General features: G+C 40.3%; 6 protein-coding genes across 10 annotated transcripts in view; 3 read left to right on the top strand and 3 right to left on the bottom strand.

Moving 5' to 3' along the window:
- sfmbt2 (Scm like with four mbt domains 2) overlaps positions 1–3,753 on the bottom strand; it is a 67,855-nt gene extending 64,102 nt beyond the window's left edge. For 2 of the 3 annotated variants that reach the window (XM_072674155.1, XM_072674156.1), the window contains exon 1: positions 3,693–3,753. The gene's annotated coding sequence lies outside the window, so the exon portion shown is untranslated. The remainder of the gene's footprint in view (positions 1–3,692) is intronic. The other variant, XM_072674157.1, reaches the window with a different exon arrangement.
- Positions 3,754–29,728: 25,975 nt separating this feature from the next.
- itih5 (inter-alpha-trypsin inhibitor heavy chain 5) lies at positions 29,729–51,445 on the bottom strand. The gene is made up of 14 exons (XM_072673518.1): positions 51,208–51,445; positions 51,076–51,120; positions 48,671–48,834; positions 46,748–46,855; positions 45,813–46,093; positions 42,372–42,541; positions 41,521–41,637; positions 40,076–40,247; positions 38,968–39,280; positions 35,857–36,485; positions 35,217–35,267; positions 33,542–33,658; positions 32,030–32,407; positions 29,729–30,493 (listed from the first exon to the last, which is right to left on the bottom strand). The coding sequence occupies exons 1-14, from the start codon at positions 51,331–51,333 to the stop codon at positions 30,183–30,185; spliced, it is 2,982 nt and encodes a 993-aa protein (XP_072529619.1). The 5' UTR covers positions 51,334–51,445; the 3' UTR covers positions 29,729–30,182.
- A 5,601-nt stretch (positions 51,446–57,046) lies between these two features.
- Positions 57,047–76,219, top strand: itih2 (inter-alpha-trypsin inhibitor heavy chain 2). The gene is made up of 20 exons (XM_072674151.1): positions 57,047–57,139; positions 57,477–57,515; positions 59,339–59,377; positions 60,531–60,703; positions 61,145–61,249; positions 62,056–62,218; positions 62,328–62,564; positions 62,732–62,848; positions 64,426–64,594; positions 64,714–64,839; positions 65,547–65,728; positions 65,853–66,038; positions 66,490–66,629; positions 68,852–69,024; positions 70,483–70,605; positions 71,168–71,281; positions 71,386–71,584; positions 73,798–73,970; positions 75,039–75,150; positions 76,005–76,219. The coding sequence occupies exons 1-20, from the start codon at positions 57,047–57,049 to the stop codon at positions 76,150–76,152; spliced, it is 2,811 nt and encodes a 936-aa protein (XP_072530252.1). The 3' UTR covers positions 76,153–76,219.
- On the bottom strand, positions 75,863–85,472 carry kin (Kin17 DNA and RNA binding protein). Of its 2 annotated transcripts, none has more exons than XM_072674152.1 (11): positions 85,242–85,472; positions 82,862–82,956; positions 82,731–82,774; positions 82,516–82,638; positions 81,889–82,073; positions 81,697–81,794; positions 79,917–80,037; positions 79,674–79,793; positions 79,282–79,381; positions 79,061–79,161; positions 75,863–76,685 (listed from the first exon to the last, which is right to left on the bottom strand). In XM_072674152.1, exons 1-11 carry the CDS (start codon positions 85,353–85,355, stop codon positions 76,626–76,628), a joined length of 1,161 nt encoding a protein of 386 aa, XP_072530253.1. In that variant the 5' UTR covers positions 85,356–85,472; the 3' UTR covers positions 75,863–76,625. The 2 variants fall into 2 exon arrangements, with proteins under 2 accessions (XP_072530253.1, XP_072530254.1); XM_072674153.1 differs by having other exon boundaries at positions 85,393–85,451.
- A 708-nt stretch (positions 85,473–86,180) lies between these two features.
- atp5f1c (ATP synthase F1 subunit gamma) lies at positions 86,181–93,371 on the top strand. Of its 2 annotated transcripts, XM_072673516.1 has the most exons (9): positions 86,181–86,282; positions 86,782–86,816; positions 86,936–87,067; positions 88,520–88,724; positions 90,223–90,366; positions 91,656–91,720; positions 91,880–92,035; positions 92,170–92,266; positions 93,231–93,371. In XM_072673516.1, the coding sequence occupies exons 1-9, from the start codon at positions 86,242–86,244 to the stop codon at positions 93,232–93,234; spliced, it is 879 nt and encodes a 292-aa protein (XP_072529617.1). In that variant the 5' UTR covers positions 86,181–86,241; the 3' UTR covers positions 93,235–93,371. The 2 variants fall into 2 exon arrangements, with proteins under 2 accessions (XP_072529617.1, XP_072529618.1); XM_072673517.1 differs by lacking the exon at positions 93,231–93,371 and having other exon boundaries at positions 92,170–92,270.
- A 4,910-nt stretch (positions 93,372–98,281) lies between these two features.
- taf3 (TAF3 RNA polymerase II, TATA box binding protein (TBP)-associated facto) lies at positions 98,282–107,140 on the top strand. The gene is made up of 3 exons (XM_072673515.1): positions 98,282–98,628; positions 101,242–101,502; positions 107,106–107,140. The coding sequence occupies exons 1-3, from the start codon at positions 98,463–98,465 to the stop codon at positions 107,123–107,125; spliced, it is 447 nt and encodes a 148-aa protein (XP_072529616.1). The 5' UTR covers positions 98,282–98,462; the 3' UTR covers positions 107,126–107,140.
- Positions 107,141–117,500: the final 10,360 nt, after the last annotated feature.

Raw genomic sequence — 117,500 nt, 5'->3', positions numbered from 1 at the left:
CTCCTCATTACTCCTCACTACATTAAGGCTCAGATTTAGGAACCATCACCGAAGGATGATCACAAAGCTATCAACTCCAGGCTCTAATCAGTCGATACAGTGGACTGGCAAGTCAACATTACCCGACAGAAGGAAATGTGTAAAGAAGGAAATCAGCAAAAAACAACTGCCTGAATACGTTAGAAAGAGAACAGCCCAGTCAATAAAGAAAGAAAAAAAGTAACTAAGTCAGAAAAAAGTTAGTAAATCAGTTACCAGGACGGCAGATAAATAAATAATTTCATTAATAAATCATTAAATACCCAATAAGGCCGGTTATCAATAAATAAGGTCAATCAATCTGTACACAAATCAGTAATTAAGTGAACATTAAAAATGGTCAGAAACAAGCAAGTAATAAGCTAACAACAAATATGAAAGTAAACACACGAGACAATAAACACGCCAGTGCAGCAGTAAATAGCAGGCGGGGTAAAACGTCAGTAGATGAGTAAAACTTAATACGTCAGTAAAAAATGTAAATAGAAATGTTAGTATTTAAGGAAGTAAATCACTGAGAGTGAACATCTAACAACCTCCATAAATGCATCAGTGAAGATGTGAGGTAAACAAAACAAGCCAGTAAATGCATTCATCAGTCAATACATAAACAAATAACGCAGGCCATAAGTCAATAAAGAGGTTAAGCTTGAGTAAACAAGTCAGTCAACAGGTCAGTAAACAGGTCAGTTGTTAGGCTTTAGTAAATAAGTCAGTAAACAGAGTTACAGTTAAAGAATAAGTAAAGCAACTAAAACCTGCACTAAATAATTAAAGCAAGTCATTGCACATGGTAAACACACCAATATACAGAGCAATAAAAAGCAATCAAATCAGTAAATAAGCAAAATGTCTGTAATCAAGACTGTAAATAAGCCAGAAAATAAGTCTCAAAATAAGGTCTGTAAATAAGTCTCAAAATAAGTCTGTAAATAAGCCAGTAAATGATACTATAAATAAGAAAGAAAACAAGACTGTAAACAACAATGTAAATAAGCCTGTAAATAAGACTTTAAATAATTTAGTAAATAAGCCTGTAAATAAGACTTTAAATAATTTAGTAAATAAGCCTGTAAATAAGACTTTAAATAATTTAGTAAAAAAGCCTGCAAATAATTCAGCATATAAGTCAGTAAATAAGCCTGTACATGCGTCTTTAAATAAGTCAGTAAATGAGCCAAATAAGCCTGTAAATAAGCCTCCTAAATAAGCCTGTAAATAATACTACAAATAAGACAGTCAACAGGCTAGTAAATAAGTCAGTAAATAGGTCTGTAAATGTGTCAGTAAATAAGACAGTAAAGAAGTCAGTAAATAAGTCAGTAAATATGTCAGTAAATAAGTCAGTGAATAAGTCAGTGAATAAGTCAGTGAATAAGTCAGTAAATGTGACCGTAAATAAGTCTGTAAATAAGTCTGTAAATAAGTCAGTGAATAAGTCTGTAAATAAGTCTGTAAATAAGTCAGTAAATAAGTCTCAAAATAAGTCTGTAAATAAGTCTCAAAATAAGTCTGTAAATAAGCCAGTAAATGATACTATAAATAAGAAAGAAAACAAGACTGTAAACAACACTGTAAATAAGCCTGTAAATAAGACTTTAAATAATTTAGTAAATAAGCCTGTAAATAAGACTTTAAATAATTTAGTAAATAAGCCTGTAAATAAGACTTTAAATAATTTAGTAAAAAAGCCTGCAAATAATTCAGCATATAAGTCAGTAAATAAGCCTGTACATGCGTCTTTAAATAAGTCAGTAAATGAGCCAAATAAGCCTGTAAATAAGCCTCCTAAATAAGCCTGTAAATAATACTACAAATAAGACAGTCAACAGGCTAGTAAATAAGTCTGTAAATAAGTCAGTAAATAGGTCTGTAAATGTGTCAGTAAATAAGTCAGTAAATAAGTCAGTGAATAAGTCAGTGAATAAGTCAGTGAATAAGTCAGTAAATGTGACCGTAAATAAGTCTGTAAATAAGTCTGCAAATAAGTCTGCGAATAAGTCAGTGAATAAGTCAGTGAATAAGTCAGTAAATAAGTCTGTAAATAAGTCTCAAAATAAGTCAGTAAATAAGTCAGTAAATAAGTCAGTAAAAAAGTCTGTAAATAAGTCTGTAAATAAGTCAGTAAATAAGTCAGTAAATAAGTCAGTGAATAAGTCAGTAAATAAGTCAGTAAATAAGTCTGTAAATAAGTCAGTGAATAAGTCAGTAAATAAGTCTGTAAATAAGTCAGTAAATAAGTCTGTAAATAAGTCAGTAAATAAGTCAGTAAATAAGTCAGTGCATAAGTCAGTAAATAAGTCTGTAAATAAGTCAGTAAATAAGTCAGTGCATAAGTCAGTGCATAAGTCAGTAAATAAGTCAGTAAATAAGTCTGTAAATAAGTCAGTAAAAAAGTCTGTAAATAAGTCTGTAAATAAGTCTGTAAATAAGTCAGTAAATAAGTCAGTGCATAAGTCAGTGCATAAGTCAGTAAATAAGTCAGTAAATAAGTCTGTAAATAAGTCAGTAAAAAAGTCTGTAAATAAGTCAGTAAATAAGTCAGTAAATAAGTCAGTGCATAAGTCAGTAAATAAGTCTGTAAATAAGTCAGTAAATAAGTCAGTGCATAAGTCAGTGCATAAGTCAGTAAATAAGTCAGTAAATAAGTCTGTAAATAAGTCAGTAAATAAGTCAGTGCATAAGTCAGTGCATAAGTCAGTAAATAAGTCAGTAAAAAAGTCTGTAAATAAGTCTGTAAATAAGTCTGTAAATAAGTCTTGGTGATTCGGCTTGGTGGTGGTTTTATATCAGAGTTCAAAACGAAACAGGAAACAGGAGTGTTTGTGTGAATGTGAGTGTGTGTGTGTGTGTGAATGTGTGTGTGTGTGTGTGTGTCCGTGTGTGTATGTGCGTATAGTATTAGGAGAATCGACCGGACACACACACACACACACACACACGGGCGCGCGCGCACGCGCAGGTCTGGATGTTCAGCAGTGTCTCTATTAGCTGGTTCTCTACTTTGCTTCTGTGTGAAAGTGAAACGAGTCGCGCGCAGAAAAAAATAATAAAACAAATAAACGCGAAACGAAAAGCTCGCGCAGAGTCCGGCCGACGAGCTACTGCTGCACTTATTATTATTATTATTATTATTATTATTATTATTAGTGTTGTTGTTGTTTAGTGACGTTTCCCGCATGGCCGCTCTGTTTCTGCCGCTCGTGACCCGAAAGGCACATTTTTCTTACTCTCGCGGAAAAACAAACAAACAAACAAACAAACAAACAAACAAACAAACAAACAAACAAACAAACAAACAAATAAACAAACAAACAGGTGATTAGTCAGTAAAGTGCGGCTGTGGTGCGGCGCGTGCGCTCGCCGCTTATTCCCATTCCGGCGAAACGCTGCAGTTCAAACCAACATCAAATAATAACGAAATAATCATAAACCGAACCGCCTACAGTCAGTGTGTGTGTGTGTGTGTGTGTGTGTAGTGTGTGTGTAAGTCCACGGCGAGCGGGCGAGCGCGTGTGTGTGTGTGTGCAGCGTAAGGCTGTGTGTAGAGTGTTTGTGTGTAATGTATGTATGCATGTATAGTGAGTGTGTGCGTGTCTCTGTGTGTGTGTGTGTGTGTGTGTGTGCGTGTGTGTGTGCGTGTGTGTGTGTACCTGCCCGGGTCTCCCGCTCCCTCCGGGCCGCTCGCGCAGCTCCTCCGTCCAATATGGCATCCCGCGCGTGCGCATGTGCCGCGCCGCTGCGCTTTAACAGCACTCCGAGAAAAAGAGAGCGAGCGAGAGAGAGAGAGAGGAGCTGGAGCAGCCAATTAGAGAGAGAGAGCAGAGAAGCCTCCTCCTCTTCCTCCACCTCCTCCACCACCTCCTCCTCCTCCCATCATGCGGGAAACTCGTCTTTTCCTGCTGAGTGTAAACAGCAATCTGCTGCCTGTCGCTATAATACACACACTCTCACACACACTCACTGCAGCAGTGCTTCACAGGGGGTCCCCTCACTAACCCAGTCTTTATTCCCTTCATTATTCATTACTTTATCATTATTATTATTATCATTATCATTATCATTATTATCATTATTATCATTATCATTATCATTATCATTATCATAATCATTATTATTATCATTATCATAATCATTATTATCATTATTATTATTATTATTATTATCATAATCATTATTATTATTATTATTATTATTATCATTATCATTATCATTATCATTATTATCATCATTATTATTATTATTATTATCATTATCATTATCATTATTATTATTATTATTATTAGTAGTAGTAGTAGTAGTAGTATTACTAGTATTGTTATTATTATTATTATTATTATTATCATTATTATTACTAGTATTGTTAGTATTATTGTTGTTGTTGTTGTTGTTGTCTGTCTCTCTAAATAGATGGAATACATACATATAATATATTATATATATTTAATATATATAATAAATAAAATTAATACATAAATACATATATATATATTATAATTAATCATGTATAATAATATCTTAAATATATATTAATAAAATATATTGTTATAATATATATAATTCTATTATAATTAGTATAAATAATATACACATAATATATATATGTGTGTGTATATAATATATATAGTGTGTATATATATATATAAAACATATATTATGTGTGTATAATATAAATATACATACATAAATATATATATAATGTGTGTATATGACTGATGAGAGACTGATATATATATATATATATATATATATATATATATATATATATAATGTGTATATATAGACTAAGAGACTGATGTATATATATATATATATCAGTATATATACATTTTTTTTTGTTTTGAATGACTAAGCAATCCACCCTCATCAGTGGAAACATGACAGAGGCTAGAGATTTGACTCTCTGTGACTATGTGTACATATATACACATTAGTCTATCTGTGTCTATATATATATATATAATCACTCTAACTGTCTCCTAACTATTTATAGATGGATAGACTGCGGGAGAGAGAGACACAGAGTCACGGACGGAGAGACACGGGGTAAAATTCCAAGCCTCTGTCATGTTTCCACTGATGAGGGCGGATTGTTTAGTCACTCAAAACAAAACACAAAGTGTTTCCTGTCGGCTCGTTCTCATGAAACAGACAGAAAGACTTTATGAAATGACATTCCTGAGGTGAATCCTTTCTTCTGTGTGGCATCACTGTGTCCCTCTGGAGCAGAAAAACATGAAACGATTGGCACCTTTCATTAAGCATTGAGCTGTGGAGCAGTGGAGGAACTGTGTTGTCTGGGATGATGGATGGTGCTCCTCCAGTAGTTTTAGGAAGAGTTGGGGAGTTGGGGATAGTGAAGTGGGGTGGTGATCATCCTGACAGCGTTCTGACCTCCTCCAGAAGTCTTCTTCCAACAGAAGCAGGATAAACTCTTTTTTTTAGTAAACGTAGAATTTGGAAACATGTTTGAATGAGCAGGTGTCCCAATACTTTTGTCCATATAGTGTGTATACTATATACTTTTTATCGCAGGGCAGAATAGGATGCATGTCAGTCCAGACAGACACAGTAATGCCCCTTTTTCCATGCTACTGAAGCTCCCGGGTTACGTCATAGTGTTGAGTTTCTGTTTTTTTAGTTTTACAGCTTAAAGGTCGCCTGTTCACCCCAGAAAAAATGATGGCATGCTGTTCCTGTTTTCACTCAACTCAAACTAACACTTAGAGTAAAGGTCTGTTTCACCCTGTTTAATTCCTTGTTACCATGTGAAGTCATTTTTAGTTTTTTTTATTATTATTTATTGATTGATTAATTGATTGATTGATTTTTTGCTGTGTTTCAGGCTCAGTTCCTTATATAGAACAGGCCTACTGTATTTATATATTTTATATTATATTCAAGTAAAAGCAAAGCAGTAGAGTAATTAAACTATTTTACATTATTACATTATACATTTACTTTTAGACAGATTATACAGTGCTAAGTACTTTTTACAGATTATATAGTACTAAGAACCATATATTTTTATTTATTATATATATTATCAGTTAGTAGTTTATATAGTATGAATTAGTAAATACCATATACCTACATACTTCCCATACACCTTTTTTGTGTTATATAGTATTATCAGTTCATATGATGTAGTATATACTAGTAAATACTATATACCTATATAATGTAATATAATATAATATATACAAATGTGGGAATTATATACTTATTATATCATTACATACAGAATTAAATACTGTATCATTTAATTTTATGTAGTATATAATGGTAAATACCAAAAACATGTGTACTTCCCATAAAATTTTATTTATATATATATATATATATATATATATATATATATTATCATTTAATTTTATATAGTATATACAAGTAAATACCATATACCCACATACTTCCCTTACACCTTTTTGTATTATATAGTATTACCACTTAATCTGATATAGTACATACTAGTAAATACTATATACCTGTATATTTCCCATACACATATTTGAATTCTATACTTTATCATTTAATTTTATGTAGTATATACTGGTAAATACCAAAAGCAGGTATGCTTCCCATACATTTCTATTTATTATATATATTATCAGTTCATTTTATATAGTATATACAAGTAAATACCATATACCTGTATACTTCCCATGCACTTCCATGTATTATTCAGTGCTAAGTGTCATATTGTTGCTGTTGTACAGAAACCACGTATCTCCATTTCTCTTTATTTAGTTTTTCACATTTTGACATGCTTTGAAATTGGTCCGCTCATCTTTAAATTGTTTCACAATCTCACAATAAATGGACAGAAAGGCTTCAAAATGACTTGGAATCAAATCTTTTTACATTGCCTTCCATTGAAAGTTAAGACAGTTTTTAGCCCTAATCCTAGTCCTCCTTCTGAAACGTTGCTGTTTTGGAGAGATATGATGCATGACAGCAAAAAATATATATTTGTAAACATCATGTGGAAATGATGTTCAAGAGCACTGTCAAATGAATTGGCCTTAGTGGGTTTAGTTTGATCTTCAGATGTTCTGGGTTCTACAGCCGTGAGAGGCAGTGGCACAGCAAGTCAGATGTCAAGTGTTTGACGGGTTAATGCAACCTTATTACGGGGTAACCTCGTATATGTGGTATCTGAGCACCTTTAGACCTCAGCAGCAGATGCTTTAGGTCCTGGTAGTTGTAAGATGGAACATCCATGAGCATCAGTGAGCCCTAGGTTCCCACGACCCTGACGCCGGTTGTCCTTCTTTGGAGCACTTTTGGTAGGTACTGACCACTGCATACCCGGGAACACCCCACAAGACCTGCCTGATGTTCTGGAGATGTTCTGATGACCCAGTCATCTAGAACATCTCGGTTTGGTTCTTGTCAAAGTGTCTCAGATTCTTAGGCTTGCCCATTTGTTCAGCTTCAACACCTCCATCACCTTCAAGAACTGACTGGCTGTTCCCTCATACATCCACCCCTTGACAGATAGACGCCACTGTAGATGAAGATCAATAATGCTCTTTACTTCACCTGTCCGTGGTACTAATGTTATGGCTACAAGTGTTGGAAAAGCACATTAAAAAGTTTGATTTGCTTGAAATTGAGTTTTCAAGTATCTTCAAATTCCAATAAATTGAATTTGCTGAATATCGTGTTGTCACTTGAATTCTGAGACAATTGGCTTATTGGTTTTTATTATTTATGTATTATTATTTTAGATTTTAGCCAATTACCCAGCCCACTCTGTAGTTCTCTCCCCCTACACCTGCAATACTCCCAGCCCTGGTGGGTAAGGACTGATGAAGTGATGTGGGGACAGAGAGAGAGAGAGAGAGACATCTACACACCTGGAGAGAGCGAGGCCAACTGTGCTCCCTCAGGCTCTGGCTACTGATGGCAGGCAGCATGAGCCAGGATTTAGAACCAGTGACCCTCTGGTCATACAGGCCACGCCTTACTCCTCTGAACCACTCAGAACTTGGAGAATTTTGGCCTATTTTATGGAGTTCTTTGGCACTGATTGTATGATTGAGATGGCACACTAGGCACGATATAAACTGATGTAGTGATGGCACTTAAAGCCTAAACCACGTCAGTATTTCATATTGAATAATTATAGTATTATTAATTATTAATTCATTATAACTATTAATAATAGTACTGTAATTCAATTTAATGTGTTAAAGAACTCAATCATTTTCCATATTTATTATCACAGCTATTACCAATATGCAACTTTATTATATTCATATAATTTTTATATATATATATGTACATTTTTCAAGTTTTTCTCATTATTTTCGTTTTAAATTTTATTTTATTTTATTTTATTTCATAGAGTGTTTATTTATATAGTGTTTTATGGAGTGTTTATTCTTACACAAATGCTTACATCTGTAACAGCTGTAATTTAAGTATTTCTGATTCTGATTAATAAAAAGTTCCTGTGAATTTACACTTTTAAAATGAGACATAAGTTTAATAACTGATCACAACTGAACTAATTGTAATTTTGATAACATATTTTGATTGAAACATATTTGATATGATTTTATTCCTTAAACCCAAAGCTCCTTTCATTTCCAGTGCATGTTCCAGCTGGGTTGTTTGGTGATGCCCTCTAGTGGTCAGAACTATGCACTGCATTCGAACAGGTTACTCAGTAATGTGCTCAGTAATGATTTGCACACCACAGCCTAAATGTATGATGCTTTTCAGTGTAAAACACACACACACACACACACACACACACACACACAGGAGTGTGTATAGTGATGCTCACCCTCACCTGTCAGCCAAAACACAGTACACTTAACATGGGCTGACCTCGCAGGCACCTTGCATCCGGCTAATAACAGGACGTCCCAATGATACTGCAGTAACAGATGGCGCAGGCCTTGTGCTTAATCTATGAGACGAGGCTGTGGGTCGAGCGCGTGCAGGAGACGGATTACACCACTGGTGGTGACCTTAGTGGGTGCCGGTCTTCCAGCCAAGGCTGGCCTGGCCATTTTACTGCAGGGGAACAACCCAGCACCTAAGTACAGTAGACAGTAGGCCTGTGGTGATCAGTATTTAATGGTAAATCCTGATTTCCACACATAAGAATAACATGCTTTGTGATTTTATAGTATAAAATATAAATAATTTATTAAAAAAATATTTATTTAAAAGCTCAAACAGATCAAAAGATGAACCTGTGGAGCTGGAAAAATCAGAACAGTTGTAGCACAGTTGTAAAGGTGGGTGAAAATCGTGTGTGGTCCCTTGCAGTGGCAGATACACAATATGTACACAATCAAATACAGAATATACATTAGCATACGCTATACAAACACTACTGCACTGCTATTAATATATAATCTATGAAACATGCAGATGTTAAACGTTGCTTTACATGAAAATTCTTAAAAACTTTTCTGAATATACAATAAGTTAAAGCTACATTTCCATTTAAATTTAAATGAAGTTAAAAGTAATTTTAAAGTTAAAATAATGAGCTTTTCGAAATATGCCTAGTTAATGTGAAACGTCAATGTGAATGTCAATGGAATGTAATATATATATATATATATATATATATATATATATATATATATATATATATATATATATATATAATAAAACATTCGGAATGAATTTTATTCAGAATTCATTTGAAATGTGAATGTCCTGAATGTCAATTGAATGTAAAATAATAATAATAATAATAATAATAATAATAAAAGCATATATATATATATATATATATGTTAGAAATGTTACATATTTTGATTACTTTCTTCAAGGTCAAACGTTTAAATACACTAAGATTACTATGCCTTTAAACAATTTTGGCAGAGCCCATATGATGATGTCATATCTTTGGAAGCTTCTGATAGGTTTATTGGCAACATCTGAGTTATTTAGAGACACACCTGTGGATGTATTTTAAGGCACACCTGATACATGCTGCTTCTTTCTGAATAATGTGTCTCTTTATTCTGGCATTTAGCAAATAATAATAATAATAATAATAATAATAATAATAATAAAGTTTCTTCTAAATTCATGTCAGACAGTGAGAAAAAATGCATGTGTTGTTTTATACAGTGTAAATGAACTTCTGGTTTCAGCTGTATATATATATATATATATATATATATATATATATATATATATATATATATATATATATATATAAAATAAAAAAACAATAACTTTTTAAGAACTGAAGTGCAGAACACTTGTCAGGTTGAAAGCTCTTAAAACCAAAGATCAGAAAGTTCTACCAAAATGCTCAGCTGGGGTTTCAGTCTACCCCAGATCCCAGTCTGTATTCAGTCTATATCACAATTCCAAAGACTGGTCAAAAGGTTTAAAAACATCACATGACTCCCAACACCACACCAAAAATACCCCCCCCACACACACACACACCCTCCCACCCTCCCCCCCTCCCTCTCCAGGCTTTTCTCAGCATTAAACCACTTCATACTTCCCTGTAGATCTTTCCTGTCCCACACGTGTTTTTCCTGCCTTGATGCACTTGATTCAGTTCCAGAAGGACCTACGGCTACACATACAGGGAAGCAGGAACCTGAGTTGGGTCACAGGATTGGGAACTCTCACTCAGCTGTTTACTATTGTTTGTTTTCTGCTTATTTTAATGTAAAAACATGTAAATGTCATTTAAAAAAAGGTAAAAGTAGTTTCAGGTGCATTGTTAAGTTGGTAGCTGTGTTGTATTGTATTGTAGCTGTAGCAGAACCAGAGAAATGAACAGATGAGTTATTAACAGATGAAAATGATGCAGTCTGAAGTTGGTGTGAGTGCAGATGTGGATCCAGCAGTTGAACTTCTCTAGTTTTAGCCTCAGTATTTTTTTAGTGTCGAGCTGGATCACACAGCCCGATCTGCTGCATTTCTGCTGCCTTTACACCAGTCCTGCTTTTGTGCAACAGGCCAGTGTAAACAGCCCTAATTCAGCAGTAGTGTATCAGTACTGTTTGCACTCATTTCACAACCCGTGCTTTCCAAAATTTCACACTCTGCAAAAATGCAACCTCTGTACTGACAGCGTTACTCATTCGAGTCCCTCAAAGCAGCAGAGACAGGCTGCATCTGGAGCCCACCGCTAACCCTACAAACCCCCTTTTTCTCCAGAGCACTACCTGCAGTACTTCAATCATGTGATTGCTTACAAATAACTAAGGACGGCAACATGACCCCAAACAGGAAATGTCAGGGATGGCACTGACAGATCTGAGAGGATTATTTTTATCTGATATATTTTTATAAAATTGAAAATGTGATTCTAAAAAATCACGATTTAAAGTTATTGAACAAGATACTTTCTTTAATATCACACTTATAAACTGTATAACGTTATGCTATATAGTTATACCGTATATAAATGCATACATATCTGATACTGTATACCTAAAAGTATGTTACTTAATACTAAATAAATATATTTAAAAAAACTGTATGGCACCCAATACTAAATATTTATTAATTTATTTATATCTTTATTTATTTATTACAGTATATTCTATAAATCCTGCTTTATACTATATCACACATACATGTATATGGTTTGTTATGCTACATAAATTGAAAAAAATGAATAAATAATAATGTACTAAATAAAATGTCACCTAATATTAAACAATTATTTATTTTGTTGTTTATTTGTTTGTTTGTTTAAATATAAATGGACGCAGTACTTAGTACTGTGTGTAATACAAATCCTGTTTTATATTATATATATTATATATAACGGAAATGTATATGGTTTGTAATACTATATAATTGTTGGGGAAAAAACTTGCAATCTATGATATGTACGGTACTTACTTACTTATGTATCAAACAATACATAAAACTGTATGTCACCTGATACTGAATATTTATTTAAACAAAGGTAAAGGTATAGAAAATTCACTTAATATTACTTAATAATAATTAATATTGTGACACATAAAAGCGCATAGTTCTTAATACTATTTCATACGTAAAAAAAGGCAATAGTACTGTATAGTATGCATAAATCTAAAAAGATGTAAAGATATATGGTAGTTTGTACTGTATAATATATCGATTCTATTTATCATGTAACGAAATTACATATTAAAGTATATAATGCTTCACACTTTGTAATCAGTAAAAGGTACTGTATAATATGAAGAAAAGTAAATGCATGTGATGTATATAAAGTAAATGTATCATGTTAAAATACTTCTACACAGTTTGTTATTTAGTTCATTTTTCTTAGAAAAAAACATAGAAAAAACTTTCTCAGAATGACCTTGACTCTGTGCTTCATTGCAGTGGTGACCTCAGTAAAGGACAACCCTTGTGATCAATTATTTTACCCTCAGGGCCTCTCTCTCCATTTTCCGTGGATTACATAATTGTCTTCTTCATTTGTAGCTATAAGGCAAACTGCAGGACCATTAAAAGAGTTTTAAAAGAGCTTTAGGAGGATCTACCACTGTAATATTACTTAACAATACAGATGAAATATTTATGTAGGTTTTTTTCTGCTTTCAGGATTGTATTATACATTTTTCACTTATTGGCATTATGTGAATCTGGCAGTTGTTCTTTACATTGTATCAGAATTTCATAATGAATGAAATGACCAATAGAAATGCTCCAAAATGACTTACAAATCTAATATTTTTACATTGACTTCCATTGAACGTTAAGAAGGTTTTTTTCCTTTCTTATATAAAGTTGTAATTCTGTATATCACTACTGTCCAATGAAAAACATGTATCTCCATTTTCATTTGTTTTAAGTTTTCCCCATAGTCTGAACCCTGAAGCTGCTCTGAAGACTGTGTGAATAAATCTGGATGAATGGACTAATAGAAATGCTCTAAATTACAAATGTGATATGTATATGATATATATATATATATATATATATATATATATATATATATATATATATATATATATATATATTTATTTATTTAAAAATACATTACTTGTCATTATCACACACACACACATTGTTTCAATGTGAAAATGACGAGTAATGTATTTTTTTAATATAATATATAATGTTCTTGTATTAAATAACAGATTTCCGTGCAGTGAAAGGTGCGTAAGCTAAAGGACTGTAAGTCAAAGTGAGCTCTGACCTTTCTGTAGTTGTGCATTCACATGAATGTGCCTTGAACCTGTCAATCATTAAGCCTTTAACAGCGGCCAGTGAAAAAGAACCTGAGTCATCATTCCTCCAGCTCTTTTCTCTGTTACATTATTCATGGAGAAATCTCATAAAACACAGTCCTCGTTTTAAAAAACATAAAAGGTGAATTTGCTTTCATTTGTTTTCATGTTTAATGTTTCAGTTTGTTTTTTTATTTTAGTTCTGTACTTCTGAAGTCCACATTGTTTACTTCTGAGACCTTCTAAACATTATATTTACATATTTCCGATAAAGAGAATGGTAATAATAAAATGATTTAGCTGAATGTTTTTAGCGTGTACAGTACAGAGAGTGAGAGTGTAACAGGCCCAGCTTGCCACTTTATTATTTTCGAGATCATTTCCTGCCTCCACCCAAAACATACTGGCGCTTTCACAGAAGTGACTTCCTCATTGCTCTTCCGGACATTTCCCGCCTCCACTTCATCACATCACATCAGCACTCTCACAGAAATACAGCATAATGTAGTACACTCGTGTGCAAAAGTTTGATCACCCCTGAAACCCCATGAAATCCCTGAACACAGTTAAATATATTCACTGTCAGTGTAGTAACTCAGTCTGGACCTTAATTACCCAGCCTTCCTGCACACATTTGCTGTACATGCACAGATTTGTATATTTTGGTGTTTATTGTACTTGGTATTTACTGTCTGTGCCCCCTGTCTCGTGTTTTATCTATCAAACCTGCACTACTGTATTCTGCACTGGAAACTGCTGAACAACCCTGTATTAGTATAATGGCAATAGAGTTGAACTGAATTGTATTAAATATGACATCATTCTGCACATTTTACACACAATTTAGGATCTATTAATTTAGTCATTTAAAAAATAATATAAAAAATAACATGCCATGTTTTTGATGCTATATTTTATGGCTTAGGATTTTCCTCAGTGTGTTAAATACAGTATAAATAAACTGCTGTTGTGTATTAAATGCATTAGTGTGCTCTTTGTACGGGATTAGAAAGTCAACAACACATGCAATTGTACTAAGAGTTTCCAAATATCTGTATAAGACTGTCATTAAAATGCACTTAATTTAAAAATGAAGTAAATAAGATATTGTATTAAAATATATATTTAATGTTGCTCAGCATTGTCCTAAAGCTTCAGGAATCTGAGAAATTGTTCGGTATAGTTGTTCATTTGAGCAGTAAGGCTGTTTACAATCATTTTTTTTATTATTATTATTTAACCCATAACACTTTCTGACGATTACTAACGTGTGTTTATGTGTGTTTATACTTATTCTGAAGCATTTCTATTAGTCCGTCCATCAAGAAATGTGTATGGGACATACACATTGGGAAATACAGTATCTACTGTACTGTATTTCTTACACTACTTACAGAATAGCCAGATGGACAGATAGACATACTATATGGACACAAATATTGGGACACCTGCTTCAAAAGAGCTTATCCTGCTTTTGTTGGAGTAACTGTCTCTACTGCCCAGGGAAGAACAAAGCTTTCTACTAGATTTTGGAGCTGGAGCATTGCTGTGAGGATTTGATTGCATTCAGCGACAAGAGTGTTAGTGAGGTCCAGTTGTTGGATGATCACCACCCCACCTCATCATCCTCAACTCCTCCCAAACTCATCCCAAAAGTACTGGATGGAGCTCTACCATCCATCTTTCCAGAGAATACAGTTCCTCCAATGCTGGGGGGCTTTATACCCCTCTAGCCCATGCCTGGCATTAGGCAGCATGGTGCTGACAGGGTTTATGTATCTGCTCCAGAGAGTCCTATTCTACTGGCAGGACTTCTTTACATGGACTAGGCAAGCTGTGTGTGTGCATTTGCACATCTGTGTTAGCAATAGGTGCAAGCTGACTGCATTTATTAGAAGGGGTGTCCACAAAAATATGGACATTATAGTGTAACTAGACCGACAGATGTTAGTGTCAGTATTAGTGTTGATCATCAGGCGGCAGCAGAAGGGGGTCTGTTCTTCCCCCGGCTGGGAGGTGGGTCGGTATCATTATCTGGGCAGCAGGACAGTATCATTTGAATATATACAAACAGGGCCCTGAGTCCTATAGGGTCCAGCAGAATAAGGCTTGACCATGCTGCTAGCCATCGGCAGCTGGAGCCTGAGAGAGCACAATTGGCCTTGCTCTCTCCAGGGTGGGTAGATGGAGCTTTCTCCCCACATCACTTCAGAGGAATGCTGGCTGGCACTGCCATCTGTTGGCCGGGTACATGGCCAGAGCTAACCATTGGTTGTCCGGCGGGTGCTGCACTGGGGGCAATTCGGGAAAAGAACCAACAGGTGACAGTCTTCACCCTCCCACTCTGTTAAAAGTAGAAGTTTTGAGGAACCTTCAGAGAGCCTTTTCCTTTTAAAAAGGTTCCTCAAAGCTTTCCCTCAAAAGTGTCGAGAGCTCAGCATGTGGTGCAGGAGGATAAGCAGGGGTTGGGTGTGTGGCGACACACATTGGAGAGAAAATGGGTAAAAATCAGAACTAAAAAAATAAATAAACACAAATAAACAAATGTAAGTTGAGGAATCCCAGTTTTTCTATTTTTTTTTATCCAGACCTTAGTTTAACTAATCAATTCCTTATGAAATTAAACATCTGTGTCCTCATAACCAAACATCTCAATGTCATTTGACATATGTTGACCTCAAATTTACATTTGAGGCCAACATATGTCAAATGACATTGAGATGTTTGGATGTTAGAATAACCAACCACAGTTATGAGGACACAGATGTTTAATTTCATAAGGCAACAGTGTTACTGATTTTGATATTTTACATAGTATTCCAGATGTTGCAGATGTTGTACCTTCAGCATATCATCTCTGTCAAAAAAACTCATATCTTTAAAAAATGACAAATTACGCCCCGCCCCCCTTGTAATGACCAGCACCTGTGTTGGAGTGATGTTTGTCCGCTAGAGGGCACTGTGCTCCATTGTTTTTGCTGCAGAGGAGGGGCTGGAATTGTTTGTATGTCTCTGTCTAGTCCACACACACAAACACACACACACACACACACACACACACATATATATATATATAAATATATATATATATATATATATATATATATATATATATATACACACAAAACACGTATCTACTGGATAAACCCTGACCTGACCTGTTCAGATTAAGATCAGATGTTTTTAAACAGAGCCTTTACCTTCCCTCTCTCTCTCTCTCTCTCTCTCTCTCTCTATATATATATATATATATATATATATATATATATATATATATATATATATTCAGTTTTAAACCTCCCTTTATCTGTAATATCACTCCCGCCCTAACTAATCATACACTGTGTGTTCGTGTATATGTGGTCAGGTGTGTGTGTGGTTGGGGAAAGGTATGGGTGTGTGTGTTCTGGAGCTAGATCAAAGCTACACATTCCTGAACTAAGAACAATAGAAAGCAGTCCGGGCTGGCCGTGCAACTGCATTTGCACATCTGTGTCAGCAATGGGGGCAACTTCCAGTAGATGAATGCGTTCGTTAGAAGGGGTGTCCACAAATATGTGCATATATGATGTATGTAGACTGGATTTAAGAGGATTGCTACCCTTTTTTATGAAAATATCATGTTTGCCAACTTTTGCAACTATAAAAGCTCACAAAAGCATCTTATAAGATTATTAAATTGTGAATAATACAATTGTATGTTGTTCATTTAGGCCCAAATTCATTATGAAACAATTGCATTAAAATTGTAGCCATGTGGTAAAATACGAAACATCTGCCCTGGATTCTTCTAACAAATGTGGGATCAGTGAGAATGCATTAGGGACGGTTAATTGGGCACGGATAAGTCTAGTCTTGGCCCAAACTGCAGTGCCAATGATGATTCACCATTGCAATGTCTTTTTAGTCTGGGTGTAGGCTTAGTGATCCTAGCAGTCTGGGCCTGGGAAAGGCAGTGTTTTGCAGACGGTGCTACACTCATGGATGTCAATAAGCTTCTTTAAACACTTGGATATGGTTTACTTTTGTCTTTTGACCTAAAGCTGACCTATAGTGTATACTGGGCACATACCACCCGAGCAATTTGAGATTTTTTAACAAATAGATCAGCCAACCTTGGTACAAAACCATATATTCTCCATAAAAAAATACTGACAAGTTGAAAGGGATGTTCTGGACCAGCCACGGATGAACCTAGAGTCACCATACCCAGTGCTAAGCTTGCTAAGGATGTTGGGCTGTAGAGTAGTGGAGTTGCATTCTCTGGAGTGATGGAGCTTCATTCGGTGTCTTTGGGCCTTCAGACCTATAGTGTTCAATGGGTTAAGGGACTGGGGGGTATTGCTTGAACATATGGTGTACTGCATACACATACCTAACCATCTTAGATCTAAATAAGAAGATCTGCTGAACTACTACTAGAGGCCCAGTGCTACGCTTTGGATACAGGAGCGCACAGCTGTGTAGCAGTGCAATGGTGGAGCTCCATCCAGCACCTTTGGGATGTGTTGGAGTGCCAGAACTAATCATCCAACATCAGTATCAGACCTTGTTAATGCTCAGATGACTGAATGCAGTCAAAAACTCACAGCTAGTGTGAAACCTGCCCAGAAGAGTAGATGTTGCTACTGTAGCCAAATGGGTAAAACTGTCCCTGTTGACAACCTCAATTTCAGAGGGCACGCTGGACAAGCAGATGTTTACGAGCATGTGTCCTATAGTTTACACTGGGCTACGGTGGGCTATGGTGGGCTATTGCTTGAACTCCTGGTGTAGAACATATACATACCCATTAGCCTCAGACAGAGGGGTATGAAGCCCCCCAGCAGTGTGGAGCAGTGGACTTGTATTCTTTGGACTGATGAAACCCCATGCAATATATTGAACAAGTTGGAGTGTCAGAACTCAACTGACTGAGCAATCAGGCAATCAAATCCTCACAGCAAATCCAACATCTAGCATCCAGAATGAGCTGGAGTGCCATAACAGATCATCTAACTTCAGTATCTGACCTCATTCTGCTGAGCTATCACTAAAGGCCCAATGCTAAACGTTGGATACAGGGGGATGCAATAGAGGTACTGCGATCTCCGTAGTGGTGGAGCTCCACTGGGTTAGGGTGCTAACGAGGGCTGTTGCTGGAACTCATGGTGTAAAACGTATCGATCCATCATGTCTGAGGAAGAAGATCTGCTGAACGTCCATTAGCAGCTGTGTGTTAACAGAGGTTGAAAATCTTCCGGGACTGGCCGTGTAGGACTTTGTAGGCCATTGCTCTCACTCAGTGAGAGCTCCATCTGATGTCTCAAGCACTGGCTGCAAGCTTATAAGGACTTGGTTCACTTTAAGTGATTAGGCCTGTCTTCAAACTACTTCAAATCTAGATTTCTACTCCAGTCATTTGTTCAGAGTAAAGTAAATTTACATTTACATTTACATTTTAGACATTTAGCAGATGTTCTTATCCAGAGCGACTTACAAAAGTGCTTTAATATTTACCCAAGAAAAACCTCAGCTAGTTTGAATAGACTAATAATTCAAAGATCCTCTAATCTTAGACTCTACTAAACACAAGTCAGTAAGGTGACCACTCTGCTATTCACCCAAGTCCTCTCAGAAGAGGAGGGTCTTCAGTCTGGGTTTGAAGACAGCGAGTGTTGGACTCTGCAGTTCGGACACCCAGGAGAATCAGAATCAGAATCTCTTTATTTCACCAAGTATGTTACCCATACAAGGAATTTGTCTTGGTGAGAGCAACACGTATGACAAGTAACAAAAAACACAGAACACCGTCTTAAACTAAAGGAAAATGACACTAAACAATAAATAGGGTAGGGGATAAATTAAAAAAGTAAAAAGTACTAAAGGTAATAAGAGCTGAAAATATATTTACAGAAAAGAAAAGAAAAGAACAGAAGTTCGTTCCACCACTTCGGTGCAGGACAGAAGACGGAAGACGCTCGTCTTCCGTGGATTTTGAAGGATGGTGGGTCGAGCCGAGCCGTACTTGAAGCTGGAAGGGCTCTTGGTGCAGATCGGCTTTTGCCCATTGCCATCAAGTATGGAGGGGCTGACTGATCCATTCTGGGCTTTGTAGGCCAGCGTCATGGTTCATATATTAACCCAGATGAGATTGGTGACAGTCTAAATGCAGCGTTTGTTAGCAACATTAGCCTAGTAGGTCCTGTTGTAAAGCAAAGAAAGGCACATCAGGTATTTAACATGTCTTGGCAGATTGACTGCATCTGGGGGAGTAATACATCACGTTCATTTGGATATTCACCAGACTGGTCCTTTAACCCTTTACCACACCTATGGCTTGCCGGTGGGCCGAAAAGGGTTATGACAAACCTCTGTTAGCAGAGAATAGACCCACCAGTTTGTACAGAAGTCCCTGTAGTTACTGAGTAATACTCCTCAGTGTGTAATAAGGCTTTCTAAAAAAAAAAAATAATAAAATAAAAAAACAACGTATCTCCAAATTTTACATTTTTCACTTTCTGATAGAATGTGAATCTGGACGTTGTTGTTTATATTCTGACCAAATTTCATGATGAACAAACCAATAGAAATGCTCCAAAATGACTTGGAGAAAAGTATTTTTACATTGACGTCCATTGAAAGCTAAGAAGGTTTTTTCCTTCTCCTGTAAAGCTGCCGTTTTGGAGATGTGGAGTGTAGCACGCTGTCAGTAGAAAACTGGACATCGGATAGAGGGCAGTAGACAAAAGGGAAAGTTTGTGTTATTTTGATCAGTGTGGGAACAATGTGTGGAAACACATGGGTGACTACGCTCAGCTGTGTGTGTGTGTGTGTGTGTGTGTGTGTGTGTGTGTGTGTGTGTGTGTGTGTGTGCGCTTTTTCCTCACAGTTGTTGTGTATGCTCATATTTCCCTGCAGTACATGCTGTATTTTGTGCTAAAACACAGTGGGGGAAATCTTGCACCCCCCCCCCCCCCCACCCACCCACACCACCCCCATCTGAGAGCTCATGAGTAATTCCCCTGTAATCATGAGGGAAAAGGGCAGGCAGAAACGCACAGAGTGAAATAGAGCTTCGCTTGTGCTGTTCTTCATATTTATGGAGTTCCTTTATTTATGGCTTCTGCATTGTTCTGGAAAACTGGGGTCACATTTTTCTGGACAGGGCTGCTACACCTGTTCGTGTCTATGCATGCATACATCCCACCTGTTCCGGACGTCACAGGACTCTCCAGTGAATTGGTAGCGTCTCTCCGACACCTGCAAATAATACAGTTTTTAGGGTGAGAGAGAGAGAGAGAGAGAGATGGTCTGTGACAGACATAGCAAGGGAGTAAGGCAAAGACCACCCTGACCACAAAGAGCCCTAGTCCTAAGTCAGAGAGAAGTCCTGGAGGTCGAGAAGCTCTGTGAAGGATAGCTTTCCTTTGAAGAAAAAGTATCGGCATGGCTTCCAGGTGACGCAACTGTCTAAGTGTCACCAGGCCAATCCATGGTAATGCCACAGCCTATCACAGTCAGGAGTCCCCGAGAACAGAGTCGGCCTTGCTCTCTCTGGGAGGGTCAGCCCAATGATGTTCTAGATGACTGGGTCAGAACATCCCCACCAAAACATCAGGCATCAGTTCTTGTGGGGTGTTCCGGGTTATGCAGCAGTCAGTACCTACCGAAAGTGCTGGAAGGAAGGACAACAGTGAACCAGGCGACAGGGTCATGGGCACCTAAGGCTCATTGATGCTCACGGAGGTTCCACCTCATGAGCATCTGATGCTAATGTTAGTCTTGCTGCCAGATACCACTGGACACCTTCAGGCCTCGAATGGTCAGATCTGTTTTAGCAGCACCTGCAGGTGGGCCTGCTCAATATTACACAGGTGTGAAATCTGTGAAAATGAGCATTACAAAGCTGCTTCTCTGGGCAGTAAGTGTTGATTTCCTTATTAAAACACTAATATTAGAACAAGTACATTAAAATGTGTTGGTTCTCCATCACTGTGTTCATCATTAGAACATCTCCAAAGTTCTCCTCATGGAGTCTAGTGTTATTTAGAGTTCTCCTCAGATCAACACCTGGTTTGGTGGTAAATCAGGGCTTAATGATGGTGAATCAGGTGAGCTGCTGCTGCTGCTGCTGATGGAGTTGAACACATCCTCCATGCTGTGCTGGCTGGACTGGGGGGCGTCCAGGAGAACCCTGGAGGAACCGAGCTCTGTTCTTCAGACTAGCTCACCGACAAGATCTCACTACTTTCTTTCTTCAGAATGAGAAGCTCTTGTTTCTCCTTTTTACTGGATTTATCTTCACCTGCATCTGTTGTGATGAGATCTGGAGCTTCTACAGTAATAACTGTCTCACAGCTGAGAGGAATGACTGATTGCAGTCAGAAACTCACAGCTAGTGTGAAACCCGCCCAGAAGAGTAGATGTTGCTACTGTAGCCAAATGGGTAAAACTGTCCCTGTTGACAACCTCAATTTCAGAGAAAATACTGGACAAGCAGATGTTTACAAGTATGTGTCCTATAGTTTACACTGGGCTACGGTGGGCTATGGTGGGCTATTGCTTGAACTCCTGGTGTAGAACATATACATACCCATTAGCCTCAGACAGAGGAGTGGTGGAGCAGTGGTGGAGCCCCCAGTGGTGGAGCAGTGGACTTGTATTCTTTGGACTGATGAAACCCCATGCAATATATTGAACAAGTTGGAGTGTCAGAACTCAACTGACTGAGCAATCAGGCAATCAAATCCTCACAGCAAAGTTCCAACATCTTGCATCCAGAATGAGCTGGAGTGCCATAACAGATCATCTAACTTCAGTATCTGACCTCATTCTGCTGAGCTATCACTAAAGGCCCAATGCTAAACGTTGGATACAGGGGGATGCAATAGAGGTACTGCGATCTCCGTAGTGGTGGAGCTCCACTGGGTTAGGGGGCTAACGGACTGTTGCTGGAACTCATGGTGTATAACGTATCGATCCATCATGTCTGAGGAAGAAGATCTGCTGAAAACACTAGGATTCTCTGCACAGTAGACTGTATATTAGCCTCAAAGCTTCTGAACAAAACTAAATAAACAACCTTCAGGCACCAACCATGTCTTGGCTGACCCACTAGGACTGCATTTCCCCCAGAAAACCCTCTTAACACAAAGATCGCTGTGAAAGGTCGAGCTAGCATGACTTTAAACACTCTCTCTACTAGGTAAGATAAGCTTAGGCCTACCGTTAAGTAAAAAGAGAGGCCTGAAGCCAGCATTTGGGCACCCTGCGTGTGTAGTGCTTAGTAACACTCCCGTCTGTGATTTTTTTACCCGTTCCTCTTGCAAAAGGCCTTTAGCTTCTGCCGAATGCTTTGGCCCTGTTCTGTTGAGATCTTTCCATAGATGTTTGATGATGTTGAGGTTGGGGGACTGTGAGGGCCATGGCAAACCTTCAGCTTGTGGCACTTGAGGTGGTCCATTGTGGGCTTTGAGGTGTGTTTAGGATCATTATCCTGCTGTAGAAGCTCATCCTCCTTCAGCTTCAGCTGTTTTACAGGTGGCGAGACGTTGGGTCCCTGTGCCTCTGGCTGCAGTACAGGCTGGTACCATACTGTACAGTATAGCTGTGTGGGTTACCAGTCTCTTCAGTGCACCTGTTACTGACCTCAGTATCTGTGTGTGTGTGTGAGTGTGTGTGTGTGTGAGTGTGTGTGTGTGAGTGTGTGTGTGTGTGTGTGTGTGTGTGTGTTTGAGGGGGGAGGGGTAAAGATTGCTGAATACCGATGGCCAAAGTGATTTGGGTCCAGGAAAATATTAGTCAGCAAGAGATTTCTTGTCCCATCACACACACCCGCACACACACACACACTTACCCTCTCTCTTTCCCCCAAGCTCTAGCTTTCTCTCTCTCTCTCTCTCTCTCTCTCTCTCTCTCTCTCTCTCTCTCTCTCTCTTTCCCACTCTCTCTCTCTCTTTTTCTCTTTCTTTCGCTTTCTCTCTTACTTTTTTCTATTTTCTCGTTCTCTCACACTCTCTTTTTCCTTCTCTCTCTCTCTCTCTCTCTCTCTCTCTCTCTCTCTCTCTCTCTCTCTCTCTCTCTCTCTCTCCCTCGTGTTGTGTGATGTCGTGTGTGTAGGTTTTTCTGTTCTGTGTATTTTCGGGTGTATATTCAGGTATTCTAAAGCCCAGAGGTTTCAGTGCTCTCAGGCTGATTTCTTAGCTGGACAGGCTCAGCTGGCAGGTTGGAGTCACGTCTTTAGGGTTGAGCTTGTTAAAAGCCTCTCTCTCTGAGGAGAGAGGGAGTGTAAATGAAAATGAAAGCTCTGTTGCTGTTGATGACACAGATATGTTAAAGTTTAACTGGGGAAAAAAATTAAGTGTGATTTGTATTATTATTATTATTATTATTATTATTATTATTATTATTATTGTTGTTGTTGTTGGTGTTGATGATGATGATATTATTATTGTTGTTGTTGTTATTATTATTGTTGTTGTTGTTGGTGGTGGTGGTGGTGTCGTTGTTGTTGTTGGTGGTGATGTTATTGGTGTTGTTGGTGTTGTTGTTGTAGTAGTAGTAGTTGTTGTTGGTGGTGCTGGTGTTGGTGTTGTTGTTGGTGGTGGTGGTGTTGTTGGTGGTGTTGTAGTTGTTGTTGTTGTTGGTGTAGTAGTAGTTGTTGTTGTTGTTGTTGTTGGTGGTGTAGTTGTTGTTGTTGTTGGTGTTGTTGTTGTTGTTGGTGGTGGTGTTGTTGTAATTGTTGTTGTTGGTGGTGGTGTTGTTGTTGTAGTTGTAATTGTTGTTGTTGTTGTTGGTGGTGTTGTAGTTGTTGTTGTTGGTGTTATTGTTGTTGTTGGTGGTGTTATTGTTCTTGGTCGTGGTGGTGATGTTGTTGGTGGTGTTGTTGGTGGTGGTGGTGTTATTGTTGTTGTTGGTGGTGGTGTTATTGTTGTTGGTCATGGTGGTGATGTTGTTTTTGGTGGTGTTGTTGTTGGTGGTGGTGGTGTTATTGTTGTTGTTGTAGTTGTAATTGTTGTTGTTTTTGGTGTTGTAGTTGTTGTTGGTGGTGGTGTTATTGTTGTTGGTGGTGATGTTGTTGTTGGTGGTGTTGTTGTTGTTGGTGGTGTTATTGTTGTTGTTGTAGTTGTAATTGTTGTTGTTGTTGTTGTTGGTGTTGTAGTTGTTGTTGGTGGTGGTGTTGTTGTTGTTGTTGGTGGTGGTGTTGTTGTTTTTGTTGGTGGTAGTGGTGTTGTTTATTTCTCTATCATTTTTTTCTATACTCTCTCTCTCTCTCTCTCTCTCTCTCTCCTTCAGTCGCTCTTCCTCACTTCCATTCTCTCTTTTTCTCTCTCAGTTCAGTTTGCTTTATTGATATGATACAGTTGCCTGACACAGTAACTGTCAAATCTGCCAAACCTCCTGTAAATGTGTATGAAACTACTAAATCTACATTTACATATTTACACACAGACATCTCTAAAGAACACAAGCAAGAAATAAAGTGAATGTTAATTATGAAATATATCTGTGTGATTTAAAACATACACATGTTTATGAAATAGATCACTTCACCCTCATTCTATTGTAGATAGCGTGTGTGTATAGTGTGTGTATGTGTGTGTATAGTGTGTGTATAGTGTGTGTATGTGTGTGTATAGTGTGTGTATGTGTGTAGTGTGTGTATGTGTATAGTGTGTGTATAGTGTGTGTATGTGTATAGTGTGTGTATGTGTATAGTGTTATATAGTGTGTGTATGTGTGTATAGTGTATGTATGTGTATAGTGTATGTATGTGTGTAGTGTGTGTATGTGTATAGTGTGTGTATAGTGTGTGTATGTGTATAGTGTGTGTATAGTGTGTGTATGTGTATAGTGTGTGTATGTGTATAGTGTTATATAGTGTGTGTATGTGTGTATAGTGTATGTATGTGTACAGTGTGTGTATGTGTGTATAGTGTATGTATGTGTATAGTGTATGTGTGTATAGTGTATGTATGTGTGTAGTGTGTGTATGTGTATAGTGTGTGTATAGTGTGTGTATGTGTGTGTATAGTGTGTGTATGTGTGTAGTGTGTGTATAGTGTGTGTATGTGTGTGTATGTATGTGTGTAGTATAGTTAATGTGTAAATAATCAGTATGTTGTAAATATGTCTCGCTGTGAGGGACGATGCCCCTGTGTTTTTCCTTCACCTTCACACCTGTGTAATGTGACAAGACAACAAATGCATTCTGGTCCTGAAGGGAGCAGACCAGTGCATTGTGGGAGATAGTAGTGCCCTCAAAATCCCATAAGGATTTCACTTTGCAGTCCAGACACTCGATAGTGCCCTAAACTGCAAACAGACCTGGCTTTATTTGCCTTCATTTGGAACCAGATGTGGTTCCAGCCGCCTGTGGAGTTCTGGAAGTGTGAAGTTGTCCTTCGGTTCTCTTGTGTTCTGCGAGCGGTTGATTGACGCGGACGCTAATGGCATTGTCATTGTGTCGCTGTATGTCACTGTGGAACATCACTGTATGATGTCCTGCTCCAGGCGTAGAATGGCCTGTATTGTGTATCTGTGAATGCAGTGATAACACAGAGCCACTTCATTTCAGCATGGATTCCTCCCACAGAGTGTGTACATATGTGTCTGCGTGTGTGTGTGTGTGTGTGTGTGTGTGTGAGTCATCACAGCACAGTGACCTAGAGGGACACAGAACTCCATTTCCTCCTGTAGGGAATATGTGTCTCCATCTCTCTCTCTCTCTCTCTCTCTCTCTCTCTCTCTCTCTCTCTCTCTCTCTCTCTTTGTTCTCTTCATCTCCTCTTCATCTCCTCCTCCTCTCCTGGCGCTGTGCCAGCCACTCACAAATCATCCATTATCCGGGTCGGGTGCTGACATTTGGAACATGTTTCCAGAAGCTGATGTTATGGAGAATCAGGGTAGTGCCACTGCCCTGATTCATTGGGCTGTGTATGTGTGTGTGTGTGTGTGTGTGTGTGTGTGTGTAAAAAATAGTCTGAAGAAAAGCCTGGCAGTTTAGTGTTGCCCCTGTGAGTCGAATCCCCGGTGATGCCACAACCAACCGTGGCCAAGAATCCAGGCCAGCTGTAGTAATCCTGGGTAGGGCCTCCCTTTACTCTCAAAACAGCCTCAGCTCTTCATGTCATGCCTTCCACAAGAACCTTTGAGGAGCACCATCAGAAACATCCCAGAAAGATGAAATTGCTTCCTCTCCATCATCGTGCTGGATGGAGGTAGCTGTTAGTTAGAAGATGGTAATAAACTGTGGTCCTGAAGGGATGCACATGGTCAGCAGCGATGATTCACTGGTGTTAACAGGCTCAGAGTGAGCCTAGAAACCATCCCCCACACCACTGCACCTCCACCTCCACCAGCCTGGACTCTGCACAAGTTGGCACAAGGCAGGTTGGGTCTATGGATTCTTGATGGTGGCTCCAAATTCGGACCCTACCATCAGCAGAAATCCAGATTTCGTCAGACCAGCCTACGTTCATCAACAAGCCCTTGTGCATTCGATTTGTCAGTGAACCATCCCATTAAACCAAGGGCCTCCAGCTGGCCCCGTTACTGGTCCAGGGTTCCTGGTGGATGCAACCAGACCCAATACTGTGTCTCTACACACTATACCGTACATTGGTATGCTGGGTCTCTTTCCTGCGTGTGTTTTTTTCTCCATAGAGGCATAAGAAGACAGTTATGTTTTATTGGGTATATTTCACACATTTATGGGAGAGTTTCCTGACAGATTGAAAAAAGCCAAATAAGATAATGAATGGCATTCGAGATGTTCACCACAAACCCACAAGCTGGATTCATGTGTGATTTACAAGCTTTTGATTTAAAGGAGAGAGACAGAAAAAGAGAGACGGCCTCCTTAAATGAAAGACTTCATAGAAGTCTACAATGTCAGCAGGTCAGCACCTGAGACAGACGTCTGGGTGGGTGTGTGTGTGTGTGTGTGTGTGGGGGGGGGGGGGGGGGTCAAGATGTATATGCTGTGTTTTACGTTATTTTACATCTATCTACAGATAGTTAGAGTTTTTACTGTAGATCCTATTAGAATCTGCAGTGTGTATTTTTAAAGTCTGACAACAATAACTGTGAAGTCATGTTAACCAGTATGAATCTGCAGTGTGTGTTTTTTTACAGTCTGACAGTAATAACTGTGGAATGATGTTAACCAGTATGAATCTGCAGTGTGTATTTTTACAGTCTGACAACAATAACTGTGGAATGATGTTAACCAGTATGAATCTGCAGTGTGTATTTTTACAGTCTGACAACAATAACTGTGAAGTAATGTTAACCAGTATGAATATATAGTGTTTATAGGGTTTACAGACTAACAGTAATAACTGTGAAGTGATGTTAACCAGTATGAATCTGCAGTGTGTGTTTTTTTACAGTCTGACAGTAATAACTGTGGAATGATGTTAACCAGTATGAATCTGCAGTGTGTATTTTTTAGTCGGACAGTAATAACTGTAAAGTGATGTTAACCAGTATGAATCTGCAGTGTTAATAGGTTTTACAGTCTGACAGTAATAACTGTGAAATGATGTTAACCAGTATGAATCTGCAGTGTGTATTTTCACAGTCTGACAGTAATAACTGTAAAGTAATGTTAACCAGTATGAATCTGCAGTGTGTATTTTCACAGTCTGACAGTAATAACTGTAAAGTAATGTTAACCAGTATGAATCTGCAGTGTCTGTAGTTTATACAGTCTGACAGTAATAACTGTAAAGTAATGTTAACCAGTATGAATCTGCAGTATCTGTAGTTTTTACAGTCTGACAATAATAACTGTGAATTGATGTTAACCAGTATGAATCTGCAGTGTGTAGTTTTTACAGTCTGACAATAATAACTGTGAAGTAATTTTAACCAGTATGAATCTATAGTGTTTATAAGATTTACAGTCTGAGAGTAATAACTGTGGAGTGATGTTAACCAGTATGAATCTGCAGTGTCTGTAGTTTTTACAGTCTGACAGTTATAACTGTGAAGTAATGTTAACTAGTATGAATCTGCAGTGTGTAGTTTTTTTACATTCTGACAGTAATAACTGGGAAGTAATGTTAACCAGTATGAATATATAGTGTTTATAGGGTTTACAGACTAACAGTAATAACTGTAAAGTGATGTTAACCAGTATGAATCTGCAGTGTGTGTTTATTACAGTCTGACAGTAATAACTGTGGAATGATGTTAACCAGTATGAATCTGCAGTGTGTATTTTTTACAGTCGGACAGTAATAACTGTGAATTGATGTTAACCAGTATGAATATATAGTGTGTAGTTTTTACAGTCTGACAATAATAACTGTGAAGTAATTTTAACCAGTATGAATCTATAGTGTTTATAAGATTTACAGTCTGAGAGTAATAACTGTGGAGTGATGTTAACCAGTATGAATCTGCAGTGTCTGTAGTTTTTACAGTCTGACAGTTATAACTGTGAAGTAATGTTAACTAGTATGAATCTGCAGTGTGTATTTTTACAGTCTGACAACAATAACTGTGAAGTAATGTTAACCAGTATGAATATATAGTGTTTATAGGGTTTACAGACTAACAGTAATAACTGTAAAGTGATGTTAACCAGTATGAATCTGCAGTGTGTGTTTATTACAGTCGGACAGTAATAACTGTGAATTGATGTTAACCAGTATGAATCTGCAGTGTGTAGTTTTTACAGTCTGACAATAATAACTGTGAAGTAATTTTAACCAGTATGAATCTATAGTGTTTATAAGATTTACAGTCTGAGAGTAATAACTGTGGAGTGATGTTAACCAGTATGAATCTGCAGTGTCTGTAGTTTTTACAGTCTGACAGTTATAACTGTGAAGTAATGTTAACTAGTATGAATCTGCAGTGTGTAGTTTTTTTACATTCTGACAGTAATAACTGGGAAGTGATTTAAACCAGTATGAATCTGCAGTGTCTGTAGTTTTCACAATACAGTCTGACTGGAAAGTGATTTAAACCAGTATGAATCTGCAGTGTTTGTTGTTTTCATAGCCTCAACACAATAATTGTGGAGTGACGTCATTCCAGTATGAATCTGTAGTTTTTATAGTCTGACATTAATACGTGTCCAGCAAATCAGTTGATCAAATCCTGTCAAAATCCATCACACCACCTTAATCTCTTAGAGACCGCCCAAAAGTATTGTGACGCCTGCTGATTCCTAGTTCCTTCTAAATCAAGGGTATTAAAATAGAGCTTATCCTGCTTTTGTTGGAGTAACTGTCTCTACTGTCCAGGAAAGAAGGCTTTCTACAACATTTGTTGGAGGAGCATTGCTGTGAGGATTTGATTGCATTCATGGACAAGAGCTATAGTTATCTATAATCAAATCAACAAGAACTTATCACATATCAAAATCGTAGACATTTCATTCAAGAAGGTCATGAGACATCATTGGCTAGTTGTAATGCACCACAGGATCTACCACATTGTTTATTATTTTTTTTATTATTGTAAATAATTAAAATGTATTAAAATGTACCTTAATAAGGATCTTTATTTGTTCTTCTGTTAGATTTAATTTACAGTATCAGTACATAAAACAAGTATAAACTGAATTTCTTTATATTACATTAGATTTTAGATTAGGTACAAAATGTAAAAAATATATAAACAGTTAAGTTATACAGTAGTAGTAAGTCAAATGGTGTGCACGTATAATACATATACTGTATATCTGCATATCTCTGAAATTGTCATTTTACAATATATAGAAACTCTTAAGTTCATTTCTGTTGGTCTGAAAGTTAAAAGATATGATATTTTTAAACAGTGTAAAAAACAAGTGACACAAATCTAATGGAATTAAGATAAAGTTACGAAGTTTGGACATCAGTGACATCAGCAGTGTTGTAGAACATCGAAATTGAGAGTTGGTCCCCACAGATTTGAGTGTAGATACCCGTCATTCAGAAACGTCAGACATTATTCTGTGTGAAGGTGTGTGTTTGAGTGTGTGCCTTAGTGTGTGTTGGCCCCATGTGGCCAGTCCGCTGTGTCGAATAGGTGGGACACTACGTAGTCCTGGTATTGTCCATCAATGAGCTTAGCAGCGTTGTTTTTGGCAAACCAGCAATCCACCGTCTGAGTGCCAGAGTAGATCCGCCGGCTCTTTTTCATCACGGTAATGATACGCTCCTTCACCTTCAGGGCCATTACACCGGACTCAGGGTTGTCAGTTGTAGCGTTTGCTTGCTGTGTGTCATTTCCTTTGGCCATAGTGATGTTTGCAGGAACTTGTGTTAGTCCCACCTCTTCATAGAGGAATTGACCTAAAAGGACACATATTTGTACATGTCATATTTAAGCTATCATATAGTGATGCTACACATCACTGCTGTCACACAAAAACTTTAAAACCTCCAAAATGGCAAGAAGGAAAAAACCTTCTTAACTTGCAATGAAAGTAAATGGAAAAATATTTTATTTCAGGTCATTTTGGAGCATTTCTATTGGTCCATTCATTATCAAATTCTGCTACAATGTAAAGAACAACTGCCAGATTCACATGGAGATTCAAGAAGTAATTAAAAAGCCAATGTTAGCCATTTTTGCATTTATTTTTCTATTGATAAATCATTTCTAAACTTTAAAAACACGTTATTATTATGAATTCATTTTCCAACATTTATTTTTCCCTTAAAATTAAACTTAAATGTAGAAGGCTTTTGTTCTTGTTGGATGCACTGTATTTTTCCTGAGTGATAATACAAGCTTGTTTGTAGCAGACTGCATCAGTAAACACTTCTTCACTCTTTTTTCTAAATAGAATAAAATGTATGAATGTGACTGACACTCATGGATCACTTTTAGAAACACTATAGTATGAATGTGCAGAGGCTCTCAAAACATGTAGTGGCCACAGTGCCGGCCATAACATTTAAGTAATAAAGTAATAATCTTATCACAGTTTTACAATGATGTCATATTTAGATGAAAGTTAAGATGATTTAACTTGCTAAAATCAAATCAGAACAGTAGATGTTAAATCTTTAACAATGCTTAGTGACACCCTAGTGCCAAAAAAGCCTTTTAAGTATATTTAAAACATACTGAGATATATCTGAGATGTATCTCTTTGTTGAAAATGTACACGCAAATATATGATCCTAAAATATGATACATGTATTCATCAAATGCTTAACCACACTTAAAAATATAATATATAAATATAAAGTATAATTTTAGAATAAAAATACAAATAGACTTTTGTACATTTTTCTGTGTATTAGAAGCAATTACTACAGTCATTTAGTTAAAACAAATTTGAAATGTCAAATAAAAGTATTTTTAAAAGTATTTAAAAAGTATTTTATGCACTAGAAAGTATCCATAGAAATGTGCTATTTTGACAGAAACTATATCTGTATTTCTGCAATTTTTTCTGTCTATTTTTAATACATTTCTATTACACTCAGTGTATAATGATAATGTAGCTGTACTAAATGTGTATTAATGAAATAAATATACAGTAAACGTACAAATACAGTATGTAATATTTATATATATATATATATATATATATATATACATTTAAATATATGTGCAGTAGTATGTTTAAAATTTGCTTAAAGCTACTATTCTTCTACAATTAATGTATAATAATTACAAAAGTGCATTAATGAATATACTCTTACTAAAGCTTAGCACACTTGAGTCTACCCACTTTCACTAAGGCTCACTACATCTAACACTGGTATTTCAACAAAGCAAGGAAATTCCTGTAATGACATTGAGGATGTTAATATGAATGATCAGGCTTTACTGTGTGTGTGTGTGTGTGTGTGTGTGTGTGTGTGTGTATTTACCTAACAGCCCATGTGTGTCCTTGCTAAGCCCCCCACTCTTTGCTATGTAGAAGCCCAGGTGGTCTCGTTGGTAAGGGGCGGGGTTTTTGTAATTATGCAGCAGGATGATGAACTGGATGGTTCCTTGAATGGTCACTGTGATGTTGGCGTTAGCAACAATCGCCACGCCTAGGCTTTCGGTCTCCACAGAGATGCTGGAGCTGCAGGGGAGGATCATACGGTCGTGGCCGTCCAGGATGACCTTACGTGAGGTCACCTCGATGTAGGAGCGACGGGGCTTGTCCACAATCACAATGATGGAGCTGAAATATGTGCGCTGCTGTTTGTGGCTACCGGCAGGGGCTGGAGCTCCAATCAGCTTACCGTTTACAGTCACACCTTAACAATGACACACACACACACACACACACACACACATAAACAGCCTGTGTATACATAGCCACTGCATAGTTATCTGACTGTGAAAAACCCCAGGGTACATGCACCCAAGATGCAGTTAAGACGGATTGCTATGCAATTGCTCCAACACTTCAGGATGTGGCTTAAGATGCACTGAATTATTTAGTATCTACTGTGAATTATTCATTACCTACTAGTAATTATTTAGGAACTACTATGAATTATTCTGTATTTATTATGAATTATTCTGTATTTATATTAAATTATTCAGTATCCATTATGAATTATTCAGTAGCTTCTATATATATATATTCTAATTCTGCTATGCATTGTTAAGTAACTATTATTAATTATTTATTATTGACTATTAATTATTCAGTATTTATTATTAATTATTGTAGATTAACTATCTACTATAAATTATTCAGTATCTATTAAGAATGATTCAGTATTTACCATGAATTGTTTAGCAACTACTGTTCATTATTTAGTAACTACTATGGACTATGTAATATCTACACTAAATTATTCAGTATCCACTATGAATTATTCAGTAGCTTCTACTGATTAATCAATATCTAGAATTACTCAGTATTGACTATAAATAAATCAATGTCTACTATAAATAAATAGCTGCTATGAATTATCTACTATAAATAATTGAGTATTTAGTAAGAAATATTCAGTATCTAACAGGAATTATTCAGTATCTACTATGAATGATTCAATATGGATTAGGATCTACTATGAATAATTCAGTATCCATAAGAAATGAATGTCAACTATGAATTATTCAGTATCTACTATAAATAATTCAGTATCTATTAGGAATAAGTTTCTATTATGAATTATTTAGTATCTACTATGACTAATGTACTACAAATAATTCAGTATTTAATATTAATAATTCAATATCTACTATGAATTATTCAGTATCTATTGGGAATTAGTGTCTACCATATATATATATATATATATATATATATATATATAGTACTATATATATTACTATATTACTATAAGTGTATACTATGGATTATCCAGTAGTTAAATAGTTTAAGGACACAATATCACAAGGTTCTCGTTCTGAAAACAGTCCATGCTGCTGTTTACCAGAGTGTTTGTGGTCAGTCACCAGTCGAAGGACGTGTCCCGGTTCTCCGTTGATGTTGAAACACACAGTGAGTTTACTGAGGGGGAAATCCACCACAAAGTGAGGATCTCCATCGGCTACAGGGACACAGACGCAAAACTATCAAAATATTTGAATACACTGATATGCAATATATCAAAACACTGAAGTTTAGGATCATTATTGTTAAATATTATAATACCAAGTTGGTTCAAAATTCAAAACATACTGCGTGTTGAATGCTGACGTGGAAAGGAGGGACACATTTGAATCAAGTTAATTGAATGCAGCACTTTTTCACATTGCCACACTAACGCTGAATTTGTTCTCAGAAACCTTAAAGCCCTTCTGAGCAGCCAGACTGCACTTGATCTACACTGGCAGTCAAACCACTACACCAGGCTTGCTCCACTTAATCTATGAGACAGCAGCCCCACTTTATATCTGACGCCAACCGATTTTCAATTGCTGGAGGCACTGTGGTAAAATGCGCCTCTTGGATAGAGTTGCATGGTCACACAGCGTATCAGCAGAGAGGACAGAGAGTGCAGGCCAGACCTTTGCTCCAAGAAAAAAGCCTCTCATTCCTCTGGTGTGGTAATCTCAAAGATGCCATCTCAAATTGCCCCTTAAAATGTGCTCTTCAAAAGAGCCTTTCTGTGAGCTCCTTCAGACTTTACCATAACTAACACACACACACACACACACGTTTGTTTTCATACTTTGTTAGAACTTGGGGATTACATATACACTACATGGAAAAAGTATTGGGACACCTGTTTATTGGTTGTTTCTTCTGGAATCACAGATTTCAGAAAGGAGTTCTGCTTCTGTTGGTCTGTTGTCCAGTGAAGAAGAAGGCTTTCTACTAGCACTGCTGTGAGGATTTGATTGCATTCAGCAACAAGAGCATCAGTGAGATCAGGATGTTTGATGATCACCACCCCACCTCATCCCAAATGTATGAGATGGAGCTCCACCACCACCCATCACTCCAGAGAACACAGTCCTTCCACTGCTCCACAGCTCAATGCTGGGGGGCTTTATACCCCTCTAGCCCATGCCTGGCATTAGATGACATGGTGCCAATAGGTTGATGTTGATCTGCTTAAGAGAGTCCTATTCTATTGGCTGTACTTCTAAATACTACAGGGACTAGAGGGAATAAAAAAGTAGCTGAACTGCTGCATTTATTAGAAGGGATGTCCACATACTTTTGGACATACAGTGTATCTATGCAAGAATTTTCTATAGTAACATAACCAGGGTTTTATGGCCCTGGAAATGTACACAAGTGAACACACACCCTGTGTATTCAGATTCGGACATGAAGTGCATTCCACAGCACACACACACACACACACACACTAGCTCACACACACGCCCCCATAATCTCCCTGGCACTCTGCTTTTTCTCACCCTCCACAGAACAGTCTCAATTAGAGCCTGCAGTCAGCACTCACTAGCACTTACCCTCACTCTGCTGAGGACCCCTCTATTCACCTGAGCTAAATTACAAGCTGTTTACACCGAGACTGCTTCAGTTAGTTAGTACTTTCCGTCCCCTCACTACTTACACACACACACACACACTCAGATGCCACGTATTGGACTAACAGCAGATGTTTCAGTCGCTTCACAAGAAGGAGATATTACCGGATGTTTTGGAGAGGGTGACAGACTTTTTGGCGGCCTTTTTAACTCCATCTGTAGACAAAACACAAAAGGTCACAGTGGTCAACTACAAATGAGCTCCAGAGAGCAGAGAGCGCTTGAAGTCCACGAAAACAGCTGTAATTCTCTTTAATATGAGCGTTTTCCAACCTCTCTTTATCCCTTTTAATACACAGGATGTTTTTTGGTACTGCAGATGTAAGGCTGATATATGTAAATGAGCTCTTTTCTAATTGGCTGCCATGTTAACATATCATGTTTACAAAGCGTGGTTATCATTACTCCCCAGCTCATCCCAAAAGTACTGGATGGAGCACCACCATCCATCATTCCAGAGAACACAGTTCTCACGTAGCTCAATGCTGCATGGGGGGGCTTTATATATACCCCTCTAGCCCACGCCTGGGATTAGGCAGCAGCATGGTGCTAATAGGTTTTTTGGCAGTACTTCTCTGCAGGGACTAGACTAACTGTGTGTGTGTGTGCATTTGCACATCTGCGTCAGCAACAGGTGCAACCTAAAGTAGACGAATGTATTCATTAGAAGGGGATGTCCACAAACATTTGGACATGTCGTGTGTGTTACATGTGTTATGAATCATAGTGAATCTAAACTTCTCACTCGTTGCCACGCCGACTTCTGGACTCCGCCCAGGCTGCTCCTTCTTCCTCATCAGGCTCTGGGGCGTGCCTCCAGCTGACTCCTCCTCTGGCAGCTGATTGGCTGACTCTGAATCAGTGGAAGTCGGTGCTTCCGTAGGTTCTGCCTCTGCTAAAGTGCCGTCGGCTAGCACCTGTGGCTTCTCCACTGACATCTGCGTGAGTGGCGTGAGGAAGTTGTACTCCAGCGAGAGATTGGTGGCCTGCTGGGTGAACTTCTCTCTCTCGCTGCTCGTCTGGCTGCGCAGCCGTCCTTTCAGGCCATCCTTAACGCTCAGAAAACCCCACAGACGCTCAATGTACCCGTCTCCTTCCTGCCCCGCCTCGGCTTCGGCTAGCCGGCGCTTTGTCTCCCGCTCGCGATCGTTCAGCGACACGTCCGTCTCAAGCCGCAGGCTGCGGTCGCTGTTGCTAGCTGTTACCTGCACGTGGAGAGCATCCGAGCTGTGATTGGTCAGTCTGCCGGCCACCACGATCTCAGAGCCGTTGAAGTAGTTGGGGAAGAGGTGCTGGGTGACGTATTCAACAGCGTCTTCTGAGTAGTCCACGCGGATGTCAGAGAGTAGGGGGGTTCCGATCTCGTCATAGAAGCTGTAAAAAGAGACAGAGGGAGAAAAAGAGACGAATATATACAAATAAATGAATAAATCTATAATATTAAAACATATATTCATAAGATATTCTGTGATATATGATGCACTCAGTGTTCAATTAAAAAGCTGGAGTTTTTTTTGGAGGTTTAGATATGTATAACTCCTCTGGTTTCTACACTTCCACGCTATGATCCCAGGCTTTCAGACCGAGATGTGGTTTCACATTGCAGTTTAGAAGAACTCTATACTTGACACTGATTGGTTCATAGAGGGGCGTGTATCTGACAATGATTTTGCTAGTTCGGACCATGCCATCAGCACATGCCGATATTGAAACGAAGACGATGTCGGGCTGGTGATCAGGCGGTTTTCCGATTGTGGTAGGAAGCCAGTCCCCCCTCTTTGAAAATGAATGAGATATGACAGAGTTAAAGGGAGGTAACAGGGTGGTGGAGAGTTGCGAAAACTTTATCGTAGACACAAGAACAAGGTGGATGCAAGGGCTGCTATTTATTGGACATTAGACTGGGGGGGGGAGGGGCTTCAGGCATGTTCCTCCTCCTCAGTTATTTGTTATTTCATAACAAAATATGTTGTGAATTCATTGTGTCGCCTTCCCCGGGACAAATAAATGAACAGATTGGGTTTCACTAACTGCTGATATTACAGCATTACTACTAGCAGCACCAACCTAAAGCTCAGAACGTGAGAAGAGTTTCAATTCACCAAATGAACAGCCTGATCCAGGCTCCAACAGCTAAATCACCACATACATTGTTACACATTCATCTTAATGTGCTCCTGTCACTCATTTTAACTCCCTTCCCACTTCTTTTTCTACTGTTATTGTTAAATGGGTGAGGATAGCTTGCTTTAACTTACTGTAATTAGTCCGGAAACCCAAACCATCACATATAAAAGTGTTTTCACACCACCAACCAACCCAATCATGGTTCAGTTTAGTCCGAACCAAGACCACGACTTCTGGTTAGACCACATGTTAGTCCATGGTTCTGTTATTCTGGTTCAGACCAACTGAAAAGTCTGAAGGTCTGGATCAAACAAGGTGGCTGTGACAAGCTCCTATTAATTACTTTTATAAATGATGATTAAAGACGTTTCTTCAGGTGTGTGAGTTTAGTCAGATCACCTCCATCTCTCAGTGCTCAGATCAGATGTCCAGATGTTTAAATATGTTATATATATTCAGGCTTTCATGAGTTGACCTATTTTTGCACATGACTATAGATTAGTGGAGTTATAAGGCATAGAGGTGTCAGGTGTCAAGTGACTCATATAGAGATATTTACACCTGAACCCCTTGACCCTCTGTGAGAACCGCTATTATGAAACCTCATGAACAGGATTTGGACCAATCCTGTGGCTTTCTGTGCTTGACCTTTGTCTTCGAGATATGCAAGGGTTCAGTTTGGGCTCGTAGGTAAACAACAGGACACACTCTTCAAACATGATGGTAAAATGACTGAAAAACAATCGACCCAACTGTCTCTCTCTCTCTCTCTCTCTACTTTTCTGTTTTACTCCCTGATACACACACACACACACACACACACACATACACACTGATTTCCAGAGCTGTGTTGCCACTGCTTAGATCACACAATGCAGTCACAGGGTGGGGAGTCCTCACAAGGAGCTCCAAAAGTTCACCATGCTGTTTCTAGTCACACCACATATAAATCCCCACCCAGGTTACACACAGTACCTGGTATTTACTACTACTGTAAATAGCAGAACTTCTGTGAGTCTGGTATTATTATGACATGTTATCACTGTAATGCGAAAACATTGCCGTTTTTCACTTTTTGTCATAATGTGAATCTGGCAGTTGTTCTTCACATGACGTCCACATTTGATGCTGAACGGACTAATAGAAATGCTCCAAAACTAACCTGAATCAAATCTTTTACATTGACTTCAATTGAAAGTTAAGACGTTTTTTCCCTTCTCCTGTAAACTTGCAGTTTTGGAGATACCAGGTTTTTGCATGACAGTGACAACATGTAGATTTCAGTGAGGAAAAGGGATTTCTGTAAGGGTTATTTACTAAAAGTAATGTTTCTTATTAATTATTGGCCTCACAATTAAATTCCTCACAATTTCATCATCAGCTGAGGCGTGTGAGTAACAGATGCAGCCGAACTGAATGTTCAACCTCTTGGTGGCGCACTAGCCAGGTTTGGAGCAGCAGAAGTGCAATTTATCAACATAACATGACCTTTGCTGGACAATGAGGGATGAGGTGGTATGGTGATCATCCAGCCATCTGACCTCACTATTGCTGTGATTGCTGAATGCAATATATATATATATATATATATATGTATATATAACCTACTCATGCTAACTAACTATTAACTTCTGGATTATTACAATTAATTTCAAACCTCTGACTGATACAGTACAGTGCATACACAAACACACACACACACACACACACACACACACACACTCCTTACCCTTTCAGCATGGCACTAGCATCCGCCTCCTCCGGAATTCTCCTCATGGTGCCACAGTTTTCCAGAGCCATTCTCTCTAGAAGCCTGTAGTCCACATCGTTCCCCATTCCAATGGTGAACAGGCAGAATTTCTCCTGAACAGCCGTCTTTGTGTTCCCGAGGATGCTGGGGGTTTGCAGCACGCCCACCGTGGGCCGTCCATCCGTCAGGAAGATGATGAGGGACACGCTGTTGTGGCTGGAGTCCGCCCTGGTTGACAGGTAATCACGCAGTAATGAGGAGCCAGTCTGGATGGCGGTGTTAATGTCTGTGCCTGAGAGGGATGGAAAGAGAAAGAGCAATAAAGGCTGAGCAAGACACTAGATGGACAAAAGTATTGGGACACCTGTTCATTCACTGTATCTTCTGAAATCAAAGGTATTAAAAAAAACGTTATCCAGCTTTTGTTGGAGTATCTGTCTCTATTGTCCAGGAAAGAAGGGTTTCTACTAGACTTTGGAGCTGGAGCATTGCTGTGAGGATTTGATTGCATTCAGCCACAAGAGTCTTAAGGGAGGTCAGGATGTTGAATGATCGCCACCTCACCTCACTATCCCCAACTAGCCCCAACTCCTCAAGTCATCCCAAAAGTATTGGATGGAGCACCAGCATCCATCATTCCAGAGAACACAGTTCTTTCACTGCTCCTCAATGCTGGGGGGCTTTATACCCCTCTAGCCCACACCTGGCATTAGGCAGCAGTATGGTGCCAACAGGTTGGTGTTCATCTGCTCCAGATGGTCCTATTCTATTGGCAGTACTTCTGTACAGGGACTGCTCCAGCTGTGTGTGTATATATTTGCACATCTGTGTCAGCAGCAGTGGGTGCAACTTAAAGTAGCTGAATGTGTTTATTAGAAGAGGTGTCCACAAATATTTGGACATAAAGTACTGGTCATAGCTAAAAGCTCTAGTTACATTAGACTTCCAGTTCCTGTGCTTAACTTGAGGAGCACTGCAGACACTGAACATGTCTTGGCTGATCGACTACATCTGGAGCAGAGATGTAGTCATGAGAGAGAGAGAGGGAGAGAGAGAGGGAGAGAGAGAGTAAGGTGTGGTAGGCTACCTCCGGTGGGTGAGATCATGTAGATAAACTTCTTGGCGTCCCGCACGTTGTTTGGTGTGACAGGTACCAGCTGGCCCGGCTGCCACACCCGGATACGGTTGGAAAAGGTGACGAAGTTGAACCGATCATTTGGACGCAGGTCCTTCAGGATGGTGAACAGAGCATCTTTAGTCTGCCAGAGTTTAAGAACAACAACAAAAAGGAGTGAATAACAACAAGGTCATCAAAAAGACCAATTGGCCATAACATTAAGACCACTATATTGACTAATATTGACTAATATTGTGTAGGCCTCCCTCGTACCACCAAAACAGCTATTGAGCTATTGAGACATAACCTCCACAAGACCTCTGAAGGTATCCTGTGGTTTCTGGACACCTTTAGACACATTAGCAGCTGACGCTGAAGTCCTGTAAGTTGTGAGGTAGGTGAGGCCTCCATGAGCATCAGTAGTGCCAATGCCCCTGTTGTCCTTCCTTGAAATATTATTTTGGTAGGTACTGACCACTGCATACCAGGGACACCCAACAACACCTGCCTGATGTTTTGCAGATGTTCTGGCCCTCATCGAAGTATCTCAGATACTTATGCTTACCCATTTTATTGCTTTCAACAATACATTTGCTTGCTGCCTAATATATCTACACCCTGACAGGAGTGCCTGTAGATGAAGATAATCAGATGTTTTTCACTTCACGTATCAGTGGTACTAATGTTATGGCTGATATGTGTATTATGTTTAGCACTTTAAAGCCAGAACCATCGAATAGTGTCAAAAAAAGACCTTTTCCTGTCAAATTTGCAACCAGTGGAGACCAGAGGTAGACCTCATTTGGTAGACCCACCTCCTTCTCCCAGGACGTGTCTCAGACCGCCTTCATTGAGCTTACAGTAAATGGTACAGGTAAGCCCCACTACAACTCAGTTCGTCCATGTAATAAACAGAAAGGGCGCCATGCAGGTCCGGCAGACGACCAGTCTCTTCCAGCCAAGGCTGTCAATCACTAAGTCAAGTCCTAAATGTAGCCCCGCCTTCTTATAATAGAGCAGAGTAATGGTTTAAGAAATGCTTTCTGGAGGAAATGAAAAATGGGCCAATTTTAGCACAGGGAGAACTAACTGCTGGAATCTGGAGACTCTGAACTTTCCTTCTTTGAGCTCTTAGTCAGAAGTGGTGGGGTAACCTCTATATTTGCACTACTTAACAGCTACATTAGCCTTAGCTTAGAAGGAAAAAGGACATGTCTTGGTTGGTTGAACAACAGCGTCGAGGCTGAGGAGAAAAACACAGGCACATGTACACACACTCACACCCATGCACACCCACAGGCTGAGTAATGCTAGCTGCTTTCCTGGATCCCAGTCAGGTTATGAAGGACTGTTCCTCCAAAAAAGCAAAGCAGATGTTCAGAGTTACAGTGTGTAACAGTGGCTGTGTGTGTTACCTGTCTGATTTTGGTCCCGACCATGGAGGCACTGGTGTCGATCACAAACACAACGTTCTTGGGTACCACAGGCAAGTCTTTGGGGGCAAAATAGTGCACGAAATGTCCATCCAGAACCTGAGGAAAGAGGAGCTCACAGTGACCTTTCGACATCTTGTTTGTGTCTGCTTGTATTCAGTCATATATGAGGACTAGATGTCCATCTTCATAACAACAGGAAATTCCATAAAATTCATAATACAAAAGGTAAAAATATAAAAAATGACAATTTCACCACAGATGCAGTGAGCAGATGTCCTCAAAAACATAGAAATACAAGTGTGTGTGTGTGTGTGTGTGTGTGTAAGTGTGCATGTGTGTGAGCTGAGAGTGCAGCAGTACAGCTGCAGTTTAACAAGTGTCTGAGGAGCAAAGTGAATCAATCAGACGTTGAGAAGAAAAGAGAAAGAACTGCCTTAATATGTTTTGGACAAAAGTATTGGGACACCTGCATAGTCATTGTTTTTTAAAGGGATTAAGAAGAGTTGATCCTGCTTTTGTTGGAGTTACTGTCTCTACTGTCCAGGGAAGAAGGCTTTCTACTAGATTTTGAAGAGGAGCATTGCTGTAAGGATTTGATTGCCCTCAACTCCCCAACTCATCCCAAACGAATTTGATGGAGCACCACCATCCATCATTCCAGAGAACACAGTTTTTCCACTGTTCCACAGCTCAATGCTGGGGGGCTTTAAACCCCTCTAGCCCACACCTGACATAAGGCAGCATCTATGGTGCCAATAGGTTCATGTCTATCTGCTCCAGAGAGTCCTAATAAATCTATTGTGTGAGTCCAGGTGTGTGAGTGTCTGTACCTGAATGTCCCCGATCCCCATTTCTCTCTCTACATCGTAGCGCACCACGAACTCTCCCAGCATGCCATTGTTGGCGATTTTGACCTGCTGAACAATGTTGGGGGTGAAGGTGATCTTGCAGAAGGTCTCGTTCTGTTTGATCACCGTGGAAACCGGAGCTGAGGCTTTACCTAAGGGAAGACATGGACTGTAAGGTTGTGCGTAAGTGTGTGGTTTTTTATAATAGATCCGTCACGGGAATGCGAGAACCACAGACTGTTCCACCATGTTGTAGAAGAACCCCCTCACATTCCTCTAAACTGCTCACAGTCTACTGGAACAGGACAGTTTGGATGAGAAACCGCTGTTTACAGGAAGTTGTATGTGTTGGTGTGGCTTTTTACACAGGAAAGTAAAATCTGATCTCATCTGGTCAAACTGGAGACGTATTTTAATGACGAGTGAAAACAGAATCCAGTCAAAGTGGATCCAGATCCAATCCGGATACAAAACACATGCTAATGCCAGGCCCTTAGTGTAAAATCCTGAAGCGTTACTCTACCGCCTCAGCCCACGTGCTTCTTTATCTTCAGATGCCGCTTCTGGAGCTCTCAGCTTGTCCAGAAATGCATGTGCATGCACAGCTGTCCATTTAGAGGAACCTCAAAGTGTGAACTGCATTTATTGCAGTGATGTAAACGTGACCTACACTCCCTGACAGTAGGGGGAGCCCATGAGCCAAGAAACACCTATTCTCGCATCATGCTGCTGATGTTTAAGCCCAGTCCATTCAGTGCATTACTTTGTTCCAGTGTAGTAGACCATTCAAAAACCAGAAGCTGAACAAAGTTACAGAGCAAAAGCATGTGTGTGTGAGTGTGTTTGAGTCTGGAACTGGAGTATGGGTGTGGACCATCCCTAAGGAGACGGTTCTGGTATGAGGTTCCACTTTAGAGCATTAGAGCATAGCATGGCTTTCTGTCAAAACTGTATCAGGCGATTGATTACTCTGCCAGACACGCTGGAATTATGGGTTGGATCAATGTAGCGTTCACTGACGAAACTCTTTCCTAATACACAGTAACGTAAAACAGCACAGCAAGCCTCAGACAGCTGCAGTGCAGCTATAGGCTGCAGAAGGACGGGGTGGTTATTATAGGCAGTAATTGTCGGGGCAGTTGTAAAGTTCCAGTTTACAGCTTTAAGAGCTGGAACTCACTTATCTCACTTAGCCTCCCACTGTGTAAACCATCCGCCCCATCTGTAGAACGCTGGCGCTGCCATGCAGGAACCTTGTGTCTCCAAAATCTCAACTTTACAGGAGAAGGAAAACCCACTTATCCCAGGTCATTTTGGAGCATTTCTATTGGTTGGACACAGTGTAAAGAACAGCAGTCAGATTCACTTTAGCAAAAAGCAAAAAACTCAAAACTGCAAAACTTCAAAACCTTCAAAACACACCGGCTACCGGCCTTGCGCGACAACGCTACTGTGATGTTAACGCGCTGGCTAATGGCCTCGTCCAACATCACTACATTGGTGTTAGTGCACCAGCTAACGACCTCGTACAATATCACTACCGTGATTTTAGCGCATCAGCTAACAACCTCGTACGACATCACTATTGTGATTTTAGCGCACCAGCTAACAACCTCGTACAATATCACTACCATGATTTTAGCGCACCAGCTAACGACCTCATATAATATCACTACCGTGATTTTAGCACACCAGCTAACGACCTCGTACAATATCACTACCGTGATTTTAGCACACCAGCTAACGACCTCGTACAATATCACTACCGTGATTTTAGCGCATCAGCTAACAACCTCGTACAACATCACTATTGTGATTTTAGCGCACCAGCTAACGACCTCATATAATATCACTACCGTGATTTTAGCGCACCAGCTAACGACCTCATATAATATCACTACCGTGATTTTAGCGCACCAGCTAACGACCTCATACAATATCACTACAGTGATTATAGCGCACCAGCTAACGACCTCGAATAATATCACTACCGTGATTTTAGCGCACCAGCTAACGACCTCGAATAATATCACTACCGTGATTTTAGCGCACCGGCTAACGACCTCGTATAATATCACTACCGTGATTTTAGCCCACCAGCTAACAACCTCGTACAACATCACTACTGTGATTTTAGCGCACCAGCTAACGACCTCATATAATATCACTACCGTGATTTTAGCGCACCAGCTAACGACCTCGTATAATATCACTACCGTGATTTTAGCGCACCAGCTAACGACCTCGTATAATATCACTACCGTGATTTTAGCACACCAGCTAACGACCTCATACAACATCACTACCGTGATTATAGCACACCAGCTAACGACCTCGTATAATATCACTACCGTGATTTTAGCGCACCAGCTAACGACCTCGTATAATATCACTACCGTGATTTTAGCGCACCAGCTAACGACCTCGTATAATATCACTACCGTGATTTTAGCACACCAGCTAACGACCTCATACAACATCACTACCGTGATTATAGCACACCAGCTAACGACCTCGTATAACATCACTACTGTGATTTTAGCGCACCAGCTAACGACCTCATATAATATCACTACCGTGATTTTAGCGCACCAGCTAACGACCTCGTATAATATCACTACCGTGATTTTAGCGCACCAGCTAACGACCTCGTATAATATCACTACCGTGATTTTAGCACACCAGCTAACGACCTCGTACAATATCACTACCGTGATTTTAGCACACCAGCTAACGACCTCGTATAATATCACTACCGTGATTTTAGCGCACCAGCTAACGACCTCATACAACATCACTACCGTGATTATAGCACACCAGCTAACGACCTCGTATAATATCACTACCGTGATTTTAGCGCACCAGCTAACGACCTCATACAACATCACTACCGTGATTTTACCAGCTAACTATTTGTGTTCTATTTTTTTTACTTATGTACTGTCAGATCTCCCTGAAACAAGTGGAAGATTTTGTGGACAGTGCAACTTTTCGTGATATAATTGAGGATTGTAGCTAAAAGTTGTCTGTTTGCGCAGTTGTCTGTTCAAAATGTTTCAGAAGGAAAATGTTTCTTAATATTTTTGCCCTGTTTTTGACATTTTGTTTTCAATATGGTCATTACTACATTTTTAAAGCAGCATTTTCAAAATCACTGTGATGCTCCATTGACCCGTAATAGGGAGAATGGCGTCTCCGTTGTTGCTACTCCAGGCCCAGCACACTGCTATCTGCTGGGTGTAACTTTTAAGAAGCTACATATCTGTACATGCATGTCTATCGAAAAGATGACCCCCCCCCCCCCACTGTTTACTGGAAAATAAGGGGGAAAGTTTCAGCATGAATGGGCGTGGCTATGTGCGTGAATGGGCGTGGCTAAACTGCTACACTGGATGTGTAGAAAACTTGGAGAAACTGCTGTACCGTCTGTCTTGCTGCTGCTGGTGGTGGTGGTGCTGCTGGTGCTGCTGGCGGCTGTTTTGCTGTTACGTAAAGGACGCACCTCCAGGTATTTGATGCGAGAATGCTCCACTATGGTAACACCAACACTGAGCTTGCTGACCAGCTGCATGGGCCGGACACTGGTCACGTGCTCGTAATAACCCAGACGCCTCTGCAGCAGCTCCTCGTACGTCAGCAGGAAAATGGCGCGGTTCCTTCCCGGGATGGTGACGGCCATGCGGAACGTCTCCATCTCTCCGTCACTGAGGATAACGAGAGGGTATTTGTATTTCTGCAGATCTCAAGCTATTTATACCATATTGACAAAAGTATTGGGACACCTCCACATCACACCTACAGGAGCTTTTATGACCTCTTATTCTAAACCCATAGGCATCAATATGGAGTCAGTCCCTCTTTCCAGGCTGCATGGCTAGGGGCTTGATTTTATACACCTGTGGGCTTAGACATAGGCCCCATCTGGGTTGGACACTGCACATGGGGCCTAGATGGGACCCGTGTGAGATTTAGGTGGGCTGTAACAACACATGTACAAACCCACTCAGAGCCCATGCCCACCTGAAACCCACGTTCCACCCAAGTGAGTCGCATAAGGGAAAGGTTAATGAGGCATCCAGTCCCACCCTGAATCGGTATCAGCGATCGACCGACTGACCACTGTCCTTCTCTACTGTTAGAGATGACTGGACACCTCCACACAGTTGGAGACGAGTGTTTGCTGACTTAGGCAGTTAGCATCATGCTAATGGTGAGGGAATAAGCTTCCTATTAGCCTTGTAGCTCCAGTGCAAAACAAAAGCAAGCAAACATGTCTTGGCTAAACAAACACACACACACATATATGCACACATATATACACACATATATATATACACACACAAATGTCATCACCTCACCTGACCTCTGCTGCCTCCTTGCTCTTTGCTTTGCCGTTCTCTTTGTCCTTTTTCACCTTTTTCTCCTTCACCTTTATCTGACTGGGAAAGACTCTTCCTCCCACAATCCTGTTTTTCCAGCATAAACACAAACCAGCTTTCAGAATCTGATGGAAGAACATGGGGGGTTGCAAAGCTAATACTAATGTAAACTCTCACAGGCCCTGCGGTAACCTCTCTCAAAAACCACCAAATAATAACAGAATCCAAAATAGTTCATCATGTCATGGAAATCGACCCAAACTGTGTTTGACCAGCTTTCCAGCACCATGTAGTGTAGGGTGTGGTCTCATGGACGTTGCATGTTTGTGCATTTCATAAATAAAGTAAAAAATAATATTTATAAATGAATACTATTTTAATATTAAACATTTTCCAGGACTTTTTTGAGGACCACGACTTCCATACATGATAGCATGCACACAATGGGGCTCATTTACCAGACGTCTCATTAGCTGTCATTGATGTGCCTGTTGTGCATCAACTGACATCAGATCAACAGTCGTACTCTGAGAAGCTTGATAAATATGGGCTAACGAGCGCATTAACCCCCTGAAGCCCAGCTGTATTATTTAGTTTTTAATTCTAGTGCAAAAAACTATTTTTTTGTTTGGTAACTATTTGATTAAGCATATCTTGTGGAGTCCCACAGGGCTCTGTTTTAGGGCCTATGAAGCTGATGTTAGTTGACAGTAATGTGGTTATAAGAGCAGGCAAAGTGTAGGCTGATCTTCCTAAATGAGTTCTTGAGGAAACATCTATTGCCTATTCATGCCTATTGGGAGTGTCTCCTTTTGAGTCTTGGGTTCTCTTAGAGGTTCTACGTCATGCCTATTGGGAGTGTCTCCTTTTGAGTCTTGGGTTCTCTTAGAGGTTCTACGTCATGCCTATTGGGAGTGTCTCCTTTTGAGTCTTGGGTTCTCTTAGAGGTTCTATGTCATGCCTATTGGGAGTGTCTCCTTTTGAGTCTTGGGTTCTCTTAGAGGTTCTACGTCATGCCTATTGGGAGTGTCTCCTTTTGAGTCTTGGGTTCTCTTAGAGGTTCTACGTCATGCCTATTGGGAGTGTCTCCTTTTGAGTCTTGGGCTCTCTTAGAGGTTTTATGTCATGCCTATTGGGAGTGTCTCCTTTTGAGTCTTGGGTTCTCTTAGAGGTTCTACGTCATGCCTATTGGGAGTGTCTCCTTTTGAGTCTTGGGTTCTCTTAGAGGTTTTATGTCATGCCTATTGGGAGTGTCTCCTTTTGAGTCTTGGGTTCTCTTAGAGGTTCTACGTCATGCCTATTGGGAGTGTCTCCTTTTGAGTCTTGGGCTCTCTTAGAGGTTCTACGTCATGCCTATTGGGAGTGTCTCCTTTTGTGTCTTGGTTCTTTTTAATGTGCTTAGGGAGTTTTGGTTCTCACTGCTTCTTCCTCATTATCTTTGAAAGTTTCTCCTTCTGAGACTTAGTTCTTCGGATTGGTTCTCTCTAATTTCTCTTTTTGAAAAAGGGTTCTCTCCTCAAGCTTAATGGGAATTTCTCCTTTTAAATCTTGGGCTCTTTTGGAGGTTCTACATCGTGTCTACTGTTAGTTTATCTTTTTGAGACTTGGTTTTTCTGCACTTTGGGAGTTTGCCCTTTTGTGTCTTGGTTCATGCTCTATGAGTCTTAGTTGCTCTCCCATCTTCTCTTATACCTGTTCTCCTTTTGAGCTTTGGTTCCTCTCAGTGGTTCTACCTAACTCTGTTAAAAAGGTTCTCCTGTGGTGGCGCTCATTACCAAAATGCTTCTGTTAAAGAAACCATCCATCAGATTACTATAATGAACCAAACATGCTTCTTCTACGGTACTACTTTAGAGAACTGCTTTTGCACATGTGTGTTAAAGGAGTTAATGCTTCACTTACATGGTGAAGTTGGAGACGTAGGCGGCCTCCGGCACTTGGAATTGGAAGACCCCTTGTGTGGCAGCACTGTGCCGGTTGAACATTGTGCAGGACACAGCTGTAAAAGCGTAGCGGGAGATGATAGTGGTCTGCACTGAGAACTCCTGAATGTGGGGTTTAGTTTCCTGAGAAAAGGTATAAACAACAAAAAGTAAACTTACAGGGGCAGCAAGTGACTCAGTGGTCTGCTGCGGTGCCACTATGGCCGGGGGGTCATGGGTTTGTGGGACAATTGGCCGTGCTCTCTCTGGGTGGGCATTATCTCCCATCATCTCCCTAAAAGTGATGTTGCCCACCACAGCCATGTAGGCGTGTCGGCTGCCCAGCGATGCCCCAATGTATTAAAATGTTGAGCTAATGGCAACATTACCTTAATTACAGTTACCTGAACATGAACGTTCATACAAAACATCTCAGTCTACATCTGTCTACAGGGGACATACTAAAACTAAGCCTTGTCATTTTTTAATACATGACCCTAATTAACCTGCTGCATTGCCTTGCTTTGCTCAGTGGTCGAAGTTAAACCTCTCAGCACTGCAACAACAGTAAACTAAAAAAAAATAGCTCAATAAAACACATTTATTTCCAAATGTGCTGCACTGAGCTACGCAACATCCCTGCCACTGGCATGCACCCACATTACTATTGCCTGATGTCTGCTTGCATAACTTTTACATCCCAAAACACCAAGTGTAATCCACCTCACATGTGTGCATAACAACAGCGAAAAAAATAAGTGGATGAGTTATGTCTAGGACTGGGAGCTGCAGTTCAGTACTTACATGTCACTAAATTACTTCAGTGCTGTGAAGAATCAAAAGGTTCCATGTAATTCAACACCTAGACAGTCCTTCTTCTAGATATGATACTCTGTATGTATCTCATCACTGTCAGGCAAAAACATTGAATCTCCATTTTTCACTTTTTGATATAATGTAGAGCCAGCTGTTGTTCTTTACATTGAGTCAGAGTTTCATGATGAATGGACCAATAGGAATGCTCCAAAATGACTTGGATTATAATATTTTTTCATTGACTTCCATTTAATGTTGTGTTTTTGTGTGACATCCTATATATATATATATATATATATATATATATATATATATATATATATATATATATATATATGAGGCCAGTTATGTATATATATATAGTTATGTATATATATACATAACTGGCCTCACTTTCTAAACAGCCAGTGTTTCAGGCAGGCAGACGTCAACAGTCAGACGTTCGTTGCTATCTCGGCAGTGAATTGTCAGCATAGGCACGTGCAACCCAACACCCTACACCCCAACACGCTTTACATCACAACCCGCCAAAGTCAGACCTCACCTGGCTCTTAAAGGGAACGGCGAGAGACACGCTGATTGGTTTACTGTTGCACGTTACGCCCCAAAAAAACACACCCATGATTAATTAAGAGACTTAGTACATGACTTTTGCGAGGTTTGAGCAGCACAAGGTGAACTTTTCCCATCGTTACCATAGCAAAGACACACCGACACGCCCTAAATCACTATATAAATAAATAAATACATTATATAGGATATATAGAGAACAATGATACAGGGTTATATCCCCTAATTGGTAAGCATAATTGGCCTCGCTCTCTCGGGGTGGGCGGGTAACCCTTCCTTACCCCCATCACTCAGCAGAATGCTAACCAGCAGGGGCGTTCTGGCCGTGTGTAGGACCCTGTGGTAAAGCACTCACCCCAATTTACTTATTTAGTCTACCAATGAATTCTGGAGAAATACAGTCAATTACATGCTCTGTACAAATCCTCGCAAAGTACTGACATGCTTCCATAGCAACCAAAATCAGCCGAACATGAGTATAGGACATCTGATTCTCGATCAGCTTGGCTGAGCTGTAATTTCACTGCTGTTCTAATACAGGGCTGGTAAACACTGCTAAGAAAACAGCATGACCAGCATGACCACACTGGCAGGCAGCTAGTTGCCCAGGCTGACCAGCATCGTCAAGCCAGGCCAAACTGGTTGGCTACTTGGTAAAGCTGGTTGACCAGCATAGCATGGCCAATATAACCATGATGGTTAACCAGCAAACTAAAGCTGGTCAGCTTGGTCGGCTTGAGATAGCCAGGCTGTTTTGGTCAGCAGGTCAACCAAACTTTACCAAACTCTCCAACAAGTTGGACCAGATTGAAGATCAGCTTGGTCAAGCTGGTCATGCTGGTGAACCAGCTAGTTCATCAAAGGTCAGTGCAACATGCACTATGCTGGTCACTGAGCTGACCAGCCAGTGTAAAGTATGTTTCCCCCTGAATGACCAGCTAAGATCATCTCAAACCAGCTACCAGCAAAAGGCGCATAAAGGCGCACGCGTCTGCTTACCTTGGTCAGAAGCGTCTTGACCTGGCGCGCGACTCTCCGAGGTACCTGCAGGAGGAAAGGAGAGCAGGGTCGGAGGAATGCACTGATTAAAACAGCTCGCTCCAGGTCAGTGCCAAAGGCTGTGGTACTCACCGTGGCCAAGTCCGCTCTGGACAGCGCGTAATCCTCTAAGTCTGCAAACTCAGCCACAGCGGCATCCTCGGCTCGGGCCAAGTTAGCCACATGACTGAGACACAGGGCTAACGCCACGAGCTGCATGGTCAGATGAGAGATGGAGGGGCTTCCCACGATGGAACGAGACACCCGTTTCGGTGGGTGCTTGCGCACGAGCTGGACTGGAGCGCAGTGGAGCTGAAGCTGGTGCTAGAGCACGACATCTGCGAGGGGTCCGCCCACCCAGTCCAACATTGCTCATATGGGGAAGCAGGGGCTGTGCCTCAGACCAAGCCCTTAAGGACATTATCTGCTGCCAGCTGTTTTCCTGAGACTGTCCTAAAGCCAAACGGTAGCGCTGGGAGTGTTTGGTGCATTGCGCAGTTTAATGTATTGAATTTATACTGACTTGACCAGCTGGTTGACCAAATTTGTCAACCACTATGACCACCACCATGACGATGCCGATAGACCAGCTAGTCAATCTGGCGGAGATTTGGTGGAGAATGATGGTGTTTGATAGAGAATGATGGTGTTTAGTGGAGGGTGATGGTTTTTGGTGGAGAATGGTGGTGTTTCATGGAAGGTGATGGTGTTTGGTAGAGAATGATGGTGTTTGGTGGAGAATGAGGGTGTTTGGTGGAGGATAAGGGTGTTTGGTAAAGAATGAGGATGTTTGGTAGAGAATGATGGTGTTTGGTGGAGGATAATGGTGTTTGGTAAAGAATGATGGTGTTTGGTGAAGAATGATAGTGTTTGATAGAGAATGATGGTGTTTAGTGGAGGGTGATGGTTTTTGGTGGAGAATGGTGGTGTTTCATGGAAGGTGATGGTGTTTGGTAGAGAACGCTGGTGTTTGGTGGAGAATGAGGGTGTTTGGTGGAGGATAATGGTGTTTGGTAAAGAATGATGATGTTTGGTAGAGAATGATGGTGTTTGGTGAAGAATGATAGTGTTTAATAGAGAATGATGGTGTTGTGTGGAGGGTGATGGTTTTTGGTGAAGAATGGTGGTGTTTCATGGAAGGTGATAGTGTTTGGTGGAGAATGAGGGTGTTTGGTGAAGAATGAGGGTGTTTGGTGGAGAATAATGGTGTTTGGTAAAGAATGATGATGTTTTGTGGAGGATGGTGGTGTTTGGTAAAGAATGATGGTGTTTGGTGGAGTATAATGGTGTTTGATAGAGACTGATGTTTGGTAGAGACTGATTGTGTTTGGTGGAGACTGATGGTGTTTGGTGGAGGATGATAGTGTTTGGTCGAGAGTGATGGTGTTTGGTGGAGGATGATGGTGTTTGGTGGAGAATTATGGTGTTTGGTGAAGGGTGATGATATGTAGTGGAGAATGATGGTGTTTGGTAGAGATTGATTTTTGGTGGAGAGTGAGGTGTTTGGTGGAGGATGATGGTGTTTGGTGGAGAATTATGGTGTTTGGTGAAGGGTGATGATATGTAGTGGAGAATGATGGTGTTTGGTAGAGATTGATTTTTGGTGGAGAGTGAGGTGTTTGGTGGAGGATGATGGTGTTTTGTGGAGAGTGATGGTGTTTGGTGGAAAATGATGGTGTTGGGTGAAGAGTGAGGGTATTTTGTGGAGGATGATGGTGTTCAGTGGAGGATGATGGTGTTTGGTAGAGAATGTTGGTGTTTGGTGGAGGATGATGATGTTTGGTAGAGAATGGTGGTGTTTGGTGGAGGATGATGATGTTTGGTAAAGACTGATTGTGTTTGGTGGAGGATTATGATGTTTGGTAGAGGATGATGGTGTTTGGTGGAGAGGGATGGTGTTTTGTGAAGTATAAAGGTGTTTGGTGGAGTATAATGGTGTTAGGTAGAGATTGATGTTTGGTAGAGAATGTTGGTGTTTTGTGGAGTATAATGATGTTTGGTAGAGGATGATGATGTTTAGTAGAGAATGTTGGTGTTTGGTGGAGGATGATGTTTTGTGGAGTATAATAATGTTTGGTAGAGATTGATGTTTGGTGGAGAATGATGGTGTTTGGTGGAGAGGGATGGTGTTTTTTGTGGAGGATGATGGTGTTTTGTGGAGAGTGATGGTGTTTGGTAGAGAATGATGTTTGGTGAAGAGTGATGCTGTTTTGTGGAGGATGATGGCGTTTGGTAGAGGATGATGGTGTTTGGTGGAGAAGGATGGTGTTTGGTGGAGAATGAGGGTGTTTTGTGGAGGATGATGGTATTGGGGATGAGAGTGATGGTGTTTGGTGGAGAATGATGGTGTTTGGTGGAGAGTGGTGGTGTTTGGTGGAGGATGATGCTGTTTTGTGGAGAATGATGTTTGGTGGAGTATAATGATGTTTGGTGGAGTATAATGATGTTTGGTAGAGGATGATGGTGTTTGGTGAAGGATGATGGTGTTTGGTGGTGAATGTTGGTGTTTTGTGGAGTATGATGATGTTTGGTGGAAAATGGTGGTACTGATTCCCTTAAAGCTGCTTTGTGACAATGCCAGCTGTAGAAAGTGCTGTACATATGGATTTGATGAAGTGTGGTGTTTGGTGGATGGTAATACTATTTGTTGGGACATTATGGTGTTATGGAGAATAGTGGTGTTTGTTGAAGAATAATGTTTGGTGGAGAATATGTACATATATGTGTTATTGTTACTGTAGCACTACACCTTTTTATTGCTGGCATTTTTAGGTAGATGGTAGAGATCCAGGGTAATGTGCCTGGAATCAGTTAGTTCACATATATATATTCTACAGACTGAGGCTATTAATTGATATTAACAGCTTAAACAAGAGCATATAGAATAGATACAATAGAGGGATCAAGTTTAATAAATAAACTAATAAATCAATAAAATCAATAAAATCACTTTGGATTAGTCTGGATGTTCGGAAACGGAGTGAGTGTTCAAATACACACTGTCAAATAAAGACTTCAGACTTGGGTCGGGATCCAGACACATCTAACATAAACATCTAGAGCAGATGCTGAGCTGTCTGAAACAGTTCAGTAGAAGTAGACTGCAGAGCAGCGTGTAACGGACAGGATACGTCTGTCAAAGCAAGTAACTGACACTAAAGCCAGGTGTCAACCGCAGAGATCATCTGCTAAAAGAGGAGAGGCAGGGACCTCTAGTGGCCAACCTGGCAATTCACAGGAATGAAAGAAAGACATCAAGGTTATAAAGCAGGATAACACTTTATTAATCTCTCACTTTACTCATTTCCATCAGTTAGCATACAGATACACACAAAGATTAAAGAATAAAATAAAATAAATGAAAAGAAAAGAATGTATAAAATCAACGTGATATACAATCTAAACAGAGAAACAATAAAGTATGTATAGTTATATTAGATTAACTTTATGACACACATACTGTATAAACTAAAAACTTACATTATACAAACAATACGAATCCAATCAAATCATGTTTATTTTCACATCACAGTACACAGGTGTAAAGGTGAGTGACCGTGTATAGTCCCTCATAGTAGGAGAAACACAAATATACATAAACTACACACACATTATACATACACTATACACACTTTATACATACTCTATACACACTTTATACGTACTCTATACACACTTTATACGTACTCTATACATACACTATACACACTTTATACATAATCTATACACACTTTATACGTACTCTATACATACACTATACACACATTATACATAATCTATACACTCTTTATACATACTCTATACACACTTTATACGTACTCTATACATACACTATACACACATTATACATAATCTATACACTCTTTATACATACTCTATACACACTTTATACGTACTCTATACATACACTATACACACATTATACATACACTATACACTCTTTATACATACTCTATACACACTTTATACGTACTCTATACATACACTATACACACTTTATACACACACTATACACACATTATACAGACACTATACACACTTTATACATACTCTATACATACACTATACACACATTATACACACAGTATATATACACTATACATAAAGTATACATACAGTATATATACTCTATACATACATACACTATACATATTCTATACACACTTTATACATACATTATATGTACACTATACGTACACTATACATACACTATATACATTATACATACACTATACACACATTATACATACAGTATACACACATTATTTACACACTATACATATACTATACATACATTATACATACACTATACACACATTATTCATACACTAAACATACACTATACACACATTATACATACACTATACATACAGTATACACGCATTATTTACACACTATACATATACTATACACACATTATACATACACTATACACACATTATACACACACTATACATACACTATACATATACTATACGTACTCTTTATGTACAATATTGCAGTAGGTAGTGCAATATAGATGGCATTTAAGGGGGAATATTATATATAATTTATACCTATTTAATGTAATTTAAAAATATTAAAATAAGCAATATTATATAGTATGTGTATATGGTGATCTATGAGATCCCACTGCAAAATTTCACTTCATATTTCATTTAAACTTAAAAATAAACAACAGAAAGTTTCAGAACCTTGTATCTCCAAAACAGCAGCTTTACAGGAGAATGGACTTCCAATGGAAGTCATTGTAAAAAGATTGTATTCCAAGTCATTTTGGTGCATTTCTATTGGTCCATTCATCAGGACAAAAGCAAAATGGTGTTCATGCGAATTCATGCGACTTCTCTTCTCAGTATAATGCGTCAACTAGTGGCGGCTGTACACAACTGCAGCGGTGTGGAGCATCGGTGTTGAAGCAGTGGTGGGAGACGTAAGAGCCAGACTCTCCAGGGAACTGATCAGATCAAAATGATTCAAATTAAGCAAATGAAGTGTTGAGCTGTGTGTCGTTGTTTCAAGTCATATAGTGTCGGAAAAACCCCATAATCAAGTACGTTAGAGATTACTGGGCAACATCATGCATCATGCTGCTTCGCCATCAGCAGCCGGAGTCTGAGAGAGCACAATTGACCATGCTTTCTCCAGGTGGGTAGATGGCGCTCTCTTGTTTTATCACTCTAGAAAAGCAATGCTGGCCGGCACATTGTGGTCTCTCTGACTCCTGCTGCTGATGGCAAAGCGGCATGGCTTGGAATTCCAACTCGCAATCCTTGGGCCATAGTGGAGTCACATCAGACCTCAGGCCAGTATGCTAGCTGGTCTGGCAGAGCTGGGGACCTGGTGCTTTCCTCTGAGCGTGACAACTGCATGGCGAAGCTGCATTGGCAGCAGTTTGAAAAGCGGCGGTGGCTGGCTTTACATGTACCGGAGGAGACGTGTTAAGCCCTTACCCTCCTAGTGTTGGGAGCATTGCTAGTGCTAGGGGGAGCTACGAAGGGATGGGTTAGCCGGCAGTACCAAACTGTCCGAAAAAAAGTAGGAAACATTTATTAATATTTTTTTTTACATCATTTACAAAGTGATACGACATATCACTCCTTTATTAAGAAGTCAGTATCTATTTCACGCCACATTCACTCAATGTTATTGTGTGTCTAATTAAACCAGCATTATTTAGCAGAAAGTGGCCAGTCCTCCAGCTTTCAGCTTGTGCACTGTTTGCACACGCGCTCCACAGGTCAAGTTTCAAAGGTTTCCCCTCACTCCGAGTTTTCTCTGTTTGGGTTAATGTGGAGCACAACAAATATTGACGCGGCTCAGAGGGCCGGAGTCTAGTGTCTGATCATTTGGCCTCGTCCCTCAGCTGCGTGAGCGTCTTCTGCTGGACGTTCTGTCTTGCACTGGAAGGACTTCGCTTCTCTCCAGCACCATGAAGCTCCCAGCGCTGCTGCTGGCCACCGTACTGCTGTCCCAGAGCTGGGCTTTTGAGTTCATTATTGATGGAGAGTGGGAAAGTGAGATGGTAAGAGAAGGTGTTTATGTGGATGCTTGATGGTAGTAGTGATGATGATGGATGTGAGGTTTTATGGTCGTAAAGATGTTGGGGCCCTTCTACCCATGGAAATTTGATAATTAATTTATTTGCATGATAGGCAAGTTCAGGCCAGTAGGGCTTCATCAGTCTCACTAATGGAACGCTGGACCAACCAATGTCCAGAAAGTGCTGATTATACGTTATGTTAGTTAAATGTTTACTCTACTATTCCAGCGTATTTCTGCATGTATTTAAAGTTACATATGAAAGCTATACATGTGTGTTCATGCATTTCACTAAAGACGGGTTCTCTTTGTTCTTCTAGTCAGATCATGTGGATCATCTCGACAATGGCAGATTCAGGGTAAGAGTTCAGTTTTCAGTTTGTAAAGAGGAGAGTTGTGCCCCAGGCCCTGCACCCTGAATAGCACTGATCCATTGTGTCCATCAAATTGGACTCAAATGTAATAATTAAAAAATACCTAATGTTTTAAATGTCTTATACACAATGGTTGACAAGGCAAACATCTTCCATATGTTTTGTTTGGCCTGAGGAACCTATAAACGGCTCTATGTGGTACCATAAAGGGTTCCACTATTATTTGGAGTCAAAGAACAGTTTTCCAAAGTCTACATTTTTGTCTGTAAAGTGAAAAATCTCCAAAATTGAACGTTTGTTCGATGTAAAAGCACAACTTAAGAAACATATGAAAGACGATGAGTTCATAGGAAGTGTAACTTGATGTGCTGCAGACATTAATGGGAGTTAGCAGAGGTAACTTGAAGGTCACTCAAAGACCAGTCATTGCTCTGCCAGAGAGTTGTCTTAACCTCTTATTAAAAAAATAAATAAATATACTGTCTATACATATATAATCCTATATATTTTATAGCTTGTTATTCAGTATGTACTACAGATGACTCTTCTCTGAAGCTAATGTGAATGTTCTGTAGTTGAGTGAAGGATTTACATGTGGGCCCAAAAACTAAAAAGGCTTCACTTATTGGATGTCCATGAAACCATTTCTTAGAGTTTAAGGGGTTGAGGATTTGTTCATAACAACACCACGATTGATCATTTTCTTATAGTCAATTTAATCAATAATGTTACTGTTGAGTTTAAATATGTGTAGCTGCAGACATTAGACCAAAAAAAAGTTTTAAAAAGGAGCTTTAAAATATTATATTTTTACACAAGTAAGGAAAAAATATTATATTGTTATATATATATATATATATATATATATATATATATATATATATATATATATATAGTTGTTTGTTTGTTTGTTTTTGTTTGTTTTTTTATGTATCCATAGTTATTTGAGTCCATCTGTTTATAGCAAGTTTTACACTGTACCAAAATGTGTTATTTGACCAAGGGAATCCAAACTTTTGCATAATACTACTGTACAGTAATACAGCAATATTGATGATGATGTTATATTCATATATTGTTTTGTATTATAAAGTTATGTATGTTATATATTATATTATATTATATTATATTATATTGTATCATATTATATTATATTATATTATATTATATTATATCATATTATATTATATTATATTATATTATATTGTATTATATTATCTTAGATTAGATTATATCATATTGTATCATATTATATTATATTGTATTATATTAGATTATATTAGATTAGATTATATCATATTGTATTATATTGTATTATATTAGATTATATATTATTATATTATATCATATTGTATCATATTATATTATATTATATTATATTTGTGTGCATTGATTAGTGAGGGCAAAGAGGACTGATCTAAAAAGAACTTTAAAATACAATATTTTAGTAAATTTTTACAGTAATCATTTTACATTGTTTCAAAATGTGTCATTTGACCAGAAGCCCAAACTTTTAACTTTTGCATAATGCTGTATACATATACTCTTTCTCTCTCTCTCTATATATATATATATAGAGAGAGAGAGAGAGAGAGAGAGACATTGATGATAATGTTATATTTATATATATGAATATGTATTGTAGTATTATATATTATAATACTACATATAATACTATATTATTATATTATATTATATTATATTATATTATATTATATTATATTATATTATATTATATTATATTGACATTGTTTTCCAGTGTTTTGTGAACAGTTTTTGAAGGCTGCTGTTTTTTGACTCTTTTGCAGAGGAGCGTATTGACCAGTGAAGAGGAAGAGGACTTTGAGGTAGCCCTCTTGTTTTTTGACCTTTTTTTCCTGGCACTCTTTGTTCTTATCACTAATCAATGGCTGTGTTTGCAGAGGCTAGAGAGCCACAGCGGTTATTGACTTCTGCTCTAACGTTTCTCTGCTGAAAGACCTGTTTTAACTCCAACTTGTTGATGACATCTTTTTTAATTAGTGACGTTCTTTAGGAGATTACCAGCGTCATTGTGCTCGGTGAAGAAATCTACATGCAGTGATATAAGATGTGCAGCTGTCAGGTTTTCTCATTAAGCAGTTTTACAGGTTCAGAGATTTGGTTCAATAAGTTCACATTTTTAGGTTCAGGCTAGAATTTGGCAGACCGACAGCATTAATAAGTGAAGGGTTTGACCTAATTTGTAAGGCCTACTTTTTCAGTCCGGCGTCGACAGTCCAGTTACAGTCCAGCTACGACTTTTAAAGGTTAAGAAAGAGCTGGACCATGTCAAGAACCTGAGGTGCTAGAAGATCTGTGAAACGTCCAAGTAACCTTCAGAGACTAGTTCTTCATTAGAAATCAGAGACAATCCAATATACACTTTCTCCCTCCTTACCCCAAGTGTAGTCTTTTAGCCTGGACATGTCTGGTGTCTTAATGGTGCAGTAGAGCTATCACATATGAATTTGACCTCCACCTTTAACCCATCCATGCAGTGAACACAGACACACACTAGGGGGAAAGTAAGCACACATGCCTGGAATTTTGGGCAGACCTAACTGTGGAGACCCAGGGAGCAGTTGAGGGTTACATGCCCTTACAAACTACTGCATATAAAGACTGTACTGTATATGGAAATGAACAGATACAGATAATTAACAGATAATTAATCTACTCTCCTTCTCATGACGAGAATTTGCACCCTGCCACCGCCCCTGCTCCTCCTGATGGCCCAAATTCTACTCAACCTCTGCTTGGCAGGGGGGGGGGGTCTGGCTTCAGGTCCCATCAGCTTTAAGCTCCTAGAACTCCAGCCCAAATTTCTCGAGTTCCCCTTTCCTTCCTCAGCCAAGCGATCGTGGTCAGCAATTCGCCAAATATCATTCATGGAGTATGAGAAATTGTCAATCCTTTTTATATATTGTGTTGTGTGATTCTTGTGTGTGTGTGTGTGTGTGTGTGTGTGTGTGTGTGTAGGCTGTACGAGGGACAGATATCACAGTGAAGAGTTATAAGGTGGAGAGCAAGATCACCTCGCGGTTTGCTCACACCACAGTGAAGAGCTCAGTGGTGAACTCAGGCCTCAGCGCCCAGAGCATCGGCTTCAACGTGCAGATCCCAAAGCGAGCCTTCATTACCAACTTTACCATGTAAAGTATACAGATACGTACATACACACACACACACATATATAAGATAAGATAAGATAAGATAATCCTTTATTAGTCCCGCAGTGGGGAAATTCACAGTGTAACAGCAGAAAGGGATAGCAGGACACTCAGTTACAAAAATTTAGATAAATAAATAATTTACACTATATACACACAATATAGATAAGAATTAAAAAAGCAATAAACAATATTATTTACAGCAAAAGACTCTTAATTGCACATGGGGGTGGGATATTGCACATAGTATTCCCTGACATGAACATGTGTGTGTAGTTAAGTGTGTGTGTATGTGGTCCGCTGGGAGCAGTGCTCATACATGCACTAGGGGTGTGAAAATGCATCAATAATGAGTGATGATCAAATTCAATAAGCTTTAAATAAGCAGTCTTTGGCTGTAATAAATTCAGTGGCTGTTTTCAGGAATGTGAACGGGATCACGTTCGTCGGCTCAGTGAGAGAGAAGACCGTGGCGCGAAACCTCTACGCTCAGGCCAGAGCCCGGGGCAAAGCTGCAGGAATCGTCAGGTATAGCCCAGCATGCACCTGGCCCAGCCCACATACACACACCTCACTGAAAAAGGGATGGACTGAATCTCAGGTTAAACCTGTTAGTGTCATTTTCAGCATGAATCCAACCGTCTTTCAGGATTCCACTCATCAGTGCGTCTGTCCATCTGTCCATACATCCACACATCCATCTATCTGTCCATGCACCCTTTCATCCATTCATAAATCCATCATCCATCCACTAATCCAATCTGTCCCCTCCATCTTTAGAGCCATCCATCCATTCATTCATTTACTCATTTGTCCATTTATTCATCCATAGATCCATCTGTCTGTCTAATAATCCATCCATCCATTAATCTGTCTATTAATCTATAGATTCATCCAGTCATCCATCCTTCCATCCATCAATTCGTCAATCCATCTATAGATTCATTCATCTGTCCATCATATACTTATCCATCCATCCATCCATCAAGTTATTAGTTTATACATTCATTTGTACATCCATCCATCTATCCATCCGTCATTCCATCCAAGTATCTATCCATTCATCCAACCATCCAATTATCAATTCATCTATCCATCTGCCCAAACATCTATCTGTCCATCCATCCATCAATTCATTCGTCCATTCTTCTATCCTCACATTAAACTATCCATCCATCCATAGATTCATCCAGCCATCTGTCCATCCATCCGTCCATCCATCCATCTATCCTTCAATCCATCTTTATATACACCCATCCATCCATCAGTCCATGCTATACTTATCCATCCATCCGTCTATCCATCCATCCATCTCTCTCTCTCTCTGTGAGCAGGACTAACTCTCAGGAGTTGGAGACGTTTAAGACAGAGGTTCATGTTCCAGCGGGCAGCAAGGTGGAGTTCGAGCTGCACTATCAGGAACTGATGCAGCGCAAACTGGGCTCATACACACACACCCTGCACATACAGCCTGGACGTCTGGTCCCACTGCTGCAGGTCAGACACACACACACACACACAGAGTAACTTTGTGTTTGCTTCTGTTTTGCACTTGATATGTATGGACTGCATGTGTGTGTGTGTGTGTGTGTGTATGATTCCTCAGGTGGATGTATATATCTATGAGCCCAAAGGCATCAAGTTTGTGGAGACCCCCAACACTCTGGGAGACCATTTCATAGGCATGAGTAAAATCACACACACTAAGGAGAAAGCCCACGTAGTGTTCAAGCCCACTGTGCAGCAACAGCGCAAATGCCCCAACTGCACAGAGAGCGCTGTGGACGGAGTCTTCACTGTCCGATACGACGTGGAGAGAGAGAGCAGTGCTGGAGAACTTCAGGTGAATATTTCACACACACACACACACACACACACACACACACACACACACACACACACACTGCAGATGTTTCTTTTAGCATTAGAAGCTTGTGTTCCAGCTTCCAGCACACAAACATAAAGCTGTGTGAATCCTGATGCAGTGCGGCTGTGTTTTCCACCCCTCAGGTGTCTGATGGTCATTTTGTTCAGTTCTTCGCTCCATCTGACCTCACCCCCCTCTCCAAAAACATTGTGTTTGTGATTGATGTGAGTGGCAGCATGTGGGGGCTGAAGATGAAGCAGGTAAGACCACTGCTTTCCATTTTCCATCTGAACAAAAAGCACTTTATACCATTAATCAAGGAGGGTTGAGTTGCTTAAGGTTTTATTATTCAGTTATTAATGATCAATAAATGATTCAGTATCTACTAGAAATTATTCAGTATATTTGATAACATTTTCAGTATCAACTATGAGTTATTCAGTATGTGTTTTAAATAATCTGTAACTATTTGAATTATTCTGTAGCCACTATTAATAATTCAGTAACCGTTCTGAATTATTCAGCTACTATAAAAAAATATAGCTGCCATAAATTGTTCAGTACTGTATAACTGTCAGTATCCACTATAAGTTATTCAGTATGTGTTTGGATTATTCAGTATCAATCGTGATTTATTCAGTATATACTTTGAATTATTATATAACCATTAATAATTATTCATTATATACTGTAATTAATCTAATAACTACTATGAATTGTTCAGTACCGGCTATATAATTATTCAGTATCCACTATGAGTTATTTAGTACGTGTTTAGACTATTCAGTATCTTTGATAGATTATTCAGTATCCACTGTGATTTATTCAGTATCTACTTTAAATTATTACATAACCACTATGAATTATTCATTATATACTGTAATTAATCTAATAACTTCTATGAATTGTTCAGAATCGGCTATATAACTGTCAGAATCCACTATGAATTATTCAGTAACCGTTTTGAATTATTCAGCTACTATTAAAAAATTAATAGCTGATATACATAGCAGCTATATAATTTTCAGTATCCACTATGTTTTATAGATTATTCAGTATCTACTTTAAATTATTATATAACCATTATGAACTATTCATTATATACTGTAATTAATCTAATAACTACCATGAATTGTTTAGTACCGGCTATATAATTTTATTATTATATTTAGTACGTTATTTAGTACGTGTTTAGACTATTCAGTCTCTTTGATAGATTATTCAGTATCTACATTTAGTATCCACTATGACATTGTTTTGTAACTACTATGAAATATTCAGTTTCTTTTAAGACTAATTCAGTATCTACTGCAAATTATCCAGTACCCATTAAATTATCCACTTGCTTTATTTTTATACTGTATCCAGTATGAATTATTCAGTGTCTATTATGAATAGCTTTGTTGCTACTATGACATTATGAATTATTTAGTATCTACTATTAATTATTTAGTATCTACTATGAACTATTCAGGATCCACTTTGAATTATTTGGGTTATGATTTTGTATCTACAATCTTAAGTAACTTCTGAGAATGAATTAGTAATTACTGTAAGTAATTCTGTAAATACCATGAAGCTAATGAGTACATTCTGTAGTTATGAGAATGATGAGGAATTGAAATGTAAAGCTACAAACACAGCTGTAATTACCTCCCACGCTCATGTTTGACTGCCACCCCCTGGTGGCTCACAGAGGAAACTACCTTCGCTAATTTGTTCCAACAAAAATGGTCCTATAAAAAATAATAAATCAGAGTTAAATAAAATTTTAATTGAAGTTTAGTTTTTTTTTGCCTTTGCTTCCTATCTCATCCCCCCCTCCTGTCTACTCTAGACAGTGGAGGCCATGCTGGCCATCATGGACGATCTGACCATGGACGACTATTTCAGCATCATCGACTTCAACCATAATGTCCGCTGCTGGAGTGAGGAGCTTGTGTCAGGGACGTCTATCCAGGTGGCAGAAGCAAAGAAATACATCCAGAACATCAAACCCAACGGAGGTGAGAGACCCATCCCAAAGTGTACATCACTCTTCCATGAATTAAATAAATATTACACATATAGGTTCATTTTCTGATCTGTTGATACACGTGGGGTACTCTCTGTCCTTTGACCTCAGGCACCAACATCAACGAGGCTCTCCTGAAGGCAGTGCAGATCCTGTTGAAGGCGCACAACCAGGGCATGATTGATCCGCGCTCTGTTTCCATGATCATCCTGGTGTCTGATGGAGACCCCACCGTAGGTGAGGAATCCTCACACAAGCATCTGTACATAAGTCGGTGGAGTGGATGTGTGAGGTAGAGGTTTCTGATAAACTGGCCAGAGAGTAAAAGTACAAGGTAGGTGTTTCTAATAAAGTGGCCAGTGAGCAGAAGCATAAAGTAGGTGTTTCTAATAAAGTGGCCAGTAAGTGAAAGAACAAGGTAGGTGTTTCTAATAAAGTGGCCAGAGAGTGGAAGTGTGAGGTAGGTGTTTCTAATAAAGTGGCCAGTGAGCAGAAGCATAAAGTAGGTGTTTCTAATAAAGTGGCCAGAGAATGGAAGAGTGAGGTAGGGGTTTTTGATAAAGTGGCCAGTGAGGGGATGCACAGGGTAGGGGTTTCTGATAAAGTAGCCAGTAAGTGGAAGTGTGAGGTAGGGGGTTCTGATAAAGTAGCCAGTAAGTGGAAGTGTGAGGTAGGGGTTTCTGATAAAGTGGCCAGTAAGCGGAAGCACAAAGTAGAGGGTTTCAATGAAGTGGCCAGAGAGTGGAAGCACAAAGTATGGGTTTCTGATAAAGTGGCCAGAGGGTGTGTGAGGTAGGGGTTTATGATAAAGTGGCCAGAGGATGTGTGAGGTAGGGCTTTCTAATAAAGTGGCCAGAGGATGTGTGAGGTAGGGGTTTCTAATAAAGTGGCCAGTGAGCGGTAGCACATGGTTCACGTGGTTCCTCTGGTTTCTTTTCATGCAGGAGAGATAAAGCTCAGCACCATTCAGAAGAACGTGAAGCGAGTGATGAGGGAGGAGTTCTCTCTTTTCTCTCTTGGCATCGGGTTCGATGTGGACTTTGACTTCTTGGAGCGCATCGCCATGGAGAACAGGGGCGTGGCCCAGAGGATCTACGCCAATCACGATGCTTCAGAGCAGCTGAAGGTACAGAGAAGGAGCCTCTCTCTCTAGATCAATCTGTCCATCCATCAACAATCTCAAATCACACCATCATTCATCATCATTCAGAATTATTAAAATTACGCTGTCACTTCTGTTCCCCCTGTAGCTGTTCTACAGCCAGGTGTCTTCCCCTCTCCTGAGAAAAATCACCATCCAGTTCCCAGAGGACTCGGTTTCAGACGTCACTCAGAATCGTTTTGATAAGTTCTTCAGCGGCTCTGAGTTGGTGGTGGCCGGCAAACTGAAGGCCATGGGGTCCAGCGTCCTCCAGAGCTTCACCACTGCATCTGCTGTGAGTTACCCGCTGAAAACAACAGCCTGGCCATCTCAAGCTGGTCAAGCTGGTTTAGCTGGTAGGCTAGCTTAGCTCTTGACCAGTACAGGGTATGTTTACATTTGAGTTTCATGGCTTAGCTGGTTTTAGAAGCACAATCAACCTGACCATGCTAGACCACCAGCATGATCATTGACCACTCACTACATTGGTCAAAGGCTGGTCAACCACCTAGCTTACCTGCATAGGGTGTGTTTTCAACTGGATGACCACCAGCCCAGCTTAGACCATCTGAGACCAGCAGGTCTTGAGCTGGAATCTGCAGCAGGGTCTTTTTTTATTCCTTCATCCCTGGGGTCAAAGACTAGCCATTCTGTCATTTTGGATCATATGCATTGATCTGTTCATCATGAAACATAAAGATTTGAAATAATAAATCATATAAAAATAATCATTTCTGACTGTCCAGGCCACCATGGACCTGAGCCTTGAGACAGAGTCAGATCTTCAGGAGCTGGACACTCTGCTTAGCCAACAGCAGCACTCCTTCACCGGCTTTGCTCGCCAGATGTGGGCTTACATAACTGTCAATCAGCTGCTGGCCGAACGGTGAGGCTTTAAAGAGTGTTCAGATTTCATCATCACACAGAAAGATAGTGGATCAGTCCTTCAATTTTTAGGTTATATAGAGTTTTACAGGTAGATACACTCACTGACCACTGACTTTCTGCTTATTTGTGTTTGTTTTAATGTTATATGGAGTTAATTACATGTAGACACTCTCACTGACCACTGACTTTATGTTTATTATGGTTTGTTCTAATGTTATATAGAGTTAGTTACAGGTAGACACTCTCACTGACCACTGACTTTCTGCTTATTTGTGTTTGTTTTAATGTTATATGGAGTTAATTACATGTAGACACTCTCACTGACCACTGACTTTATGTTTATTATGGTTTGTTCTAATGTTATATAGAGTTAAGTACATGTAGACACTCTCACAGACCACTGACTTTATGTTTATTTGGGTTTATTCTAATGTTATATATAGTTTTACAGGTAGACACTCACTGACCACTGACTTTATGTTTATTTGGTTTATTCTAATGTTATATGGAGTTAATTACAGGTAGACACTCTCACAGACCACTGACTTTATGTTTATTTGGTTTATTCTAATGTTATATAGAGTTAATTACAGGTAGACACTCTCACTGACCACTGACTTTATGTTCATTTTGGTTTATTCTAATGTTATATAGAGTTAATTACAGGTAGACACTCTCACTGACCACTGACTTTATGTTGATTTGGGTTTATTCTAATGTTATATAGAGTTAATTACAGGTAGAAACTCTCACTGACTACAGACTTTATGTTTATTTGGATTTATTCTAATGTTATATAGAGTTAATTTCAGGTAGACACTCTCACTGACCACTGACTTTATGTTTATTTGGGTTTATTCTAATGTTATATATAGTTTTACAGGTAGACACTCACTGACCACTGAATTTATGTTTATTTGGTTTATTCTAATGTTATATGGAGTTAATTACAGGTAGACACTCTCACTGATCACTGACTTTATGTTCATTTTGGTTTATTCTAATGTTATATAGAGTTAATTACAGGTAGACACTCTCACTGACCACTGACTTTATGTTCATTTTGGTTTATTCTAATGTTATATAGAGTTAATTACAGGTAGACACTCTCACTGACCACTGACTTTATGTTGATTTGGGTTTATTCTAATGTTATATAGAGTTAATTACAGGTAGACACTCTCACAGACCACTGACTTTATGTTTATTTGGTTTATTCTAATGTTATATAGAGTTAATTACAGGTAGACACTCTCACTGACCACTGACTTTATGTTCATTTTGGTTTATTCTAATGTTATATAGAGTTAATTACAGGTAGACACTCTCACTGACCACTGACTTTATGTTGATTTGGGTTTATTCTAATGTTATATAGAGTTAATTACAGGTAGAAACTCTCACTGACTACAGACTTTATGTTTATTTGGATTTATTCTAATGTTATATAGAGTTAATTTCAGGTAGACACTCTCACTGACCACTGACTTTATGTTTATTTGGGTTTATTCTAATGTTATATATAGTTTTACAGGTAGACACTCACTGACCACTGAATTTATGTTTATTTGGTTTATTCTAATGTTATATGGAGTTAATTACAGGTAGACACTCTCACTGATCACTGACCTTATGTTCATTTTGGTTTATTCTAATGTTATATAGAGTTAATTACAGGTAGACACTCTCACTGACCACTGACTTTATGTTGATTTGGGTTTATTCTAATGTTATATAGAGTTAATTACAGGTAGACACTCTCACTGACCACTGACTTTATGTTTATTTGGGTTTATTCTAATGTTATATAGAGTTAATTACAGGTAGACACTCTCGCTGACCACTGACTTTATGTTTATTAGGGTTTATTCTAATGTTATATAGAGGTTATTACAGGTAGACACTCTCACTGACCACTGACTTTATGTTTATTTGTGTTTATTTTAATGTTATATAGAGTTAATTACAGGTAGACACTCTCACTGACCACTGACTTTATGTTCATTTTGGTTTATTCTAATGTTATATAGAGTTAATTACAGGTAGACACTCTCGCTGACCACTGACTTTATGTTTATTAGGGTTTATTCTAATGTTATATAGAGGTTATTACATGTAGACACTCTCACTGACCACTGACTTTGTGTCCAGTGACTCTGTATTGCCCCTCTCCTAATCTGCCTTATTGCTTACTCCCTCTATGAACTGTCCTGTGTGTAGCTCTGTGGCCCCGAGTGCGGCGAAGAAGAGGAAGATAACCCAGAGGATCCTGAGCTTGGCTGTAGAACATCAGTTTGTCACTCCGCTGACTGCCCTGCTAGTGGAGAGTCAGGACGGTCCTGAGAGGCTTCTGGCAGACTCCCCGAAGGACCCCAGACAGGGCTGTTGTGCAGGTCCTGAAAAACAAAACTCAGCTTTACTCACACACTGACCGCTTTGCTTATTATGGGGTGTTCACAAGCCAAATGTTAGCATGGTGCTAACTGTATGTCTGAATCACTAACTACATCTAGTTTATCCAGTTTCCCCCCTGAGCCACCCCAATGAATGCAGCTGACGTAGCTAAATTCAGTAGGCTAATGTAGCTAACAAGCTAACATGCCATGTAGCTGACGTAGCTAAATTCAGTAGGCTAATGTAGCTAACAAGCTAACACGCCATGTAGCTGACGTAGCTAAATTCAGTAGGCTAATGTAGCTAACAAGCAAACACGCCATGTTGCTGACGTAGCTAAATTCAGTAGGCTAATGTAGCTAACAAGCAAACATGCCATGTAGCTGACGTAGCTAAATTCAGTAGGCTAATGTAGCTAACAAGCAAACATGCCATGTAGCTGACGTAGCTAAATTCAGTAGGCTAATGTAGCTAACAAGCTAACATGCCATGTAGCTGACGTAGCTAAATTCAGTAGGCTAATGTAGCTAACAAGCAAACACGCCATGTAACTGACGTAGCTAAATTCAGTAGGCTAATGTAACCAACAAGCAAACACGCCATGTAGCTGACGTAGCTAAATTCAGTAGGCTAATGTAGCTAACAAGCAAACATGCCATGTAGCTGACGTAGCTAAATTCAGTAGACTTATGTAGCTAACAAGCAAACATGCCATGTAGCTGACGTAGCTAAATTCAGTAGGCTAATGTAACCAACAAGCAAACAGGCCATGTAGCTGACGTGGCTAAATTCAGTAGGCTAATGTAGCTAACAAGCAAACACGCCATGTAGCTGACGTAGCTAAATTCAGTAGGCTAATGTAGCTAACAAGCTAACATGCCATGTAGCTGACGTAGCTAAATTCAGTAGGCTAATGTAGCTAACAAGCAAACACGCCATGTAACTGACGTAGCTAAATTCAGTAGGCTAATGTAACCAACAAGCAAACACGCCATGTAGCTGACGTGGCTAAATTCAGTAGGCTAATGTAGCTAACAAGCAAACACGCCATGTAACTGACGTAGCTAAATTCAGTAGGCTAATGTAGCTAACAAGCAAACATGCCATGTAGCTGACGTGGCTAAATTCAGTAGGCTAATGTAGCTAACAAGCAAACACGCCATGTAACTGACGTAGCTAAATTCAGTAGGCTAATGTAACCAACAAGCAAACACGCCATGTAGCTGACGTAGCTAAATTCAGTCGGCTAATGTAACCAACAAGCAAACACGCCATATAGCTGACGTAGCTAAATTCAGGAGCTAATGTAGCTAACAAGCAAACATGCCATGTAGCTGACGTAGCTAAATTCAGTAGGCTAATGTAACTAACAAGCAAACACGCCATGTAGATGTTGGAGCCGATTTCTGCAGCTCTGTGACCGTTCTCCTGACCTCTCTCTCTGCCTTTCTCCGTAGGTCTGCCTGCTAAAACATCAGTGAACTTTTTGACCAGTAACCCTCCATCCCGACCACCCTGGGCCCCTTTAAATACTGTTACCCAAGGCCCCCACCAGGCCAAGGGGCCACACATCACAGTCGGTAAGATTATACACTACAAATGTTTGTGGACACCTCTTCTAGTCAATGCATTCAGCCACTCTAAGTTGCACCCCTTGCTGACACAGATGTGCAAATGCACACATACAGCTTGTCTAGCGTCTGTAGAGAAGCACTGCCAGTAGAATAGGACTCTCTGGAGCACATAAACACCAATCTATTGGCACCATGCTGCCTAATGCCAGGCGTGGGCTAGAGGGGTAAAAGGCTCCCCAGCATTGACCCAGATAACATGCCCTAATGGGGGCCTGTATGGTTACCCCAACCGGGAACCAGAACATTTTGTCCATGGGTTTCATGTTGGCCCCACATAGAGATTCCAACCAGGGTCCCATCAGGGTCAGTGATGGGACCTTGCTCATGGGGCTTAGATGGGACCAATGTGAGATTAGGGTGGGCTGAAATGATAGGGCTCATTTGGGAAACCCAAAACTGCCTTAATTAAATAAACAGTGAATGAGCAGGTGTCCCAATACTTTTGTCCATATTTGTCCATGTGAATCACTGTTCTGTAGATGAAGCTGCTGGTTTCTGTCTATTGTAGTGGAGAACGACCCTCACTTCATAGTGCACCTGCCCAAGAACAACATGGACGTGTGTTTTAACATTGACTCCAAGCCAGGACACATCCTCAATCTGGTGTCGGACCCTGGAACAGGTACCAGCGGGGGGTTTCCTCACACAGTCTGAGTAAGGTCAGCTTTAATATCTGCTATAGTAACTCGATACCCACTGATCTCCTGTCCTGTTGTGTACAAACAGGGGTTGTCATCAATGGCCAGTTGGTGGGAGGCAAGAAGATGAAGAAGAATAAACTGAACACGTACTTCGGCACCATCTCCATTTACTCTGAGGCAGCGGGGGTGAAGGTGGTGGTGGGAACCAGCAGGATTAACCTGGTGGAGGGAAAGAATAATCACTCTTTCTCCTGGGCAGCCACAGCCAATCTCAATCTCAACAGGTACGCATACTACTGAGCTCCAGAAGGTAGCAGTGGGATTGTATGCCACATTATGCATAAGATGCAGAGATGGAAACCATAGAGCTTTAGAGCCCACTGTGGGTCCACACTTTAATGACTACAGTACTTACACACCAGTTTCATTCTGAATAACCCTAAGTAGATAATGAATAATTTATAGTGGATACAGAATAATTCAGAGTAGATACTGGATAATTTATTGGGGATTCTTAATAACTTTAAGGAGACAGTATATAATTCATAATCCATCCTTAATAATTTATAGTGGATACTACATTTCTGAATAATTAATAGTAGATACTGAATAGTTCACAGTATATACTGAATAATTCATTGTGGATAATGAATAATTTATAGTAGATACTGAATAATTAATAGTATATACTAAACAATTTACAGTGGTTACTAAATAATTCATAGTAGATACTGAATAATTTACAGTGGTTACTAAATAATTCACAGCAGATATCGAATAATTCATTGTGGATAATGAGTAGTTCATAGTAGATACTGAATAATTAATAGTGGATACTGAATAATTAATAGTGGATACTGAATAATTCACAGTGGCTACTACATACTTTACAGTAGATACTGTAAAATGCATAGTATATACTAAACAATTCACCTTGGTTACTAAATAATTCACAGTAGATACTGAATAATTCATTGCGGATACTGAATAATTCATTGTGGATACTGAATAATTCATAGTGGATACTGAATAATTTACAGGATTACTAAATAATTTACAGTAGATACTGAATAATTAATTGCGGATACTGAATAATTCATTGTGGATACTGAATAATTCATAGTGGATACTGAATAATTTACAGGATTACTAAATAATTTACAGTAGATACTGAATAATTCATAGTGTATACTGAATAATTTACAGGGTTACTAAATAATTCACAGTAGATACTGAATAATTCACAGTAGATACTGAATAATTCACAGTGGTTACTACATAATTTACAGTAGATACTGAATTATTCATTGCGGATACTGAATAGTTCATAGTAGATACTAAATAATTCATAGTGGATACTGAATAATTCAGAGTGGATCCTGGATAATTTATTGTGGATACTTAATAACTCCAAGTAGACAGCATATAATTCATAATCTAATACTAAATCATTCATAGTGGATACTAAATTTCTCAAGGTAGATACTAGTCTAGATACTAGATCACAATAGATACTGAATAATCCATATTAGCTACTGAATAATAAAAAAGGGATCATAAATAATGCACAGTAGATACTGAATAATTCATAGTAGATACATGACGAATAATTTACATGGCGAATCATTTACATTTACTTACTACATACTAGAAATCATAGGTCATACAGGAGATACTGAATAATACATAGTGAATATTGAATATTATAGTGTATACTAAAGTGTGTGAAGGAGCGGTATCGCAGGTCCTTCCTTCCTGCTGCCGTCAGACTGCACAACCAGCACTGCTCCCAGCGGACCACATACACACACACTTAACTACACACACATGTTCATGTTCAGGGAATACTATGTGCAATACCCCCCCCCCCCCCCCCCCCCCCATGTGCAATTGAGTCTTTTGCTGTAAATAATATTGTTATTGCTCTTTTAATTTTTAATTCTTATTTATATTATGTATATAGTGTGAATTATTTATCCAAATTTTTGTAACTGAGTGTCTTGCTATCCCTTTCTGCTGTTACACTGGGAATTTCCCCACTGCGGGACTAATAAAGGACTATCTTATCTTATCTTATCTTATCTTATAGTTAGTAGTAGCTACTGAATAATTTATAGTGGTAAATAATTCATAGTGGATACTAAATAATTCCTAATAGAAAGTGTAGTAGTACTACAGTGTGGGATGTTATGCAGTTTTTGCTTAATGTTTGATAAACACCTTTATGTCACTTGTCAGTAGATTTCTAAAGCTAATAAATTAAGATACCAATAGGTTTCTTAGCAGTTTTAGCTTAGCATCTCCCAGTCGAAACTAAAGAAGCAGAAGTCAGATTTGAAACGTGTCCTGGCTGATCGACTGCATGTGGGGTCAGTGATAAACATTGTTATTTCGAGTTTTCACCGAACTGCTACTTTCAAAATGGCCAAATTTGGGGCGTAGTGGGTTAAAAGGTGGTTTTACAGTCTTTTAAGTCTTGCATTGCTCTGTTCATCAGGGTGAAGGTGGCCATTGAGAAGGAGCATAAGGTCACTGTGACGATTGACGACAAGATCTCAGCGATGGTGCTGCTGCATCGCGTGTGGAAGAAGCATCAGTTCAACGTGGACTTCCTGGGCTTCTACGCACCCGACTATAACCAGTTCTCCCCTCAGGTCCATGGCCTCATTGGTACGTCGGAGGTTATTGAAGAACTTTATTTCTTGAGGAAATGAGCCTTTGTCCTGGTTTAGTAAGATGAACCCTGGGCTGTAGGACATTATGTATGTAGAAATATGCAGTGCCTCACTTCCTCGGTGTATAGAACTGACATTCCACAATGTCTATACTTCAAAACATGGCTAGCTTTGAAATGTTACCCCACACTGGAGTTATACTGGATGGGAATAGAGGAGAGTTTCTTCTACATCCTTTAAAAATTAGTTCTTTAAAGTTTCCTTAGTAAAGGTGTCAGCTGTGCATAGGAAATCTGTCTGGCTTAGGGGACTAAGGTGCTGACGCCATGACCTGAGGATCAGGTCGAATCCCAGGTCATGCTGCTTGCCATCAGCAGCCAGAGTCTGAGAGTGCACATTTGGCCATGCTCTCCTCCCACATTTCTCCCAGTGTAATCTAATGATGGCCGGCACAGGCATCTTTGTGAAATACTATGTGACCTATGTGAAATACCCTTTCTTAGTGTAATGGTTCTGGAACGGGAAGCAGTCACCTCCACCCTGGGAGCAACTGGGGGTTATGCTCCTTGCTCAAGAAGTTGCTGTTTGATTACTCCAAGCCACAATTCCTGCCAGTCCAGGGGACAGAACCAGGAACTTTCTGGTCCCAAACCTGCTTCTCCAACTTTTAGGTCACCCTGTGATCATTCTCATCCTTTAAACACAATCAAATACACTGTTAAAAGTATAGGATCTCTGAGGAACCATTGGAGGTTCTTCTGTTTGGGACTATAGAGGAACGTCCTTCTTCTAAAAACCTTTTCTTGAAGGTTCCTCCAAACTTTCAAACTCAAAGAAACTCCAAATGTTCCTCAAGGATCGCATTACATGCTTATTTTTGAAGCCCTTAATAATTACTTACCCCATGTAATGAGGTGCACTGCAGTTATTATAGCCTGATCAGCAACTGAGGCGATACACAGACCATGAGGTGGGAGGGTGTGCTAGTGGTGTGGAGATGTTGTAGGTATGCCTTGAGGAAGCCTGATCGTCTTTGTTGCATTTGTGTGTTGCTGCAAAACAGGGCAGTTTGTGAACGAGCCTGAGGTGAAGGTGTCCGACGTACATGAAGGAACAGAGCCAGAGAAGAAGCAGGCCACCATGGAAGTCAAGGGCAACAAGCTCACAGTCACCAGGTAACCCACACCAGTGCCTTAAGAAGAGGGGTTCCTCTCACGTGACTCCAATGAACACTTTCTGTCATCAGAAAACTTGTGTTCGTTTCACATAGACCAATTTGCACAGGTGACTACCAATATACACTATCTGGACAAAAGTATGTGGACACCTCATTCACAATTTCTCCTGAAATCAAATTTCCTGAGTATTGCAAAGAGTTTCTCTCGCTTTTGTTGGAGTAACTGTCTCTACTGTCCAGGGAAGTAGGCTTTCTCCTAGATTTGTTTAGCACTGCTGTGAGGATTTGATTGAATTCAGCAACAAGTGCGTTAATGAGGTCAGGATGTTGGATGATCAACACCCCACCTCATCTCCAAATTACTGGATGGAACATCAACCATCATTCCAGAGAGCACAGTTCTTCCACTGCTCCACAGCTCAATGCTGGGGGGGGGCTTTATACCCCTCTACTAGCCCACTCCTGGCATTAGGCAGCAGCATGGTGCCTATAGGTTTATGTTGCTCTGCTCCAGAGAGTCCCATTCTAGTGGTAGTACTTCTCTACAGGGACAAGACATGCTGTATGTGTGTGTGGGCATTTGCAAATCTGGGTCAGCAATGGGTGCAGCTTGAAGTAGCTGAATATATTCATTAGAAGGGGTGTCCACAAACATTTGGACATGTAGTGTATGCCTTGGCTGATGTAAGAAAAAATACATACAGCGCATATTAAACAAATCTCACATACTTTATTTACATACAACATGGGCTATACACACACACACACACATCTCATTATACACAAAGACATTGCAACACACCTCAAGCTATGCTGTTCTAAAGGATTCTGTTGTGTGTGTGTGTCGTACAGGGGCTGGCAGAAGGACTACCGATTTGATAAGAAGCTCGGCTCAGATGTTTATTGCTGGTTCGTCCATAACAGCGGGAAAGGCTTCATCGACGGCCACTACAGCAGCTACATCGTCCCTGACCTGGACAGCTTCCTCCCCCCTTTCTGAGTGTGTGTATACAAGTGTGTCTCTGTGTGTGTGTGTGTTTGTTGGAACAAAAATGGAGGAGTTCTAACCAGACGAAATTGTTCATGAAAATGGAAAAAAAAAAAAAAAGAAAAACAAAGAAAAAGTGTGTTTTTAAAAATGCCTCCATAGAAGAGATGTGTGGAAAAGAAAAGCATGGATACTGGAATGATGCCAGCAAGCACAGATAGTGCTTTATATGCAAATGCCAACCAAAATGAATGTAATTACAGTGTACATTGCTCAAATAGAGATGTTCTCCTGTCTTATATCAGTCATTATATGAATCCATTCAAGACCTTTGTGTGTTTTCATCAAAAGTATGTACGTTTAATTGTAGGCCCTGTCCAGGGCTTTGCCAAATAAAATGAAATTAAAGAGGAACCCTGAAGAATGCTCTGACACAGTAGAGGCGTCCAAGGGTGAACAAACACGGCTGTACAGTAGACACCACCTCAGGCCTGCTTGGAGAAGTCTTCATATGGAATCTCCACTCTCTTCCCTTTCATATGACCCTGTAGAGGACAAAGACACAGGATTAGAGGACAACAACATTTCCCCTTTCATCTCCCAGTTTCGTACCGCCAACTAACCCACCCGTCCGTACCCTCCCCTAGAACCAGCAATGCTCCCGCCACTCGCCAAGCGGGTCCCCATCTCCACCGCACAAGCTAACAGACGCCTGTGCCGGCCAACATCGCTTAAGAGTCCACCTACCCATCTGAAGAGAGAGACCCCAGCCACTGATGGCACTGAAGCAGCATGGCTCGGGATTCGAACCCGTGACCACCAGGCTGTAGTGGCAGAGCAATAAGACAGCTGAGCCATCTGGATTCGGTTTACACTCGTCATTAAAATGCTTTCAACCAGATGATTCCTGTAAACGACGGTTTCCCCATCAAAACAGTCCTGCTCAGGTAGACTGTGAACAGTCTAGAGCAGGGGTGCACAACTCCAGTCCTGGAGAGCTTGTTTGGAGCTTGTCCTACTTAAACGCTCCCATTTTGCCTTGTAATTAGCTGAAGAGTTGAATCAGGGGTCTTTGAGTACAGCAACTACCAATGTTGGCTAGAGACCATCCCTCCAGGACTGCTCCCAGTCTCCCAGGGAGATGGAGATTGAGAAAGAGGGAGAGAAGCAAAGATCCTCAGTAATTATTACTCATATTCACGTCGTCTTAGGCTCAGAATTTTCCGGTTGCCTGGCGAAATCTGCATCACAGAAAACAGATCACATGCCGTTTACACTTGTGTTAAATGTGGACGAGGTCCATCTCTGAATTTAATCCGACTGTAATCCGATCACGATGAATCTTGGGGGTGTTAACACCTGGCTTTTCAGTGAAATCTGAACCTGCTCCAATCACCATAAACGCTGTTAATGCCAGGTGGGAACAGGACCATTCCAGCTTCAGCTGCGCTAATTTCGCTAACGACCCATTATTCGCAATGAAAACTAAAGACAAAGTGACATTTGAAAGCTAGACCTATAACAAAATGCTCAATACTTTTCGTAAAACCTAAAGATAATATGCATTTTGCTCAGTTTAACCATCTGTCCAGAGATCAGCCCTATTAACTTTTCAAACCAGACGTACCACTCTGTATTCTCAGGACTGGAGTTTTGCGTTTCGCCCCACCTCTTGCTCACAACACCGAAAATCTCTCAAATTACATTTTCGAAATCGTGGAGAAACAGGGAATAAACTACAGTCATTACGTTTAGTTAGAGTTCCCGATCTTTTCATTTCGTGCATTTAATCAATACAGCCGGAATCTCTGAAACAGGTGGTGAAGACAGCCAGGGAGCCTCTTTAAAGTGCGGAGACTGTTTGAAAACGTAAAACTAAAACACAGTGATGAGGAGCCTGATGGTGCTTTTCATAAAGTCTTGAAACCTGGGAAAGGAGAAACACGAATCTCTGCTGAATCTTACATATTAAAGTAATTTTACCAAGCTCAAAAAATATGCTAAATACATTTAAATTAATAACATTATGAATATATTAAAACTACAGGGGTAGATATTAACAGAGCTTCTCTATGCAAATTAAATTTACTAAATTATGTACACGCTGCACTGTGTCTGTCTAACGAAACTGAAACAGTGCAGACGATCTCAGAAGGTAAATAAAAGGGTTGAGGTTCTGCAGTGTGGAGCTATTTTACAGTGGAACATGAAAATAGATGACTTAACATAACATAATATCTGACCCTTTCTAAAACTCTCACTGAAACTCTCCGTTTTACCAGAGGGAGAACCGCAGAACCGGCGCTCGCCTTTCTCTGTTTTTAAACCAGCACTGAAGAGCCCGTTCAGAACTAAGTGGAGGCTAACGCTAATGCTAACACACACTCATGCTACAGAAAGCCAAATCACCAGTCCAGAGTGTGTATCACTACACACACTCTCTCACACACACACACACACACACACACACACACACACACACACACACACACACACACACACAGGAAGTGGTTAGACTGCAGTGTTGTAAAGGAGCTGGGAGCTGATTGGTCAGGGAGGAGATCAGACTGGATTATAAGATATTAAACACTATAAAACATCATTTTAAGAAAAATCTCGACTAAACTAAATCAGTCAGTTCAGAAAGTCTGATTATAGAAACTGAGACTGAAAATAAAGGATTAATCAGCAGCTCGTCTGATCTAAACTGTGGGGCTGGATCATTTATACACTCACAGATCGGATCAGTATCAGCTGATACTCAGAATTAAGAGACTGTGAGACTCTGAGAATGTGCTATGAATACACATGAATACCAATCACGTACTTTTTATTACCACCACATCAGCTAGACCTACTGATCCAGGTTTCGATGGGTGGTCAGTTTTCAGTGGTCATCAGCATCTCTGATGAAGCTTACCGAATCTAAGATGAGAGTGCCGGAAAATTTCTTCTCATCGATGCCTTCCAGAACGGCCTCTACGTCTCGATACTGTCCGTTCAGAACGACCACTCGCTTACCTGAGACACAGCGATCGGACAAGGGACAAACAGTGAATCGGAGGAAGAAAGACAGCGTCAGCTGAATGATTTTAAAACGGGTGCCCTCTTATGAGCTTATGGGCTTATGCAGATATTTACCTGGTGCTGGGATAACCGTCTCCACGTGGCTTTGGTCCAGTTTGAGTTTGTCCCCAGAGTCGACCATCTTTACCACAGCTGTGTATTTATTCTGCACCTCCTATACATACACATACACACACATTTCTCATATTGAGGGTCCACACAGATCCTTAAAAAGTCCTATAAAAAGTCTTAAATTAAAAGGTTAAAAAATTAAGGTTTTTAAAATGTCTGAGAACGACCATGATGACAGTCCAATAACAGACTGAGAAGAGCTTGGAGAGCCCATACAGTGGATACCTTCAAAATATCAAATTGGCCTATGGGCTTAGACTTTAGTGTATGGGCTTGGACTACTCTGCTCAACTCTGACTAGCAGTGTGTCCACAACCCCAGTTGTGGCGACTGACCCGAATGACCGCTTTCTTCTTGTAGTACTTGTCTCCCAGTCTCTTGGTAACGACTTTCACCACTATGTCTGGCCGTAACCAGTTATCGGACCTCACTGGCTTCTTCTTTTGCTCTTCCATCTGGACGTGGCACAAAGAGACACAGGGGAGAGAAAACCCCTCAGATAAGAACCACTGTGTGTTACGCTTTACAAACAGCCAGACCTTTACTCCAGAGAAGTGGGGGATAAAAGAAACTCATGCCTCTATGATCTCATCAAGAGCCGACTTCTTCTTCTTGTCTTTGGAGTCGGAGCTGTGGGAGTGGTCCTTCCTCTTGGTAGAGGCTGCTGCGACTTTAAGGGCGCTTGGACCCAGTGATGCGCTGTGGAGCACAAAAAAACGCACAGGATAGAAAGAAATGAAGCCCCACAATTTTACATATACACACAAACACACACACCAGAACAAGCTCAGAACCTTGAGACACCATTAGTACTGTTTTAAGATTAGCAGGTGTCTCAATACTTTTGGCCATATAGTGTATAATGTAGCTATGAGGGTTGGCTTACTGTTCTGAGCATTCCAGCAACGGCATTAGACCCAATTTACTGAGGCACGTCAATTTCATCCTGGATTTGCTGAGCAGAACTACAGGACCAGCCACACAAATTCACTACAGGCACTTTTCACATTTCCCATAATGCCCCAGGGGCTTCCCAAAAGCTGGAGCGGCTAACACATTCAGTCAGAGCCAGTGTATTCTTGCATGGAGTAATGGATGCTTATAATCATAAAAGCTGCCAAACATACATATTAGACCACGTTCGTTAAGCAAAGGCTAACGTTATTTATGCTAGCTGGTAAAAACAGGCATTGATATCACAGGCTCGCAAAATGAGTGTTGCGAGATCCCCAATATTAAGAATGCACCGATCCGATATTCGGATCGGATATCGGTCCCAATACTACTAAAATTAGCGGGTTTGGCTATTGGATTAATGCCGACTCACGGGACAGATCCATTCACTGACCCCAGGTTCTTCACTGCCAGTATTCATAACTCAGGATCAGAGTATCCTACAGACACTATGCAAATACCATAGCAACCAGCAAGACATGTCCTGTCTAACCAGTACCTCAAACTGGACATTAGCTCTCAGACATCAAGTTATCGAGCTCGGAAAAACAGCTAAAGCCCACATACATGGCCTCCAGCAGCCTGCTCTGTTTGCTGAAGAGCAGCGCAGGGAGGAGGAAGGGCGAGCAGGTATCTCTTACACACACAGGCACACATGCAGGCAGGCAGACATGGACCAACACTGTTTTGAGTCCCAGAAGAGTTTAAAATCCACAAATTACAGATTTTCCAGATTTAAATCCCAACATCGCTGCTTTTAAAAGCCACAGCTTTACTGTTTCTGCCGTTTTTCAGCGATTTATATATATATATATATATATATATATATATATATATATATATATATATATATATATATATATATATATATATATATATAGAGAGAGAGAGAGAGAGAGAGAGACAGAGCTGAGGACAGTCGAGAGCGAGGGGGCAGGGTAATGACATCACTGCCACAGCTGTTCCTCCATATGAGGAGAACCAAGAAGGGAGGTCCTTTATGGTCTCACAGACTTCTGAGGTCCAGCTGTTATTCATTTTAGTGAGAAATAAACAGCAGTTCAGTTCATTAATTATAGTTAGTTTTATTAAAATAAGTCATGTTTTAAGCCAACCCTAAAGTCCCTCCCACGTGGTGAGAAATATGGTTATTAATTCAACTGATCTGTATCGGCCAACAAACGAACATTATGTATCGTATCGGAACAGAATCGGTGCATCCCTAACCAACATAACAGTAAACTCCTCAATTTAAAAGCCTGGGTAATCCAACGAACACAAACTGATGATGCAAAGGCAGAAATCACGGTTTCGTATGTAACTAGTAATATTATTAGGCTAGCAGAAGGGGTACAGCTGTGCCCCAGGACAACAAGCAGTCTACAAACGCCCCTGGAGCGCTACCTTGCTTTAGAGGGACCTAAAGAGGAGCCACCACCCAAGTTGAAGGCCACCTTCTCCTCCTCGCTCTCTCTCTTCAGCTCAGTAAACACCGGCTCCTCCTGCATAAGAAAGAGAGGAAGGTGGTTAAAGCACAAGGGGGGCCGGGGAGGGGGGGCCGAAAAAGAAATCTGGTCTCTCAGAGAGCTACAGCACCTCTGGCTCCTTGCCCTCTCTGCCTCGCCGCACTTGCTCTTCAATAAACTTGGCGCTGCGCTCTTCATCGTCCAGATCCTGCCTCTTCTTCTTCTCCAGCTCTTCCTGTCTGCGGATGGTTTCCGGGTCTCGATCGATGTACTGAATATACCAGCCCTTTGGGGTCTCGTCCACTTTACATAAACCTACACACACACACACACACACACACACACACACACACACACACACACACACACACACACACACACATTAAACCGTCAGATGACCGGGTCAGAACATCGCCAAAACATCTTGTGACCTGCCCAACCGGACAACCGGCCTCAGGCTCACTGGTGCTTATGGAGATCCCACCTCACAACTTATAGGGCTTAAAGGATCTGCTGAAAATGTCTAAAGGTGTCCAGATACCACAGGACACTTTCAGTGGTCTTGCAGCAGCGGTCTCTAACTGGACTCAAGACCTGAGCAAGGATCGAACCCACAACCCCAGGCCCCTGAAGTAACCCTGCGCACACACTACGAGCTGCACCTCTCTGCTGCCCCCATTCATCATGAAATAGTGTAAAATAATAAAAATTGTGTGTGTGTGTGTGTGTGTGTGTGTGTGTGTGTGTGTGTGCTTACCTTCTCTCCCCAGCCATTTCGTGAAATCTGTGAGAGTCTCCCACTGAGTGGAGTTCATGTGAACGTGCTCCCGATTACTGATGTACTCGTTGTACACGATGTTGTTGTGAATGCGCTTCGTCCCTGTGAACACACAAAGAGGCCGAGCCTATTTCACAGACACTTACTGAGCAGAAATAACAGCACACTGACCATCAGACGGGCCGGAGTCTCACCGAAACGTCTCCTAATCAGCTCCAGAAAGTCGTTCTTGAACTCCCTGTAGGGAAAAAAACAGGTTATTAACTTCTGTCTAACTCAAATGTGGCATTAGTGGCTCGTGGGCTTCATAAACAGGGTTACTCACTCCGAGAAGTAGCTCATGAACTGGTTCGGATTCTCCGAGGCTAGCAGCAGCTGTCTCTGGTGGGACTCGGACATGCAGTGGCATTTAAACCCATTCTAGGAGAGAGAAACAGAAGACTCCATTAGACTAACACAGGTAAAGCCAGCAATGCTAAACATGAATGTGCTCGAATTCCTAAGTGAACATGTTTGTAATGGTGAAATTCAAAGGTTTTAACTAGTGTTGCACAGTATCGTTATCAGCAATAAAGACATCCTATATCTTTATATCAAAAATCTGATATCATGAAGCCATACTTAATAATAATCATTATTTTTATTTATTTATTTATTTATTTATTAATAATTATTATTATTAATTTTTTGGTTCTTGAGCTTCAGCAGCTTGTTAAAAAGCCACAGCCTGACGTTCAGTAGATTTTACACAGGGACGTGGACCTGACTGTGAAATTGCTGCAGAAGTACTTTTCTTAAACTGGTATTTTTTCACTGCTCTGAAATATGAATTTAAACAGGAGCTTAGCAGGATTATGCTTCCTTACCTGCACGTGTTTCTGCATTGTGGCCATTTTTATTTTTTTTTACAGCTCTGAAACTTTTCAAATGTGCAGTTCCTTAACCAGTAAATGCTGCTCTTACAAGCTTATTAGATCTTATTAAGGATAATATATAATAAAGTAAAACCGATAAAATGTAGAACACTATAAATATCAGGATTTATAGCCGTCTGTCCAGTATTTAGGTCAGAGCTGGCATCGGTACTTGGATACTTATAAATTGGTATCGGTGCAGCCCTGTTTTTAAAAGCTTATGTACAGTAGAGGGAGTTCCAGTTAAAGTGATACATGCATACGGTCCCTGAGCTGTGTGTGTGTGTGTGTGTGTGTGTGTGTGTGTGTGTGTGTGTGAACATTAATAAAGGTAATGAACCTGAAAGTGCTGTTTTGTTTTGCTTGTTGTAAAGTAACAAAATGAACACAAACCTCACACCAGAGCTATTCAAGCTGTGGGGCACTCTAGTGGACCATAAAGGAATTGCAATGGGGCACAGAGGTGAGATAAAAAAAATAAAAAAATAAATAAATAAATAAGATTTTAAACAATAAATAGTCAAAATTAGTGGCGCATTTATAGTAGTTTATGTGACAACTGGTGATGGGTCAAAATTTCTACAAAATCATCAGAAACATGAAGATGAAAAGTAAGAAGATGAGATTTGATGAGGATTATTTCAATTGTGGGTTTACTTCCATCAAAGTGTGTAAGGTCTGAATGTCATATCAGAGAGAAACAAGCAAGAAAACAAAAATACACTTACACCTAAAGGACTGGAAGTGGAATAGCTATGCTATGTGCACACATTACATATATACATATGTATGTATGTATATATATATATATATATATATATATATATATATATATATATATATACATATATATATGAAAATTTTCAGGACATATGATCTGACTTGATTTGCTTATATATATATATATATATATATATATATATATATATATATTAGTTTCCATATTGACACACGTGGTTGGCAAGTTCTCAAAAAACTACTAGAGAGACCTCAAAAAGAAAAAGTTTGACGATCTCTACCTACACTGAATTTATTTCCACAACATTTACAGGAATTACACAACACTAAAATGGCATGATGGTGAACAATGTGACAGTAGCCTATTTACCGTTAATAAATTAGACCATATCACATCACCTTTAGTTAAAAAAGTGAGCATTATTAGCTGGGCCATGTTTATTACAGCGCCTCCAATTAAATACTGAAAAATCCCTCAGTGTATTCATAGACTTTGAGAGTATTTAGCTAGTAATGCTGTTTCATGACACGTATATGTTGTTCACTGCTCATGTTCTGCTGCTAAATAACTAAAACACAACCCATATAAATTACAATTATCAGCAAACAGAGACGCGTGTTCATGTGGTGAAAACGATAGATAATCCTGACATGACTGAAGGCAACGTTAGTCTTGTTTAATTGGATGGAGTAAATCAGTCTTTTTTTTTTTTTTTTTTTTTTTTTTTTTTACAATACTGCCTTTATCAATGATATAATATAATTAATAGACTTATTAAAACCGAAAAATTAAATATATCAGTATCTCGGTACTCCGGTATAAACGATGTACCGTCCAGCACTACAAGGGGTTCACTTCACAGCAGCCTGAAGGGGAGGTCTAAATCTCAGACACTGATCAGGACTGATTACAACCAAAATAATAAATAAATACACCGACAACCAACAGATAGTACATTATATAATATAACTCATTAATAAATATGATATTTAGAGGTATAAACGATTAACCGAATAGCTGAGCCGCTTGTCGTAAATCGCTTGTTAACTTACTTCATCTCGACACTGTTTCTGGCACATCTGACAGTACCACCGCAGCTTCTGCAGACCTTTCGCTTTAATCCGGTTCCCGATCGCTTTAGGACTTAGAAAATCAGCCTTCCCCATTTCGAGGATGAATAACCGACCGGATTAATCGTCTTACTCAGTAAACTTCAACTCAACGAGCAGTTCCAGCGGCTCGGTTTCCCCTGCTGTGCTCTCGCTGCCTCGTCGGTTCCTCTGTGTGTGTGTTTGTGTGTGTGTGTGCGCTCTACGTCATCACTTCTTGCGTATCTGTCATCGATAGAAACGGGAACGAATCACTCATTTGAATCGGTTCTTTTCCATAATTGAATCAAACCGATTCTTTCTAATCTCAACTGTGAAGCAATCTGATCCAAATAGATCTGAATTATAGTTATAAATCTATCTATCATGGTAAATATTATTTTTAATTAAACCATTAAACTGTAGCTTTGCCTTTAAACTGTCTGTTATTTGGTTTGGTTTGAGCGGATATAGCTAGCAAGCTAGCTACGCAATGCAACGCATTTGCCCACAGTATTAAAATATGAATTTATATCATAAATAATATACAAATATTACCTATAAATAGTACTTTTTTACAAGTATTTTTTTCTTCAGTATTTTTTTCAAAGTATTTCGCTGGTGCTTGAACTGTGCTTGAACCGTATGTGAATACGGCACACTAAATTCGATCTAACCTATTTTTATATATTTTAATATTTAATATTATTTTCCGTATCTCAAATCTGTACGTGAAAACGAAAAAAAAAATAATAATAATAATGTGAGCCATTTTAAAGGATTTTAAAAAAAGTAAGCAAAGTGAGTCGCTAAAGTGAGTCGATTCCGCTTTGAATCCAACGCTCATCTGAGTCACCTGAAGCCTCGCTTCGGCAGACTGACTCCAACGTCACTGGGATTCGACATTTTGTAGGCGCTGTGCGCATGCGCAGTGCGGCCAGTCTGACCTTCATTGCAAGCGAACATGTTCGGCAGGGCCAGCGCGGCGGTGTTCCTCCCACAATGGTAACACTTTAAAAATCCCTTATTTGACGCTTTTCTCGGGGGGTAGAGTTTGTAGAGGGACGGTAAGGTGCAGGGGAGCTGCTCACGGCTGGCTGTTGGCTGGTGTTTGAGTCGGTACCTTGCAAGGACGCGCCGGTCCCGGTAGGCCTCAGTAGCTTAACGTTAGGCTGGGTGAAGCTGGGGTGGAGGAACCTCCTCAGCAGCTGGACTATTATTTATATACATATATATTTTTTTTTTTTTAACATATTAGCAGCACTTTATTATGAATAATATAGCTAATATAGCAAATCTGGTGTGCAGAAGTGCAGGTCTGGCAGTTTGACCCACATGCTGGATGACAGGTTCACTGCCTATCTCCACTAAGTTGAGGGAAGGTCTCCTCCTGTAGCCTAGAAGTGTCCAGAGTCAGAATTGCTGGTCAATGTTAGTAAATGGAGGCTGTAAGCCGCCCTGGGTCACTTTGCTGCCCTAATTCACTGAATCCTCTCTGTTGCAGTGGGCAGGTCAGGAACATGGCAACCTTGAAGGACAGTAAGTAAACCCTAATGTGGATCCGTGAGTCTTCCATAAGTGGTCTATTAGATTGCATTAGCTTAGATATTCCAGCCAATGACCGCATGCAAGTCTCTGACCCCTTTTTTGATTTGCAGTCACCATTCGGCTGAAGTCCGTCAAGAACATCCAGAAGATCACCAAGTCCATGAAGATGGTGGCCGCCGCCAAGTATGCTAGGGCTGAGAGGTCCTTGAAGCCGGCTCGTGTCTACGGCACCGGTGCTCTGTGTAAGTCGTGGGCTCCTCGGTGAGGTTTAGCCTTTAGGTGCACAGTATCTGGGGTTGCTGAGGACGAGAGGTTGCTGGTGGGCTTCCTGACGAATCATTGGAGGCCATTGAGTTTCTATCGGCGATTAGTTGAGTAGGCAAAGTGCTTCTTGGCCAATTTCCAGGCTGATTATAATCATAATATATACTTGAAGAAAATTCAGTCAAAAGCCCACGCTGTTGCTCCATGCGTTTAGGTGGAGTCTGCAGTGCTGTCCCTTTTACAGTTTGGACCATCTGGAGCAGGATGGGTTCTGAGGGATTCGACCACCTGACTCATTGCTATCTTACACCCCGCCAACAGTCTGATTTTCCTCCCGCCGCCTGTGCCGTTTAAACAGCAGCGCTGCTTGAGAATATCTCTACGCTGATGGGCATGGTGGTCTCGAAATGAGGGGTGTTTAGGTCAATTTCTGGAGTATTGCTGCTATCTTGGCAACGAACACAGGAGGAGCTCCACTGACTGAAAACAGCCTAGGCAGACGTCAACAGTCAGACGTTCGTTGCTATCTCAGCAGTGAATTGTCAACACAGGCACGTGCAGCCCGACGTCGTACACCACTGAAATAGCAACCCGCCAATGTCCGTCAGACCGCACCTGGCTCTTAAAGGGAGCTGTGAGAGATATGCTGATTGGTTTATTACTGCACGCTACGCCCAAAAAAAACACACCCATGATTAATTAAGAGACTTACTACATGATTTCGTGAGTTTCGAGCCGCGCAAGGCGAACTTTTCCTGTCGTTACCATAGCAAAGACACACCGACAAGCCCTAAATCAAGGTGCACGGTTGACGGTGAGATAAAATAGGTCCCCTATTTTAACACACACTCTTAAAAAATAAATTAATAATGGATAATGAAGGAAATTAGTGAAAGCTGCTGTCCCGTTATACAGGAAGCCAAGAGGGGCATTTTCCACCCTGAGACAGAAACCACTAATATTGTTATTTTTGCTATTATTAAATATGACCTTCAGGTAGGGTGGCAACAGTATGAGATTTACACAGTATATGAGATGACCATCTCAGAAAATATCTGGTATACAGTATTACCATATAGGATATTTCACAAATCTTCATTTATTATTATTATTATTATTATAATACATTGACCCTTAGAGCTCTTTTGATATGATCTTTTGTTATATTTTCCTAATGGATTAAACTGTTGATTTTCTTCGTTAATTTTTTAACAATCTGAAAATAGTAAGAAATTGCTGGGATTCCTATAACCCTTCGTTCAAATAGATTTCTGTTCACTTAAATTATTATTATTATTATTATTATTATTATTATCAGAAACTGTGAATTATTCTGCCAATATTACGGGGTTTTATTTGCATATAAACAAATTAAGAGCTGCATAATCCTATTAACTCTTTCATTGATCTGTGCTGCTCGTGTGTTGTAGCGCTGTATGAGAAGGCCGAAATCAAGGCTCCGGAGGATAAGAACAAGCACCTGATCATCGGCGTGTCCTCCGACCGTGGGCTGTGCGGTGCCATCCACAGCAGCGTGGCCAAAACCATTAAGAATGAAATCGCCAAGCTCTCCGGTGCTGGCAAAGAGGTCATGGTGGTTAATGTGGGAGACAAGCTGAGAGGTCTGCTCTACAGGTACGGTTTCCTCCTCTTCCTGTTCTCCTTCTGCCCCTCACTGGAGCTGGATTAGTTTTCTCAGAGGGGTAATGGATCAGGCCTTTTCTGGCCACTTTTGGGACAAAGCATTGTCTGATTTCCCCCAAATCCCCAGATTGAAGGGTCATAGCAGTGAAGTTCATGTCAGCATTCCACCACAAGACTCCTCACCAGGTCCTGTTTTAGCGTTAGCATGATGTGGAGTGCTGAGAGCTTGCTCTGGGTTTGCCCAATTACAGAGGACCATTTTGTGCCATTTCATTACCAAAAAAAAAAAGTTGGAGGATAAAACATTCCAAAAGAATTAGATTGCAAATTAATATTTAATAATAATTATTAATTAAATAACTCGGTCATCAATAAATATGGGTCACACATATGTAAAAAATAATCAATAAAACTGATAAACAAGAGAAATTAATGTTGGCTGAAAATATAGAAATAGTTATTTAATTTGTTTATTTCTTTGGTCTCTTTTCTCTTTGCTTAATATCCACATCAGATTAGTGTAAATACCTAAATATGCACTATACGGACGAAAGTATTGGGACGCCTGCTTGTTCGTTGTTCGATAAGTGTGTTGTGAGGTCAGGCTGTTGGGCGATCACCGTCCCTCCTCATCCACATCTTCCCTACTTGGATGGAGCACCAACCATCATCAATGCTGGGGGGCTTTATACCCCTCTAGCCCACACCTGACATTATATTGGCCTGGATTTCTCTACAGGTACTAGACAAGCGGTCTCTGTGTGCATTTGCACATCTGTAGATGAATGCATTCATAAGAAGGGGTGTCCACAAACATTTGGACATGTAGTGCATATGGCTCAGTCTGTCCGTTATGTTGACCCTAATTCACACTGCGTATACATGCTCGCTTTCATGCTGTAGGTGTGATGGACGGACGGACGGACTGGCTGTGCTTAGCCTTGGCTCACAGCTTCCAAAACGGCAGGCGCTAGACTGGTAGCACTGGTTCTTCTGTTGTGAGTCACATGATAAAAAAGATGAGACAAAAACAAGAGTAATCAAACACTATTTGTTAATTTTTTATGATGAAACATAAATAAATAAATTAATAAATAATTTAAGAAATCTATAAAAAAATAATATATATATAAATACATATATAAATAAATGCATAAATAATAATAAAATAATATAGCATTTTAACCTTAAAAAAGGTCTAATCATTATTTTTTGCTCGTTATGTATTTTTCTCATGTTTATTATTTATTTATTTATTATTTTTTACCCCTTTTGCTGTGTTCTGTTCTCCAACACCATGTAGATTTATTCTGGATTAAATTCACAGATCTTGTTTGTAATCTTTTAAATTCCTGTGTAAAACTAATCCAGCTCCGATCAGCTTTAGTCTGAAAACTCGACTGAACTAAACTAATATCTGGAAAGCATGATAACAGGGTTGTGTGTTCAGGTCGTGCTCATGTTCTCACCATTATCTTAATGCTTTCAGGACCCATGGCAATCACATCCTTATGAACTGTAAAGAGGTGGGCAGAAAGCCCCCTACGTTCACTGATGCTTCGATCATCGCCACAGAGCTGCTGGACTCTGGCTATGAATTTGACCAGGGCACCGTCATCTATAACAGGTTCAGGTCAGTATCCTGCATCGCACGGTGCAGTGAAGGTATTTATTTATTTATTTATTTATTTATTTATTTATTTGTGCCACACAATATATAGTTTCAGCATAGGTCTCACAATGTGCCGTAGTCACGCAACACAAAGGCAAATTAAAGTCAAACACATCATGCTACAGCCTTCTCATTTTTTCCTTGACGTACAGTATCTACCAGAAGCATATCTGCCCAATTTTTCTACAGTCTTTGATACATGGAGTCTATTATTAATAACATGACGTGTTTGATTATTGTCTGCAATTGTACAAGATTTCCACAGTCTGATACTTTCACTCTCAGAAATTATCACTTTTGCAGTGTCACAGTATTCTGCAGCAGCAGTATCAGCAGCAGCAGTAGTAGTAGATGTGCAGTAGTAGTAGCAGCAGTAATAGTAGCAGGAGTAGTAGTAGTGGTGGTAGATGTGCAGCAGCAGCAGCAGCAGTAGCAGTAGCAGCAGTAGCAATATCAGCAGCAGTAGTGGTAGTAGATGTGCAGGAGTAGTAGCAGCAGTAATAGTAGCAGGAGTAGTAGTAGTGGTGGTAGATGTGCAGCAGCAGCAGTAGCAGCAGCAGCAGCAGCAGCAGCAGCAGCAGCAGCAGCAGTAGCAGTAGCAGCAGCAGCAGCAGCAGCAGCAGCAGTAGCAGCAGCAGTAGCAGCAGCAGTAGCAGTAGCAGCAGCAGTAGCAGCAGCAGCAGCAGCAGCAGCAGCAGCAGCAGCAGCAGCAGCAGTAGTAGTAGCAGCAGCAGCACCAGTAGTAGCAATATCAGCAGCAGTAGTGGTAGTAGATGTGCAGGAGTAGTAGTAGTCGTAGTAGAAGTAGATGTACAGTGTAATATTCTTTGATCAAGGAATGAAAATATATTTACTGTAGTTAAAACAGTTTAAAGTGTGTATATTTTTTGTGTATATAATCTGCTGATTATTTTCTCTACTAAGCGATTGATTGTTTTAATTTTACTCTGAAAACAGTAAAGAAATGGTGGGGTTCTTTTGCAGTTTGAATTTGGTTGCAATCCTGTATCAGACAAATCCCACAGTGATTTACTGCTGCAAACCCCAATGGCTCTACATAGCACGGTTATGAGTTGTTTTTTTTTCTCCCCAGTTTTGTGCAGCCTTTTTATTTATGTGTATTTTTTAACATAAACCAAGTTATGGAACTGCAGTTTTATTTATTTATTTATTAATTTATTTGTTGCACATGCATCTTCTTGTACAGCACTGTTGAGTCTAGGTAAAAACTTGTTGTTTTGTCTGTGCAGGTCTGTTATTTCCTACAAGACAGACGAGAAGCCCCTGTATTCCATGGACACAGTTGCAAACGCAGGTACTGCTGTGCATTATTTCGAGATCCAAATCTGTGGCCTTTAATAGTCCTTTAATGAACCAAACCCTCTTTGTGAGTAAGTGTGTAAGGGGGTCTAATGTTGCTCTCAGGAGTTCTTTCAAGCTTCTTTCAATATGTTGTACTTCTGCATGAATACAGAGAACATGAGCATCTATGATGACATCGATGCTGATGTACTGAGGAACTATCAGGAGTTTGCCCTGGTCAACATCATCTACTACGGACTGAAGGAGTCCACCACTAGCGAGCAGAGTGCTAGGATGACCGCTATGGACAGCGCCAGCAAGAACGCCTGTGAGTTAAACCTTCATCCTCCTCTTCCTCTCATTCATGACCTGATCTTGAAGAAAGTGGATTGTTTTTTTGTTTTTTTGTTTTTTTTTTCTGTAATTTGATTTTTTGCATTTGCTGTTTCAAATTTCCCACAGCTGAGATGATTGACAAGCTGACCCTCACCTTCAACCGCACCCGCCAGGCCGTCATCACCAAGGAGCTGATTGAGATCATTTCTGGAGCTGCTGCTCTGTAAGCTGTCTCTCTCTCTCTCTCCGTCTGCTTACATCTGTCGGTTTGTTTATTAACTAATTTATGTATCTCCTTCATTCACTCCCCTCTCAATCTGCTCACCGCCAGTCAGATGTTTGCATGATGTCGTTCACCCACTTATCTCCATCTTCTCACCTTCGTTCATTCATTAACTTCTAAGCCTTCCCATTATCTCAGTCTGCACTGATTGACTCATTCACTCCCAGCTCTCACCCACCTCTCTTTTCACTCCCCTGCTTGGATGGCTTTTCAGATGTATATTAAGTGCTGCACAAGACACACACATTGTTTGCAGTGGAGTAGTGGGACATTTGGTCAAGAAATTCACTAATCAGATTTGCAGGGTGTCATTATTCTAGTTTTTACTGAGGTTAAAAGCTGATGCTCATAAAAAATCAATAAATCTGGATCCTCCTCCTAAACCTAAGAGCAGAATATCAGAATTGTGCATTTTTGTACTTGTTTAGTAATTTATTACATTTTATTGGCTTTACATGTATTGAAATATTGAATCTTCTTAAGCTGTACTAACATCCTTCTCATTATTTCCCCTTCACTGACATCCTTAACCTGCATGCATTCACTTCCCACAGGGAATGAGACGGGACAGGTAAACTGTAGTAGAGCAGAGTGTGGATAGCTGTGTGAGCTTGTTGGAGTAGTACAGAAACTAGTCTATCTGTAGTTTAGCCACAAATCATAAGAAGATATTTCCTAATCAATATATTAAGCTGACCTGGAAAGGTTAATGTAGGCCCAAAAGCACTGACCGGTCCACTGATCTCTACTATCTTTTACCCCTGTTTTACTGTCCACTCTTTAGTCCTGAGGTCTGTTGCAGGGCTTTTGAACAGTATTATTGTTGTAGTAGGTCAAAAAAACAACAATGTGAGCTGCTCTGTATCCTATAAAGTATTTTATACAATTTGTCTTCCCTCCACAGATAAAGAGGACCCATCCAGACCCTCGTTATGGTTCTGAATAAAAGAATGCGTTCCAGTTCAGTCATCTGGCGTCAAGTTAAATATTCTTTGTGCTTCTGTTTGTAAGATATGAGTAAATAAACCTCTTACATTGACCTCCACTCTGCTCCTGTCTCGTGTTTGTCCTCTCAGTCCTGATGTTCAGACTAAGGTCTGTTGACTTTGGGCAACTTTGGGTTTAAATAAAAAATATTTTAAATAAAATTATTTAATTAATTAGTTAGTTATTTAAGCCCAAAATGGAATTTCTAGACTTGTACTTTTGAATAAAAAATAATAATACATAAAGATGCTGTAGAGAGGTGCCAATACTGCCAATACAATAGGACTCTCTGGAGCAGATAAACATCATGAACCTACCGGCACCATTCTGCTGCCTAATGCCAGGCGTAGGTTAGAGGGGTATAAAGCCCCCCAGCGGCATTGAGCTGTGTAGCAGTGGGAGCAGTGTTCTCTAGAATGATGGATGGTTTTTGCTCCATCCAGTACTTTCGGGATGAGGTGGGGTGGCGATCATCCAAAATCCTGAACTCACTACCACTCTTGTGGCTGAAAGCAATCAGTCATATCCTCACAGGAATGCTACAGCTCCAAAATCTAGTAGAGACAGTCACTACAACAGAAGCAGGATCAACTCTTGGTTTTTTGAATGAGCAGGTGTCCCAATACTTTTGTCCATAAAGTGTATTTGGTTTCCTCTTTTGTTGGGTTTTTAACTCAATCGTTACAGATAGCCTCGGTGAACAAAGGCCTTGACCCAAAAATAGCTTGCCGGTTTGATCCAATCAATGAGCTTCCAGCAGCACAGGTTCTCTGATTAAAGCAGTGTAGGGTTACCCTGAACTGATTACTGATGAACCCGGCCGCCTTCGCGGCTCTCTCATTGTTGTTTTATAATAATTGGCAATCAAAACATGTTTAGCCTCCTCATTATCCCTTTGCAACTTAAGCCCCCTCATCTTAATAAACACTAGCGAGTCAGCCATGGCGGCATCAGATTCGGTGGCGCCTACATGTGAAGGAGTCGGGGTGTTGAATGACTGCACTTTAGTAAGGGTGACTTCTGGGGTCGCTGAGCGCGGCTCAGGGAGAGGCCCCTGTCTGATAGCATTGCACCAGGGGGAAAGTTTGTTTGGCCAGATGGCAACTCATTCATTATTCAGTCATTTGCTACTGGATCCTATGGGGTAAGGCACATGATGCATGCTAATTTGACCCATTGCTTCACGTGCTCCGGTGTTCAAGTCATTTAGATGTATTAGCAGTTGGTGGAGTTCAGTAGAATTAAACTACAGCAGGAAGAACTGGACAGGCCTAGTACGGCCCGCCTGGCTTTGGCTGCATAGAATGGTCAATGTCATTTCAACAACGGGGCGTTTGGGACCAAAAATATCAGCTTATTGTGGTATAAAATGACCTCTATTATGTTGCATACAGCATTTAATAAGACCCTGCCTGGTAAAGACTCAAGCCTTGCCCTCAGAGCCTTTAAATGTAGACCACAGATTTACTAGTGTTTAGATGTGAAGGCCGCAGGGCTTCATCAACATGCCACAATAGCGATGCTGGATGAGGCTGGTAGCTGGCGTGGTAGTGATGCTGGATGAGGCTGTCAGTTACCACAGTAGTGATGCCATTTAACATATAGTGATGTTCCTTTAAGGTGAAAATCACTGTGATAAAGAGCTGCAAGTTGCACTGTATAATAAAATTCTTAGTTTTAAGGCCAGTGGTGAAACTGGCCTGGAAAAATGGTCTGGACATCTTAGTGTACCAGACAAATCTTGGCTTAACTGGCTTCCTAAAAATCCTGATGTCAAATCAAATCAAATCAAAATTTATTTGTCACATACATAGTCATACACAGTATAACTTGCAGTGAAATGCTTTTATGACAGTCTGCCCACATCAAGCTATACAATAAAGATCTACATTTAAACTTAACTAAACCTTAACTTAATGAAGTAAAGTGCAAAAGTGCAAAATAAAAAAAAATAAAAAAAATAAAAATAGAATAAGTTACATTTAAGTTAAAAAATAAAATATAAAAATATGAAAATATAGAAATATAAGCAAAAAAAAATACAAATATATATACACAGATGAAATAGTGCGTGTCTGTGTGTGTGTGTGTGTGTGTGTGTATATATATATATATATATGTATACATATGTACATATTTATCTGTATGTGAGTGTATGTGTGAGTTAAAAAGAAATATTTTCATTATTGTCCGTAGTGTGTTTTCCGCGAGCCATGGTTGTGTATTGTAGTGAGTGAGGGTCCAGTTTGTGTATGTAGGTACTTTAATTTAGTGTCCTAGTCCCTGTCCCCATTCAGGGCACGGATGGCTTGTGGAAAGAAGCTCCTCCTCATTCTCTCTGTGTTAGCCTTCAGGGTTCTTAAGCGTTTCCCCGAGGGCAACAGAGAAAACAGTCCATTGTTGGGATGACTGGGGTACTTCACAATCTTGACTGGGGTCCTTTGGGGGCATTCCTGCCATGTATAGTGGAATAATATTAATTATAATAATAATAATAATAATAATAATAATAACATTGATTTTCTTAGAAATTGGAAATGTTGATTTGTAATCTGCAAAAACAGCCCAATATGAGCATGTTTTCATGATGTCTTGAAAACCAAGGCATTTTCAGCCTATAGTAGCTTAGCTCTGCCCATTCACTGAGCCAAAAGACCTGCGTTCTGGTATGGTGGTATGCAGGACTTCGGTTGGACTGTCCTATGAAGATCATAGGAACAGTCTAAGGAGGCAGCTTGGTGACGTCACCAAAAAAGGTCCCGCTTCTTGCAATTTCAGCACAAAATCCTGAGCCTAGAACCGAGGGCCGGGAGGGATACATCAGTTGCTGTATTTCCAGGCTGCAAATGAAGGGTCCTTCACCTGGAACAGGCTTCTGTGACGGAGTGGCCAAGAAATGCGGCCTACCTCGGCTGCAGCCTGGGCTTTGGAGCGGGCACGGGGACGGGGGATCAGAGCTGACTGCTCTTGGAAAGAAAATAAATTCAAGGCAGCCAAACAGAACATGCATAAATTTGATGTATTCTGTATATACGGTTGTGTGCAAAAGTTTGGGCACCCTTGGAGAAGCAGATTTGCATTAGCTAACCTTTAAGCCGACCTGAACAACAGCTTACAAGTGTTAGAAAGGCCCTGATGTTTTTTGATCAGCTCTCAGATCTAAGGCATGTCACCAACTGTAATTAGTAACCGTCAGCCGAATCACATTTCCAAGCTTTATAGATTCTCTGACTCTTCAACCCTTGTGCTAACACTCATTAAGCATGAGCCTCTCTAAGCAGCTGTCTAAAGGTCTGAGAATAAAATGTTCAGCTAGCAGTTTTTACAGTGTGCAATATCTTTAAAGAAATAGCCGTGTGAGGGAACAGTGTGGGTCAAGATGACTGCTCATATGCTGGTAAGACAGGCAAATCAGAACCCCCATTTAACTGCCAAGGTTTAGCTGAGTCAGCAGCGGTGGTGCACTCTTCCACTGTGCAGCATTGCCTCCACAAACATACTACAACTTTAAGGAAGAGTCATGAGAAGGAAACCTTAACTGTGACCCCGTTACAAAAGTCAATGTTTGAACTTTGCTATCCAACAAGAGCTTACAGAGACGAGACAGAGACGCTGGAAAATAGTCATGTAAAAAATAGTCTTTCCCTGATGTGTATCACACGAATTTAAGCGGATCTCTGAGAAAATCTCTTTACAACACGTTTAACTGAATTTATTATGTAATATTTTAAATGTCACTTCTTTTTTATTATTTAAGCAGTATTTATTACCAATATCGAAGACAGGAGTGTATAGAATAAGTATGTTTATGCCTTGTTTCATTAGACGTCACTTTCCTGAGATATGTATTTGGGCATATCTGTGTAAGATGTCGATGTAAAAAGACACTTTTTAAGCTGTATTTATAACAAATATTCCATTGTTTACTCCAGTTAATATTCAGGTATAAACAGAGGCATTAAAATATTTGTTTATGTCTTGTTTCATTGGATGCCAGTTTTTTGTACATTTATGACAAATCAGGACTGCTGATGTAAGATTTTAACGCCAGTATTATTTATTATTATTTTATTATTTATTTTATTATATGTCACTTTCGTTTCGTTCTTGTGTGTTTGTACATGTATGTTTGAGACTCAGTCTCAGTGTCTTAGACTCAGTGTCATGAAAGCCAAGCCTATACAAATCAAATCAAATCAAATCAAATCAAATCAAATCAAATCAAATTTTATTTGTCACATACATAGTCATACACAGTATAACTTGCAGTGAAATGCTTTTATGACAGTCTGCCCACATCAAGCTATACAATAAAAATCTACATTTAAACTTAACTAAACCTTAACTTAATGAAGTAAAGTGCAAAAGTGCCAAAGAAAATAAAATAAAAAATAAAAAAAATAAAAATAAAAATAGAATAAGTTACATTTAAGTTAAAGAATAAAATATAAAAATATGAAAATATAGAAATATAAGCAAAAAAAAAATACAAAATACAAATATACAAATATATATACAGAGATGAAATAGTGCGTGTCTGTGTGTGTGTATATATATATATATATATATATATATATATACATATGTACATATTTATCTGTATGTGAGTGTATGTGTGAGTTAAAAAGAAATATACACACAAACCTAAGTGGTTCCCAGGGGAAAAAAAATATGTTTTTTTGGAAATCTTTTTTTGATTATTATTTAAGCAGTATTTACTCCAAGCAGCTAATACCCCAGTGAAGTATACCCCAGTGAACAGAAGTATAATAAACAGTATGATTGTTTATATATATAATATTATATTATTATTATTATTATTATACTATATAATAATATAATATTATAATGTATATTTTCGCACAATCATCAGTAACTAAAACCTCCCAAGTCCCACAGAAGGACGTGTAATCGACCCCGTACATAATCGAGCGCACAGGTCTTGTGTGTGTGAGTTGTGCGCATGCGCGGAATCGACTCCTCGGCCATCGGTTCAGCGAGAGAATGATGGCGCCTGCTATGGAAGCGCCAAGCGACCTATTCATCTGAAGCAGCTCGGAAAAACAACAGCAGCAGCCTCGTCTAGCGCGTCTTCAAGCGGCTGGTTTTGAACTGGGATATGTCGGGCTCGGCTCGGGGGGGTTGAGAGATGTGTGAGAGCTACGCCCGCTCGCTGCTGCGGGTGTCCGTGGCGCAGGTCTGCCAGGCGCTGGGCTGGGACGCCGTGCAGCTCTCCGCCTGCGACCTGCTGTCCGACGTGCTGGAGAGGTACCTGCAGCAGCTCGCCAGAGGCTGCCACCGCTACTCGGAGCTCTGTGAGTAGACAGCACGTTGCAGGCGGGGTGTTTAGGGGTCTTGTGCGTTGTGTTTTTTTGGGGGGGGCTAGTTCTCCCTCCTGCCTCCTGCCTCCTGCCCCCTGCCTCCTGCAGCTCTGGGAGCCAGGGCGCGCGCCTGGTGCTCAAGTGCTGGGTTAGTCAACGTGTTTGAGGACCCCCAGCACCACAGTGCTGCCTTCAGCAGCTGCCTTCACTGTGAGTGTGAATAACAGGCCACATTAAGCCCCCAAATCTTTAATAAATGCAGTCCTAAAATATGCCTATAAGCCTAATCTAGCATGCAGCATCTCCCCATATGCTGCTGAATGCTCCTCTGATGGTTGCATTGGTGCACCAGTGCTGGCCATCTTCAGCAGAGCTTCTGTCAGTGGCTTAAAGAGGGGCTTCAATGCCTCTTAACTGGTTATTATAGATAATAACTATTCAAAGTTTTAGGGTCCTACCTTCAGCTTTCCAGCTTTGCAGTGGGACCCTTATTCTCTGGAGTGATGGTGCTCCATCCAGTACTAGCTGGCTATCTATCTATCTATCTGCCCACCTTTGGGATGAGGTGGGCTGGTGATCATCCAACATTATGAGGATTAATGCAATCAGATCCTCACAGCAATGCCCCAGCTTCAAAATCCGATGGAAAGCCTTCTTCCATGGACAGTAGAAACAGGAGAGATACTCTAAACAAAAGCAGGATGTGCTCTTTTTTTTTTAAATAATTAATAACTGGCAGATGTCCCAATACTTTTGTCCATATATTGTGTAATAAACATGGCTAATTAAGACTTTGATGGACGGAGGAAATACAGTGGAGTCAAGCTGCCAACGCAGACCGACACGAAGCAAACGCGAATATTTAGATAAAAATAAAACATAAAATCAAATAATTATGAGTTTAAATGAGCCGGAAAAAGATGATAACTGCATAAATAATGTGATTATAGCGATATTTGCACTAAATCTCTGTTAGTTTCCTGTTATTTTGAGTCACAAACTCGCAAACTCGCAAACTCGCCTCTCACTGTTTACATCGTTAGCATGCTAACGCTAACGTGCTAGCAGCTAGCTAGCTAACAGGCTAACGTGAGCTACAGCTACCAGCGGCTGCAGGGCGCTTAGTGGGCCAGACCTGTGTTATAAAGAGACTTTTGGAGATAAATGATTAAGTTAATTAAAGGTTAGCACGTACGAGCTGCGACGCGCTGGCTTCGTTTAAACGGCTAGCTAGCATTAGCTTGCTAAGTTAGCTAGCACTAGCAAGCGAGCTACAGTTAGCGTGTTAGCGGGTTAGTGGTCTTGTAAATCAACTCGATAAAGCAGCAGAGCTCCAGTTTTGCAGGGCAGAGCAGACACCGGAGGAAGGGGAAAGCGCTGTAGCTAAGTGTGTGGAGCAGCTAGTAGCCTGCTAAAGTTCAAAGCTGATAGTCCAGCGCTGGATGCTGGATGCTGGATGCTGATGCTGGCCGTTGCCATAGAGATGAAGGGAGCATCTGTGTGGATGAGCATCTGTGTCCCCTTTGCCTGGGCTTTATGTTGGGATCCGGCTCTCAGCCTTGTCTCAGACCTCAGCAGGACTCCGAGCTCACTCTTTAATGATGAGTACAGGTGTTCAGGAACTGTGTCAATCACAGTGGATCTTCTCGGTCAGTGAAGGAATATTTGGGAGTATTAACCCCATCCCAGCTTGATCTGAATCAAGCAACTTAAAGACGTGTAGTGGTGGGGAATAGCAGGTAGACACTCTCACTGACCACTGACCTTATGTTTATATGGGTTTATTTTAATGTTATATAGAGGTTTACAGGTAGATACTCTCACTGACCACTGACTTTATGTTTATTTGGGTTTATTTTAATGTTATATAGAGGTTTACAGAGTTAATTACAGGTAGACACTCTCACTGACCACTGACTTTATGTTTATATGGGTTTATTCTAATGTTATATAGAGTTAATTACAGGTAGACACTCTCACTGACCACTGACTTTATGTTTATTTGGGTTTATTCTAATGTTATAGAGTTAATTACAGGTAGACACTCTCACTGACCACTGACTTTATGTTTATTTGGGTTTATTCTAATGTTATAGAGTTAATTACAGGTAGACACTCTCACTGACCACTGACTTTATGTTTATATGGGTTTATTCTAATGTTATATAGTGTTTTACAGGTAGACACTCTCACTGCATTAAAACAATTACATTGTTTTAAACCATTTTCTGGCTTGAGTAATGCAATTTCTGGCCAGATTTACCCCGGATTGTCCACACTTTGAGTCGATTCTCCAGGTCAAGAGCTTTATTGAAAGCTGTTAAAGACGTAGATGATCAGGGATTGTGAGAGCAGATGCGGGTCAGTCTTTAGACTTCAGATCGAGCTCCGAAGTGAATCGAGGACCTCTGATATTTTTAAGCATCTTAAAAAGTTAATGGGTCCTGTGGTATGAAAGTGTCAGTGAGGCAATTAAATATGTAATTCATGCTGTAGCCAATGAAAGAGCTAGGAGGACTGTGAACCTGTGAAGAACTGATGTTGAGTGTGAGATGCTCTACTGTTTCTAAAATCTGGTGTATGCCACATTGTTATTGTCTTTTCTAGATGGACGGACGGACCCCGGTCTGAGCGACGTCGACCAGGCCTTTGGGCTGATGGGGGTCAGTGTAGCGGAGCTGGATGACTACATCAACAACCTAGAGCCGGTGGCCTTCTCTCAGTCCATCCCTCAGTTCCCCATCGCCAAGGGCAGCGTGCTGCAGTTCCCTGCTTCCGGCTTCGAAACGGATGCCCGCAATGCCCTGCGCGGAGAGAGGAAAGACTACATCCCAGAATACTTACCTCCGCTTGTCTCGCTGCAGGAAGGTAAGTTCTGCTGACTTGCAAGAGGAATCTACCCACTACACCGTCCCATTAAGAGTACCTCAGCCTTCTGATATGTATACTTCATATATTAGAAACCCCTGTACTGTGTGAGTGGTTGGTGTGGCGCAACAGATAACACCACTACCTGCCAGTGAACTACCATACCACGTGGGAGACTGGGGTTCGATTCCCAGTCTGGGTGACTATGCTGTGCTACACCAATAAGAGTCCTTGGGCAAGACTCCTAACACTACACTGGCCTCTGTAATAGGAGTTACCTTGTAAGTCGCTCTGGATAAGAGCGTCTGCTAAATGCCATAAATGTAAATGTAAATGTAAATGTACTGGAGCTCCACCTGGTGTACAGTTAGAGACTGCAGCTGATGATCTGCTGGTGCACAGTTTGTATTAGTTGTCCTCAAAAAACAGAGGTCACTAATAGACAGACAGGCTGTGGTTTGGGTCCAGAGCCAGACGCTGTCCTATTCAGACCTGGGCCGATAACCGCTAAACTATTGAGAACTATGAGTGTTTATTTTAACCGGCGTAACTTTACTAGTCTTTACAGTTTGAGGGTAGCATTCCAGGAAACTCGCAGACCAGTCACATGCGTTGTAAATATCACACATGACTCTATTGAGCCAATCAAATCTGTGCATTATCATGAGCTCTGCGAATCGGGTGAGTGGCTGACATGCAGGGCAGAGATGAAAAGCAGAGGTCGAAGAAGAGAGAGAGAGAGGTTAATTTACATGGCGGCTCTTAAAAAAGAAAAGTGGAGCAAAAACTGAGCTTTTAATCAAGAATGAACGGGTACCTGTTTGTTCTTCCCACAGGCAGCTAAACCAGTATGTCACATATGTTTCGGGACTGTGGTGATTATTAAGAGCAGTAATGTCAAAAAGCTCTTTATTTTAATAAGCAATTTTTTAAGCCTTGAGTTTCATTTAAAAACTGATTAAACTAATTCAAATATTTTGTAATTGATTTTGTAATTGATTTTGTAATTGATTTTGTAATTGGATTTCACTCAGTTGTTAACTACTAGTTGTTAAATGTTGATGGAACTACTTCAGCATACAGGAAATGGCACTGAATTATGAAATTATTAGACATTATGATGTTTGGACCTTGGATTTAGGATTTCTTTCTGGACCTTACTAAAATTCGAGAGTGTCTACCTGTAAAATTCTATATAACATTAGAATAAACCACATAAACATAAAGTCAGTGGTCCATAAGAGTGTATATCTGTATAGATATCTATATAAATGTTGTCTCTGTATTAAGATCTATATAGAGTTTTACAGGTAGACACTCTCACTGACCACTGACTTTATGTCTATTTGGGTTTATTCTAATGTTATATAGAGTTAATTACAGGTAGACACTCTCACTGACCACTGACTTTATGTTTATTTGGGTTTATTCTAATGTTATATAGAGTCAGTGGTCAGTGAGTGTCTACATGTAAAACTATATAACATTGGAATATAACCAAATAAACATAAAGTCAGCGGTCAGTGAGAGTGTCTACCTGTAAAACTCTATATAACATTAAAATAAACCCAAACACACACAAAGTCAGTGGTCAGTGAGAGTGCCTTAAATACTCCTGTTCTAGACCTTCTACCAAGTTGCTCCTGGCTGGCTTATTATTTGGGTGGCGGATCATGTCAGTGTTGCTTCGCTATCAGGAATGGTTCGCCACCTAAATAGTCTAAGGTCAGCAGTGGTCATGTGGTCAGAAACTGTCCACTGGTGAATGGGGTAGAGGGGGCTGACACATTGTGCTGCAGCAGATGGCCTGAAGCCTGTTATTGTACACGTATGTAGTAGAGCTATAATTTGTAAGCTGTAGGTGTTTCCGATAATGTGGATACAAAGCAGGTGCATGTAATGGTATAGATTTGGGGATTTTGAGATGTTTAAGTCGTTCTGGTGTTTACATAATGCAGATGCAGATCCCCCTGTAATCAGGAAATCCATCATCTGTCTTTGTAAAGAAAGCCTATGGTCACAACATAGGATTTTTGCACCAGCTCCAATGATCTGCCCTGCCGCAGGACCACAGAAAAGTTCAGGTAGAAGGAATTTCACAAAGCGTTAGTCTGCAGGTTTGCACTTCCGCTGTAGCTCATAATATTGATGATAATCATGAAGGTAGAAATGTATTATGTTTATTATTTCTAGAATGTGTAATTCACTTTTACTCCGCTGCTGTAAATGCAAATCAGGCTTTGAGCGCCCCCTCGTGGACAGCTGTACACATGCTGAGAGCTCCAGAAGCAGCATGTGAAGGTAGAGAAGCATGTGGGCTGAGGCAGTGGAGGGACTCTACAGGATTTTACACTAGTATGACTCGAGTTACACAGCAGTTCTAGAGAGAGGGTCTCGTCCTGCAGCTCCACCAAAGCTCCATAGTAGCAGTAGCAGCGTTCAGGCCTGGAGGGGGAGACACTTCTCCCTATTGCAGTAAGTGGAGCATCAGCATGGATATTAAGCTGCTTTTTTCTACATAGTGTTGCTTTAAAGGAGAAACTCCACACTGGCTTTGTGCTGCTGGTGAGGTACTGGACTGATGCTGTGTTGAGGTCCTCATATCTTTAGAGCAGAACAGCTCTCTGAGTGCAGGCCGAAGCTTTGCAGGCATGGAGGTATGTCTTTATAAGTGTGTATGCATGTGTGAATCTCCACCTTCCGCTGTTCCTGTGTGGCTGCATGTGCAACATAATCTGACCGGACCTGCTGGATGTACTTTATTCTGTGGGGAGAGAGAGAGAGAGAGACGGGGAGGGAGAGGGGAAAAGATGGATGGGTGGATATAACTAATGTGTGACTGGTTGTGGTAAAAGAAAGTATGGAGAGAGAGTGTGTGTGTGTGTGTGTGTGTGTGTGTGTGTGTGTGTGTGTGTGTGTGTGTGTGTGTTTAAGTGTGTGTTTCCGTAGGGAAAAAACGGAAGCGGTCAGGCCCGCTGTCGGCACGCACAGGAAGCCGCACTCCTCCCTTCAGAAAAGAAAAACCCTCATCCTTTCTTCCTCTCCCTTCCTCTCTCACCTGCTGCCATCCTCCTGGACTCCCTGTCTGGCTCCTATCCCGGCGTCTGGCACCACACACACACACACACACACACACACACTCTCTCTCTTCTCCTCACACACACTGAGGGCTGCCAGTGGGTGGTGGAGAGGCGGACATGATCGGGGTTGTTTCAGGTTAGCCAGGAAGCTGACCGGCTGTGGGGTCCCTTTCTGTGTGTGTGTGTGTGTGTGTGTGTGTGTGTGTGTGTGTGTGTGAGAGAGAGTGTGAGACTCTAGCCAGGGCAGGGGGCCTAACTGGGCTTGGAGCCAGCACTCAGCTGGGTGCCACTTTGCCAAAAGAAAGAGTTTCTCTCTTTCCTTCTCTTATTCTCCTCTCGCTCTCGTTCTCTTTCCTTTTCTCGGTTTCTTCTCCTCTCGCTCTCGTTCTCTTTCCTTTTCTCGGTTTCTTCTCCTCGCGCTCTCGTTCTCTTTCCTTTTCTCGGTTTCTTCTCCTCTCGCGCTCTCGTTCTCTTTCCTTTTCTCGGTTTCTTCTCCTCTCGCGCTCTTGTTCTCTTTCCTTTTCTCGGTTTCTTCTCCTCTCGCGCTCGTTCTCTTTCCTTTTCTCGGTTTCTTCTCCTCTCGCGCTCTCGTTCTCTTTCCTTTTCTCGGTTTCTTCTCCTCTCGCGCTCTCGTTCTCTTTCCTTCTCTTATTCTCCTCTCGTTCTCTTTCCTTTTCTCGGTTTCTTCTCCTCGCGCTCTCGTTCTCTTTCCTTTTCTCGGTTTCTTCTCCTCTCGCGCTCTCGTTCTCTTTCCTTTTCTCGGTTTCTTCTCCTCGCGCTCTCGTTCTCTTTCCTTTTCTCGGTTTCTTCTCCTCGCGCTCTCGTTCTCTTTCCTTTTCTCGGTTTCTTCTCCTCGCGCTCTCGTTCTCTTTCCTTTTCTCGGTTTCTTCTCCTCGCGCTCTCGTTCTCTTTCCTTTTCTCGGTTTCTTCTCCTCTCGCGCTCTTGTTCTCTTTCCTTTTCTCGGTTTCTTCTCCTCTCGCTCTCGTTCTCTTTCCTTTTCTCGGTTTCTTCTCCTCTCGCTCTCGTTCTCTTTCCTTTTCTCGGTTTCTTCTCCTCTCGCGCTCTCGTTCTCTTTCCTTTTCTCGGTTTCTTCTCCTCTCGCGCTCTCGTTCTCTTTCCTTTTCTCGGTTTCTTCTCCTCTCGCGCTCTCGTTCTCTTTCCTTTTCTCGGTTTCTTCTCCTCTCGCGCTCGCGCTCTCGCTCTCTTTGCTTTTCACGGTTTCTTCTCCTCTCGCTCTTGTTCTCGGTTTCTTCTCCTCTCGCTCTCTTTCCTATTCTCGGTTTATTCTCCTCTCGCTCTCTTTCCTTTTCTCGGTTTGTTCTCTCACGCTCTTGTTCTCTTTCTGTCTCACTCTCCTTTCATTCTCTCTCTCTCTCTCTCTCTCTCTCTCTCTCTCTCTCTCTCTCTCTCTCTCTCTGTCTCTCTCTCTCTCTCTCTCTGACTTCTTTTTTGTTTTTGTGTGGAGGGGATGGAGGGGGGGCAGAGAGGGGGACTCAGTAGGTTACAGTAGGTTTGTGATGAATTTCCCTCCCTCTTGTGTTTTCTTTCCCTCACACCCGCCATTCTTTTACTGCACTGTGTATGTTATTACATGGAATTGCGCACACACACACACACACTCTTAGAAGTCCACCTCCACATCATTACCATTAGGCAAACATTTTTCTGAGCTGACCGCAGCCGTTATATAAACCTGCTGTGTGTGAAGTGTCCTGAAACTGTAGTGGACTTCAGTGCCCGAGCGTCAGTTAGAGGCCGTCGCAGTTCAGAATGTGGCCACAAGCCGGTGCTGTTTAACCACTAATCTGCACAGATGAACAGCGAGCGCCGGTGCTGCAGTGGCCGTGCCTCCAGCCTTTCGATCGGCAGCTCCAACCTACAAACTAATGAGGATTTTTTTTTCAAAAGAAAAGGAGAATTAGGAGTAAAATCGGAATTTTATGAGTAAAGCAAAACGGAAACAAGCAACACCAACCCAGCGCTGGGTTTTAGAGTATTTAAAGGAGCTAAAAATATTAAATGCACGAGCATCATTAGACGAGATGTTAGTAAATGAAATGTGAATTATTTAAAATCACTTTTTTCCTGTTCACATTCAAATTCAGTGCTGCTTTGAGTACAAATTCAAATTTAACAACATAAAATTGAACTGTATTATTTTTAACCAGGTTCAGGAAGTGGCTCAACCCTGTGTATGTTTTGTTTTCATGCACATTATTTGCAATAAGCCAGAATTAATTCTAGTTTCAATGAAACCAGTTTTTTTAACCACTTTTAATTTGATTAAAAATAAACCAGTAATATTTTGGGGTCATATGGATTATTATCTAGTACTGCTTTTCCAGTATTTACCTTTTTTATTACTTGCTTTTTTTGCAATTTAGTAAATATTGGGTATTTAGACACATTAAATAGACAAAAGTATTGGGACACCTGATCATGTACTTTTTCCCCCCCTGATATTACGGGTATTAAAAAGAGCTTTTCCTGCTTCTGTTGGAGTAACTGTCTCTACTGTCCAGGGAAGAAGGCCTTCTACTAGATTTTGGAGGAGCATTGCTGTGAGGATTTGATTGCATTCACTGACGAGAGTGGCATTAATGAGGTCAGGATGTTGGACGATCACCAACCCAGCTCATCCCAAAAGTATGAGCACAGTAAGAGAACAGTTCCTCCACTGCTTTATACCCATCTAGCCCGTGCCATCGTGTGTGTGTGTGTGTGTGTGTGTGTGTGTGTGATGTTGATCTGCTCCAGATAGTTCTATTGACAGTACTTCAATGTGTGTGTGTGTAACTATAAAATGAGCTAAAATGCATTCATCAGAAAGGGTGTCCACAAACATTTGGCCATGTGGTGTATTTGTGGTCCTGAATCTTCACCAGGTTTAAGAGCCATGTTTAGTAGCAGTGATGTAGATGCGGCCTGTCAGCCTGATCCTCCACACCAGAGCGTGTGCAGAATCGCTCTTGTGTTATTTTTGGTCGCATTGGCAGAAACCGTGAACCCACACTGCTGCTGACGTTACAGAAGACTCGCTTTCCAGCATGGAGTGGGGTGTTCGTTCTCCTCTCTAGCGGACACCTGAGAATATTGTCGGGCAGTGAGCGCGTAGTAAACACAGCTGGGGGTGTGTGTGTGTTGGTGGGGGGGGTCTGCTTTCTCAGTGCTTTATCACTTCTCCCCATAGACGCGACAAAGGGTGAAGCCTCAGTAAAATGGGAAACTTTACAGGAAACTTTATATATATATATATATATATATATACACACATAGTTTTCTCCGTGCTTTAAACCCTGTAGCTGCTTCTGTACACCGTGTCAATAAATCTGGATGAATAGAAATGCTCTAAATTACTTGGAATAAACTCCTCTTTTACTTCGACTTCCATTCAGAGTTAAGAGCATTTTTGTCATTTTGGAGATGCATGTTTTTCATTGGGCAGTTGGTTGCCAGTATTGGGCCCCTGGGCAAGTCCTTAAAACCCCCGGGCTCCCCATGCTCCCCATGCTCCCCATGCTCCCGGGCATGTGTGCTCACTGTCACTGTGTGTGTCTGTTTGCTCAGTAGTGTTTATGTGGGTGTGTTAAAGGTAGAGGCCAATTTCTTGTGTAGAAATATACATCTATATATAATTTTATAATAATATATTTTTATATATAATTTTAATTAATTAATTTATTTTTTGTTTCTAGACAAGACGGCCGTATTTATAATTAGAGTTGGACACAGACAGAAATATACATACATACATTATATACATACATTATATACATACATGTATATATATATATATATATATATATATATATATATATATATATATATATATATAATCAGCTTATATTTGCAGTTGCAAACACATGGAGGTTTTGGTGCAACATTAGCTTTAGTACAATATTAGGTAATTTTTTTTTGTTTTTGATACTCCAGTAGACTGTAACTGTAGTATTGTTCAATATTTATCAGCACAAATAACGAGAACGAGAACGAGACTTCAGTAATGCTGTTTAAACGACACACATTTGTAATGTTTATCAATCCAAATCAAAGCTAATTCGTGAACACAGAAATACCTGTGAGTAACTACTGGCCTTGCCCCTTGGAGTAAATGCACATATATAAAAAATATATATAATATAAAACCATGCAGATATACAATACAGACACACATTAACATATACTGTACACACTATTGCTCCTTCTATTAATAAGTTATGAAGTCTCCAGATGTTGGAAACTGCTATTGTATTTTTCCCTCTCTTTTCACAATGAAGTATTTTGGGCTGTTCACAGTTTGTTCTTTAACTCGCTGAATATTTTTACGCTGTTAAACACACTATGAAACTGATTTTTTCGTTATAAAAACTGCTACTGAAAATAAAGGGATTTTACTGACCGGATTAATCAGCAGCTCATCTTGGCTAAACTGTGGGGCTGGATTATTTATAAACACACAAATTTCAGATCAGGTCGTTATTGGCCGATACTCGACGTTAAGAGACTCCGATTCGATCAGTGGGGCAAAATAACTGGATCGGGACGTCCCTAGTCTTTTTTTTTTTTTTCTAAATTACTGTCTTATATTATTACTGACATAATTACTAATGTCTGCTGTAAACGTCAGACTGGACTGATGCTTTTTCTGTACTTTCTTTATAGTTATTATCCCCGGCTGTGGGTGTGGCTTAAAGCAGAAGTAGTAAGTGTGAGGCAGCCAATCAGTGGCCTAGTATTTCTCGCGGATGCTGATGAGAGCAACTCCTGAGCTACTGGAATCTGGTATTGTGTGTTTGGTGTTGTGTTGTACAGTGTTGTAGAAACCCAGTTGGTACCATGAAAGTATTGAATTTCGATACCCTGGCCTGATCGGGACGGCCCTACCTGTAACCGTGGCCGGGCCTGCGAGGCAGCGGAGCCGTGTCTGGGTTTCAGTCTGTAGGCGCTTGTTTGTCTATTGTGCGGGAGCTTATTGTTGTTTGGTCCTGAGGGAAGGAGGGATGGCGGGGAGAGAGAGGCGCGATTGCATCTGTACACTGAAATTACCAGCGATCACGCTGCCTGATAAAGACCCGCTCTATGCAGAGAGAGGGAGACGGGAGAGAGACATGGGGATGAATGAAAGCAGGAGAGAGGCGTCTCTGAATTCGTCGGAATTTGCCTTTTTTTTTTTTTTGCGCAGGCATTTCCCAACGATGCCAGAGTGCGGCTGTGTCACGGCTCGTCAGGCCTGGGGATTTAGATTCGGATCGAAATGGAGAAGAAACAACTGCGGACTCGAGTTCTGTACAATCTTGTAGCACACAAGTGTGTGTGTGTGTGTGTGTGTGTGTGTGTGTGTGTGTGTGTGTGTGTGTGTGTGTGTGTGTGTGTGTGCGCGTGTGTGTGTATGTTCAGACCGTGCTGTGAAACCATGAGATACAGCCATAACATTAGCACTGCTGTGTCTCATCCAATCGAACCATCAGCGCAACACACACTACTAACACACACACTCTCACCGCCACTGACATGTCAGTCAGTGTCACTGCAGTGCTTAGAACGACCCACCACCCAATACTGCCTACCTGCTCTGTGGTGGTCAGTCCTGTGGGGGGTCCTGACCATTAAAGAACAAACAGGGTGAGAGGAGGCTGAGAACAGAGTCTGCAGAGAAGCCGATGGATACAGTCTGGAGTTATAGAATTATTATTATTATTATTATTATTATTATTATTATTAATAATAATGGTTATAGAACAGTGCACCTATATGGGAAGTGGAGCTCATAGACTGGACAGTGAGTGTAGAAATAAGAAGGTGGTGTTAATGTTATGGCTGATAGGTATATGTGGGTATATATACATTATGTGGATGCTTACCACACACTACCCCATATATATATATATAAAAATATATATATAAACTTTTGCTTAAAGTATCTAATATATATATATATATATATATATATTAGATACTTTAAGCAAAAGTTTGGACACCCCACATTTTATTTGAAGTGCAACAAACAAATAAGTAAACACATTTAACAAATGTATAAAATGTATTTATTACCTCTGCACAGACCACTTTCATTATTTTCATTTAACGCATTCAATTAAGTGACTAAACAGTACTTATTTATGTATAGAAAATCTAGAACACATGCATGACCACACATACTTGCATACAGTGGTTGGTGTGGCACAACAGATAACACAACTACCTGCCAGTGAGCTACCTCACCACGTGGGAGACTGGGGTTCAATTCCCCGTCTGGGTGACTATGCTGTGCTACACTAATGAGAGTCCTTGGACAAGACTCCTAACACTACGTTGGCCCTCCTCTGTAATACAAGTAATCTTGTAAGTCACTCTGGAGAAGGGCGTCAGCTAAATGCCATAAATGTAAATGAAAATGCATTCATTGGTTTCAAAGTTTTCTTTTCCACAGTTATGTGGAACAACAGGGTAGGATATTATTATGGTAGAATTAAGGTCAAAATAACTATATGTATTCATTTTTTAAATAAAAACAATACATGCTTTATATACATAAGCATTATAAATAAAAATAATATGCTTGTATTGTGTGTGTTTGTGTGTGTGTGTGTGTGTGTGTGTATATTTGGGGGGCATTTAGTGATATATTGCTATTTGTATTCTTATATTTGCTATTTCTGTTTTTTTTTCTGTCACTGTGGTCCAAGAAGGCAGCTTTCCAGGAGGAGCAAAAAAAATCCTCTTAACTTTAAATGGTCACTCTAAGTAATTTTGGAGCATTTCTATTGGTCCGTTTATCAAGACGTTTTGGCATGATCGGGCAACTGCCAGATGTCAAAACGTGAAAAACAGCAAAAATTGAGATAAAAGATATGTATCCATGTACACTATGTGGACAAAAGTATTGGGACACACCTCTTAATCACTGAATTCAGGTGTTTGATTCAGTCCTATTCCGCCACATGTGTATAAAATCCAGCCCCTAGTCCTGCAGTCGGCCTTTCTTCCACACATTAGTGAGAGAGTGGGAGTGGGTTCTGAAGAGCTCACTGAGCTCCAGCGTGGTTCTGTATGTAATAGGAGACACCACTGCACCAACAACTACAACAAGTCAGCTGGTGAAATTTCCTCCCTCCTAGATCTTCCTCCATCAGCTGTGAGTGGTGTTATTATTATTGAACAGTGGAAGAGTTTAGGAGGAACAGCTCACAGAGAGCAGCTCAGCCACCGAGTGTCAGTCAGACCACGTTAAGTTACAGAGCGGGGTCAGGGCCGAGTGCTGAGCTCCTCAGAGCAGAGTGCAGAAAAGCCTCCAACTGACTCAATAACTGCAGCAGAGCTCCAGTAAGAGCTTAGAGCAAATAGGGACCGACTCCATATTAATACAGCCTATGGGTTTAGAATGGGAGGTCATAAGAGCTCAGTAGGTGTGATGTGGAGGTGTCCCAATACTTTTGTCCATACACGACTCCTTAAAGGTAGGCCTGTGTGAGGTGTGGAGCTGTCACGTACAGGAAAAACGTCGCCATTTAAACTTATTAGCACAGCGCCTCAGAGCAAGGGCACCCGTTTATGCCTCCCCTCTGTGTGTGTGTGTGTGTGTGTGTGTGTGTGTGTGTGTGTGTGTGTGTGTGTGTGTGTGTGTGTGGTGGGGGGTGTGTACGCACCTAGCCTGTGTTAAGTTATGAATTGAGCCGGGTCTCTGTATTTGAGCTGCTTCGTTATCAGGCCCTTTCAAAGCCTCACAAGAGCGTAAAATGATTAGAGGAACAGCTGACAATGCGTGAAGAGATTTGCACAGTTTCCGCAGGTTCTGCGAGGATGTCAGGTGCAGCCGCTACACTCTGAAAAGAGAAAAGAATGAATATTAAAGGAGCCCCTTCTGTTCTCCTTTCTTCCCCGCGACACGTTCACATCTTCTTCAGACGGAGAATAGGCCCAGGGCCCGTTCCGATTGGCTAGGGCACGCTCCCTTAGCCAGGAGAATCCAGCCTGATGAAAAGAGCTTCATCTTTTAAGTATAATGCTCATTATACTAGTGTCTCTCTCTCTCTCTCTCTCTCTCTCTCTCTCTCTCTCTCTCTCTCGCTCACACTTTTTCCTCTATGTGAATCTTTTTCCCTCCACTTTTTTATTTTTATTTTTTGCTTTTTATTATTATTATTATTTTTTTTTTATTATTATTGCATTTCTTTCCTAATCTCTCTCTCTCTCTCTTTATCTTTTTCTATCTCTCTCTCTCTTTCTTTTTTATTTATTTATTTTTCTTCTTTCTTTCCGTTTTTTCATTTGTTTCTTTCTTTACGTATTTTTTTTTGGTTTCCCTCCTTTTTTTCTCTTTGTGTTTTTACGTCTTTCCATGTCTTTTATTCATATCAGTATTTTGTTCTTTCTTTCTTTCAATGGTTTTTCTTTCAGGTTTTTCTTATTTCCGTTATTTTGTTTCCTCTTTTCCTTCTTCTTTCTGTCCATTTTTTTCTTTTAGGTTTTTGGTTGTTTTGGTTTTCTTTCCAGGTTTTTTTTGTTTATCATTCTTTTCTTTGTTTTCTTTTTTGTTCTTCTCTCTTCTTTCTTTCTTTTCATCTTTTCTGTTTCCTTCTGTCTTTTGTTTTTTTTGTTTTTCTTCCCTTCAATCTTTTTATCTTTATTTCTCTCTTCATCTGTTTCCTTCTCTCTCTTTCTTCCTCCCTCTCTCTTACTTTGACTCTCTTTCCCTCCACTTTTTATTTTCAGGCTTTATTTTATTTAATATTGCATTTCTCTCTCTCTCTCTCTCTCTCTCTCTCTCTCTCTCTCTCTCTCTCTCTCTCTCTTTCTCTCTCTCTCTCTTTCTCTCTCTCTCTCTATCTTTCTGTCTCTCTCGCTCTCTCTCTCTCTCTCTCTCTCTCTCTATCTTTCTGTCTCTTTCTGTCTCTCTCTCTCTCTTTCTGTCTCTCTCTCTCTTTCTGTCTCTCTCTTTCTGTCTCTCTCTTTCTGTCTCTCTTTCTGTCTCTCTCTCTCTCTCTTTCTCTCTCTCTCTCTCGTTCCTCTCTCTCTCGTTCTCTCGCTTTCCCTCTCTCTCTCTCTTGCTCTCTCATTCTCTCGCTTTCCCTCTCTCTCTCGTTCCCTCTCTCTCTCGTTCTCTTGCTTTCCCTCTCTCTCTCTCTCATTCTCTCTCTCTCTCTCTCTCTCTCTCTCTCTCTCTCTCTCTCTCTCTCTCTCTCTCTCTCTCTGTGTTCAGTGACACTGTAGCTGATGTAGTAGTTACTCCAGTATTATCTCCCTCCCACCCCTTATCTCAATGTATTTCCCTTCCTCTTCCCTCAGAGAGAGAGAGAGAGAGAGAGAGAGAGAGAGAGAGAGGGAGGCAGGCAGGCAGGGCGAGAGAAAGGGAGAGGGAGGCTATCTGTGCTTTGTACTTTTCTGACTATTTATGTCGGACAAGGTCAGAATCGTTTAAACTTGCCCGGCTCGCTCGGACCTGCAGATAAGATGAGAGGAGAAAGGATAAGGGATCGATGGAGGAGTGCAGATCTCTCTCTCTCTTTTTCCCCCAGTTTCTCTATATCTCTCTCTCTCGTCTCTCTTACGCTGAGGTTTGTCAGTCGGACCCATTTGTCTTTTTAAGCGTCTTGTGGTCTGTGTAAAATACAGTACTTTCTCCTAAACGCACCACTTTGCTCATCCAGATCAAATCAAAGGGCAAATTAAAACACTATCCAGTAAATCTGAGCGGGTCTGAGCTGCAGGGGAGCTGCTGCCGGCTCCGAGAGCTGTTCACCCTCTGCTGTTCCCTTCATTACTTCACCTTTTTACAGTCTTAACTGCTCTATCACACGCTGTTACACATATACATCCATCTGCCATAACATTAAAACCACCGACCTAAAGGTCTGTGTTGTGACCCATGTCCTGACCCATCGAGACATGGACTCCACGAGTCCTCTGAAGGTGTCCTGTGGGATCCGGACAACAACAACGACAGTCAGCCCACAGAGCGTGTGTTAGTTAAGGTGTGTTATTTTGGGACCCCTCAGTGGTCCAGCGGAATAAGGCGCTGTCGCTATGACCAGAGGGTCGCTGCGTCGAACACCGCTCATGCTGCTCGCCATCGGCAGCCGATGCCCAAGAGAGCACAGTTGGCCTTGCTCTCCTCACATCACTCCAGTGCCACGTTGGCTGGCACTGGCGTCGGCTAGCCGATGCACCACTTTCCCGTTGGTTGCCCGGTGGCATGGTGGCAGTATGGAAAGAGAGGCGACAGCTGGGTGCACATGGGTTGGAGGAGGCATGTGTCGGCCTTCGCCCTCCCAGTGTCGGGAGCATAGGGCGATCCAAATAAGGGCGAAAATAAATAGGGTTCAATTTACTGACTTAGTAGCTTACTGATTCGGTGACCTGCTCACATTACTGACCGACTTTCTTATTGATTTCAGTACTTGGCCGCTCAGATTGACCCTTATGTCGTCTAAATGCTTCACAAATGCTTCTAAAAAAGCTATTTTTGACATTTTGACATTCAGCTATTTATTTTGGCTATTTACGGCACACATGCTAGAAAAGCTAATCACAGCTCATCCAGTCTTTCACACGCGTAATCACCAAACGGCAACAGCGATCCGTTCAAAGTGAGTACTGATATATATATATATACACACACACACACACACACACACACACACACACTGAAGTGATCAGACTGCAGGGTTGTAAAGGAACTGGGAGCTGGGTGGTCAGGTGGGTACTGGACTGTAAGATATTAAACACAGTGGTTTAAAAAGTGGCTTCAGACAATGTAGATCGGATTAGAATAGATCAGAATTTAGTCTGATTACTGAAACTGGTGCTAAATACAGGGATTTTACTGGGGTTTACTGTTGTGGATCCTACCTAGTCTTTGGGACGTGCTATTGATAAAAACACAGATCAGGTAGATCGGATCGGATCGGGTCAGTATCGTCCGATTGTCAGCAATAACAGACTCGGATCGGATCAGAACTTTTTCGGGACGTGTATGACATCACCACTGGAAAAATGATCAGCAGATGTTTTAATACATGAGTATTTATTATATTTCACACGTCTGCGTTCTCAGTTGCAGTAGACAGGTTGGCCTTACTATGAAGTGTGTGTGAGAGTGAGTGAGTGTGAGTGTGTGTGTGTGAGGAAGACTCGGTTCTAATGTTACTCTGTCCTGGCTGTATGATAGATGGCTCAGTCCAACCCTAATGCCCCCTGTCACAACCATTTACCTTTCCTTTCTGGGGTGGATACAGACGTGTGTGTGTGTGTGTGTGTGTGTGTGTGTGTGTGTGTGTGTGTGTGTGTGTGTGTGTGTGTGTGAGCTGTGTTAGCTCTTTGGCACATTATGATTGACAGGTCGGGGATGACTCCCTGCTGTACTGGGTCAGGTAGTGTGTACGAGTGTGAGGCTGGCTGTGTGTGTCTGTGTGAGAGTGGTAAAGAGACGGAGAGTGGCCCGCTGTGTGGCTCAGTGGAGAGGTCAGCTGACCCAGGATCAGTCCTGTAGAGAACGCTGCCCTGCTCTGACCAGCCACGCTAACTCAAAACGTGTGTGTGTGTGTGTGTGTGTGTGTGTGTGTGTGTGGTGGAGTCGACTTCTTTCACACTGCCTCCTGTCTGTCATCTTTTCTCACCGCGCTCTTTTTGTGCTCTACCTTCACTTCCTCCACCTTCCTCTCCCTTCTTCAGACCTGGTTCCCAAACCCAGCTCTCGGTCAGACCACAGCCTCGCAGCACTGGGGTTGATGGTTTGATGGATGGGTGGTTATTTATTTATTTATTTATTTATTTATTTATTTATTCTTGCTGACTTACTGAGTTACTGATCTACCTAAGTACTTACTTCACTGACACTTGCCTTCCTATTGACTGACGTACTTGCTGACCTCCTTAGTCACTTATTTACTGACTTACTAACTTACTGACTCATTTACTTACTGACATACTGATTTACTGAGGTCCTTAGTCACTTATTGAAAGTGACTTGCTAACTTATTCACATAATGACTTACTGACTTATTTAGTGGCTTATTGGCCTATGTACTAACTGACTTGTTAAGTGACTTAATTACTTATTTAATGACTTAGTTCTGACTTATTTATTTACTGTTTTCCATTCTGACATACTGGCTTATTTACTTACTGACTTACTGTTTTCCATACTGACTTACTTCCGTATGTAATGACTTAGTTATGACTTATGTACTTACTGTTTTCCATACTGACATACTGGCTTATTTAGTGACTTAATTCTGACTTATTTACTTACTGACTTACTGTTTTCCATACTGACTTACTTCCTTATTTAATGACTTAGTTCTGACTTATTTACTTACTGACTTACTGTTTTCCATACTGACTTACTTCCTTATTTAATGACTTAGTTCTGACTTATTTACTTACTGACTTACTGTTTTCCATACTGACTTACTTCCTTATTTAATGACTTAGTTCTGACTTATTTACTTACTGTTTTCCATACTGGCTTATTTAGTGACTTAGTTCTGACTTACTGTTTTCCCTACTGTTTATTTAGTGACTTATTTCTGACTTATTTACTTACTGTTTTCCATACTGACTTAGTGGCTTATTTAGTGACTTAGTTCCGACTTATTTACTTACTGGCTTATTTAGTGACTTAGTTCCGACTTATTTACTTACTGGCTTATTTAGTGACTTAGTTCCGACTTATTTACTTACTGGCTTATTTAGTGACTTAGTTCCGACTTATTTACTTACTGGCTTATTTAGTGACTTAGTTCTGACTTATTTACTTACTGAATTACTGTTTTCCATACTGACTTACTGACTTGCTGATTTGCTGACCAGGGGATTTAATTACATACTAACCCACTTTACTGACTTACTTTCTTCTTTATTTATTTCACCATTTGAAAAATTCAGACAGTCCTTTATGTCTGAGAGCTTCACAAACA

The sequence above is a fragment of the Salminus brasiliensis genome, chromosome 2 (genome assembly GCF_030463535.1).
Source record: "Salminus brasiliensis chromosome 2, fSalBra1.hap2, whole genome shotgun sequence".
Taxonomy (NCBI): domain Eukaryota; kingdom Metazoa; phylum Chordata; class Actinopteri; order Characiformes; family Bryconidae; genus Salminus; species Salminus brasiliensis.
Note: the sequence above shows the minus strand (reverse complement) of the source record. Positions and strands in the feature narration are given on the sequence as shown.

Excerpts from the sequence above, each read along its gene's own strand:
- taf3 (XM_072673515.1), top strand. The coding sequence starts at position 98,463 with ATGTGTGAGAGCTACGCCCGCTCGCTGCTGCGGGTGTCCGTGGCGCAG. Across the intron at positions 98,629-101,241 it reads CCACCGCTACTCGGAGCTCT|ATGGACGGACGGACCCCGGT; the intron begins GTGAGTAGACAG and ends TGTCTTTTCTAG. Across the intron at positions 101,503-107,105 it reads GCTTGTCTCGCTGCAGGAAG|GGAAGAAGGCCTTCTACTAG; the intron begins GTAAGTTCTGCT and ends TCTACTGTCCAG.
- itih2 (XM_072674151.1), top strand. The coding sequence starts at position 57,047 with ATGAAGCTCCCAGCGCTGCTGCTGGCCACCGTACTGCTGTCCCAGAGC. Across the intron at positions 62,219-62,327 it reads GTCTGGTCCCACTGCTGCAG|GTGGATGTATATATCTATGA; the intron begins GTCAGACACACA and ends ATGATTCCTCAG. Across the intron at positions 64,840-65,546 it reads TGATGGAGACCCCACCGTAG|GAGAGATAAAGCTCAGCACC; the intron begins GTGAGGAATCCT and ends CTTTTCATGCAG.
- atp5f1c (XM_072673516.1), top strand. The coding sequence starts at position 86,242 with ATGTTCGGCAGGGCCAGCGCGGCGGTGTTCCTCCCACAATG. Across the intron at positions 88,725-90,222 it reads CTGAGAGGTCTGCTCTACAG|GACCCATGGCAATCACATCC; the intron begins GTACGGTTTCCT and ends TAATGCTTTCAG. Across the intron at positions 90,367-91,655 it reads GTCATCTATAACAGGTTCAG|GTCTGTTATTTCCTACAAGA; the intron begins GTCAGTATCCTG and ends TTGTCTGTGCAG.
- kin (XM_072674152.1), bottom strand. The coding sequence starts at position 85,355 with ATGGGGAAGGCTGATTTTCTAAGTCCTAAAGCGATCGGGAACCGGATT. Across the intron at positions 80,038-81,696 it reads TTAGGTCCCTCTAAAGCAAG|CGCATCACTGGGTCCAAGCG; the intron begins GTAGCGCTCCAG and ends TGTGCTCCACAG. Across the intron at positions 79,382-79,673 it reads AGAAGAAAGCGGTCATTCGG|GAGGTGCAGAATAAATACAC; the intron begins GTCAGTCGCCAC and ends GTGTATGTATAG.
- itih5 (XM_072673518.1), bottom strand. The coding sequence starts at position 51,333 with ATGCAGCTCGTGGCGTTAGCCCTGTGTCTCAGTCATGTGGCTAACTTG. Across the intron at positions 48,835-51,075 it reads TCAAGACGCTTCTGACCAAG|GAAACTAAACCCCACATTCA; the intron begins GTAAGCAGACGC and ends ACCTTTTCTCAG. Across the intron at positions 46,856-48,670 it reads TACGTCTCCAACTTCACCAT|GATTGTGGGAGGAAGAGTCT; the intron begins GTAAGTGAAGCA and ends CTGGAAAAACAG.